The 109,749-nt window shown below is 39.5% G+C and overlaps 7 protein-coding genes across 9 annotated transcripts in view; 3 read left to right on the top strand and 4 right to left on the bottom strand.

Moving 5' to 3' along the window:
* The window catches only part of golga1 (golgin A1), a 21,076-nt gene extending 14,150 nt beyond the window's left edge, over window positions 1-6,926 (top strand). For both annotated transcript variants that reach the window (XM_034306719.2, XM_034306718.2), the window contains 4 exons: window positions 1,049-1,108; window positions 1,223-1,468; window positions 1,938-2,024; window positions 3,291-6,926. In XM_034306719.2, coding sequence (XP_034162610.2) covers window positions 1,049-1,108; window positions 1,223-1,468; window positions 1,938-2,024; window positions 3,291-3,371 — 474 coding nt within the window. In that variant the 3' untranslated portion in view covers window positions 3,372-6,926. The remainder of the gene's footprint in view (window positions 1-1,048; window positions 1,109-1,222; window positions 1,469-1,937; window positions 2,025-3,290) is intronic.
* Window positions 6,927-7,120: 194 nt separating this feature from the next.
* arpc5la (actin related protein 2/3 complex, subunit 5-like, a) lies at window positions 7,121-15,142 on the bottom strand. Its single transcript, XM_026945903.3, has 4 exons — window positions 14,707-15,142; window positions 11,242-11,314; window positions 9,149-9,325; window positions 7,121-8,382 (listed from the first exon to the last, which is right to left on the bottom strand). The coding sequence occupies exons 1-4, from the start codon at window positions 14,844-14,846 to the stop codon at window positions 8,320-8,322; spliced, it is 453 nt and encodes a 150-aa protein (XP_026801704.1). The 5' UTR covers window positions 14,847-15,142; the 3' UTR covers window positions 7,121-8,319.
* Window positions 15,143-18,899: 3,757 nt separating this feature from the next.
* Window positions 18,900-29,782, bottom strand: LOC117597849 (uncharacterized). The gene is made up of 4 exons (XM_034306841.2): window positions 28,965-29,782; window positions 27,255-27,524; window positions 24,718-24,841; window positions 18,900-20,874 (listed from the first exon to the last, which is right to left on the bottom strand). The coding sequence occupies exons 1-4, from the start codon at window positions 29,230-29,232 to the stop codon at window positions 19,944-19,946; spliced, it is 1,593 nt and encodes a 530-aa protein (XP_034162732.2). The 5' UTR covers window positions 29,233-29,782; the 3' UTR covers window positions 18,900-19,943.
* Window positions 29,783-51,583: 21,801 nt separating this feature from the next.
* olfml2a (olfactomedin-like 2A) lies at window positions 51,584-79,638 on the bottom strand. Its single transcript, XM_026945902.3, has 8 exons — window positions 79,275-79,638; window positions 61,764-62,027; window positions 59,902-60,009; window positions 58,673-58,849; window positions 57,794-58,064; window positions 54,975-55,259; window positions 53,849-54,040; window positions 51,584-53,192 (listed from the first exon to the last, which is right to left on the bottom strand). The coding sequence occupies exons 1-8, from the start codon at window positions 79,341-79,343 to the stop codon at window positions 52,588-52,590; spliced, it is 1,971 nt and encodes a 656-aa protein (XP_026801703.3). The 5' UTR covers window positions 79,344-79,638; the 3' UTR covers window positions 51,584-52,587.
* A 2,022-nt stretch (window positions 79,639-81,660) lies between these two features.
* On the top strand, window positions 81,661-85,480 carry pop5 (POP5 homolog, ribonuclease P/MRP subunit). Its single transcript, XM_034306516.2, has 5 exons — window positions 81,661-81,754; window positions 82,196-82,338; window positions 83,520-83,669; window positions 84,285-84,368; window positions 85,042-85,480. The coding sequence occupies exons 1-5, from the start codon at window positions 81,735-81,737 to the stop codon at window positions 85,143-85,145; spliced, it is 501 nt and encodes a 166-aa protein (XP_034162407.2). The 5' UTR covers window positions 81,661-81,734; the 3' UTR covers window positions 85,146-85,480.
* Window positions 85,481-85,945: 465 nt separating this feature from the next.
* rnf10 (ring finger protein 10) lies at window positions 85,946-99,817 on the top strand. Its single transcript, XM_034306512.2, has 17 exons — window positions 85,946-86,478; window positions 88,423-88,613; window positions 88,711-88,916; window positions 89,144-89,234; window positions 89,448-89,632; window positions 92,270-92,406; window positions 92,577-92,734; window positions 94,401-94,532; window positions 94,918-95,113; window positions 95,346-95,479; window positions 95,566-95,683; window positions 95,785-95,886; window positions 96,977-97,114; window positions 97,426-97,517; window positions 97,605-97,662; window positions 97,765-97,929; window positions 98,687-99,817. The coding sequence occupies exons 1-17, from the start codon at window positions 86,331-86,333 to the stop codon at window positions 98,758-98,760; spliced, it is 2,325 nt and encodes a 774-aa protein (XP_034162403.2). The 5' UTR covers window positions 85,946-86,330; the 3' UTR covers window positions 98,761-99,817.
* Window positions 99,818-100,558: 741 nt separating this feature from the next.
* Window positions 100,559-107,722, bottom strand: polr3d (polymerase (RNA) III (DNA directed) polypeptide D). 2 transcript variants are annotated; one of them, XM_034306515.2, is made up of 9 exons: window positions 107,586-107,722; window positions 105,622-105,769; window positions 104,607-104,650; window positions 103,801-103,955; window positions 103,344-103,468; window positions 102,868-103,051; window positions 102,164-102,414; window positions 101,786-101,941; window positions 100,559-101,612 (listed from the first exon to the last, which is right to left on the bottom strand). In XM_034306515.2, exons 2-9 carry the CDS (start codon window positions 105,760-105,762, stop codon window positions 101,496-101,498), a joined length of 1,173 nt encoding a protein of 390 aa, XP_034162406.1. In that variant the 5' UTR covers window positions 105,763-105,769; window positions 107,586-107,722; the 3' UTR covers window positions 100,559-101,495. The 2 variants fall into 2 exon arrangements, with proteins under 2 accessions (XP_034162406.1, XP_034162404.1); XM_034306513.2 differs by having other exon boundaries at window positions 100,563-101,612; window positions 101,786-101,944.
* Window positions 107,723-109,749: the final 2,027 nt, after the last annotated feature.

Raw genomic sequence — 109,749 nt, 5'->3', positions numbered from 1 at the left:
GACAAGCTGCACTGACTTTAGAAGTTCACCTTGTTGTTTATTTTTTTTTCTTCTCATATTTCTGGATTTATTTGTGTTGCTTGTTTACACAGTGAGGTTTGAAACTTTAACTTTTTACCATCTGGTATTTCAGTTTGTGAAACTTTTCTGAATATCCTCTGAATATTTTTGGTATTTCTGTGCCTTCAACTGTCGCTCTGAATAAATATATAGATATAAAAAGATTTCTTTCTGTAGGGGGTAAAAAAAAAAAACACGTTCGTACATGTAACATTATAAAGAACAACTGTTAAAGACACTGCGAGACACTAGAGGGCAGTAATCGCTCACAGACACGGGTTTTTAATTTTCTACACAAGATCATCTGAACGTGAGAACCTGCTGAGATACGGCCGTTTATTTAATTTTGAGAAATGGAAATACTGGAATCATATCACTATAAAATTTGTAACTTGAATCTTTAAATCTTTAAACTTATAATCTAGAACCCTAAAAATAGAAAAGTGTGTGATGTGATGTGTCTCTTTCTAACATCGTACTCGATTAAACACTGGACTTGGAAACTCTGAATATTAGGATTTTCTTCGTAGAAACATCACACAAGCTCTTAAAAACATCACACAAGCTACATTACACTGCTATCCATGACGAATGTGACTCATGAAGCAGCGTGTGTGTTGATTTTTCCTCTAAGCAGACAGAATTTTGTGGGTTTCGTGTTATACTCTGGTGTGACTTTTGTATAGCGGAGATTAGGGTTTGAAATTTTCACACTATGATAATGTAGTCTAGAAATATCACGTGTATATATATCGTGAAAAGAACTTGACTGAATTGTTAAAAAAAATGACAGAGTAGATGGTAATAGACAGAAATGCATTTTAATCCGTATTTTGAAAAGTCTGTGACGTTCCGTTTACACACTGTGACGCTGTAACAACCCTAGTCTTAAGGATCAAATATTGAACTGTACCTTGTCTATTTTTCTATTTATGATACGTAAACATAAGCAGCGAATCGTGAACTTTGTGTGCCTTGTGTGTTACAGACGATAAAACAGCTGCAGCAGAGACTGACCGAGCTGAAGAGGACGCTACAGAAAGAGCTGGTGGGTATACGGTGTGTGTGTGTGTGTGTGTGTGTGTGTGTGTGTGAAACAAATGTTAGGTTCCTGTAAAACACATTTTTGTCATTGTTTTGTGTGTGTGTTTTTGCGGCGCAGAAACTGAAGCCGGACGCTGACTCTGAGAGTAAGGAGAAGCTCCAGGAAGGGAAGCCCAGCTCAGAGGCCCCAGTCCTGGCCGCTGCTCCTACTCCAGCCCCCGGCTCCAGTCAAGGCCCGGGCCTCGCCTCGCACTCGTCCCAGACGAAGGTGACGAACAGCTCGGACCTGACGGACACGCGGGAGATCAACTTCGAGTACCTCAAACACGTCGTGCTCAAATTCATGTCTTCTAGAGAGGCAGAGGTGAGACGGTCTCATCATGTACGCATCATCAACTTAAACACAATAATGACGGTATTTACAGTCTATACGGTCAACTCCAGAAGTGTTGGCACCCGAGGAAAAATTGCTGGAAGGAATTGCAACCTATTCCTGGAACACTCTGTCTTCAAAACGTGGCTCAGCCAATCAGATTTGAGAACCGAATTCGATCCATTTTATAATGTTTTTGTGTCCCGTCACCATATCCGGCTTGTTTTTTTTTTTGGGGTGTATTTGGGGTTAATTATCTTACAAGATCAAGTTTTAACCTCAAGCTAAAATTATACTGGTAGTTAGGAGTATTCGTGACGCTGTCACATCTTCAGCAGAACCGCAAAAACAGCTCCGAAGTGATTAAAGATCCACCACCAGCTTTTGCAGTGAGGTTTTCCTCATATACAGTTTGATTTTTTTTTCCAACAAACATGGCTGAAAAGTTGTTTCCCTGCAGGCGTACCAGCTGATCAGAGCCGTCTCGGTGCTGCTGCATTTCACACGCGAAGAGGAAGACATGCTCAAGCAGACGCTCGAGTACAAGGTGAGTGTATGTGTGTGTGTGTGTTGATGTTGATAAATAAGTGCATAAATATCCAGACACACAACGTGGACGTGTGTGTGTGTGTGTGGACCCCAGAACTCCGTGCACTAACTGGGCCGCGGGTCCCGTGGAGAACCTCTATGTGGGTCGGAGGACGTTCTAGATTAAAGCTCAGAAATAGCAGCACTCGCGTATTTATACTCCACACTGACGGATCCAGAAAGCAGGAAAAGCCTCTGTGCTAGATTTTATTAACCCTTGAAGCCCAAGTGCGACTAATCAACATTTAAATTCACGTTAATGTTAATTAACTAGCATTTTATCACGGTTTACGATAGTTCCGCAACGTCAGATTTTACAACCTTGGGTCTGTTCACCATTTTATAACAAAATAATATGTTTACATTGTGTAAGCGTACGCCGTACAAGTTCCTGTGATTGAGCCGTTACTATAGAAACGATAATGTATTCAAACGAGCGCATTAATGTAAACCTGTGATTGGTCAGAGCTGATGTTCTAGAAAAATTTATCAACACAGAATAATCGGAGATCTTTGAAAGTTTTACAGTAAAATCTGTGTTGGATTTATTATATCATTTTCTAATGACGTTGTTATTGTTGTTATTATTAATAATTTTTTCCTTGTTATGGTGCGCAGTGTTGTAGGGCTGTGCGATATGATCATATAACATCGAAATCATGATAAATTATATCGCAGTACACTTTTCTGAGAGATTGTGATATCTTTTTATAACATTTTTTAGAAATTTATTTACAAACTGACTGGAAGCAGCTGATTTGATGTTAAAATATTGTACTTAATCCCTAAAATTTTAAAATGTTACAGTTTTTTCTCCTTTTCCATGTTAAGTATTATTTATTTAATGTTTTTTATAACCAAAAATGTTGTTTTTTAATTAGAAAAAATAAATTATATTAATTTTTATAAAAATAAACTATCAGTATATTTGTTTTTTTTTCAATGTTTGAAGAATCATGATATAAGATTTTTGGTCATATCGCCTCACTCCTGTGGTTTTGTAGCAGTTTATCAGAGAATATAAGGTTATATTAATCATAACGCTTACTTGTCTAAGCTCTTAAAAAGATTTATTATTTGAAATAAATTAAGCTGAAGACTTGGACTTACTTGAAGTTATATTTTATGCAGTTACAGAAGGTAATTAGCGATCAGCAGTGCATTCTGGGACACGTCTGCCACGTCTCCGAGGTTAAAGAGAACGCATTGTGTGTTTGTTTTGCAGATGTCGTGGTTCGGCTCCAAGCCCACACCCAAAGGCATCGTCCGGCCCTCCATCTCAGGAACCCCAAGCAGCTGGATGTGAGAGGAAGAGAGAAAGAGCGAGTCATGTGACGTGGGCTCGCAAAATAAATTAAATAAATAAAAAATCGTTCCAGGCGTTCATGGAGTGGAGGGAAGTTCCGTATGTTAGTCTCCTCTGGGAAAACCGATTGTTCCTTCTCTTCTGGGGTTCTTTGAGGCTTTGAATCAACGAATCACGGTTTTTTAAGTCTTTGGAGTCTTTCCTCCAAAGAGGTGGGGGGAAAGTAGCTACGTCTAGCTACCTGGGGATCGTAAAATAAATAAATAAATAAATAAATCGGACAGTTTTTCTGAAGAGCGAAACCTTTGCACGCTGCGTAAACAGATCAACTTCATAATAAGAGTTTGTTTCTTCTGATTCATTTGCTCCATGAAGGCTTCGAGGGGGAAAAAAAATCAGAACGTACTCCGCTTTATAACGAAGAGAAGCGTGCATGGACTCTGACGCTGAAGAAGCATCTTCCCTTTACCTGCCCTGTGTATGTGTAAATTACGATGAAGCACATTCCGTATGTCTATTTATATACGAAACTGTACATAGCGAATGTTTATAAATCATCGGGTGTAAAATTTATTCAGCTCTGTTTGCAGATTTTTTTCACATTAATGTATATCATGTATCATTCGCGGACGCGAGAGCGGAGCGGCGCGTCTGTCCGTCGCGGGCCCTGGGACTGCAGCGCTGGAGTATTAATGTGAGCGTGCATGCCTTGTACTCCACTCATGAGGAAATCTGCAAACTGGATATTTATCTATCGCAAAGCGAATCGTCAGGATTTTGTTTAAGATCGTGTTTAAGAAGTAGCCAGATGATAAATATTTATAATATTTGAAATCGGTGCTATGTTATCTAGCACATCAGTAATGCAAGAACAAAGCTACAGCTGGGAATAAAATCTAGGGATGCACTGATCTGGTTTTTTTTTGTTTGTTTGTTTTTTCCTCCGTCCCATTTTCAGTGCAACACTCATATCCAATATTTTCATAATTTTAGACATTTTTTTCTTTTTAAATTAAATTTTGTGTACTGAAACACTTGACAAATTGAAAGCTCTAAAATTCAGGGTTTTTTTTCTTTCAAAAATTAAAAACTTAATGATTTACAAGTTTTTTTGTTTGTTTGTTTGTTTTTGTTTTTTTTTTCTCAAATTCTTCCTCCCAAAATTAATAGCTGTGATTCTTTAGCAGATGTCTGATTAAATTTGTGGAATTTTAAATACTCAAGATCGAAACCTTTTTTAAAATTAAAATACTTTAATAATAATAATAATAATAATAATAATAGGTTAAATTATTTACATGCCACTGAACATATTTACAAAGTTCTTTCCCCCCCCCCAAAAAAAACAAAAGTTTAAATATAATAAAAAGTTAAAAAGACATATAACCATATTGCAGGTCAAAACTCGTAAAATCACAAAATTGTCACATTGAACCTTATTTATTTATTTATTTATTTTTAACAAATCACAGTTTATGTCGGTATGAACGTTTAAGCTACGTTTATGAATCACTAGTTACATCTTGAGGATTTTGACTGAAACAGTATTGTTACTATTGGAGCTGAGAGGCGGGGCCAAATGCCCGAGAGCAGAAGGGGGCGGGGCCTAAAACGAAGCTCTGCAAGTTGCAGCCGCAGATTGTGTCAAAACTCGAGTGTGAAGTGAAGCCCAAACGCAATGCTTGAACAATGATTCGAATGAAAGAGGTAAATAATTTGAGACAAGTTACAAATTTTTGCAATTTATTCACAATGATTTAGGAAATTAGCGCAGATATTGTTTGTGTCTGTTGTTTTTGTTCCAAGATTTTCTTGTAAATTTGCATCAGTTGTTTACAGTATATATTCCGATTGGAATTTCAATTCGCATATCAGATACGATCCAGTGTTTTATGCTAATGTGGGTCCGAGAGCGATACTCCGTATCAGATCGGTGCATCCCTAAAGAAATCTCTCGCTTATTCCAGACCATTCCGGGTTGGTTGATTTTCGGGTCCTGGTGTAAGAATCCAGTGCAATGACAAATTTCAATTCAGTTGGAATTTTCAATATTCTGTATGATCATTATCCATAATAATTCATTTTCATTCAAAACTTTCATCTTTTCTGACTTTGGAGATCAACTGGAAATGTTTTATTTTATAATCAGCCTTCGCAGCTGTGTGTGTGTGTGTGTGTGTGTGTGTGTGCTACCTGATCAGGTGTGAGCAGTGTTCCTGTTTACAGGGTAACTAACTTCATCAACTGACACACTTTTTTGTTTGTTTGTTTGTTTGTTTTGTTCTGGTTGGTCCTACTGTAGCGATCATAACGACGAGTCGTAATCCCGCCGCGTGCTCTGCTTTAATAAAGTACCACTACGCATCTGATTTTCAATGGTCTGTCAAAAAACTTGAATAAATTATCTTTTTGATTTTGATCATATTTTTTTGCGTGCGTGTTCGTCATTGTAGCTCGGGTTTAGAGCAATTATTTGGAGTCTTATAAACACTTTTATTGTCGTAATAATTAATGAAGCGTTTTATGATTAAGGGTTCAACCATCAATCCATAAAGGATGTTCTTTTTATGTATATGAATAGCAAAATGACACTTTCATTAATTCACTCTAATTATAGTGATTGCATTTCAGTGTAGCACGACTGCAACACAGTGATGAAAGTGAAATGTCATTCAGTTGTGACACAAAGTCAGAGAGTTTCATTCTTGATAACGCAAGACTGTGCTGAGTCTGAGCGCACCGAAGAGATCAAGAAACATGAAGGTTTTGCTTTTCAGTGTTTTCAGTTTATTGTGTTTCATATTTTATCACCAGCGTAACTGATTTGTTGCACGGAATTCTCCGTATCCGTGTTAAAACGTGTTATTATTTTGGAAGTTGGAACTCTTAAATTTATTTATAATTATTTTTTTAACCCAAGAGTTTAATATTAATTACCGGAGACGCCTTGGGATCCTAGGAGAACTAGGGGTGGGTGATATTTTCCATATTTTTCATCATGATTCTTAATTCTTAATTTCTATGATGCACAGTATACAGATTTGCTCACAAACTGCAAGCAAAATTGTATTTTTTTAATATTAAAAAAGTGTTATAAATGCTAATTAATTTGGTTATTCTTAATAAGCAAATTTATACTAATTTTAAAATATTTTTATAGTAAAAATCATTTTTATTTATGAAAAAAGAAACATTTAACAATAATTTGAGCATTTTACAATTTTAACACTAGATATCACGTCAGCTGTGATGCAGTCAGTTTGTAATTTCTAATAAAATATATTAATAATTTATAATAATAAAAGATGTAATAATATCTTAGACTAGCACATCGTGAGCTAATTTATCATGAGATCATTATCGGATCACCCAGCACTACTGCCAACTCTAAACGTGTGTCAAAGCCCAAGCTTGGCCAACCCTGTCAAGATTTTATTTATTCATTAAAGATACAGTTATCACTTCCTAACTATCATGAGATGATCATGTATTATATTTTATAGTTTGATACGTTATAAACCAACAACGCAAACCTACAGCTTAATCCTAATCAAATCGCAATACTTAACGTATTCTACGCAAATTCTGTGTAATTGGTTTTCGTCCAACATCTTACCATTGATGTCAGTATTCTAAACTGGGTGTACGAGTGTGCTGATGCTAGCCACGTGCTCAGCTAGCGGAGACGAGCGTCTAATTTACACCTCCCATATGTGTGTGACTGAAAGAAAGCGACAAAACAGGAAACATCTGAGGAACAAGTAAAGCGATCCAGAGTGAGGTCTGAACTCCAGACGTGTATCGGCTTTAATGAGCAAACAGAGAGAGAGACAGAAAACAGATTTGTAATCTTTATTGCACCAGGCACTTCACATATGACCCCCGACCCCCCACGACCCCCCACGCACACACTCGCACGCGCGCACACACACACACACACACACACACACACGCACGTCCTCGGATGTCCCGAGCGTCAGGCGTCATCAAAAAGAGCAGGGCGGAGATTAAAGACAAGACAATCGACCCAATCACGAACTTTATATAACATCGTTATATAACAATGGGCTGGATTTTGTTTGTTTGTTTGTTTGCTTCCTTGTCTGATGTAGTGCTTAAAATAGAATTATAATAGTTAGTCAGCTAACTAGTCAGGTTAGCTATCGCAGAAAAGTTTAACGTTAACATCAGCCATGTTGTATGAAGTAGCTATGCGTATGTGTCATAACATAATTAGTGAATTAAATTTACATTTAAGCCCCGCCCTTTTTGACCCAGTGACGCTTGTGACTCGTGACACAATCGGGACGTCCGTGACCCCACGCGACCTCCACGCTAAATATCAATCCCCACGCGACCTCCACGCTAAATATCAATCCCCACGCGACCTCCACGCTATATATCAATCCCCACGCGACCTCCACGCTATATATCAATCCCCACGCGACCTCCACGCTATATATCAATCCCCACGCGACCTCCACGCTAAATATCAATCCCCACGCGACCGCCACGCTAAATATTAATCCCCACGCGACCTCCACGCTATATATTAATCCCCACGCGACCTCCACGCTATATATTAATCATCTTTCTGTACAAAAAGAAAAATCTGAAGAGAACAGAAGTGTGTATCCGAGAGCGCTGGCCAAAATCGATCAGAGTTTAGCTCGCCTAGAGTCGTTATCTTCCTTCCTCTTTTATTCACAGAAGACTCCAGGCGCTAAATATGAACATGATTCAATAACGTACAATAAATACACCGCACTCTTCCGACTGTTAAATAAAAGACACTGTTCAGTGTAGTGTGTGAGTGTGTGTGAGAGTGTGTGAGCACTCCTGATTGTGATGAGAATTAATGTGAGCTGTCCATATTTAAGAGGAAAAAAAAAAAAAACTGATCGATCCCGTGGCTCTGGATTTTCTTTTTTTCTTTAAATTTATTTTTTCACACGGATTTCCGCGCCGTCAGGACTCGTACGATGGAACCCAAACCTCCCACAGCAAACGCCTGCGAGAGAGAGAGAGAGAGAGAGAGAATATATAATTCATTCATGGCAATAATTAAAAGCACTAGCAAGTGATATTAAAGGGATTTGCTCACAGGAAAAGTTTATAATTCACAAAACGGTTCCTCATTAATTGACAGTTTCTATTAAGTCTCAGTGAAGGAGGTGTGGCCTCTCTGTCACTTCCAGTGAAGGAGGCGTGGCCTCTGTGTCTGTCAGTCTCAGGAAAAGGAGGCGTGGCCTCTGTGTCTATCAGTTCCAGTGAAGGAGGCGTGGCCTCTGTCTGTCAGTCTCAGGAAAAGGAGGCGTGGCCTCTGTGTCTGTCAGTCTCAGGAAAAGGAGGCGTGGCCTCTGTGTCAGTCTCAGTGAAGGAGGCGTGGCCTCTGTCAGTCTCAGTGAAGGAGGCGTGGCCTCTGTGTCAGTCTCAGTGAAGGAGGCGTGGCCTCTGTGTCAGTCTCAGTGAAGGAGGCGTGGCCTCTGTGTCAGTCTCAGTGAAGGAGGTGTGGCCTCTGTGTCAGTCTCAGGAAAAGGAGGTGTGGCCTCTGTGTCAGTCTCAGTGAAGGAGGCGTGGCCTCTGTGTCAGTCTCAGGAAAAGGAGGTGTGGCCTCTGTACCTATTAGTCAAAGGTGGTTAAGTTAAAGATGGTACTAAATCTAAAGGTAAGATGATTATAAGACGGTCCCGCAGGATGGCCGGGCCGATACACGCGTCTGTCTGACTCTCTGTCTGTCTGTCTATCTATCTATCTGTACTGTCTCTCTCTCTCACCTTTTCATGCCACTGCAGCAGGATGGCGCTGCTGTTATCTGACGGCTTCTCGAACCCTCTGTAGATGTACTTCATCAGCAGATCCACGCCGTTCTTATCCAGAGACTTCACGGCTGGCTCGATGTCGCTGCTCTTGAAGGAGGTGAGAACACGCAGCACCACGGCCTGGGCACGTTCCTGAGAGAGAGAGAGAGAGAGAGAGAGAGAGAGAGAGGGAATGCTGAGGAACTATTAATAGCTGTTATAGACGTCTCTGGAAAGCTGAGGCACGTTTCTGTCTGCACTTTCGTTTCAAACGAAACCAGTGATGTCGCGCTTTTTGGTAAGAGTTTAGTTTTAAAGGCGATTCCTTTTTAATCTCACTCTAATAAACATGTACTAACATTTTCACTTTCATCTCTAATTTTCCACACAGCTTGCACTACAGGTAGTGCACTATGTAGGGTGTGCAAGACGATTATATTATACCCTCAGTAGAGCGCATAAATAGTGAATAAGAAGGAATGTGTGTTCTGGCCTAACTGTCTGAGTCGTAGGTTATAGAGAAGTATAGTTTTCAGTAATGTTAGGAAAAAATCTATATATTTTTTTATTTTAAAAATGTATCCCATAATGTATTTTTGTCTACATCATGCAGCCCTAGTCTTAAATAATAACCAGATTTTTTTTTTTTTACGATATTATCATGTTTTTGCTACATTATCTCCATGCTTTAGCACGTGCATGCTCGCTCTCGAGCGCTGAACAGAATTAATGGACTGAATTATGAGGATTAATAAAAGGACAAATGCGTCTCTGCTTGAAATCTGTCCCGAATAAGTAAAACAGCTGTCCTCCTTCTGCTTTCTGAAAGAGACAGAGTTTATATTAGAGCTCAAAAACGTGGCCCAAATTAACACACGTCCGATATCACAACATGTTCTATATAACTGATCGCTTGCACGTGTCGAAGAACAGACTGCTTTATTTTAAACCACTGACATGTTTTTAAAACCAAAGCATTACAAAAAAAGTACTGCTTTTATAATCAGCCAGGAAATTTATCCGGTGCTATTTTTACTGCTCGTTTGGAGAATGAAACTCAGACGTGTTAAAAAACTTCCGAGTCTGGATCCAACTCCGATCATTTTTTAATAAGATTTGCATCCATTTTTAAATATAGTTTTGTATTGTGTGCTATAAAGTTTTATTATCCAACCATGATACTTTTAAAAACGACTAGTTTTAGAGAACAGCTTGAGATGGGCCAATCAGTGATGTTCAACAAGGCAAGCTCCGCCCACAATGATTCATACACTGCGTTCGAGTAAAAGTCATAGTTTCCAATCTCCGACTCAGAAGAACCAAACAAAACGCCCCTCAGCCCGATTTCTCGGAATTCCGACCCAGAAACTCGGGCTGGTCTCCTCAACCCCGAGGTTGAAAATGACGTAATTCCGAGTTCGCACTTCCGAGGTACGTCAAACGCAACATCCGACTCTGGAGCTAAAACATTCGACTTCGTGGAACTGCTGTTCTTTAAAAAGAAACTAAATTCGGGTCACGTTTTAGTTATCTAACCTGCTAACGCAGAAGGAAAAAAGACAAATGAGTGCGTGTTTCGTAGCTTCAGGAGGATCCTGAGGCATCCAGAGATGGACCTGCTCCAGCCGGTTTCTGCCTCGTGAGGATTTGGGTGTTCAAAGCAACGCTGCCAACCCTATGTGGACTTTAAGGACTTTGAGGAAGACAACAACCTCTACATGACTATAAATAAATACAGAAAGGACATTGTTCATATCACACTCTCCAGTGTCACCCAAATGAGGATGGGTTCCCTTTGGAGTCTGGTTCCTCTCAAGGTTTCTTCCTCATATCATCTAAGGGAGTTTTTCCTCACCACAGTTGCCTCAGGCGCCTCAGGCTTGCTCACTAGCGATAATTCTGTCTAACATCTAGGGCTGTTTGCATGTTTTTGTTTCTGTTTGCATGCTTTTTGTTTCTTATGTTCTGTAAAGCTGCTTTGAGACTATGTTCATTGTTAAAAGCGCTATACAAAAAAAAAAATAAATAAATTGAAAAGAAAAGGAGGAAGTAGAGCGTGAGAGTCTTACCTTCACGGCTGGGTTTTTGGAGTTGATGGGCGGGTTCTTCAGAGCCACGTGGAACGCCGTCATCATGTCTCCTGTGCATTACTGTCGGTTAAGGAAAGCAGGTGAAAAGTCTACGCCGTCCCTCTGGACTCATCCTAAACCACACCTCCTGCGTGTCTCAACACAGGAACACCGCGCGGCTGTGTTTAATCCGCTACGTTACATTACGTTACGTTGCTACCTCTGCCGTCACTCCGAGCACGTTCCTAACTCCATCGTGCACCACGGCTATCGAACACGCAGTTCCTGACCACAACTAAACCAAACAACGTTCTAGTTTTAGCTAAGCAGCGCTGCACACTGCCATGCTAGCTAGACTTTTTTGTTTTTGCCTCAGAGTGCCATGTTTCCTCTCAGTGTTAAATACTGACAGCGTGAGAGATTTTACAGCGAAGACGTTCTCAAAAATATATTTCTTCAAAAAGAAAAAAGAAAGAACAATCTTTTCCATTTTTAGTTATTATACATACACACAGTTGTGCGAAAACTTCATAATACAGTTTTGCCGTAATCTTCCTCACAGCTTTGTGTGTGTGTTTAAATGGTCGATTAATACTGTGATGCTGTAAACTTTTTTTTTTTAAACATCGGAGGCGTTTACGTACCATTTACGGAAGGAGTCTCCAGTGCCAGCGCTTTGTGTTTACTCTGTAACATAACAAGCTGCATTTTTTTGTCTTAATAACTTCAAGAGAGAGAAAAACAGGAGGCTGGTGAGGAAGTAAAATTCTCTCTAAAACACTTTTTTCCAACATGGAAGTGTTTCGTAGCTTCGCTGTTCAGTGATGGAACATTAAAGAGCTAGAATTTGTTAAAATATTGAAACTGCACCACTTCTGGAGGACGTCTGGAGCACAGAGCTACAGGATGACATCAGATGAGCGTGATGGCAGGAATGCTGTTTGAGGAAGGATGGAGAAATGCTGATCACAGGAACTCGTTCTACCTGAACAGCTCCTGACTCGCGTTTGCTTTTTTCATCACACGCTACAGCTGTGTGTTTAAATAAATACTAAAAAAAAAAAGTTCTTCAGATCTTCAGACTGAAAACGAACGACTGTGACCTCAACACCACGAGAGTCAGTGCTGCAGATCACACTGGTCATGTGACGCGTGGTTTCGCTTGCACCTGACGATAATAAAACGTCTGAATGTTCCTCGTAAAGACACGACGTTATACAAGACGGCACAAAGGTCACCTGCTGGACCGCCGCAGTGATTACATTACGCTGTTCTCCACACGGAGATCCGCTGCAGGTGCTGGGTTTAAGGAAAGAGCTGCAGAGGAATCACGAGAGCATCAAAGCCACGTCGAGACTCTGAAGTTACACACAGACCTCCTGCGAGTCACCGCACACACACACACACCACACGCGCACACACACACACCACACACACACCACACACACATGCGCGCGCACACGCACACACACACCCTATACGCACACCTACACACACACAGCACACACACACACGTGCAAACACACACACGTGCAAACACACACACACCATACACACATGCCACATACACACCACACACACGCCCTATACACACACCACACACACATGCGCGCACACACACACACACACCACACGCACGCGCGCACACACACACACCATACACACACCACACACATGCGCGCACACACACACCATACACCATACACACCCTATACGCACACCATACACACACATAGCACACACACACACGTGCAAACACACACACACACCATACACACATGCCGCACACACACCGCACACACACCGCACACACACACGCCCTATACACCCACCATACACACAGCGCTCACACACACACGGCATGCACACACACCCTATACACACACCATACACACATGCGCACACACACCGCACACACACACACCCTATACACACACCATACACACACCGCAGACACACACACACCATACACACATGCGCACACACACCGCACACACACACCCTATACACACACCATACACACATGCGCGCACACACCGCACACACACACCATACACACAGCGCGCACACACCCCCATACATACACCATACACACAGAGCACGCACACCCTGTACACACCCTACGCACACGTACACACCACACATAATACTTGCACACACCACACTATGTGCACACACACACACACCGCACTATGTGCACACACACACACACACCGCACTATGTGCACACACACACACCGCACTATGTGCACACACACACACCACACTATGTGCACACACACACACCACACTATGTGCACACACACACACACACACACCACATACACGTGCACACACCATACATACACGCACGCACGCGCACACACACACACACACACACACACCCTGAAACAGGCCATACAGGGTTTGTGTTTTAGGTTAATAAGAGAAACCGGTCCTCCTGGACACCCAGATGGAGCACATTTCTGCTGCTAACACGCCTGCAGCAGGTATTTATACTCAACACTGGAATGTCGGAGGACGTGGTGTCACACAAACACAAACACAAAGCAGCACCAGGGCTGAGTGATGTCTAAAAATAACTATATCACCATAACTCATTATCTGATTACATCCCCATATTTAACAGCAGGGTTGCCATGGTAACCTGCATCTTGAGCCCCTCCTCCTCCTCATCTCTAAGACATTTCAAAAACAAAAAAAAAAACGTCATTTATAAACTTCTTCCATGATAAAAGCGCCTCGACAACTACAAACCCCGGCGTGAGGCGCGAAGTAATCGCTCGCGACTGGTGAAAAGCGGAGAAGAAGAAGAAGAAGAAGCGACTGAAAAGGAAACACAGCTATCGGGGTTTTTTTTCCTGTAAGGTGATGTTCTATAACATTTATGGAAGGAGTCTCCAGTGTCAGCGCTTTGTAACACTCACACCCCCTTCGTTTTTTTTCTTTTTTTGTCTAATTCACTTCAAGAAGAGAGAAAAGGCTGATGAGGGAACGACTGTTTATAGCTGCTGTAACGTAAGCGACAACAGGAACTAACTCGTTTTTTTTGTGGACGTTCCACAACATTAAACGTAACTACAAACGGATAAAAGCGAAACTTGATCAATTAAAAAAATAAACATGTAAATGTTGGCAGGCTGCTGTGGGATAAGAGGAATAAAACACACTTCAGGATGTGGTGTTATTGGAAAATAATCAACTTCGCTGTGATAACAGTGAGTCAGAGAGCAGAGCTAAACTGGAGGCTACAGACTTCCGTGACTGATTAACATCATCAGCAAAAATGTTCAAATGCACATTCATTAATTCATTAATTTAAAAAACGCGCGCGCTCTCGCTTTCTCTGATATGCATTACACGCATTTCTGCTCGTGCATGTGCATGTGTGTGTGTGTGTGTGTGTGTGTGTGTGTGTGTGTGTGTGTGTGCATGATTAAAAACCGGTGTGCGCGTGGAGGATATTGCCTGATGAGCGCGTCCACCTCGGCTCCGTCCGGTCCCTGCTGCTCCGCGGCCTCCTCGTTCTCGTCCACGAACCGGTTCTCATCGTACTGGTCGATGTCCACGCCCCGGAACCGCGACCACAGCGTGTTCTTCGCCATGACGACCAGCGAGCGGCTCGAGAGCGCGCGCGCGCTCTCTCTCACACACACACACACTCTCTCTCACACACACACACACACACACACACACACACACACTCTCTCTCTCGGGTGTCGGGACTCGCGCGCGCGCTGTGCCGAGTGTCGCACGGTGAGTGTCGGTCAGGTGCGCGCCGTCACCGCTAACGTTACCTCTCTCCCAGCACGAGCATCTCCACTCAGCGCCGCTGCCAGAGCGGAACCGGAAGTGCGTGTGACTGCTGACGCGGAGACGCCGCTGCTTCCGTTTCCTGTGAGGTGACAGTTTAGAGGCCCGTCATTAAAATAATAACAATAATATAACAACTCATATATTGTTTTTTTTTTTTTTTTTTTTAATTATTATATTAAATAGTACAATAAATAAATAAAGTCTTAATTTAAACATTAATAATAGAATTGCTGTGCAAAAGTAAAACAAAAAGAAATTTAAACAGTACAAATATAGAAAAACAAACAAAAGCAGTATTAATTTAAACATTAATAACAGAATTGCTGAACAAAGTTCAAACAAAAAAGGAATAAAATATAAATCAAAAACAAATAAATATATAAATAAATACATAATCTTAATTTAAACATTAATAACAGAATTGCTGAACAAAGTTCAAACAAAAAAGGAATAAAATATAAATCAAAAACAAATAAATATATAAATAAATACATAATCTTAATTTAAACATTAATAACAGAATTGTTGAACAAAGTTCAAACAAAAAAGGAATAAAATATTAATTAAAAACAAACAAATAAATAAATAAATACATAATCTTAATTTAAACATTAATAGAATTGCTAAAAAGGGAACAAACTGAAGTAAATAATTGTTCAAACATGGAAAATCGTTAAATAAACAAATAACACAATAAATAATAATGAGTCTTAATTTAAAATTTTGATAATAAAATTGCTTTGATAATAAAAAAGCAAAACAAAAATAAATTTAAAAAAATGTACACACACTGGAAAACAAAACAAACAAACAAATAAATAATGCAGTTATTAATAAACAAAAAATAAATCAATCATACGCGAGAGTTGCAAGTAAAAACAAGAAAAAGCATTAAATAAAAAAACAAAAATAACTAAAAAAATGCAGTAAAACAGAATTTTAAAATTAAATAAAATTAAAACTACACATTAATGTAAATATGAATAAAAAAATTTAAAAGGAAAGTTAAAAATGAGACAATTTGTTGTTTGGTTTAGGTCAGTTTTCAGAAATGATGGTGTGAGTGTGTGTGTGTTAAACATGTGCTGAACAAATAAATTAATTAATTAATTAATTTTATTATTATTTTGTTGTTGTTGTTTATATAATTTTTATAAAATAATTACGCACAGGTTTTGGGATGTGAAGGATTAGTTCTGTTCATTTCAGAGGTTTTTTTTTTAACTCTTCTGTCCCAGGGAAGCTAAAATGTGAAGGCAGAATGCAGGAGTCTTCAGCCTGTAGGTGCCAGCAGAGATCTTTAATCTTTTCTCCTAGCTGCAGTTCATCATTTCTACCATTTCATCATGAAGGATTGTAATATTTGTTCATAAAGTAATGAACACAGGAACAACACAAAGCACTTTAACTGTAATTTCTCCCCTCTGTAGATCCCCAGTGAATCAGTGAATCAGTGAATCATTTGATTCTTTTTGTGTGGTTTGTGACTCTCACCACATCAGTGAGCTCGTATCTCTCTTTCTCTCTTCTCCATGTCACGCCAAGTCTTTTTACTTTGGTTTCCAAGCCGTCTCGCTCTTCGTTTCACTGCATCTGGATAATTCACAGAACATCTGTGTGCCATAATTGCCTACTACTTATATACCCCCTTATACAGATGTGCTCATGAGCTTAGATCACATCTGGGCTGATAATGTAAACCAGAGCCCTGTGTATGTGTGTGTGTGTGTGTGTGTGTGTGTATAGCTTTCTGCCTGATACCATGTGTGTGTGTGTGTGTGTGTGTGTGTGTGTGTAGCTTTCTGCCTGATACCACTCATGTGTGTGTCTCCAGATTTTATCACTGACCATCTGCAACATCCTCTTCCTCATCTTTCAGGAGCTGGCAAATATTTACCCCGAGTGTGAGAAGAGACTTCAGGACATTTACACCAATCTTTAATAGTTTAATAGTCTTTAATAGATTGTGTGTTTATGTTCATGTCTATCTTGGCACTCAGTGTATGAGATTTATTCCTCATTCCTTCCTCTCTCTCTCTCTCTCTCTCTCTCTCTCTCTCTCTCTCTCTCTCTCGCTCTCTCGATTCAATTCAATTTTATTGTTATGATTATCTCTCTCTCCTTCTCTCACTCTGCTCTCTCTTTCTCTGTCCCTCTCTCTCTCTCTCTCACTCTCTCAATTCAATTCAATTTTATTGCTATGATTATCTCTCTCTCCTTCTCTCTCTCTCTCTCTCTCTGTCCCTGTCTCTCTCTCTCTCTCTCTCTCTCTCGATTCAATTCAATTTTATTGCTATGATTATCTCTCTCTCCTTCTCTCACTCTGCTGATCTGTCTCTCTCTCTCTCTCTCTCTCTCTCTCAATTCAATTTTATTGTTATGATTATCTCTCTCTCCTTCTCTCTCTCTCTCTCTCTCTCTGTCCCTGTCTCTCTCTCTCTCTCTCTCTTTCAATTCAGTTCAATTTTATTTTAGTCTCTCTCTCCTTCTCTCTCTCTGTCTCTCTCTCTCTCAGACTCTCTCAATTCAATTCAGTTTTATTGTTATGATCATCTGTCTCTCCTTCTCTCACTCTGTTGATCTCTATCTCTCTCTTTTTCTCTCTCTGTCCCTCTCCCTCTGTGTCTCCCTCCCTCTCTCTGTCTCATTCTTTCTCTGATGTTCTGTCTCTATGCCACATTCTCTCTCTCTCTCTCTCTCTCTCTCTCTCTCTCTCTCTCTCTCTCTCTCTCTGTGCCTACATATGGACTTATGGAATCATTCCATCTCTTAACTCGGAATCTGTTTATTAAAGCATCCATGCACATTTTCTCCACTTGATGATTTACTCGTCTACTTACAAAGCAATTGACTTTTAAAATGAATTGGAAGACTTTTAGGTTGTTAATACGAATACGAGTTTGGCTTTCGTCCTCCTTTACACATCTCTGGAAATGTTCGCTCTGTTTACGAGCACTCCATAGGAATAAAATCTTTTCTTTTTATTCCATTCTTTGCATTTAAATCTTTTGATTTTTCAGTTGCAGTTGTGGTGCGTTATACACAACAGAGCGGCTGTAAAGTATTTATGGGTATAATAGTATTACGAGGCTCACACAGTACACATATCTCTATGCGATTTTATATTCTTCTTCTTATTATGATTTATTTTATTGTCTTTTCCTTGTGACGTACTTGGAGCTGAATTTTCTGCATTTTTCTGGGAAAAAAATTTCAAGATACCAAACATGTGTGAGAAACGTGAAGCTTCGATTTACTTCGATCTACAGATTGAACAGGTGAATAAATCTGTATGTTGATTGATCTTAACACTTGTATATACAGAATAACTCATTTAAATGTAAGAAGTGCTACTGTTGATGCTGTGGGCGGCCATGTTGATTGGCGCCACTTGCTGAACTCAAGGACGATCCGAGACCCCAAGTCGGAATTCCGAGTTGAAGGGGCGTTTTCTTTGTTTTTCCCGATTCAGAGTTACGACCTTTAAATGTAAATGTACATCCGGATGTCTGTAAAGTGGCCGTGTGAAAATGTAAGCACTGTACAAATAAAGCTGAACGGAACCGATTTGAATCTGTCTTGAAGTCCATCTCGATAGACGGATCAAATTGGGAATCTTTGACGGGATAAGCAGAGCAGAGCTCCGGTTCTATAATTTGATGGATCCCCTAAATATCACCGACCCTACCTTTTCTATGTGAAGTCATTAGAAAGCATTGTGTCACTTAGCCTTCTTTGTACAGCATGATAAAAGGGTAACCACCACATACACTACGTCTGTTTCACAGTAATAGATTTTTAATTCAGTTTAATAGACAATTTGTTCACTGTGTAGAAAACAAACAAAAATATCGACTTATTTGATCTCAATCTTCATACTTGTTATAATAGCATACAGTATAAACTGTTAGTAATGTTACTGCTGATATTCATTTTAGGAAAAAAGACTTCTGCAAAATTCCTACATCCCTTTGTACTTTCTGTTTAATTTCCTCATTATAGCAGTGTGTAATTCTCTTAAATGACCTTTTTTTAATCATTTGCTCACGGCAGCTTTCTGCAACGTTAATTTCAGCTAGCGCTCCTGCGGGATTTTCACTGTTAACATTGACATTTAGCGTATAACATAGAAGATAAAACTTTAGCTCTCTCCATCAGCAAGATTTCTGTCTTATAGCCGCAAGTCTCGCAGAAACGATTTTTCATTACGAATCAATGTGCACCAATATTACACCCTGTTCAGGGTTGCCAGATCTCAGCAAAATTTCAAAAACCACACAAAAGACCTGAAAGTAACCCAAAAAGTTCACCCGTTGTTAAAGGGAAACACATTTTTCTTCTTTTTCTCAGCCTTTTGCATGTGAAACAGGGTCACTGTGGTGCGCACGCATTTCTCATTTGCATTATCAGCAATACGAAGTTTAATCATTAACTAGTACAGACATTATCCACTCCGTAATCTCCCTTTCCTTGTCCTAATCTTTGCCACAGAAATGCTTCTGGACATCATCGACACGCTGTCACTTTGCTCTTACACTTTCCCTTTGTTTGTCATAGCCTATGTTTGTGGAGAGTGATTTATTTGATTTATTGATTGATTTGACTTGATTTATTTGTAAACATTTGCTTTAAAACAAGATCTTTGTCATTTTTAAACTAGCCCAAAAAACGGCTTTTCCACCTGCAGCTTTGTATGTGTAAAAATCACGACCTTGGCAACCCTACACCTATTCATTATTAATGTTAATGCATGACAAATGTACTTTTAATTAACTACCATAAATGTTGAATTAACACAGCTACCATAAACACACTAATAAACCAGAACATGGCAATAAGGATAACGCAAACATGTTTGTGGGTCTGTGTTCAGCCAAACCTCGGCATCAGTCCAAACCCCTCCACCTGTTGGTTCGAGTGTGCAGCTCACACACACTCTTGGTCTCCTGAGGCCCCCGAGGCCCCCACACGAACGTCTTGGTGGTTTTGGTTTTACGAGACAGAGACCCCCACCACTCAGAGCTCGTTATTTTAGGGCGGGGACCGGTTATTCCACTGGAGTCCATTTTCGAGACGTGCCGACTTCCTCTCCACTCCAAGCTCGGGGGTCTTTCAGTCGCAGGTTTTATGGCTCTTTTGTCAAAGTCGATTTCAGTGGGCCGTGTTTTGGCCCCGTGGCGTTCGGGCGTATGAGGCGCTCTGATGCGATGGCCAAACGAGGAGCCGTAAAACGACGGCAGCACACATGGCGAGGGTGAAGAGTGTGTGCGTGCGGGTGGGCCGGGGAACGATAAAGCCGGCGCTGGGAGAGTCAGCCTCCTCGTCATCTTGGTTTCTGAGTTTCTGACATGAGCAGCTCCAGATTTTAGCTTTGTAGCTGCTGTTTTCTGTCTTTCCTCTAAAACATGCTGATGTGCTGCTGCCGTGGGTTGAGGTGTATCATCTGACTTTCCAGAACGTCCCTCTTCTTCTACGGAGCTACGTTCCTCGCTCGGTTCCTGGCTGATGTCACAACTATTCTCTCTTACACCGTGTTGTTCATTCTCTTCTTTTTCAATACGCTCATTCCGGCTGCCTCGTTGTCTTTCTCCATCTTTGTCATCTTCTTCCATCTTATGATTTTGCTCACTTCTTGTCTCCACTGTAATGACGTCTTCCACGTCATCAGGTGGTCTGTTTCCTCCAGTAACGTCACAGTTTCTATTTCCATCATTCCACACATCAAGCTGTTCTTGAATTTGAATCTCCCTGTTTTTTCGATCCGTGTCAGCATCCTGTCTGTCTGCCTCGACGTCCAACACCTCGTCCATTTCTTTCCTGTTGGGAAACAACCTCTTTAACCGATTGCTGCATTTCAATAATCTTAAGCCTTTACAACTTTATTCGCAACATCCCGCTTTTCAAATAGTTCGCCAGTGTGTGGAGTCTAGAAATGTACTCCTATAAATGCATAAATGGATTGTATAAACGTATCACAATGTGAACAGCCTCGCATGTCTGAAAAGTCTCATAAAGAGCGATGAGTAATCCACATTAAAGAGCGCGCAATTCTCTTCCCCGTCCCCCGAGACTCGAGTGTGGAGCCTGGAATTATTTGCAAAAACTGCAGATCCCTACTGAGGACATGACTGCAGAATATCGACTCCGTGACCAAACGCTGCATCCCAGCTGCTGACACACTGAAATTTCAGAGGCATTAAGAACGCAAACTGAGCCGTTGTTGGAGCTCTCCAATTTTTTGTACAGTTGCTGAAAGTCTAAATATAAAAGTATCCAGTGAAAACAAAATCACATTTACACGCTTTTCTCATTTACCCCAAATATATCAGCCAACACCCGTTTAGTGTCAGGAACAAAACTTCACAGTGTAGCGGAATGCTGGAAAGTTATAAGGGCGGCCATCTTGGCCATCCACTCTCATACCATTTCATAAAATCTTTTTTTTTTTTTTTTTTTTTTTTAAACCATCGTTGCATACAATTGTTTTCATCTTTTAGTTATATATAACAGAGCAGTTATAAAGTATTTATGTGTATCAGTTAGTTTCACACATTACACGTATCTCTACTCAATTTTAAAGTTATAAGGGCGGCCATCTTGGCCACTCAGTATCAGATCTACACTAAAAAAAAAAAAAAAAACTTCAATTTCTTGTTAGAAACATTTAGAGGTGAAAAGTATTTAAGTGCTTGGACTTTGTAAATATATTTAACATAAGCATCATTTGTGACACTCTTTCCTCAGAAGTTTGTGCTTCTTTTGCCTAACTGGGGTTAACCCCACCCCCTTAACCTTAACATTAATCTTGGTTTGATTTAATATGAATTAAGTCGTAAGATCAGGTACGAACATTAACTCCGCCCCTAACCTTAACCTTGGTTTGATTTTGTATGAATAAAGTTGTTAGATAAGCTATAAACATTAACCCCACTCCATAATCCTAACCTTAACTTCAGTTTGATTTCGTACGAAGGTACGAAACACAAACCCCGCCCCCAGTCCGATCCCTAAGCTCGGTTCGATTTCGCATCAATAAGTTTGTAAGATTTGTAAGAACATTCACCCCGCCTCCTAACAATATCCTTAACGTATGTAACTTTTCATGTATATTTTGTTGTGTGAATTGTTCGTTTTAGCTCAATTCATTTACTTTTTCCATTCAATAATAATACTTTTAGGTATAACTTTCACTCGAACGTAACTTTAATGCATCATATTTAATCGAGTTCGACTTTAACGCAGTACCCCACACTTTCCCTTAAGTATAATTTTTCTGTATATTTTGCAACCATGGAAACTAACATGAGACATGAAACATGTCACGACTGATCAGCTACATTTGAGCTAAGTGGAACACTGTGTGAATTTTTTTTTTTTTTTGCCAAATTGTTACTACAAGTTATTTGATTAAGACAAATGACACTAACTGTACATTGTAGCTCGTACGTTATCAGTGTATCAGGTTCTGCGGTGCCTCTGCGCAACCCGAAACACCTGCTTCTATCCAAATTCCTGACTATTTTATCAGTAATAAAACCTGAAACCGTAGCACCGAGACGGCCATGTTGACGTTATGGCCTCCGGGGTGATGTAGTCGTGTCGGCGCTAACATGATTTCCAGGCCAGCTGGATGTCCTGCTCTGAGCTGGAGGGATTTTGGGTGGATGATGAGATGAGATGTCACTGGATATCCCCACTGCAGCACGGAGGGAGTTCCCACAATGCCATGTGTTTCCCCCCCACCCCAAAGATAAATACACCAGCTGCCTCGTAACAGTCATTAGGTACGAACCCCGGGCACTGAGAAATCCCGCAGTGGTGTCTGAAATCAGGACAGATTTAATGCGCAGAGTGAGATAGTGACGGACGACTTATAAACAGTTCATTCTTGAAAAATTTGGAGCCCACAAAGTTTTCATCGACACGCTTAAACAGGCACCATGTTGCTAAGTTTAAACCTGTTTTCATTCTTAGCTAATGTTATCATGTAGCCAGGAGGTATGAGCATGTTAGCCAGACTGCCAGCCACTTTTATTCTGAGTATGTTTTTCATCTCGAGTTATTTATAATTCATTCTCAGGTTGGCGGAAAGTGAATTGGATGTAAAACTCAAACTTCTTAAACTTCAGTAAAGTGAAAAAAAAAAACACCCTGATGTACAATAAAATCACAACAATATCCATATATAATGCTTATTTCCAAATCCTGCCTTCCTGTCACTGTTTAATAGTTTAAACGCTCATTATAGCGATAAACAACTCACAATAAACTTCTCCTCGGAGAGAGGCAGGGGACAGGAAGTAGTAATGCACATGCTCGCACTCTTGAAGTAACGCTGCTCCGAAGTTCGTACGTACGATGTCGGAAGTCGTGATTACAATATGGCGTGTGTTTGAATGGTTTTGGTCTGAAAAAAAATCATCAAAAACTAAAACTGAACTAGTACTGAACAGTTAACATGCAAAATTACCACGTAAATATTACCGTCTGCTGTTTAATTGTCACGTTCATATTTTCGGCCAACATGACTGTTTGGTGTTGACACGCCCCCAACTTGGGGTTTGTAGAAATGTCTCCGAGTTGTTGGTGTTTAACCTCATAATTACGACATTTCCGACAGGACTCGAAGGCAGGAAAAAAAAAAGGCACCATTTTGCACAACTAGCCAGTGGAGCTTTACAAGCTAGCTAGTGTTGATTTGTTTACTGAGAACACACAATCTTGCTATGTTTAAATGTTAATCATGTTGTCATGTAGCAAACAACTTCGAGGTGGTTAACCGAACTGCTGATCAATTTCATTCTGAAGTGAACTGAACTTAAAACTTAATCTTCAGTTGGCTAATTTCACTACAATAGCCAGTATTATTTTATTTAACTTTTTTTTTTTTTTTTTTTTTTTTTTTAACAATGCTAGGCAAAAGTATTTGAACCCAGTGTATTAATATTTTGGTTGCTGTAGTGTAGAATTAAAATCTAAAATCAAAATTGTTAAAGTGAACTCAGAAATGTTTATGAGTTTATTTTATTAGGAGAAAATCTCAACCTAACCAAAAAAGGCCGATCTGCATCACTCTAATATACTGTCTTACAGTTAATACTGTAACACTGTCTAATATCAACTGTAAGACAAACTTTTATTCCTCTTATACCACAGCAGTTTGTGAACAATAACAATTTTTTTAAATTGAATTATTAAAGAACGTCATACTTTTTATAAGTTGATCGTTAGGTTTAATGTTGTGTAATTTCGGCAGCTATAAACAGCCGTTCCTTCACCAGCCTCTCTTTTCTCTCTTAAAAAAAAAGGCGTAAAAAAAGCGTAAACTCCTCTGTCCTGAAGATTTCTGAAAACTTAAAGTTACAGCTTTACCTCTGACTGTTTCAAAGCTCTGACACTGGAGACTCCTTCCACAAATGTTAAATAAACATCTCCTTACGGAAAACTTCACATCAACGATTACACACGTTATTTTAATAAACACACGTTTATGTGAACAAGCTGTTACTATAAAAACGATAACGTGTTAGAGCGAGCGCATTAATATCAATTTGCAGCTGCACTACTGTCAGAGCTGCTGTCATGGAAACCAAATCAACACCTTCTGACCAATCAGAATCCAGAATTCAACAACACTGTGGTGTAGACATAAATAATAACCTGGTGTCAGTGTGGTAGTTGGGCAGATAGAGGTGAAGAACAGGAGTTCCAGTCGAGGTGCAATCCAGAGTGTCATGGTGTCCATTTTCACTGGTTCTCCACACCATCCTGTAACCTGGAGTTCCTCCACACACACACACACACACACACACACACACACAACTATGTCATGGTTTCTTACATAGTGTAAGTTGTCTCTGAGTAAAAAAGCTTTAAACCTCATTGTCATTTAGGAGCTTCTGATTAATAATCATATTTCCAGACTTTTCCATCAATAATAATTTACGATTATTTAATTTGAGCCTCAGCGTAAACTCCCTGCTGCCGAGCTTTGATCCGATACGTCTTTGATCTGACATCAGCACTTTAAAAGGTTCCTCAGGTTGGTGATAACGATCCTGAAGCCCGTTAATCTTACAGAGGGTGGATCTGAGCAGCTATAAAGTTCGCACCTGTGATAATAATTAACAAGTGAGAACTTCCCATAGTGAGAACTGATCCAAAAAAATGCACTGAGCTGTATACGCAATACTCACCCTCAAATTCCTAACCTTTAAAAACCTTTAGTCTCACACTTAAAGGATTAGTTCAGCTAAAAACGCAATGTGCACAATGGGTCTCTCGGAAATCGATCACAAGAGCATCTGCGCAAGAAACGTGGTGTTCATGGAAATGCGTATCCTACGTTCACTCCTGAATTTGTGTAAAATTACATCCATGGTTGGCTTCAGATTGTATAATTGTTGATGGGTTGCTGCGATTTTTTGTGAAACTCTTATATGTTCATTCATATTAATGACTTGAAAGAAAGAATTCCATAAATTACGACAAATAAAAACCTGCTAGGAAAAAATGGCGCCCTGTGAAAGTGTGTCTATGGTAGTCGACTCGCTGCAGTGGCTGAGCTGCATTACTGGAAGATTTAGCGCATGTCGTGCTTAGGAGGCGCTCTTTCACCATTTAGACGCCATTTTGTCATTTTCAGCTAAATGTAAATCAGCTGTTCCGTGAAGGCGCTTGCTCATTTACGGCTGATTGGTATTTATCAATCGTACATGTGACTATGTGAAAAAATCTGCAAACTGTTGCAAATCTGGTGGGATTTTTAGTTAGAAAACATTTACACACAACTTACACAATTAAATAATGAAGGCACAATGTCCTGCTAAAATGTAGTCGATTTGTCACATTTTCTGGTGTCTGCACTGGAGCTACGAGGCTAACGTAGCCGACATGTAAAGAAAGAGATAGCTACAAATTTAGCGTGTAATCTTTATGGCTTTGTGGAATTGTTATCTATAAAAATGGACAAAATTCCTAGCTCAATCTTAAAGCTAAATCACTTTATTACTGTGGTATTTCTCCACACCAGCACAAGATAATATACAGTAGATCCAATTTAATTTGCATAATTTAATACTTCAGTCATTTTTTTGTACAAAAGCAAGTGTGAGGATTGACATGCAGTGTGCACAATGCTAAACTGGTAGCTATACGCTTCTCTTAAACTTTGTAGCTGCATTACTCCAGTGCAAATCTAAAGCAAACTTCATACCCCGAGCTTGTTGTGGCTGATAGATTCTATTTTGCAGTGGGTGGAATTTGTGTATATTTTAATTCGGGTTGAAAATATAACTTGTAAATGTGTAAAAAAAAAAATAATTCCGTAACTATTGAATCGTATCGTCAATACCATGGTTTTCAGTATACTGCATCATGGACTCTTTGTATTGATTAAAGCAGCACTTTTTCTCTGATTTTCGCCTCTTTAAAAGTTTTAAAGTTTTGTAGCATATTTGAAGCAACTCATCACATTTTCTTTAGCAGTAAAGCATGACGTTTGTGATATGACCACTTCAGATGTTCACTTTATCATCACGCTAAGTGTCACAGTTGACAAATAGCTGTGGAGTAACTGGGGGAAGGGGATTGTGGGCAGCCTGTAAGACCCCTGAGCTAATGGCTCATTAACTGCACTGACATGTTACTTCCAGATTCCAGAGCTGCCCCTCAGACAGAAGCATTCAGGGGTAAATACCTGATGATTGATGGCATGCGACTGTTCATTTTAAGTGGCTGTTTATTGGGGTGGTTGTCAGATGGGAAGAGTCGGTCCCGTCTCAAATGGTGGACTTGTTTACTTACTTAGAGTCACCTTCGGAAACAAACGTTAGGATTGCCCGAGAGAGAGGTACTTAACCCCTGTGTGCTTGGTTCAGTTTCATTAAAGGATGTGAGAAGTCATTTTTTCAAAATGTTTAAACATTTTTTTTTTATCTAAGAGGTCATGTTTTGGTCCTTTTGCCCTTTGAGAGTACTAAGGTGAAGTGTTTAAGTGTTTAAAAATGACAAGTTTTTGTTAATCAGCAAATACGAGGTAGTGGTGTCTCTTATTAGTCTCTTATTTCTTCCTGCATACACAGCAAATTTTATCGCTTGCTGATCTCCTGAAGCAGTATAACCCCCCTAATTTATTGCTGGACTGGGGCAGTAAGACACATCATTGGTAATTAGTGAACATGAAGTGCCAGGAGTACCTGGTGAGAGCGGATTAACGTCACTCCGTCCTGCCAGAGTGTGTGCCGGAGCAGTGGAGGGTCGAGCGTCCGACGTCACCATCACTCTCGTCCTCACTACACCGCTCTGTGCTCTCTTTTTCTCCTCGCCTGCTCTCCTGTGTTCATCCACGATTCTGTTAGCGGTGCTCTCTTCTCTCTCGTTCTCTTCAGCTTCTTTGGATTTCTCATTTTCAGCTTTATTGCCACAGCGCTCAGGTCTCAGGGACAGAACACACCTCTTTCCACATGCTGGTGCGGAACATAAGGGAGCGGCTGGTGTTATTATATCAGTTATTAAAATCGATTTCTTCGATTTCTTAAACACGGTGTAAGTATGTTAACATTCACATGATGTATAGCTATGGCATTGACTCAAATGGAAGTAGGAGGAGTTCTTTGGAGGTTGTTTATATTTAAACAATGATATTTAGTACTGTTCAGATGGAATAACATTTCTGAACATATGTCCGTTAAGTAATGATCTATTCGCATGATCACATAAATCACAGAGATGGGCATGACTTTATAATATACCCATGGTCATCACACCAAATATTTTGTGTCCTACATACAAATCTGAATACAAACTGATTGTTTTGAGTTTTATTATAAGTGCTTGTTGTAGGGGCGTGGCCATGCTTGCGCATTAGTGGGTCACATGACCATGGCAAGTCTTTACCTGAGCTTGGAACCTAATAACTTACTTCTGTGCATCTCGGACACCTTTTAAATGTCATCTAGTATATGTTCTTGTTCTGTGTTTTAAACTCATCATTTTGGTTTCAGTTAGAGATAACAGAAGAGAGCGAGTACTTCCCGGAGCGTCTTGAAGAAAAAGTGCAAACATAATTTCATACATGATATAATGCAAACTTTACCAAAATGTCAATTCAGAAAATATATATATATATATATATATATATTACCTGCCGTTATTTCTACTGCTCGTTTTATATTAGGTAAACATCCGTAAATATTATGTGGCAGATTCAGACAGGAATAAAATCCCAGAGATACAGCAGTATTAAGTGCATTACTCATGAAAAACTAATCCAGTTCGAATAGGGCTTTTGGGTGATACTCGTGTCTAGGTTTGAGAAGTTTTCTGTATTGACTTGGACTAATATGTCCAAACTTATTGGCTTACTCAGACTTGTCTCAGTCTTTGCCATTGGTCTCACTAAATATGGTCTTTGTCTCGACTGAGAGTTTGTAAAAAAGAATAATATTCGTCTTACCTTTTCTTTTCATGTGCATGAAGTTTGATGAGAGGTAATTCCTTCTTCTCGATCACAGCCCAGTGAAGCCGACTAGTTGAAGTAAAGACTTAACCTCAAAGCTTATTTAATGGTTTTTGATCTCAATTTCAGTTGGACTCGATCTTGACTTTTTTGACATTAAGACCTGCTCTTAACTCGGTCTCGGCTAGCCCTGCACTTGGACTTGTCTTGGACATGTTAATATCAGTTTTGGTAGCAACAACGTAGGAGAAATAGCCAGAATATTCTCTGATACTGTACTTAATGGGAATATTTTCAGACACTACTGAAGATTGCTGTGCTGTACTGCAAGATAGAATATGAATCTAGCCAGCTAGTGTTTTTCAAAATACAGGATCAGGGATTTGTTACTTTACTGTACAAGTCTATAAGACTTTTATACTAAATGACAGCATCAGCATGTTCTTACCCATGAGTGACCCATTCTTCTGAGTAACTGAGGACGGCATTCCTGACCCTGCAAGGCCTCTTCTGTGAAAAGTGCCTACAGTGGAAGGAGTCAGCAATCTGAAGTCATATTTCCTCAGCGCTTTGGGATTCGAGCCTCTCGCCTGGTCTGAAACATGAAGGTGAAGTCCTTGACTTACAGAGAAGGACCATAACATGGAGGTACAGCTCCGACTGCAGGGAATGCCGTCACTCGGATGTTGCATGGCTCGAGGGCATACGCATCTCATAAGTCATAGAAGATCTAAAACTAAAGAGAGAGAGAGAGAGAGAGAGAGAGAGAGAGAGGAGAAGTATCTGTCACTCCAGAGGAAGGATTGAAGTGCACTTTGCATAACTCTACATGCTGTTTCATATTACTGATTGAAAATAATTCATCAGTGTTGTCCATCCCTGACATGTCAGCACAGTGCAATGAGTGCTATGCTAGCACAGAGTGATGAAAAGACTGGATGGAATCCTACGCCATCAGATTTTCATTAGCGCTTCATGCTATGCTAGCAAGATTTATTTTCCTTTGAAGGTCCAGAAATTGAATGTGGTTCCTGCTAGCAAATTAGCTGAAACGATGATATATGACAAGAGTGTGAAACAAACTGTTTGCACATAAAGGACCATTTCAGACCCTGACATTTTCTCGATCTTTTTCTCATCTTTGTTCTCTTTCTTCCATTTTCATGCAATCGCTTGACGTCATCTTCTAAGGCCGAAGTTCAGTCCCAGCACTGATCCTGTTCTTGATTTTACCAACATACTGAGGCTTGATATTTAGAATCAAAAATATTTTTATGAACACTATGCTTCTAGAAACGAAAAGTTCCTCAAAAAAAAATACTCTTTTGGAAACCAAGTCTCTAGAACCCAGAACATAGCTAGCAGAACCTTCAGTCATGTATCTGACACGTTCTAACTTTGCATTATAAAAATAATGTTCAAAAAACATCTGAGGTTTTATAAACATTGTATATATTATGTAAATGTTTGTGGTAACATTCCCATGATTAAGAAATATTACAGTAAGAAGGTTAGAAGAAGATTTATAAGTCTATTTACGTAAAAACATTTTCAGAACGTACAAAAGACGCAAACATTGACTGTTTTAGGACCCGAGAATTCCTAGAACTGTAATCTGACATACATTCCATGTTCAGAATAATGTTGCGCTAGGCTAAAATCTTCAGCCGGGAAGGACGCGGGACTGTTACTCGTGTGTTCTCCGGTTCTCGAGAATCCTCAGCAAGAACGTCCTTTGCACTCTCGGAACTAAAAACCACCCACGACACACCAGCAACACAGGAAATGCATCAACTCTGAGAGAACTTATACGTTTGGAGGGGCGTCTTCGCATGAACCTCACGTCTGTTATCTTCAAAAAGCGAGTGTGTTTAGTGGGAGTTTAATTTATCGCTGGAATCTGGACGTGATTGTGGTTTGGCTTGTTGTCATCTGCAGCTTTACTGTCGAAACTCAGAACATCTTTCTCTTCGTCGTCTCTGAGCGGGGCGTCAGCAGAGGCTTAGCGACGATCCTTAAAACCTAAACGACACGTGAGCTCACACGTGCGACGTTCACTGCGCAGTACACGCACAAGAAAGAGACGATTCAGTAGAAGTAGATCCAATATATGAATATATAATAAGAGTATTCGAGGTTTTTGGTCCACTTTAACACGGCTAAACCTGAAAATGTGTCTTTTATGATCTTCCCAACCACCAAAAACGCTTTTTTTTTAAAAATCCGAAATCTGGAAAACTTCATTTTTTTGCGTTATACTATAGTTAAGGTGAAATAAGATAGCTTTTCTAAATGTGATCATGTGATCTCTGCAACTCCAAAATGGCGGAACTTATTGCCATGCCTAATTTACATTAATCATTATTTTTATTATTTCATTTTCTTTTTAATATTTTAATAAAATTGTTATTTTAACGCAATATATTTGTATTTCATTATGTTTATTACCACGTAAGTAAATAAAGCGATCCTGCCTTCGTATCTGGACAATATAGAGTACGTAAAAATTCATTCACAATACAATATCACAGTATGTCTCATAACTGATTATCAGCACATACCTGTCAGTCACTTATGATATGAATATGTTTTACCTGCACCGGGTTCAGGAGTGTGTGCGCCGTGTTAATGGTTTAGTCTGTCGTCTTTGTTGCCGTGGTAACAGCAAGTTTAAAGCCCAGCGTTTGTTTAGAGTTTGATAGCAAAGGTGACTGAGTCCTGCTGTAGTCCATGGATACACAAACACGGCGAGTCTGATACCTGTGTGTGTGTGTGTGTGTGTGTGTGTGTGTGTGTATGAATGAATGGCATACAAGTATATATGCATTCTTGCATATACGTGTGTGTGTGTGTGTGTTTGTGTTTGTGTGGTTGCATAACGTCATATTCCACACTGTGTGTATCTCTTCAAAGATTTGGTGTGTGTGTGTGTGTGTTCATGTGTGCATAAACTGTCAAATAAATCTGTCTTGAAGTTGTGTTGTGAAGTGTGTGTTTGTTTTGGGAATGTGTGTATTCTTTGTGGTTGAGTGTGTTATTCATGTGTGTGTTTGTGTATATGCTTGCATAGAAGTACGTTTGCATACATGTGTGTTCAGAGATGTATTTTTGTGTTTATTTGACACTTGAGTGTGTGTGTGTGTGTGTGTGTGCATGTGTTTGTCGTTTATTTTTGCTTTTATTCTGTGCACATTCCTCATCCCTAGGCCTCATGATTTCACCATAAAACCGACTATAAAATTGTTAAAAATATAAATAAAATGTTATAATTGTGTGTGTGTGTGTGTGTGTGTGTGTGTTTGTGTGTTTGTGTGTCCCACCTGTCGTTACACCATAGGTCACGGCAACCACTCAGAAAATTTCCCAAAGCTTCTACCCTTCAGTTTCCAGTAATAACATTAATAAGAAGAATAATGTTTATTATGATGTTGTGTCCAGCTCTGGTGATGTTCGGGACACGACCCGGTGGTCTGAGTTCTCCTCACAGTCTCAGTCGGCTTAAACGTAATCCCAGATCTCTAAATCCCACGACATCGCAGAACATCTCCTTTCTTTATACACACGTTTCCAGCACAAACTCCCATAATCCTCTGGGGCCTGATCCGTGTCACTCAGAGGTCCATAAATCTGTGTTAATTATGAGCGATGAAACGTCCTCAGAGCGTGCGCTTGTGAAACTTCTCAGAATGTAGCTTAAGACGAGGAATTATAACGCTTTAAACTCTGGAATTCGCATTAACGAGAACGATTAAACGCATTCCGACATCTTTTATGCGTTAAACATCAAAGAAGTTATTTAATGTATAGTTACGTAAAAATATGTTTTATATTAAAGTGTTTTTATGAGGAATTTTCCCAAACAGGGCCAAGCTGTTTCTATATGGATAAAATTATATCATATTTATATTATTTATCAAAAAAGATTGTTATAGACCTAATAAATTTAAGATTTTTTTTCTCTTCATCTGTATGGAGCGCGCAGTAAACCAACACAGAGAGAAAAAAACCATGAGAGTGCTGTTGAATTCTCAGTTCTGATTGGTCAGATGTGAGGTGTTGATTAATTTTCTCAGAATCACAGGTTTACATTATTGTGCTTGTTCTAATACGTTAGTGTTGCTATAGCAACAACTTGCTATACAATGAAGTTTTCTGTATGGCGAAATGCTTGTTTTTTTTTTAACAGTTATGGAAGGAGTCTCCAGTGTCAGTACTTTGTAACAATCAGAGGTTATTAGTTTGATGACATCATCAGGACAGAGGAGTTTACGCATTAACATGACAAGCTGTGTGTTTTTTTTTTTTGAGGTAATAACTGTTGAGGTAATAACTGTTTGTAGCTGCTATAATGTAAGTGAGAACAGGAACTAACTTATTATCACAAGATTAAAAGTAACTATAAATGAATAAAAAGTACAATGTATTATTCTTTAATAATAATAAAAAAAAAACATATAATCATCGGTAAGTTCCAAGACGAATAAAACACTTTGGGACATTTTTGTTATTTTCCAATAACGGCACCACACGTGCTGTTTTATTCCTTAATTAACTACTTATATTAGTTTAGCTACTTGATTGATGTAACGTTACCTTGGTAACATGATGCCGTCAGAAGGAACACCTTGAATTAAAAGCTAGCTGTTTGAAGTGATGCTACAAGGTCAAGCTAATCGAACATTTTCTTTTCGTCACTGAGGCAGAGTCGGATCTCTCGAAAATTCATATTGATCACAATATTATATTACTCATTTTCATAATTGAATTTCCAAAGGGTATGTAACTTAGTTCAGAATGTAGTATAAACCTTTAGCTAGCCTTTAGCTACATATCTAGCTAGTTAGCATAGGCTCCACAGCCCAGCAGATGGATGATGTAGGAGTGTGTAAAAAGAGTTAATTAAAGAGCAAATAATTCCTGAGTGCTATGAGTAGACAGAGGGACAAAACGAGTCTAGGAGAATTAAAAACGTGAAGCTTGTGCCGCTCAGTGCGTTAACACACATTTCTTGGCGCCTTGTTAAGTGCAGGTTAAAGAGGCCATGGGAAGGTGAGGAGAAGCGCTACTTTCCCATGAAGAGAACCTCGGCTGGAAAATGAAATCGTTTTTTATATTCAGTCATCGTGTTCTTGTGATATTGAATATCTTCTGATTTAAGAGCTTCAAGCGCATCCAGGACGACGCCTCACGACCTCAAGAGTTTTAAATCACTTTTTCACGTCCTTGCATTCAATCAAATTAGCTCAGAGAACAGTTAGGGGAAACACCCTAAATATTTTGAGATGTAATGCGAACAGGGAAACCCGATTTAAACTACTCAACAGATCACACTGCCTGAGGATTCATAAATCCTGGAGAGAAGTGAGGGATGAAGTGGCTGCTATAATTTACACTCATCACCTTTTCAACCTACTTCAGTATGAACAATAAACATAATTCCTTGCGTGACATTATGAAGGGTTTTATTGTTATTTTACAAGCTATCATAAATGTAGTAAAGCTGCCTGGAGCGTGATTTTTTCTGTCTTCCAGTTAACTAAAGGTCAGAGGTTAGATGTACAATGACTATAGTCTAGTGTGTGCTTTGTTTAATTATTATTATCTTTTAAAGATCTGTTAAGAAAAAAAATCTGTTGTCTGTTTTTTTCTGTGATTCCAACTGTTGCTCTGTTAATTATGTGAATGTAAGAAATAGGCTATAGAGATGGGTTTTTGGTTTTCTGACTAATTACTGACTTTTACGTCTGTGAAGCCTAGTGGTGGTAGCATCAATGCTAGAAGTACCCTTGGCCTCTTGGCCTGTTTTCTGGCTACTTCTCCTCTTTACTGGGTCACTGACTTTGAGTTTACAGCTTCCTTTAGTCACGATTGTTCCATATTAGTTCCATTTTTCAATAATGGATTTAATGCAGTTTATTCAAAGTTTGGGAGATATATATATATATATATATATATATTTTCATATACATTTTTATATATTTATATATACATATATTTTATAACCAAACCCTGATGGATATTTCTTCCAGAACTTTGTTCCGGACCTGTTTTGATAGCTCTCTGGTCTTCATGATGCTGTTCGTTTAGGTGACAAACTCTGGGTTTTTCCAGGAACAGGAGTATTTACACTGAGATCACATGACACTTTAATTACACACAGGTGGAATCCATTCGACGATGATGTCACTTCTGATGGAGGAAGTAATTTATGGGGGTGAATACTTACGCAATCACATTTTTGTTCGTAAATAATTTTGCAAACTATACTGATCCCCCCCCCCACACACACACATACACACACTTTAAGTGAAGTGAAGTGCGGCCAAGTATGGTGACCCATAATTGGAATTTGTTCTCTGCATTTAACTCATCCAAGTGCACACACACACCGTGAACACATACACACCGTGAACACATACACACCGTGAACACCTCTCACCTCAGTCGTGGTATTGAGGGTGGAAGAGAGATTAATATTATGAGATATTTTGTGTAGATTCATGATATACCATATAATCCCAATTAGATCCAATTTCAGTTCCTGGATGTAACACTACGCAATGGAAAAGTTGCAGGGGGGTGAATACTTACGCAAAGGTACTCTAGATGGACAAAGGATAAACCAAAAGGGAAAGTCAAATAAAAGTGACAACTTAGGATGCCAGCTTCACTGAAGGAATATGAGCGATCCCTCTGTTTGTGCCTCTATCATGTGTAGGAGTTGAGAAGATAAAGTAGAGCGGATCCCTCTGAAGATCCTTCTGAAGATCCCTCTGGAGATCCCTCTGGAGATCCTTCTCCAGCTCCTTCTCTTTTGTTGCTAAATCTTTTAATCATTTACAGGCTGCCTCGCTCCACCTCAAGGCGAGATCAGAGCTCAGTAAAGATGCTTTATTGTTGATTTTGGACGAGCGGACACCCGGACCGAATCAGTTTATCTGCCACGGTATCGGATATCGGGTCAACATTTCATTTTACAGAGTCATGGTTTATGGAGGGGAAACGCAGCCATGGGGCCTGAGGGCCGGATCACTCGTGTGTGTGTTTATATAATTCCCATCGATCTGCTGGAGGTCTGCAGATGTACAGTAAATGTTTTAATAAGATATGAGCCATTTCTCAATAGTTAGAATAAGAAATATAGCCTTGCACTCCTGGGAAGCATGTTTATTTTTTTTTAACATTACAGATTTAATGTTTATTAAATTTATAAAAGTTCACGTTCGCTATGATGGAAATCTGATGTATTGCACTTAGCCATGTTCTCTAGTCAATATGGAGGAGAAGCTCACTGCAGTCTTCTTTGTTTCATTGTGTTTGTTGTTGATTCTATAGAGTAAACCAATAAACATAAATTTTCATGCCAAGAGTAACATTTTTCAAAGAAATCATTATTATCGACCTGGATACAAACAAATTTATTCGTAAATTATTCGTAGAGCATTTTCAGAAGGAATCTGGTGTTCTTGAAAATCCAGTGAATTCGGCAAAAACGTTCGTATCCTATGAATCCTATGAAAAACTTTACATATAATGAGCCTCATTTATCAAATTGGACATGAATGGATTTATTCGTAAATCATTCGTAGGAGAAGTTACACAAGAAATTCGGTATTCGTGAAAATATTTTATATACGGATTACGCCGTCAAGTTTAAATCACTTATTTATTTCAACTACACTCATATTTTTATTTCATATTAGTGACTTGAAAGACCAAAACAAATCCATAAATAAGACTAGCTGTTCAATCAGGACAAAAGTAATGGCACCCTATAAAAGGAGGAGGAGTTAGTGTGTGTCTATGGTGGCCGCTGCAGTGGCTGAGCTGCATTACTGGAAGATTTAGCGCATGCCGTGCTTAGGACGCACTCTTTCACCATTTTGTCACCATTTTCTTATTTTCAGCTCTTTTTATGTTTAATGGGCGTGGCTAATTGCAATGCTGTGAATGTGTTTGGTAATTTAAGCCTGATTTATGGGCGTTAGTCAACATAATGAAACAAAAAAAATGAAACAAACTTTCATAAAATCAGGCAGGGATTTTTAGTACAGTTTGGTCTCTCAAAACATTCAACTTTATGTTGGGATTTTATTAACATTAACATTAGCTTGAATGATGACCATGTGTGTTATTGTTTATTAAACTGGCTTTTAAAATGGCTTATGATGGCTGCCGTTGATTATTTTCCTAAAACAGCACAACATTTGAGTGTTTTATTCCTTACTTTTCCACTTTATGAAGTGACAGAGAGGAATCCGAGGTGTTCGAATCCAGATCACACCAGATCAAAGCCCACTTTCCCAGTTCCTTAAGATTAGGCAAGATTAGCTTTATATTCAAATCTTCTATTTGTGATCTGTTTTGATCAGAAGACAAAAATTGCCCAGCGCTATGTCTTGGTCTCGTGACTATTTCCAGACTTCCTGCCATTTCCTTTATATAAAAATTAAAAAAAAGTGGAACAGAACGTCTCTGGAATCTGGTGTGACTCCACGTCTTGCAGCTCGCATTTCCGAGTGAAGAGCATCTGCTAAGCCAGGACACCACTCAATCCAGATTTCATATCAGTTCTAAGTCCTCCTATACCACATGTGTGCGGCGTTCAGGCTCGGGCCTGGCCTGCAGCACAGAGAGTGTGAGAGAAATGTGTTTGTGCGCTGCTGGAGAAATACCGACAGAAGAGAAGCAACTGAGGCCTGCTGTGCATAACTTACATTTCTGACCAACATATTTTCATCAAATGTCGGTGGATCCTACATCTTTCCAAGACAGTGTGACATGGAAAGAATTGATGTACTTATGTAACCTAACTGCTAGAATGCAATAAATTATGGAAGGTCATGTAAAGTGTCCTCCAGAATTATTGGCACCCTTCATGAAAATGTGCAGAAAAGATTTGATATATAAAATGAATAGCATAAGCAGTGATTTCCCTTTGATTTGTTTTTTTTTCTTCCTCATGGTAATGAATACTAAAGCGATTTTACATGTGTGCAACGTCATATTTATACCCCAGGGAAACATGACATGATTAAAGGCAACAACCTATGGACAAAAAACAAAGTAAAAATGACTGAATTATTTTAACTATTCCCGTAGGTGTGTCAATACTTTCGAGAGACAATACTCATTTTTTAAAGTATTTTTAATGAGTTTGATTTTCCCTTAAACCAAAAATAAATCGTTTCTTTTATTGTCTGTGTGGGAAATTTGAATTATCGCGTATAATGTTTATTTCCTAAAGAAAGCGCTTTATCCTGGTCAGCGACACGGCGGATCCGGAGTCTATCCCGGGAACGCTGGGTGTGCGGGAATACACTCTGGATGGAGGGATGACAGGATATGGGATGCAATGTACTATGCACAAACACATCGTCACACACTCATTCACTCCTAGGGCCAATTTAGAGTATCCAGTCTGCCTACCGAGGGTTGGGAGGAAACCGGAGAACCTGGAGAAACCCACATGGACACGGAGAGACAGAAAGGAACCCAAAGTCAGGATCAAACACCATGTGGAAAACCGCTAGCTCCTAGAAAGTCCAACAGGATTTTGATAGCTGGGGTACTTTGGTACACTTATGCAATTTTTCAGTCAAATTCAGGATAATTAGGAGGGTGTAAACACATCAACACATCAACCGTGTTAAACACGCTGCAGTAATATTCAGAACTGGCAGGACTTCCTGTTAAATGAAGCCATTCCGGGATTCACACAGAAAGAAATGGGATGGGTTTCCTGGAATAAACTCCCACCCCAGGGCAATTTCACTCCGGTCTTTCTTGGGCTAATTGCACTGAGGGGGACTGAGAATCTGAAAGTCCAGAAGCCTGACCCACTTTGTGTTCCGGCGTCAGAGGGATTAAAGCAGCCATTGTTGTGTCCCCAGAGCTTTTCTCACCACTGACCCTCCTCATGCACTAATTCCAAAACTGGGAACAGATTTAACACAAACACACTCCAATCTGCCTACTTAGGTTCTCTTAGCTAGCGTGTAGAATCTCGTACGCAGGATGGGCTCGAATGCGCCAAACCATTTGTGCTCCAGAAACAAGTGTGACTCAGTCTGACTTGCATGGTTGCACGACTAGCAAATATCCCAGCGTGCAAAAAAAAAAAAAAATGCTGGATTACAGAATAGGAAATCATCCAGTACAGTGATTTCAGCCATTTTCTTTTTTAACCCTTTCTTTTCATATTAGCAAACTAATGGCTGACAAGCTAACAATAACCATAAAGTAATAATAAACGCGGCTAGCGTGTCTAAAAGCAGACAAATGTGATAATATGTTTAAAACATATAATATTTGAAAACATTTGAAAAAATATATATATAAATATAAAATATGTTTAAATAAAACTACTTAAAATTAGATTTATTAAAATTCAGTTTAAACATATTATTACATTTGTTTGTTTTTAGCCATGCTAGCTGCAACAATTCCTAATCAAAGCATTTACTATTGACATTTTTTCTCTAAAAAATTGGGATTTTTAAGTGTATATTTATTGTTTATTTATTTGTTTTTCATATTTATTACCCTGTTACCTAAATCATAGATTGGAAAAATATTTTAAATGTAAATCATTAGATTGTCCTTAATGTCTTCATTACATTAGCATGGACGCTAGTTAGCCACATTTTGTCTGTTTGCTAGTTTTATGCCAAAAAACCTTGAAAGTAAATGAAAAATTGTTGCCTGAGATGAGAAAAGGTATTTGATGAATGGGTAAAATGCACGTTTTCTTGGATTCAATGTTGAAAAAATTATTTTAAATAATAAAATTAAATTAAGAAAAGGGCTAATTACATCTTTTTATAATATTTTTAAATCAGAATGCAAGTTTGCTAGTTCACTCATAACTATTCTCTCTCTCTCTCTCTCTCTCTCTCTCTCTCTCTCTCCAACATCTGTGCGCTGTCCATCATGCTCGTGTTAAAGGCAGAAAGTGTTTCACATGCCTGGCTGAATCCACACTTGAGCACATGGGCATTACATTTAGGGCTTTTCTTTATTTATATCATTCTCTGTGCTCATCTCCAATCTCAGCGCAGAGAGAAAGCTGATCTTCACCCCCCATGTGTGTGTGTGTGTGTGTGTGTGTGTGTGTGAGTCAGCTTGGCTTACACTGGTGTATCAGTGTTAAAATGGATTGTAACAGCGGTTTGAGTGCACCGAACAGATGTGACGTGATGTTTGGTTATGATTCAAGATACAGAGTCAGATTTCAATGTTTTTTTTTTTTTTTTTTGTTTTTGTGGTGTAAAAATGGGGGAAATCCATTTCTACCCACCAAAATGGATTCCCCCTGGAGCTCATCCTGGAGCTCACTGCAGATTCTTCAAATGCCTTTTAGAAATAATGTACTTTCTCCTCTAAAACAGATCATAAAGCATACTTTTAAACGTCAAGATTGCTCTTTATAAATAACATCCTCAAGTAATTCTCAAGTGAGAGGAAAGAGCGCGGATAATTTTACCAGTTTTACGTATGAAAGTGGAGAGTTTTAACAGTTTTGCGGGGTAGAAATGAAATTTTATAAATTATATAATAATATAACAATTATATAATAATATAACAGGTTTAAATAAACAGATTGAGCGTTATAAATCAGATGATGAAAAGTTTGAGCAGTTTAATTAAGTGCATGGAGAACATACAAAGTAAGTGGATAGAATGTTTAAGAGTGGAGACATTTAACATTTCTGAAAATTTTTTTTTTTTTGGATAATTTGAATAGTTTGAATTTAATTTTAAAGAAGAGTTTTATGGGTTTTATGAGTATTACATGAAATGATGGAAAGTTATAAAGGATTATGGATATGAATGGAGAAATTTATGGCTTTTAGGAGTATTTTGCACTCGGATGGAAGGTTTTTAAGTGTTTTTTTTTAAACTGGACAACAGAGTCATAATCAGCTGAGAGTCCACTGATCCACCTGTTCAAGTCAAGTCAAGTCAAATGTGTCTTTATTGTCATTTCAACCATATACAGCTAGTAGTGAAATGAAACAACGTTCCTCCAGGACCATGGTGCTACATCAAACAACACAGAACTACAACAGACTACACATTTCTACATAAAATGCACATGCAATGTGTGAAAAAACAGCACAAGACAGTACAATAACTACTAAAACACGACAACAGGCACCGTAAGAGACAGTGCAGCGCTGACAGATGCTAGTCACGCTAGTTCTCTCAAGACTTCATCTCCTGTACCTTTAGTTAAAAGATGTAGAAGATGTTGTGTAAATTTGAACCTCACGCCTAAGGTGCGTCACTGGATCACAAGACCTCGGCGTCGTTTGTACTCCTTTCTCCGGAGTAAATCACAATGCTACACGGGATCACTGCTTTAATTGAATTACAGTGAAGGTTTAGGAGTTTTAGGAAGGTTTTACTGGTCGGTGTAATTACTGCGGTATGTGTAAAGCCCAAGAGCATGTAAATGTCCCGTGTTGCTATGGGTATATTCCTTTATTTGGGAACAGGTCTACAGGAAGCAACCGGACTGGTGTTTGAGTGTGGAGAATGTGACAGGAAGTTAGCCAGCACAGCTGTGAAGCTCAAAGCTAGAGCTCTCACACGAAGAGCCTTCTTTTTTTATTTTATTTTATTTTTTTACGAGACAGTAAGTGAAGTGCGGCTGTCCTACCTTCCGAAAAAGGCCAGCAGATGAGTCACTGTTTTATTATTATACTGTACAGAACATGTGCTCTGTTCTGGAAAGAGTGTGTGTGTGTGTGTGTGTGTGTGTGTGTGTGTGTGTAAGAAAGCGATTATGACAAATAAATGGATTTTTGTATTTGAGACACGGTCGTCAGGGACGACGGCATTTAGTTAAATATCGTTCCCATGGTTTGGAGCGTGGGATCATCATGGCACAGCGGCGATTACTTTGGTTTTACCAACCACAGAGAGAGAGAGAGAGAGAGAGAGAGAGAGAGAGAGAGAGAGAGAGAGTTTTGGACAACATCTGTGCACTTTCCTTTTATTAGTCACCATGTGGAAATAAACTGAAAGGAAGCAGGGCAGGAACCCTGAGGAGCCAGGCACGGACAGAGTTTTACACCCATGTTTACATCCTGCACACCAAACACACACACACTCTCAGCATGTTACAGTGCAGCCTGGAAGAACTCGGACAGTAAAACTTTATTTGTAAAGATATCGTCACAAAGCAGAAATCTGGACGTAGATTTAGATGCTCAGGAGCCACAGCGGAGAGGAAACACTCCCTGAGACCACATGAAGAAGAAACCTTCAGACCTTGAGAAGAGGAGAAAATCTATACATTAAGATTCGACCAAGCATTAAATAAGGAAAAAAAGTAATGGCACCCTATAAATGGCGAAAGAGTTAGTGAAAGGGTTCCCAAACATTCTGGTCAAATGACCCCCAATTGTACATTATGAACATTATGTCTGTGAAACTCCCCCTCTCAGCACATGGCGCGTTCCCAAGCGTGATGCACACGAAAGCACTTTTGTTGTGTTCTATGTTCATGCCACGTGTGTTTGTGTTTTTTACGTCATGAGATTGTGTCTGAACATGTGCGTTTTTGTTTTCATTTTGAGTCTCGTCTCCACCCCCGTCCTGTGATTGGTATGTTCCACGTTGATCTCTGATTAGAGAGCGTTCCTGGTTATGATCCTCTCTCATTGTTCTTGTTTATGAATATGGTTTATTCTTGTTTGTCTTTAGTTCTCATACGGACTATGATGACGATTACTGAATTACCGCCTTCGCATCCTGTCTTTCTTTAACATACGTTACGGAAGACTTCGCAAAGAAACAAAGATACAAAATAAAGAGGGTATAAATAGAAAACTAATGGATGAACTGAGAACTAGGTGAGAACAGTCGGGAACATACCAATCACAGGACCGGGGGTAGACGAGACTCAAAATGAAAGCAAAACCACATGATGTGAACACAAAACACACCATGAACACAGTCTAATCTAGGAAATTCATACTCAGTAGATTATTTCTGGTGTTCGTTTCCTTGACTTGTTTTGTTCCACTGAGCTTCAGTGTTGCCGAGGAACTAGCGGAGGTAGAATGCGTCTCCTACGCTAGTATCAGCAGGATAAAGGAAAAGACGAAAACAACACGTACATTCTTCATTTAACGAGAGTAACATTTCAAAATGGTAGCACTCAAATCTGTCTTCATACTATCCATAATATTAATTTGTAAAATAAATGAATAAAATTAAAGAGCAGATTGCCTTGACTGAGTTTGTCTTATGGCTCGATATGTAAGTCAAACCACCTCTCATGGGGTCACGACCCCTGGCCTGAGAATGCAGGTATTAATGACTGAGCTGCATTAGCGGAAGATTTAGCGCATGTTTTCACCTTTTAGTCCTCATTTTGTTGTTTTCAGCTCTCTGTGAGCTTTTGTGGAGTTTTGGAGTGGGTGTGGCTAAGTGTAAAAATGCGCTTGGTAATTTATGGCTGATTGGCGTAATCAGTACACGTGAGTACGAAGAAAATCAACAAAATCTGGACAGAAATTTCAAAATTGCCTTCAGCCATGAAAACATTTACACACAACTGTAATAAATAAATGATAAGGTTATGAGGTTGAGGTTATATCATATTGTATTGATTATCAGCACTTGCCTCGCTGAGTGAACCACACACACACGCACGCACACACACACACCATACACACCACACACACCATACACACATTGCAGCTGAATTATTGTTTCATTACAAATGTAAGTGTCCAAGTGTTTTTCTTGCACATCATTTATATCTGGAACACCTACAGCATCGAGTGAAAGAGTTGTTTTTGGAGTCTTCGTGCTCGGAACAGATATTGTGTGTGTGTGTGTGTGTTTGTGTGTGTATGTATGCGTATGTGTGTGTGTGTGTGCATGTGTGTGTGTCCTTGGACTGCGGCCTGCTGTAGAAGGACCCGATGTCATTTGTAGTACAGTTTTATGTGTGTGCGTCATTTGCTTGTCCTTTGCAGAGAGAAATTCAGGGAGAAAACGAACATTGTTGCTGGATGTGGTCACTCTGGGGAAACACCCTCACACACACACACACACACACATTGCAGCTGATGTCATACATTGTTCGCGGATGTGTGTGCAGACATGAAAGCACATGAACATGTGCGTGCAAATGTGCGAATGTTGTGCATGTGTATGTGTGTGTGTGTGTGTGTGGGTGTGTGCATATTTTTAATCAGTAGAAAAACATAGCAGTGTGTCTCCACACCCAAATCACACACTTTCCCCATCTTTACACTTGTACACTAAGCTCCACCCCCGCAATGAGAGTCGAATCGCATTATTCCAGTAGCTAGCTAATCATCTCATTCTATGTGATGATTATGTTACGATAAAAATTTATGATAAAATTTGCCATAAATGAACCAAATAACTCGACTTCCCTCATCAGCCTCTCTTTTAAAGTCAATAAGACAAAAAAATGCGGCTTGCCATGTTACTGAGAAACGTAAAAGCTGACACTGGAGACTCCTTCCATAAACGTTAAATACACATCTCTTTACTTTCAGAAAACATCACCATATCAAGGATTTTTAAAATCTGTTTACGTGATGTGTCTGCAACGAGCGAAGTCAGAACTACTTTCACAACTTACGAACTGTTACAGAAAATCAATTAACACCTTCCGACCAATCAGAATCGAGAATTCAACAGCACTGTGTAAAATGATAATAATAATAATAAATGTCGTAGGAACATCTCCAAAGTACATTTGGTTAAAGCGGAGCATCATATGCATTTTATTTTTGAACTTGTACATGTGTGTGTGTGTGTGTGTGTGTGTGTGTGTGCAGGCATGCTGTGTGTATTTCTCTTGGCTTTGGGTCTACACCCTTTCTGCATACCCACGTTTCTCGGATATCTCTCTCTGTACCTCTTCCCGAAGTATTAACATCACCATACACACACACACACACACACACACACACACACACACTCTCACTTGAAAACATTTTTTGCCCCATTAACTCTGGGTTGTTTTCATGTTATTGGCTCCTCCTGTGGCCGTGTCTCGAGCGTCTCTGTAAGCGATTTGTGCTGTTTACGTTCCCGGGTTTGTCGCCATGTTTTCCGCTCTCCACAAAGCAGAATTTTCCTTTAGCTTTAAAATAGAGGACGTCGTTTGTCCTGGCACTAGCGCACTTCTCTCTCTGGGAGGTTTGCCTTCATGTCACTGTGAACATGTTAGCTGTGTTGAAACCAATTAACATGCGACAAAAAAGCCTCGTATTTTAAGACCAAAACATCCAGTACATCGATATTTACTGCTCATGATCTTTCAGTGTCTTGTTTTTTGTTTTCTCTTTTTCCTCTTCTCTTTTTTTGTCTTAATCTGGCTTTGTGGCTAATTGTGGCTTTAACAGCCAAAAAAGTAACTTATTGCAGCTTTAATAGTTCTTTTTTCTCTCATTTTTTATTTCTGATTTTATATATATGTATGTATATGTATGTGTGTGTGTATAATGTGTTGCACATTTAATAACTTGTTGGCTTTTTTTTTTTTTGTACTTATTGCAGTTTTAATAGTCCCAAAAATGTAAATTATTGTGGCGCATTCTGGCTTTAATAGTTTAAAAAAATAATATAATAATAATTATGGCTTTAATAGTCCAAAACAATATAACTTATTGTGGCTTTAATAGTAAAAAAAAAACAACATATTGTGGCTTTAGGTGTCCAAAAAAATTGCTTATTGTGGCTTGAATAGACCCCCAAAAAATAACTTATTAGTAAAAAAAATTACTTAATAGCAAAAAAAATATTGTAGCTTTAATCGTCCAGAAAAAATCAACTTACTGTGGCTTTAATCTTTAATCCCCCCAAAAATCTCTAAATTACTGTGGCTTTAAAAGCACAAATAATATCTAAATTATTGTGCTATTAAAGCTATTTAAAAAAAATAATTTGTGGCTTTAAAAGTCCAAGAATATAACTCATTGTTCTCTGAAGAAGGGTGTTGACAAGCTTACAAAAAAAAAACAAAAAAAACCCCAAAAACAGAAACAAAAAAAACAGCAAATGTGCAACATTAATCTGCAGCAGAAGGCCATTTCCTTTCCCCTGAGAGAATCTCTGAGTCATTTCGGATTTTCTCTTTCCTCATGTTTCTACATGTCAGTATATAAACACACCACAGTCGCTCGTCTTGCCTCTAAACACATCATCACTGTCATTAAATGTCTCTTCTGACAAACTGATTTAATAATAATAATAATAATAATAATAATAATAATAATAATACATTCATTTTAACTTCAAACATAAATCCTGCCCCTCCTATGGGTCAGAAATCGAGGTTATGAGCCCACGGCGCTTTTTTTTAAAATGTCATTTTGTCATAATGTTGCTGATTGTTTTCCCTGTAAGAGTCTCTGTGCTCATCGAGGTCACTCTAAATATAGCGTCGCTGGGATCTAGTGTTGTTTCTGTTACGGCCTCGTTCTCAGGAAGGCCATTGGAGGAAAGAAGTGCTTTACTGCCAAAATACACTCCGAGAGCTAAATACACAAAATGAGACCATGTTTGGAGCTGTGATAAAACATTAAAGATCAAAACCAGCTCAAACTGGATTGGGAACGAACGTATTGAAGAAGCTGAGACTTTTTTTTTTTTAGTTTCTTTCTCTCTGTTTTGTCTTTAAATTAAATTTGATCACTCAATAGACTTAATCATATGACATAACCACGATAGTTTACCTAACTTTAGCTAGCTTGCTAGTTTTAATTAGACAATTTAGTAGTTAGCCTAACATTCGCTAACAGTTTCTTCGACCACGATGAAAGTTTAAATGGTAGAAACAAGTTGGAAACTCAAGAATCCAAAAATATTTACAGTTTAAACACTTACGACATGAAGGAGCTCAAGTACAACTTTTAAGTATTTATGATTTTTTTTTTTTTAGCTAGCTACTTAATATTAAATAGCTACTGCTGGAGATGTTAGCTGAGGTGACTAGTTAGTTGGCTAATGTTAGCACAGTGTTGTATTGGCTATAAAGATAACATTATGATCATCTAACGGAATTAAAAAGCTGTGCAATGTGTCAAAGAAATGTAAAGAAACGCTGATGATGATGATATCGTATAATTGAGTTTGCGTTTGGTTTGTAAGCATCATGAGTGCTGTAAAAGAGCAGCTTTGGACAGACTGCAGTAGTACAGTTAGCTAGCTAGCTTGTTTTTTGAATCTGTGACTGACAAGTGAGGCTAGCGTGTGGTGTGAACACTAACAAAAGTTTATTTTTAAAAACATTTTCATACAATAAAGACACCATATCTTGTCCACCATCTTGTTTTCTATTAGGGCACATCTTTAATGTTAGCATTCAAATGCTAACTAATTCTTCTTCTAAACAAAGAAAAAAGTGACTTTTATATAAAATAAACACATCACACCTTGTCTACCGTCTTATTTTCTACTGCCGTAGATTTTCAGTGTGAATGTTCGACTAAAAAATGTGAAATTAGCCAATAAAGAAGCTAATTCATCTTTTTAAAAAGTGATTTTTTACAGAATAAACACAACGCATCTTTGTCCACCATCTTGTTTTCTATTGGTGCAGATTTTGAATGTGAATGTTCACCTGGAAAAATGCTAAATTAACTAATAAACGAAGCTAATTCTACTTTCGCAAGAAGAAAATACTGAATTGGTATTTTCCCCATTAAACTGTTTTTCACGTTCGGTCTGACGGCTGCTTTCGTGTTTGTAGGCATGTTAGTGGAGCTAACGTGAAACTGAAAATCCTGCAGCCTTGCTAGTGGAAATATCGCAGCAGGGTTTTCGGTATTAAACATTGCTGAGTAATAATGCTTTAGTAAAGCCTTGTCTCCGAAGTGCTGATTTAGAGACAGCGCAAATGTTAAAATAAAAACACCTGCCTCGTTAGTGCGACTTATACATGCAAAGCTTTAATTAAAGTTTAATTTTTGTCCTTTTCTGCAAGCTTTTCATTCTCTGGCGCTGTAATATTTCATCTGATCGAAAGCAGAAGCTTTGTATTTGCTCACGCGTGATCTTCGAGTAGATCTTCCCTGTGAGAAGAGCAAATGCTTGACACGCCACCGGGGGAGTCGTTTGTTATCCATCCGACAGGGAAAACCCTGAGGAATGAATCGTTCCTTCAGTGGGACTTCAGTGAGAATTCCTCCAATTCTTCCGCACAACCAGCGACATCTGACTCAATCCATCACTCCCAAAGACGCCATTGTGTTTCCTTCAATAGCGTCCTACACTGCATCTGTGTGTGTGTGTGTGTGTGTGTGTGTGTAGGTCACAAAGGCCGCCTTGTTCTGATTAGCAGCATTCGGTCTTCCAGTTGCGTTCACATCCACATAGCTAAACACGAGAAGCTAATAAGTGCTGCCTGATTAACTTCAAACAAAAACAGACTATGAAAACTCCTTAATCCTCAAATCCTCCATTCAGGCATCATTTTTCTACAGTGCGGTGTCTTTGTTTCTTCACGTATCTGTTATAAAATCTTCTGTTATAAAAGTCAAGTTAGTAGATAGCATCGGTATCAAAACAACGTTTTGGCCTAAAATCAAAGTTACACAATACTTCACTGTCCCGAATGTACTCAATCGGCCAAGACATGTTGAGCGCCTGAGATTTCCTTTATTATGTTTGCACTGGAGCGCTAACACTAACATTGCTAGCAAGGGAGATGCTTAGCATCCAGTTTAGCAAAGCTGCATGTCCAAATCCTCACACGGAAAAAAATGTAGTTATTCCAGCAAAAAAGTGCTTCACCTATCTGCATTTTGCTTATTACATAAAATCATTGGTTGTAGCTTTTATCTAACATTAGCTGCTAGCATGTTCATGCTAAACATTAGCACAACGTCTTCCTAATCATTATCAGAAATGAAACAGTTGGGGAAATTTATCAGCGGTAATTGATTAGAACCTGAAATATAAACTGATAAAATGAAATTCTAGTCTAGTCATGTCCATTTCTTTGGACACTCAGCATGTCTACATCACAGTTTTTTAACCATTCGGAAGACGACAATTCAATTCTTTTCACCAGAAAATGTACAAAAAATACAAATGTTGCTCATTCATTCAATTATCCTGGATTTTTTTTTCTACTCATACATCGCACACACCATCACACTTCAATCTGAGAAATCCAGCTAGTTTCACTCGTGTTATTTAGCTAAAAGAAAGGAAGGAACACAACTGGTCAGGATTACAAAAAACACACAGAGAACAGAGGGTTAATAAAAAAATGTCTGTCTTTTAGCTAGCTATTTAGTCGGCTAGCTTTCCACCATCAGCATCAGAGCCTTTTCTCGTACAACAAGAACTTGGGATTTAGCTTGCTAGCTAAAAACCATGTGTAATCCTTGACATGGTGGAGCTTTTTTAAAGTAAGGAGATGTTTATTCAACATTTATGGAAGGAGTCTCCAGTGTCAGCGCTTTGTAACAGTCAGCGGTAAAGCTGTAAGTTTTCCGACATGTCTTTAAGACAAAGTGGTTTACGCTTTTGCGCAAGTAAGAACAGGAACTTGTTTCATGGATGTTCAACAACATTAAATGTAACAATAAATAGATAAAATTGTTGTTCTTTAATAAATAAAAAAAATAGTAATCATTGGGAAATTGCTGTGTTATAAGAGGAAGACTTTGGGACTTTCAGCAATCAATGATTGGAAAAATAATCACCATCGTCAATTCTTTTCCCATAACAGCACACCGTGTCATGTGTTATTAGTTCAGGAAAACAAACAGTACATTTTGCTGCATTTGGAGTAAGTGGAAATTGTGTGTATTTTACTTTTGCCCTTTTCTTTTAACGATCATGGTGTTATTTCACACAGCACTACACACCCAGGTTGAGAAATCATCTCGCATTTGCTCTGTCTTGCATTACAGCATGAATGTGGATATTCTGTTCTCAGTAATTACGTTGGTAATGGGATCGTAGCTGTGCATGGATGCTTATGTTTTTGTTTTGTGAGCTGCAAATGCCAGATATTGCTGCAGGAGACAATGACAATGACGTCTAACGTGAAGATGAAGGGATCCAGCTGAAGACTGTGGCGAAGGTCAAAGTCGCTGCTGGGATGTTTGGAAATCCCCAAATCCACATTACATCATTGGAGCAAATAAAGTGGGTCGAGTGAGATGTTACAGCGCAGGAGCTTCTCCATCATCCTGTCTTCTTGTCTCCTGAGCACTTCTTGCAAGATGCCGGTGATTTCCAAATATATTTAATGATCCGCAGGAAGGAGGTGGAATTGCCAAACGGGACGTTGGGAGGTCTTGGAGAAAAAAATCATCCACTTTGATTGTTCCATGATATTGCTGATGTGTGGGTTTGGACACATCAGCCTCAGTATCATTCCTGAGAAAAAAAAAAAATACTCCAAATACCCAAGAGTGACTTTCGATACTGCGTGAGCCGTGATGGGATTATTAGTCTCCCTTATTGACGTTGGCTCTGGAAGAAATTACAGCCTGTTACAGGGTTGGTGCAGAGCCTTCAGGGATTATTAGACACATGTCAAAGCCAAACCACAACCCTGCATCATCTCCCAATCCACACGGCACATCCCAGCTGTCAATCAAACCCTGGGCACGCCCACATCTCCCACATGAAAATGCTGGAAACGCTTCAAGAGGGTGCGTCTTCCTCCCTGTTTGGAAAGAATCTAATAGAGAGGACCTCTGACCACAAAGAGCAGACGATAATTAGATCTGCATTTTCCTGGACATGGGAATGGACATGGGGGAAAAACCTTTAGTATATTATGCTATTAAAGTTTCAAAAAGGGGGTGGATGGCAAGGAGGAGATTTTCCACCAGCAGGGTGAAATTGAGCTTTGCTTTAGAGCATTGTTTCTCTTCAAGTCTCTATACGATATGAGATATGAGGCTAAATATTAAAAGCTGTTTTGTCAACATGGTCATTTTGTTTCTAGAGAAATGAGACTAAATATTAGAAGCCATTTGGTCAACACGGTCATTTTGTTTCCAGAGCCAGAGATACGAGACTAAATATTAAGAGTCATTTTGTCAACATGGTCATTTTGTTTCTAGAGACACGAGACTAAATATTAAGAGCCGTTTTGTCAACATGATCATTTTGTTTCTAGACATAAGAGACTAAATATTAAGAGCTGTTTTGTCAACATGGTCATTTTTTTATTCCAGAGCCAGAGATACAAGACTAAATATTAAAAGCTGTTTTGTCAACATGATAATTTTGTTTCTAGACATAAGAGACTAAATATTAGGAGCCATTTTGTCAACATGATCATTTTGTTTCTAGACATAAGAGACTAAATATTAAAAGCCGTTTTGTCAACATGATCATTTTGTTTATATGAGATAAGAGACTAAACATTAGGAGCCATTTTGTCAACATGGTCATTTCTTTATTCCAGAGCCAGAGATACAAGACTAAATATTAGGAGCTGTTTTGTCAACGTGGTCATTTTGTGTCTAGTCTAGAGATGCAAGAGCCATTTTTTCAACATGGTCATTTTATTTCTAGAGAAACGAGACTAAATATTAAGAGCTGTTTTGTCAACGTGGTCATTTTGTATCTAGAGATATGAGAATAAATATTAAGAGCCATTTTGTCAATGTGATCTTTCCATTCCATCATTAAACTAATGTGAAAATTTGTTTAAAAATCTGGTAAGTTACATCACTCACAGCCAGTCAGTGTTTTATTAACAAGTGTTTTAATAGCAAGTCGCAAGCCTGAATTCTAGCTGTTGCATTGTAGCTTTTTTATCACTATACATGGCCAAGAAGTTACATTACGATATATGAGTCGTCCCATAAGCAATAATGTGAGAATATTAACAAAATTCTGGGATAACCCTCCAACTGGTAGCTGGATAATAGGGTGGGAATTGGATACGACTCGATTACTCAAACGGGTAAAAAAAATTTTGCTCAATTCTTAACATTTAATCGGTGCATTTCAAGCATTTTCAATTTTATTTAATCGGTCCATTTTCATTTAAAATAATGCACAGTAATAAAATTCAGAACCTAACCTGCATGATCTCAAACTGTCTTTATTCTTCACTACTATAAAAAAATTTTCACATCCAGATTCTAGAGGCACCATGGTAATGGAACTGAAGTTTATTTTAGTTATAGTGCAGAAAACATGGAACATTTCACCCTCCATGCGTGAGTCATACAAAACAGAAAATCTAATAGAAACTCATCCAGGAGTTTAACTAATGTTTACTGAGAGACGTAAAAAAAAAAACAAAATAAAACACACCCTTATTGATCTAACAAACAGCTCTGTTGCTAACGGTTTCTGGAAATATTTACAGTGCAAAAGTAATTTATATTTTACAAAATTAATAGTTGAGTGTAAATGAGTCATTTACATACACTGATACACCCTATTTAATACAAGTACCATAAACATCTTATATGGTGTTTTATAGGTTTATTAAAATATTAAGGTTAAAAATGTTAACCTTCAGAATGTTGTGTATTATCATCATTTTTATTTAAAAAGTATGTAAGACGGTCATCTTTCATACTCAGGTAGCTTTGCTAAAAATGTATGATTCCTGATATAAACTGTGTCGAAGTGTAAACCTAATTTGGGGAAAACGTGTAAATTTAAAAAAAAATTCCCAGTATGAGCTGTATCAAAATTCCGACAAGGAATCGGGTTTATCAGTAATACAGGAAAGGAATTTTTCAAATTATATAAGTCAAATTTCCAATGAGAAGTGATCGACTACATTTGGGGCGAGTGTAAATGTATTTTTTTTCTGTTGGAAAGCATTTCTTTAAATTTAAATGTCAGGCAGAATTCATTTTAATGTGTCAACCCTGAATTTTTAAATTTTCCAGAAAAGTTATGCTCTAAAACCATTTTTGCTACATGAACTAAACAGCGCTGCTTTAGTCGCCATTTGCTGAAAGTCAAAAAGAGTTCATTTCCCTTGTACAATTATTAGAATATTCATTATATTTATTCCCCACTTAGAAAAGTCAGATTTCCTGAATTAAAGGTGGAACAGTTTTCCGAGCCTCTCATTGACCCACGAAGTGAACTTTATAAGTGAGCTGGTGTCCGTTGTCCCAGGCATAAAGCACCTTCTCTTTAGGATTGTAGTCCACTTGGGTGACGAAGGCGTACTCGTTGGTGAACGGGAGCCGCGGTGCCGCCTCGGTGTTGGTGTGTGTGTCGTAGGCGTACGCCACCTCGCCCTCTCTCTGGTTGTACGCGTCGATGGCGTACAGCACGCCGCACACGATGAAGCAGTTGCCGTACGTGTTGCGCTTCAGGCCTGTCCTCCACGTCGTCTCCTTCTTGGTGGACAGGTCACTCGGGTCCAGCTTGCTGATGATGATCACCTCCTGCTGCGAGTAGTCGTAGTCCAGTGCCGGGTAGATCACCCAGAGTCCGCTCTCGTCCACGGCGAAGTCGATGTCCGAATGGCCGCGCCACTTCCACGGCGTCGTGTCCTCGTAGACGACGTCGTGGAGGAGCGTCCACGCTGCCACGTAGCGCATACGCAGGTCATACTTGATGATGTTCTTGGTGAAGGCTCGGTTGTAGTAGAAGGCGCCGTTGTAGACCACGTGACCTGTTCCTATCCAGTTATAAGGGAGCTTGTAGAGGTTACTCCAGCGACCTACGACCAGATACAGGAAGTTAATAAAAACTTCTGCACTATGATTTCACCTCTAAAGTGGGTAGAGTGAGAATTTGGACATGGCGTATAACTTGGAACCTTGGAATGCCAAGGTCCTATATAACATTTTGGTAAAAAAAATTGTTTATTTATTATTATTTGTTTATTTGTTTGTTTATTATAAGTATTCCCACCCCACCCCTCCAAACCCTTTCCCATTTTGTTACAACCTGGAACTGAAATGGATGTAATTCGGATTAGATGTCATGAGTTAACACAAAATATCGAGGTGGGGGTTGGTGGGGCTGTCAGTGTAATATTTAAATTTTTTACAAATAAAAAAACATAAAATGAATAGAAATGAGTGCTACATTTGGCAAAAAAAAACAACCCAGAGAACACTATCACCACTGTGAAGCATGGTTATGGTAGCATCGTGTTAAGTGGTACCCTTGGCCTCTTGGTTGTTCCCCTCTGTACCCACTGACTTTTAGTAGACAGACTCCTCTAGACAAAGTTGCATTGTGCCGTATTCTTTCCAGTTTTTAATAATGGATTTAATGTTGCTCTGTGGGATGTTTAAAGTTTGAGATTTATTAAATAACCAAACCCAGAACTTTGTCCTGAACCTTTTGGAGTTTTGGAGTGGTTCCCACCTTGCTTAAAATTGTCCAGGTTGCGAAACTCCACCAGGTTGTTGCCGTAGTAGTAGTTGGTGACGTAGATCTTGTTGTCCTTGGCGACAGGGTCCTTCATCCAGGCGCCTTCGTTACGCCCGTAGCTGTGATGCTTCTCAGGCATCTCCACCGAGGCGATGGTGCCCTCACACTCCAGAGGTTTAACGTACACTGCACAGAGCAGGACACACACACAGATTTACTGGAGGAATTACTGTAGTTTTTCAATCTGCTTGAAGGAAAGCGCTAGCTATGTAATTTTCTATACATGAACTAACAGAGGCTCGTGATTGGCTAGTCTCTCTATAACCACCCGGTAGAGGAAATCTGAAAAAGTCATTGTAATAAAACTCAGAATTAATGAATATAATTCATGATAATATGTTTTTTTTATTTTTTCATGCCAAACACTGTTAAGAAGTAACTAAACCCGTAGGAACTGAAGTTAGAGTATAGCATTTGATCCCAGGATTTTTCTGCATAATTACTTGCGTAAAATTACACAAGATTCTGAATTAAACGCTGATTTTCAGCCTGTCACTGAACTTTTTGGAAATTACAATGTATGTAATAATGTTTCAACCAGCTTGATGTTGTTGGGTTTTTTTGGCTTAATTTTAATAACAAATAAATATAAACAGTTTCCTGAAGTGTAATTATGCATTATTAAAATAATTATCAAAACACAATTGTCATGGGAAGAAGAAATCAATCAGTTTGAACCAAATCGTTATGGATCTGTATCTTCCGGACTATGAAACACATTTTTTTGCACTATTTTAGGTTCTGAAAATGAAGAATTAAAATGACATACAGTAATATATTGAATTGTCATATGGAGCAGCTTGTGGACTGGAGATACGGTAATTCTGCCAGTCATTAATTCATTTTCAGTAAGTGTTTTATCCTGGTCAGGGTTGGGAATTCTATCCAAGGGATACTGGACACAAGGCAATGATACACACTGGATGGGACGGAGGTCATCACACACACATTCACACATTTGTTCAGACCTAGGGGCAATTTTAGAGAAGCCAATCCACCTACTGGCATGTTTTTGGGAGGTGGGAGGAAACCAGAGAACCCAGAGGAAACCCATTTGTACCTGTCTTGCTAGAGCCAGGTTTTGTGCTCTTCAGTGACGGTGTGACGGTGATGGTGAGTTTCTCCGTCTCTAGGTCCGACTCGGTGGAACCTGTGGTGAAAAGCTCCTCACTGCTGGTGGTTGTTTGTATTTGTGAGGCAGTTGTTGTTGAAGCGACAGTTGTTGTTGTTGATGTCCTTGTTGTTTTTGGCGACACAGACGTGGTGCCCTCGATGGCCTCCAAGACGAGTTCGGAACCTCCCTTGTCCTCTATTTGGAGGACGGTGTGGGTTTTGGCTGTGTTTTCTTTCAGAGACAAAGGAAGGAGGGAGAAAGGGATTACGACCGAGAGTTCAGTGTTTCACTCCAAAGTATCGGAGATTCCACTTCAAAAGAGATATTTATTATTTATGAGATGTTGCGCTCGTAGTAACTTCCTGCGCTGTAACCGAGTCTATCCCTGCAGTGTTTGCGTTTTCAAACTGAGTCTGTCTCATGTCGCGCCATACAAAACACATCTCCATGAAGACAATGTCAGGGGAGAGGGCCTAATCTGAGCCTACTCTTCCTGCACCGAAGGGGGGCTTCGTCTGGAACATTAACCACGAGCTCGGGGGAGCCAGACATAAATACAGCAAACATTATTGCGCATTCAGTCAAAGAATCCAATTACAACATAACTCCAACAGCGCAGGACAAGTGAAGAAAGCCCTTCAGGGAAGAGGAAGATCTAAAACATCTCATACTACAGACTGCAACATGCCTTAAAGCTTCATGAAACATCACGAGATGTTTGAAGCTCCTCAGGAAATTGAGAATATTCACGGTATGAGAACTCGATATCATTGTTTTTAGTATATAACAATAATAACAATTTGCTTTCAAGTGAGCTTTAATTTCATTCTTGTGGCCCCAATCTGCACTCCAAAGCCAGAATGATTAGTGACTTTACTAAATGTCAACATTTCTCTGCTTGCAGTATAAAGTGGGCGGGGCTTTTGGTGTGTTGAATATAAGAAATTCAGATCATGTATCAGAATTTGGCAAATGAGTAGATGAGAAGAGAATGAGTAGAAAATCTCTAATTATTTATAGTCAATATTTACAACTTTTTATCTCACAGTTGCGAGTTTAAAACAGGCAATTGTGAGTCAACAACTTCTTAGACCTTCCACTTATTAGCTTAACAAACAAGCCACACCAACAACGCATGCACACTATCCTGTTCAGCCCATGACATTCTCCTGGAGCGGCCAGATCCTGCTGAAAAGCATACTTCAGATAGATCATATTGCTTTTTTTACACACTGCTGTACATGCTTGTATTGTCGTGCTTTGATTATTGAATGTGGAATCATTAATTTGCAATTGTGTGATATTAACTTGCAATCACGAGATTAAAAAGTCACAATTGCAAATTATCTTGCAATTACGAGATAAAAAATCGAAAATGTGAGATAGTAACTTGTGATTGTGAGATAAAAAAAGTCACAACTGTATGATATTAACTCACAATTATGAGATAAAAAGTCACAATTGCGTGAAAATAACTTGCAATTACGAGGCAAAATGTCTCAACTGTGTGATATTATCTTGCAATTTTGAGATACAAAGTCACAACTGTATGATATTAACTCACAATTGTGAGATAAAAAGTCACAATTATGTGAAAATAACTTGCAATTATGAGGTAAAATGTCTCAACTGTGTGATATTATCTTGCAATTTTGAGATACAAAGTCACAACTGTATGATATTAACTCACAATTATGATATAAAAAGTCACAATTGTGTGAAAATGACTCACAACTACACAATAAAAAGAAAGCGTTATACCGATTTATCTCAAACTATGACTTATCTCAAAATGTCACAATTGTAGAATAATTTTTTTTATTTAAAACAAGACTAAAACAAAGGTGGAACGGAAAGAGGATTGTAGCGGCGGGATTTAATTCCGTACGTGTTTATCAAACATTCACTGTGATTTTCGAAAGGAATAAATAGCATTGTGTAGTTTAGCTTTCGATACAGATTAAGATGAAGTGTGTGTCTCTGTAGAACTGGCTCAACAGGAGGTAAACACGCTGATATACCTGCTACGTAAAGATAAAACAATCTGATTGGACAAATCTGAAATTACATCCTCGATTCAGTTCTGAGGAACTTCCTGTAAATTCTGCAGGAGCTCAGAGGCGGAGCTTAGACTTGGGATTATTATAGAGCCAAATCATATTAGCTAAAGGCCCTGGCTTCTGGCTGATGAAGTCTACATACAAATAAATGAAACATATTAGCATTATCACCTTACTTTCGCTAGCCATGAAAGTTTGCCTGTTCTGCATTAAATCCTTTCTTCTGCCTCGGAGCCGTTCTGCTGTTCACAATTACCTTTAACAGCTCTTATAAGGAGAAAATACAACAGCAGAGGGATTATGGATGACTCTTTATAGAGCGTCATTTAGAGATCCAGGTTGCCTATAGCAGATTTCAATGCATTGTAAAACCTCGTGGAGGGTGTGGCCCAGCAGGGGGGGTTGTGACTTCCTGGCAGTTCTGAAAAACAAGTGTGTAGCGAAAGGCACCAGGAGGTGTTTTGATGCTGTTCAGCCAAAACAGTAAAACAGCCCCAAAGCTAACATCCTTTTAACAAAAACAAGCTGAGTGATGGGATTCATTTAGGTAATGCTCTGTAACAATGAAAGACTTGGCATTGGTTCTTTAAACAGCACGTGAAGTCATGAACTCATCACAGAGTGACTGATTCATGAGTGTGTGTACTCTATAAACCTCCATCGCACAGATAACACACACACACACACACACACACACACACACACCTCTGTCTCCTTTGGCTGCGCTGTCCGTCCCTGACTCATCCGTCCTGGTGGCTTTGTAGTAGGTGATGCCCCTGATGACCCCCGGCTGGTGACCCGACGGTTTGCTCTTGGGGGTCGGCTCTGGTTTCGCAGGTCTGGGCGTCTTGGGCGGTGGAGGCTCCTTTCTGGGTTTGACGGGTTTCTCTTTGGGCAGCTTTGGAGGAGGTTTAACCACCGGGGACTTTTTGTTGGAGGGTTTTACTGCCTCTTTGCTCTTCTTGCTGTCGGTGGCCTGCAATCACACACGAGCCAGTAATCAGTCGCAGTACTTTCAATATCAATGAAACGTAATTGAGAGATTAGGAAAGCCAGGATGAAAAGCTAGCAAGCGAATGTGAGTAATGATGATACAGAGGTATGTTAAATACTGTGAAAAGAGAACATTTACAGGTACACGTAAAATTTCATTAACTGAGAAAAGGTAGTAGCTTTTAAAGCCAAATAACTCAAAATGAAAACTGGTTGTTTGATTTACGTTACATGCTCGGCTTTGTTAGCAGATTAGCAAAACAAGCTAACTGTATTAGCTATGCTCTGAAATGTTGGCTCCATGTTGCGCACATACGTAGAAAATAATCGACTGTCTGTCTTTTTTCAGTTAGTATGAACGTATTATCATCAATAACTAATTAATAACTAATTAACTACCAATGAATAACAATTCATGACTGTTATATATCTGTGACATGTTGATGCGTATTTTTTAAATATTGGTTTGTGTTCACGCATAAAGGTCACGTGACCAGATACACACTCTTACTAAACTTTAAAGCATCATCATATGTGTATTTTGTGTGTATTCTGTGTGAATTTTGTGTGTTGTGTGTTTGTTAGCGTTACCTGTGCCTTGTTGTCTGTTGTGTCTTTCTTCAGCAGCTGCACTCCCAAGCTCGAGATTTCTTTCTTAATGCTCACCATGATGTCCGAGTAGTTCTCGTACTTCTGCAGCTGATTGGACAGACTCATCACGCTGTCACGAACGAAGTCATTCTCTCGGCTCAGGTTTGTTTTTATCGTCTGCGGAGAAAAGGATGGAAATGCTGTCAGATTTCTGATTTCTCTTTTGCCCGTCATCTAAATTCATCCACCAAGCACTCGACCTGTCCACACGTCCATCCACCTGTCTGTTCTCTCATTCGTTTACTAATCCACCGTATCGTGCTCTCGTTCATTAATCCAAGGGTTCATTCACTCGTTCATCACTATATCTCTTCATTCATTCTCTCAATCATTACTCCTTTTCTTAATTTCCATTCATCCTCTAATTTATCCATTCTTTATTATATCTGTTTATTCATTCGAACATATATTCATCAATTCATTAATTTACTTGTTCATATTCTGTTCATTCATGTATTATTTAATTGTTGGGTTCATTTACTCATTCATTCATTCATTCATTTCATTCAATCATTCAGTTTATCAGTAATTCACATTAAATTCACTGATTCATTATTCCATCTGTCTGTTCACTCGTTCATTAATATATCTGTTCATTTATTCTTGCACTTATTCAGTTGTCTGTGAATGCATGCTAATTCACTCATTAATTGCTTCATTCATAATCCATTCATGCAAATTTATTAAACAATGTATTCAGATAGATAGATAGATAGATAGAATCATTTACTAATTAATTACTTCATCCATCCATCCATTTACTCACTTATTCATTAATCTACCAGTCCATTCACTTTAAGTTGTTATATAAATGTATTTACTTATTTGATAATCAAATTGTTTATTCACTCATTCATCCTCTGCACTCAATTCATCCTCTCGTTCCGTCATTCGGTCATTCATTAAGCCACCTGTTCCTTTACTCATTCATTAATCCACCTGTTCACTCAGCCTTTTTCATTCATTCATTCATTCATTCATTCATTCACTTATTTATCCATCCGGCAGTTTAATCACTCCTTCATTAATCATCAGTATATATTTTCTTTCATTCATTAATCAATCCATATATTCATTCGTCATTTTCATTTATTCATTCATTAATCCATTCATTCACCCACCTGCTTATCCAGTGTTTATTAACGTTACATCGTTACTGACTTTCTCACCTCCTCCAGTGTGTTCATCTGAGCCACGACTTTATTCATGTACGCATGAACCTTCATCAGATCCATACTGTACAACGTCCCCTCCAGCAAGTCCACCATGGAATGCAGCTACACACACACACACACACACACACACACACACACACACATATATATATATATAGGATGTTATCAATGATCAAACTTCCTTTTACAGATCCAGCCGCTGTTTTGAAATCCTTCCTAAAAACATCCTGATTTTATCGGGGAGCTCAGCAGGACGCTGCGAAGGAAACGTGAGGCGAAATGTCTGTAACTCGAACCTGCTGCGTCTCTCTATGAACTGGACTTTTGTCAAAAACTCGGACACATGTTTCCTCTTTATTAGTGGCATGCATTGACTTCTGGTCGCATACAAGAAGGGACAGGAAGTGGTACAGTGAATGAGTGCATGAGTACTGCCTAAAGCATTCCAGACCCCTGTCTGTGTAGTTTACTTTTTATCTCATTAATGTTGCCATGCTTCAGCGCTCTGTTGCTTCCTGAGCTGAAGCCATTGCTACAGTTTGAACCTTTTTCAAGTTAAACATGGTTTAGTGATATAGTTATAATTAAAGATGGTATGATATCACTTTTTATTTTTCGATACCGACAGTGATACTAAAACCTTGAGTATCAGTCGCTACCTAAAACCCATCTGATATTTTTTTTTCTTTAGAAACTACTAAGCTATAAAATCATTTTTTGGTTGAAGCACTTACAGGAAAAAATACATAGCTAAAACATAAAAGAGCATTTTTTTAAATAGAAAAATCACTTACTTTGCAAATATAATCAAGTACAATAAATATAATAAAAAAAAATTTTATTTAAAAAATAAAAATCAAAATCCAGTTCCAATCTTTTCCATTTGTTACAGGATCAGATTAAATTTTTTTATTTTATTTTTTTTCTAATATACCATCCACGGTTTTTTGCTGGTATCGGCTCAATACCGATCGTGGACACACTGGACCAAAGTTCTCGAAGCAACCCCTAAAGTCATCATCGATGCTGTCATTACACAAATGCAACACAAGCATCGATACGGAGCTTGCGAGGCGTAACACAGCCGCTGCCGACCTTAACGTGACCGGCAGTTTGATTAATGAAACATGTAAAGCGTGACCTCATCATGAACTTAGAGAGAGCTGTGAGATTGTGAAAGGAAAAGGAAAATAAAGCAAAGCATCTTCTCATGTGAACAAAAGAAGCAGAATGTCCATTCAATTCAAATGTAGAAGAATGGGAAGGACGTTGGAAATGCACGTAAAAGTACATTTCCATCTTTATTAAAATAGTATTTCCCATTAAAAATTAAAAACAAAAGCAACTTAAGTAAAGGTAATAGCATCAGTGACAACTCTCTCTAAACTACCGTAACTCCTAGAGTAGCAGGTCTACCGTAAAAACACTCACAATCAGGCTGATGCATGAAATATAACATAAATATAACACATAAAATCATATAAAAATAAAATAACCTGCAAGAGGGCAAAGAATGTGTCTTTTAAAGAAAATAAAACCTATGGTCATTGTTTACGCATTATAATACAATGTGTAGTATTTATACAGATTTTGATTTACATTTTATTTTGTCAATTTTAAATAGTTTTTATTTCAAATTATTTCTTATGACATCTTTATAAGGATTTGGGTGTAAATGTGTGTATGTCATAACACAATTTTAAAATAAGCTCTGAATTTTTGCATCAGGCTTCAAAAAATATTCAATCTGAGCTACAAAACAATTCAACTCCACAAAAATGGCAGTCCAGTCAATCATGTTATACCACAGTGATGTTTGTGTTTGTGGGTGTGTGTGTGTGTGTGTGTGTGTGTACCTTGAACAGCTCGGGTGCTTGCTTCCTCAGTTTCTCTGTCCTCCACTCGTTTTCACAGGGGTTCAGGGACGAGGGCGGAGCCGTGCACGAGCATTTACAGTCCGATCCTGAGCTCACCGTCTCCACCGCGTAAAAATCGTCCACTTTCAGGGTCCCGTCCCGAAGCCTCGAGCACGCCTCAATGCTCAGCGGCCGCATCACACACTTGCAACGGCAGTCCGAGCCCTCCGATGTCATCCTCACCGGCTCCACGTCCCCGAAGACCTGAGCACAGACGGAGGGTTAGGAGATGGGGAACTGTAAAGTATTTGCATTCTTGCTGTTTGGTCTTTAGTGAATCTTCGAAGGTCATTGATTGACTATAATCTGAAAGTCATATCTCTATTCCTAAATATTTACCCACAAGTCCAGGAATTTTGACGCACTAATACATGGCATGTTAATAGTCTCACTTTAAACATTTTTAATATTATATATATATATATATATATATATATATATATATATATATATATATAATTAAGAGGAAATACCCAGCCAACTATTTTAGTTTAGATTAACTTTCTGAAGAACTCTATGCTTCTAGGAGCTTTTGGTTCAAACAGCGTGTTGAGTTTTCTAGGTATTCTGATAATGTCGTTCTATAACATTTGTAAAGGTTCCTACAATGTGGCTACAATGTGGCAGGGCACGAGTAGGATTTATTAGGGCAATCCATATACAAAGATGAAAACCAGGAACAAGGAATATGGAAAACTAAGTCTCGGACACAAAAAAGGCACAAATCCCACAAGATTTCGAACCAAAACAAAAAAAAAAAGCAGGGTATACACAGACAAACTAATCAGCCAGTAAACACAGAACAGGTGCACACATTAGAGGAACTAACCAATGACAGAATAAGAGGTGGAGCCAAATCCAAAACAGAAACCAAAACAAACACACAACATTTTTGCACATGAATGTTTCCATAATGTTCATTTTTTGTCTAAGCAACCTGTTATTACTGCAGATGTTTTAAAACATTTCAGAAGCGTTATTTTTTGAACATTTCAGACGAAACATCTCAGATATTGTTGAAAAAGTTCTAAAAAAAAATAACTTTCCGGCATTGAAAAAAAAAAATAAACATCTGCTGTAACAGCGGACTGCTTCACAATGTTATTAGAACGTTATTAGGACGTCTAAGAAGGTTACAGCATTAGATCTTCTTAGTGAAAGTTCTGAAAATAACTTTCCGGCAACGTTTTAAAAACATCTCCTGTAATTACTGATAGCTTGTATGTTGTTAGAACGTTGCTCACACAACTTTTCTATTTAAACAAAAAATTAACACTATGGAAACATTAGCGAGCTGCAAAAATGTTGTGTGAGCAACGTTCAAATAACATTATGAAGCAAACTGTTATTACAGCAGACGTTTTTAAAACATTGCAGGAACGTTATTTTTAGAACATTACACCCTGACCTTCTTGGATCTTGTTGAATACTTAGCAAACTAATAATGTGCTCAGTTAGCTGGCCCGTGTACTCCCACTCCTAAGTTCTCACTTCCAAACCACTAATCCAGTCAAAACTCCACTCTCACACTCTTTCAGCAAACCCTTCAAAACAAACGAGAGGTCTGATTATGCATCGTGTCATTCTTCCACAACACGACCTCGAGCAGTGAACCATAACGTTTTCTGGAAGCCATCAGAGATCAGAATCAGATCAGAATTGGAGCAGGGCCTTGCAACATTTTGCTGAAAACATGAACCTCATTTTCGCCTCTTCTCAAGAAACGCTTCCATTTAGCTTTTCACCACACTAATGCCTCGCACACAAGCTTCAGCCGTGCCAAGAATCCTGCCTGTAAATCCATTCTCAATGAATCGTGAATCCATTTGAAGAGTGAGAGGAGCATCAGCAGCAGACAATGGAGATCCTGTAAATATCTGCCCCCCTCTCGCTTTCTCTCCATCTGCTAGACATTATATAATCTCCATGACTGCTAACTGGAGTTTTACCGTGGTGCTGGCTTTGAACTTATCCTCACAGCAACATGAGATGTCCATAAATCCACCATCGTGATGAGACTTGATGGAATTTGCACTTTCACCAGTACAGATCTAATCATCATGTACATCTCAGTACATCTCCCACGCAACCATGTACTTTAACTATGCCGTAAAGCCTTAATTGGACAGGTATGAAGGTTAATAAAATAGCAGATGAACAGGAGCTCGGAGCGTATAGATATATACGGTATGTTGAGGTCTGTATGATGAGATCCACATGCACTTCAAAGCTGCAAGCTTTACCGTTACCACGAACCTACTGACAACTGCAGCGGTTTAAAATAAGCAGCCATAAAAGTTTACGAGGTGTGAAGTTCCACAGGAGCACTTTGTTTTGAAGTTTAGCTGTTTTGAGGGCGGATGGACACGCGATGATGTCGCCTAATCATTTGTTTCATCAACAGCAGGAATGTGTCTTTCCAAAAGATACAGAGGCCACAGCTCCTTCACTGAGACTGACAAGTACAGAGGCCACACCTCCTGAGACTGATGGGTATAGAGGCCACGCCTCCTGTATTAGGACTGATAGACTCAGAGGCCACGCCTCCTTTATTAAGACTAACAGGCACAGAGGCCACATCTCCTTCACTGAGCTTGACATGGACAGAAGCCACGCCTCCTTTAATGAGTCTGACAGGCACAGAAGCCACACCTCCTTCACTGAGACTGGCGGGTACAGAGGCCACACTCCTAATTTGAGATAGACCGAGGCCACACCTCCTCTGACACGGACCTGCACAGAAGCCACACCTCCTTTAATGAGACTGACTGACACAGAGGCCACGCCTCCTCTGACACTGACCTGCACAGAAGCCACACCTCCTTTAATGAGACTGACTGACACAGAGGCCATGCCTCATCTGAGACTGACTGATACAAAGGCCACACCCCCTTATCTGGGATAGACAAACACAGACACCACGCCCCCTTATCTTAGATAGACAAACACAGAGGCCACACCCCCTTATCTTAGATAGACAAACACAGAGGCCACACCCCCTTATCTGAGATAGACAAACACAGAGGCCACGCCTCCTTCTCTGAGACTGACCTGCACAGAGGCCACACCTCCTTCTCTGAGACTGACCTGCACAGAGGCCACACCTCCTTCTCTGAGACTGACCTGCACAGAGGCCACACCTCCTTCTCTGAGACTGACCTGCACAGAGGCCACACGTCCTTCTCTGACACTGACTGACACAGAGGCCACACTGCTTTTATTTAAACTTGGAGACATGGTGAATCCTAAGCTAATTGTCCACAGGTGTGGCTATCAGTTGATCAGATTTTGTGGCAGTGTTTGGTTTCTCTGGCGCGATCTGTGGTTCGTCGGTTCAGAGGGCTTACGGCTGTCATCTTTCCCCCTGAGATTTAGAGATCTCTGCAGAGTCCCAAACTGGGCCACATGTGGAACCGATTACAGCCCGAGATTCTTCACTGTAAGCTCCTACTGTCTGAGCCGACGTGCTTCAAGACATCCGTTCGTCTGATCTCGTCTCTCAAGTGCCACGTTGTTGTCCATGTGTGTGTGTGTCTGTGTGTGTGTGTGTGTGTAATAATAATTATAATGCAGAGCAGTGATTGTTTGTTTGATGTTTGCGGTGTGCAGATTGTTTCTGTAGCTTCGTTTCTGTAGCTATTAAGATGCTAAGGATCTGCATCCAGTTCTTCAGTGATGTCACACAGATGTGCTGATGAGGTTTAGTGAGACTCAGCGTCGTCTACCGACATCACCGTGTAGCTGAACGCCGGAACGTTAACGCGGCGGCCATCTTGCACAACCAGGGTTTTCCGTTGTTCCCAACATCCAATCGCTGATCGCCACTGTTTATCTTCTTAACTTCTTAATTCTTCATTTTAAACTCTCTTTTTGGCGATTTTTACAGAAATAAATACGAGTCACTCCATCTGTAAAGTTTTTTTCCTTTATATTTCCCAGCTCCTGACATCTTCATAGAAATTATAGAATTTCTTAAATATTTAAGTAGATAATTTGTGGTGCCGTGACCCAAAACCTCTTTCTATAAAAATGATTTATAATTTATTCTTTTCTATTCTGATAAAACTCTATTCTATTCTGATAAATTCTATTCTATTCCATTCTGATTAAATTCTATTCTACTCTATTCTAATCTATTCTTTAAAAAATTCTATTCGACTGAACCCCTATTCTATCCTATTCTATTCTAATAAAACTTTACAGATCTAAACACCTGTTCTATTATGATAAAACTCTGTTAAATTCTATTCTGTTAAATTCTATTCTACGTTATTCTAATCTATTCTGATAAAAATGTATTTTATTCTATTGAACCCCTATTCTAGTCAAAATCTATACGATTAAAGTATTTTATTCTGATAAAACTTTATTATGATACAAATCTATTCTGTTCTATTCTGAAAACAACTATTCTGATAAAACTCTATTCTCTTCCATTCTGATTAAATTCTATTCTACTCTAATCTAGTCTAAAAAAATCGATTATATTGAACCTTTACTCTATCCTACTCTATTCTAATAAAACTTTACAGATCTAAACACCTGTTCTATTACGATAAAACTCTGTTATATTCTATTCTGATCAATTCTATTCTAATCTATTCTGGTGAAAATGTATTTTATTCTATTGAACCCCTATTCTATTCTTTTATGATAACCTCTATTATATTCTAATAATGTTCTATTCTGTTATATTCTGCTAAAAATAAACTATAAACTATTCTACTAAAAATAAAACTCTTCTATTCTGTTACTTTATGCTTTTCTATTCTGATAGACACTTAAATAAATAAAAAAAACACTTGTATTCTATTCTATTCTGATGAACTTTATTCTATTCTTCTATGCAAATGATCGTGATGATTCAACCAATATGCAAATTACACATTGTGACATCATCTAGAGACTTTTTGAGCATGCACTGGCTACTTTGCCCTGAAAAGAGTCAGAGACACTGCGTCCATCGTGCAGTCAGAACCTACTGATATAGACTGAGGCATAGACAGGAAACCTCTCATTAGGCGGGATTAAAACCCACACACACACACACACACACACACACACACACACACCCCCCTCACGGCAGATTCGATGTTAATCACACGCTCAAATGACAACCTCTAGCCGCGAGCATGTTGGAAAAGCCGGCGGAACAGGAAGAGATTAACACGGCGTTAGTGCTGCTGTGTGAAGCCGGTATGTGAGAAGGGTAGCTACATGAACGAGTTTCAGTGTGTCAGTAATTCTGCAGCGCCAGCAAACCCACAATATTCTCTTTTCAAGCAGCACAAAAGGACCATTATTGCTTTTTTTTACATGATAATTAGGTGAAGGAGCTCTAACATTCACACATCAGAGCCCGTCGGCTTTCCACAATGAGTCTGATTGTTAACTCGGGTGAATTCACTGAGTCATTTTTGTCATGTGCATGAATTCCTGATGCCATTTCTGATAGACTGCACGACACTATAAATAAAACAATGCAAAGAAGAAGTTCTTGAGTTTTTTCTTTCTAAATAAACCGCTTCATCTTTAAGGCACGTCTTCGTGCACGCGCTTTGATCAGCGCTCTTGAATTCTGTCATCTGATTGGTCAGGAGTTGTTTTTCTATAACAGAAGCTAGTCACAGGTTTATATTAATGCACTCGTTCTAATATGTTGTATAATATGTTTCTATAGTAACAGCACTACTGCGCTTCATCACACTATTGATTATTTTTCTATAACAGCATGACACGGAGTGTTTTATTCCCGGCTTTTCACAGTGTTTTCAGGAAATATATCTGAATTTCTGAATTTAAATAAGCTTTTTTTTTTTTTGCAAGTCTTTCAAGTTTCTCTTAACATCAAGGGCTTTGAAGAAATGACAGAAATTGAAATGAAAAAAAAAGAAAAAACACGTTTGTTTCCTGAATCTGTTCTGTCACCTGTCAGTCACACCGTCACCAAAATGGCTTGAGAGCAGACCACACAGGGACGCGAGAAGACACGAGCACTCGCGCCGTTTCCTAACAGGATGTAGGAATGTGCGCTCTGACCCAAATGGTAATAATTCAAATCTCACTGCTGAGTTCTTGAGCAAGACCCTGAACCTTCGATCCACCTCCAGGAAAATATTTTTCATTAAACATTTTCCCTTCAACCCTTTCCCATCAAGATCTAATAGTTTTAATCCTTCTGAATTCACTCACTGAGCCAGACTCCACCTGGAAGTGTGTTTATTTCTGACGTGTTTTTCTGATGTGATTCTGCTGCTGCTTTGTCGGGTTGATGCTGTATTTTCGTAATTCCTGTAAGAGCTTAGGGTTGTGTGTTACCATGGCGTTTAAAACTTTTCAGCAATCTCAAACATTAGCAACAGCGATTGTTCAGATTTCACATGTAGTGGTGTACAAAGCAATTATTTCAAAATAATAACAAAATAAATGCACGTTTAACATTGTTTTTTAAATTAAAAAATTCAAACAATGTAAGATAATGTACTAACATCCCACTGAATATATTAAATATATTAAAAACATTATTACTTGTCCTTTTTTTGGAACCCCAGAGCCTCATTTATAGAAAATCTGCACGCAGAAACTTTTTCCTTAAAAAGGTTCTATGTAAAAATTCACATCTAAATCAAGCAATGATTTATAAAACGGGAAAACGAGAGAAAATAACACAAGTTTCCAACCTCACGTAGACCTTTTCCTAGTTGCCATGGCAGCGTGGTGCAATAATTTATTATTATTTATATGCAAATGAGTTAAATGGAATTTGATTTGATTTATTAATTATGCACAACTGAGTTGCGTGTGTATATTAAACCGTACACTCATATTATCGTAAACTCATACAGAGATGCTGAGAATCTTTCTTATGAATCACTTACAGGTCAAATGAGGACCATTTATAATGTGATATTTACAGTATAAACCCATAAAAACTCTAAGAACCAAGAAATGTGTAACAGTTTCAAGGATTTTTTCTATCAGAGTGATTAACAACCAGCAGAAGTTAAAGAGTTAGGATACTCAAAAGAGTAGAGAAGAGGAATATTTTATTTTCCAGCTTAAAGACTACGATTGTGGTTAATAAAGACACATCGACTTTGCTGTTGAACTGAGAAAAGTTTCAAAGACATTCTCTTAGTGGATCAGTAGAAATTCCAAAGCAGGTCAAAGAATGTAACTGTTTCTGGAGCTAGAGTTCACGGTTTTAAGACACACACACACACACACACACATCATTAGCCCAGGAGTGTAAATTATCCCCAGCCCAGTTTAGCGAGGACTCGTAGATTTTGGTTGTACACCACGACATTCCTGCTCAAACTGTTTGTGTGTCTCTGTCTGTGCTCTCTTAGACGAGCTGGACCAAGTGGATGCGTGGGAAAAAAAAAAAAAAAAGTATTAAGTAAAAAAAAGTATTAAGTAAAAAGTATTCTGTTTTCATACAAAACACACCAGTAGCTGCTGCTGCTGCTGTGTAAAAGTTGTGTTTAGAAAAAAAGACAAGTATAAATCACTGAAGAACAAGAAACAGGATGGAAACAGAAGATAAGAGGATTATCTGAGTTTACACATTCAGCTTATCAAAAAAAAAAACTCATTGAGCTAATATTTGCCTAACATCAAGCACGTGCTAAATGATTGGGAAAAAGCAGAAAACAGGATATCATGTTCTCTACTGTATCTTTATTATGCATATATTTTAATATCGCTGCTTGTTGAGCTAATCCATGTTGAAAAAAAAAAATTCTGCATTCTGAAGCTGGTTCACACTATACGACTTTTCCACCCGGTTTAAAAAGCGCATGTCAGAAAAAATTCTTTAGTCATGAGTCTAAAGATTGGGACTCATAATGTGACGTGTTCAAATTAGTACCATTGTGACCTAAGATGGCTGACGAAAAGGTTCTGGTAGTGGTAGAAGAAATTTCTGGTTAAAATGTCTGAGTCTGAGCGCTGCTACGACGCTCGTCTAAAATTCACCGATAAGAGCGCAGCGTGGGACGATGCCAAACTCAGCTACGTAGCGGTGACTGCGGAACGTAAGCGTAACGCACTGACAGACAGAAATAAATCCTTATTTTAGCTCAAGAATGTTTGCGTTTATGCGAGACGGTTTTCTGCGCTTGACCAGGCTGAGCGATGACGTAAGCAGAACGCAGTCATTTTCGTTAGAGGATTTTCATCGTAGAATTTGACACACGCTATCAAACAGTCTGTTATAGAATCCGGCTTAAATTGAACTCTGAACATGTCGTACATTATGACAATCTAAAACAAGTCGAGTTTTAACTTTACTTCCGTAATAAATGTTACGTTACGTGACTTTGCGCAGGAGTCGATAAATAAAACCTCACGTGCATTTTTTCAATTCAATTCAATTTTATTTGTATAGCGCTTTTAACCACGGACATTGTCACAAAGCAGCTTAACAGAAATATACAAATTCAAGATATAAATGTTAAATCTATAAATTTATCCCTAATGAGTGAGCCAGAGGTGACAGTGGCGAGGAAAAACTCCCTGAGACGACATGAGGAAGAAACCTTGAGAGCAACCAGACTCAAAAGGGAACCCATCCTCATCTAGGTGACGCCGGATAGTGCGATTATAAATAAATCCCTTCTGTAATTGTGTGTTATATGGACAAAATGTGCAATTGTGTAACCAGGAAATTCATTACAGTTTTCACATGAAGTCTATTTATCATTTGTTTTACCTTTAGTCTGCGTGCTGCCGAGATTTTTCGTGTTTTTGGTGATAAATGAGGACAAAGATAAACATACTGCAAAGTAATAAATAACACTCTTAACACAGAATATAATAAGATTAAAACCTGCCCCAGCTCTATCGCAGCTCACACAGTAATCTAGTTATGTAATTTTTTTCCAGCATTTAAACGGGAATCCGTGAAATTACGCACCAGATTTAATTAACTGACTCAACCCAGGGAATTCTTCATATCATTTATACAATCGGGGTCAGATCACAGGTTGGCTCTTTGTCTATTTAACTGAGAAAGAGCATTCGAGTGTGTTTTGGTTCCCTGCCAATTCCTCACTACTGTTTATTATTTCAAAGCGCAGTCTTATCATCTTTATTAAATTTTTGTTTATACTAATCTTTCCCTTGGCTCCTGATGTGGATCCTGCAGCTCGAATATAAACTCTTCTCTCATCCAGAAGCCCTGAGAGACTCTGAGACCATCTTGGAGATCCATGACTCTGACACGAAACAGAATTAGAGATAAAAAAGGAGTGCGGAGGGACAGGTCGTACTCCGAGAAACTGCTGGCGGTCAAAATTCATCCAACATCCAGCGACCAGCAGCTTCTGTGGCAAACCACAGGCCAAAATAGTGCTTTTTTAAAAAGAAATGTCACATTCAATAAGTGTGTAACACAAGAAAGTGTAAAATTAGCGATATTTAGCAAGTATGTGGCTTCGGTCTCTATGCTAACCAATAATTAGCCAATCACCTAGCAAGCTATTCACGCAATCCCTTCAGTGAAAAAGTGGCCAAGTTATGACTATTTATAATTTGTCCAGGCACAAGTGATAAACAGAAGTCATAGCTATCATGTTTTGGTTTACATTTGCTAGCCTTGTTTAGTATCCCAGTCTTTTAGCATACGCTAATCACTGCTTAGCCGATTAGCAGGTATTCAGACGTTCACTTCTTTTACAGTTAGCTAAAATAATACTGAAATGTCGTTACTGATAATATACTAAAGTTATATTATTATATTATTAAGATATTTCTTTGCTACTTTCTTTTAGTATAGTAAAAAATAAAGGATAAAGTTAGCGATGTTTAGCATCCTTGTGCCTCTGTCAGACTCTGTTAGCTGATGCTGTGTTTTTTTTTCTTTATGCTAACCAGTAATTAGCCAATAAGCTAGCAGTCTATCCACAGGTATTCAGTCATATATTATCATACTTTTTATACTATTTTGCCCTTACTGCCAAAAACAAATAATAAAGTTAGCATTGTGGTGCGGCTTCAGCTAAGTGTTTTGGTTTGTGTAGTGCTTTTTTGTAGCCTACGCTAACCACTAACAGCTAGCACGCTGTTCATACTTCTTTGATCCCTTGTTTTAAAGGGACATAAAAATAAAGAATAAAGTTAGCTTTCTTGTGCAGCTTCTGCTAAGTATGTTGATTTATATAGACGGCTAGTTTGTGTGACATGCGCTAACAGATTTATGGCTCTTGTAGTAAACGTAATCAGAGATAAAAAATAAAAAAACATGTCTGGAGGAACAGCTGCAGACGGTCAAATTTCTCAAACATCCAGCGACCGTCAGCTTCTCCAGCAGCCCGCAGGATAAAATAACGCTGGACGTTTGTCAGAAGCCAATCGTGGGCCACCATCTTGTGTTCGCCACAATGCCTACACATTTCCTGCTCATTTAGCGCTACAGAGTCGCCACACACGCTCAAAAGTGTCTATGTGAGCGTTTGTTCGCCTCAGCCAGCATTCTGAGGTTTGGTGGCTATTTATTTCACTGAAAAAAATACGAGTCCTTCAGCGGCCTGGACGTTACACGCCGCGGTCACTGCAGTCGCTGGTCAGAAAAGGTCACACGTGTTTATGTTTAGTTTCTGATCCAGTGCCTCGGGAAGAAAGATTCTGGTGGCGTAAGGTTTTATTTTAACTTCAGTTTCAACAAACTTCACATCATACAATTACAGTTTTATACTACATATTAATATTTTTTTTTTCTTGGGATATATTACACTAAAATGGATAAAAATGCAGAATACAAGAAAGCTGTCGAGAATAACCAATCAGGGGCGGTTTCTGACCTTGTCACCATGGTTACAAGCAATTTTTACCTCAGACGTTGAAAGCATATTATACCAAATCATTCATTTTATATGCACAGGAACTTTTTTTTGCTCTTAATGTGTAGCTGCTCTAAGAAAGTTTCGCTCTCATTAGCATTAGCATCAGCATCAGCAACGTAGCTCCCTTTCGGTTTGTTACCTAGAAAATAATGTTTTGTTTCAATTTTTTTTTTTTCAAAACCCCCATACCTTAAGACATTTTAATTTAACAGTAATTACATTACAATTAACTTGAGTTGTTATGGCAATGAATGAAACAATGTCACCCTGAAGCAGTTCACTTCCAAACACACTAGAATCAAGGACTCATTTGTGGTAGAAAAACACAAACAGTTTCAGAGCACCAGCACGCTGAATCTCCCATAACAACGTTCTCTTCTTTTTAGCTTCCTTGACAACTGCTTCTTGTTTCATTGTTCGTCCGGAAAAACAAAAGTCCCCTCATTACTCCACCCTTCCCTTCATCATTTCTATTTCTGCTACTGCTTTTAATATTTTAGCTTACTGGACACAGGATGTGTTGCTAAGGGACAAAAATAATCATTCATTCATTCATCATGCTACATCACAGGACAGCTGGATACACTCGGTGGAAAGCGCTAACTGCCCTCTTCCTCATACACGAGCCCACGATTGGTCAGTGTCTCTCTGATTGACAGGGGAGAGAAACTAACAACGTCCCGCCCACCCAGAAAGCACGGCCAAGACAGAAAAAAATACTGCACAGAGACACCGCTAAACTCCTCTGTCCTGAAGATGTCTGAAAAGTTACAGCTTTACCTCTGACACTGGAGACTCCTTCCATAAATGTTAAATTAACATCTTCTTTACCCCAAAAAACCCACTTCATATCAATGATTTTTCTATCTATTGATAAACAGTTTCTTTGTCTGTTTTTATTAGGCTTACATTATGTGGAGCGTCGGACGTACAAGTCGTCGTGAACGAGCTGTTACTATAGAAACGATGACGTATCAGAACAAGCGCATTAATATAAAGCTGTGATTTGACTTACTCATGGTATAGAAAATTATAGTAAACTGATGGTATAAAAAATATCGTATAGATGTTATAGAAAAATACCTTCAGATTTGAGCGCTGTGGTATAAACAAAAATAACAAACACAAGAGTGGGATTTTAAAAAAAAAAAGTTTTGCACAAAATATCTAAAAAACTAAATAATAATAATAATAATAATGAAAAAGTAAAATATATATGTTATATAAAACATAAAAATCAATAAATAAATAAACAATAAAATCTAATACATAAAAATAATACATTTTAACATTTAAAAAAATGTAAAATGTTATAATAATATAAAATTATTTGTGAATTATGTTAATCCTTCAAAAAAAAAAAGCTTTCACTGTCTGAACGCTCTGCTGCAGGCCTCAGATGTGGTAACTAATGAATAAAAATAAATCAGCTGTGTGGAAACACGGCACAGGAGACGAGACTGGAGACTGGACGTTTTTTTTTCCCCATCTTGGCCAAAACACACTTGTGAGCTCTTTGGCCTTTATTGTTGTTGGGAGATCTTAGCTAACTGATCAGGTTTTACGAAGCTACACCGAGGGGTTTTCTGTAATCACAAAGCAGCGACCACGCAATTAGTTAGGGCACAGAAAGCGTGACTATCAGATGGAATGAGGGTTAAAGGGCAGCCTGACTCCTACACAGAGTCAGTGTGTGTGTCAGAGTGTGTGTGTGTGTGTGTGTGTGTGTGTGTGTGTGTCTGCGTGTGAGAGGGCAGGGTGTGTTGGTGTGGTGTGTGGTGTGGGAGAGGCAGTGGCACTCCAAAGAACCACAGCTGTGTAAGCACAACTACATTGTTTTTAACCCCAGTGGAGTCTCTCCATCTCCTCCTATTACAGTCCTGGGCTTGGTGCCCACACACACACACACACACACACACACACACAATCTCATCACGCTTCGACTTCTACAAAGTGTGTTCACTCAGAGACATCTGTCTCAACACCATTAGGTCCACATTTATATCACCTGAACCTTGTTTTGCTCATTCGGAAAGAAACGGTGCATCAACGTTGTTCTGACGTTCTCTTGAGCTTCAAGAAGCGCAAAATAATACTATTTATTTATTCACTATTTATTCACGCGAGTCCATCGGTTATTCTGTCCGAGATCAAGGTCTTGCGTTTCAAGTAAGTTGAGATAACGAACAGAACTAGATTTAGATTTCTTGAAACCTTCTTTCACAAGGAGCTGAAAATGCGATAAAAGGATTAAAGAAAACTTTCTTTGTAAACGTTCTATGGTGCTTAACAACTAAAAACGTTTTAAAGATCGCTTTTCAGCTGATAAGGGGATAAAAGAAAGAAAAAAGCAAGAAAGAAAGAAACATTAAAGAAGACGTCTAAGCTCCCTCATATAGTATGTTGCTCATTAACTGTGATGCTAATTACAAACATGGTTGGAAGTTAGCGGTTAATGCTAAGCGCATTTACAGTGTAATTTTAGTCATACGAAGTCTTTTCTTACGAATTTACCAACACATCTGAGGTAAACGTTGACGTTCTCAATACATTTGTCTCGTTTCTACAGTTATTCTACTTTACTGATCGTAATTTTACTTCATTTTAATGTATTCATTGAAACCTTGTAGATGCATCATGGAGCAATATGATCATTAGCCTATTTTTCAGTAAAGTCCGTCAGAAATATTCTTGTTTCGTCAATTGAAACTATGCTAGCTAGCTAACTGAAACTCTATAGCTATAGCTTCACATCAGACCTTTGCCTTGCTAGGTTAATTTTCATGTTGTAGCAAAAACGAGATGATTATACAGTACGTCATCTTAGTATGAGGTAGTTACAGAGGGAATTCTGAACCACAATGAAACACAAGCAACATTTAGAAATTAGCAAAACAGAAATCAGGCATGACCGCTAGATAGTGATTAGCCATTTTGGTATCTATTTTGGTAACCGAAGAAATTTGGGTTATGCGTTTACCAATTTGATGCTAAACCAAGTATCTAAAGCACCATCCTTCATTTTACATTCAAGTAAATATTAACGTAAGTACATTTCAGGCTATTTAGCATGTTATGGACAGCTAATGTTGCTAAAGCGCTTAGCGCGTTTGACGTAAACAGGTAATTTTTTCCAGTAGTGTTTTGGTTACAGGTGTGTTGTTTGACAGGTGTTTCACAGAAAGATTATTATTAATAATGGACTCGATTGGTTAAACCCAGACCACATGTAGCTCTCAGACTCAGGACCAAACACGCCTTCCAACTTTCTCTGCCTGATTACTGACAGAGGAACCGTAAATGGAGTGATCAGGACGGTGGTAATGTGAGCAGTGAGACAGTTCGTGCAGACAGACGGCTGCCAGAGACGCACTCTCTGTGAGGAATGTGGGAGAAAAGCCATTTCTGTACTGCAGGTTCATTCAGCCGTGTCCTCAATTAAACCATCATCAGAGCATCTGCTGTCTCTGTCTGTCTCTCTCTCTCTCTCTCTCTCTCTCTCCCTCACTGTCTATGTCTGTCTCTCAACCTGTCTGTTTATCTTTCTCTCTCTCTCTCCCTCACTGTCTCTGTCTGTCTCTCAACCTGTCTGTCTTGCACTCTCTCTCTCTCTCTGTCTCTGTCTGTCTCTCAACCTGTCTGTCTCTCAACCTGTCTGTCTTTCTCTGTCACACTCTATCAGTCTCTCTTTCTCTCTCTCTCCCTCACTGTCTCTTTCTTTCTCTTAACCTGTCTCTCTTTTTCTGTCTCTTTCTATCAGTCTCTCTCTCCCTCACTCACTGACTCTCCCTCATTCTCTGACTCACTCTATCAGGCTCTCTCTCTCTCTCCCTCATTGTCTGTTTATTTCTCAACCTGTCTCTCTGTCTCACTCTATCAGTCTCTCTTTATCTCTGTTTCTCTCTCCCTCACTGTCCCTTTCTTTATCTTAACCTGTCTCTCTGTCTCTCTCTATCAGTCTGTCTCTCCCACACTCACTGTCACTCTGTCTTTATCTCAACCTGTCTGTCTCTCTCTCTTTCTCTCTCTCCCTCACTGTCTCTTTCTTTCTCTTAACCTGTCTCTCTTTTTCTGTCTCTTTCTATCAGTCTCTCTCTCTCTCAACCTGTTCCTCTTTCTGCCTATCTCTATCAGTGTATCTCTTCCACCCTTACAATCTTTGTCTTTCTCTTTGCCTGTCTCTCTCTATCAGTCTCTCTCTGTCTCTTTCTATCTCTGTGTCTTTTTCTCAGCCTCTCTCATCCATCCTCGCTGTCTCTGTTTCTCAATCTCTCACTGCATTCTCTATTTGTCGCTCTCTCCCCGTCTCTATTTGTCTCCTTATCTTTGTCTCAACCTGTCTCTTTTTCTCTCTGTCTCTTTCTTCCTGTGTCTCTGTTGGCATCTCTATCTGTCCGTATCTCTGCTTTGCCTCTGTCTTTTCATGTTTCATATATATATATGTATAAGAGACAGAGAAAAGTAGAGATTGAGAAAGATAAAGCACGAGAAAGAGAGAGAAAAAGAGAGACAGACAGAGAAAAAAGACAGAAACATATATATATATATATATTTTTGTTTCTGTCTTTTTTCTCTGTCTGTCTCTCTTTTTCTCTCTCTTTCTCGTGCTTTATCTTTCTCCATCTCTACTTTTCTCTGTCTCTTAATCTGTCTCTCTCTCTTTATTTCAGAACCTGTGCTCGTTTCCTCCAATAATGATCTTTGTGAGTCTCTATATCATCTAGATCTCAATCTATCAATCTTTCTCTCATTGCCTCTTTCTGTCTCTCTGTCTCTGTCACTGTATCTCTCTCTCTAGTCAGGTGTCACTCAGAAGTTCACGTTTCTGCGCTAATGACCAGCTGGAGCAGTTATGTGTTCAAATCCTGGCACGATCCTCAAACCCATGACCCTCCATCCCTGCGCTTGGATTGGATTCTGCCTCCCTTTTAAGTCATGCCAAATGAATACACGTGCTTTAACGCATGAATAATTCAGTGCTCACATTCTTCATCGTCAAGATGAAGTTGATCTCTCTGAGTTACACGCGTCTACAGAGAGTGTTTAAATGTCAACAATTCTCTTAGGAGCGTTATTTCAAAACCTGCGCTCGTTTCCTCCCGTAATGAGCTTCGCAAAAACGCTTCATAACCAGGCTGAAAGTGCGACGTGATCCCAGAATGTGTGTAAATACTTCTGCCAATTCAAATACTGCACATTCTCTCCAATTACTCCTACTAAAGAAATTAGCCATCACGGTTCAAGCGGCACTGCGGGAGTGAGTTAATGACCCGCAGGATCTCCGAGGATCTGGGCTCGGGTCAGGGTGTGCCACTGAGCCGTGAGGTTTGAGGACTTTCCTCCTCTAAATCACCTGATAAACAGGACGAGGTGTGTTAGAGCAGGAAAAACAGAGCAGGAAGAACTGAACTGCAATGAGAATAACATTAATGACATCACTGTTGGTTGGTCTCTCCCTCTCTCATGCTGTCTCTCTCTCTCTCTCTCTCTCTGTCTCTCTCTCTCTCTCTCTCTCTCTCACGTTGACTCTCTCTCTCTCTCTCTCATGCTGTCTCTCTCTCTCTCTCTCTCTCTCACGCTGTCTCTCTCCCTGTCTCCCTTTCTCTGTTCTCTCTCTGTGCCTCTCTCTCTCTCTCTCTGTCTGTCTCTCTCTGTTCTCTCTCTCTGTTCTCTCTCTCTCTGTCTCTCTCTCACTCACTCACTCTCTCTGTCCCTCTGTTCTCTCTCTCTCTCTCTCTCTCTCTCTCTCTCTGTTCTCTTTCCCTCTGTTCTACATTTATCCAGCATTTGATTTAAGAAACTCAATCCTGCAGCACTTGTACACTCTCCGAAAAAAAATACTAAAATAAAAAGTGTAGCATTGCTTCCTTTTATTATCTTTTACTCAGAAATGTACCCTTCAAAAGATCTTAAGGTACTCGTTTTCTTTTTATATCTGTCTTTCTCTGTGTTTACTTCTCCCAAATTTCCCCTCTGGGATCAATAAAGCACATCTATCTATCTATCTATCTATCTTTCTGTCTATCCTCTCTGTTTTCCTTCTTTGTCTCTCTTCTCTCTGTTTCTGTCTCTACCTCTGTCTCTCTTCATGTTTTAGTCTCTCTCTCCCTCTCTCTCTCTCTCCCTCTCTCTCTCTCTCTCTCTCCCTCTCTCTGTCTCCTTTACTATCTCTCTGTCAGCTGCCTCACGTTGACACAAATGTGGCATTTGCTAAGTGAATAAATAAGAATCTAAATATAACTTCATGTTCTTCCATGTTGCTTTAGCCAGAACAGGAGGACGCTTAAGAGAAAGGAACTCATTTACACACTCAGAATGAATGTTATGCGTGTAATTTATTATTATTTTTTTACTGTTTCACCTCCTACAGCTTGAGCAGCACACACACATCTGAGAAGGAACGTCTGTTTTGGTTTGTAAGAAGAAGTTAAGAATGTAAATCAGCTTGAAATGTTGTGCATGGAGCAGAGATCTTGTTAAAACGGGTTTAATTGCATGGGGTGCCAATAGTTTTGCGAGCAGTATTTATCACTCGTTGCACGAATGCACTACATGGAAAGGGTGCCAATATTTATGGACCTGGAATACCATTCATGCACCTTACCTTACTCAGAGCGCTGACGTGCTGGCTCAGGAGCGCGAGCGCCGTGACGACGCACGTGAGAATCCGCATTGTGCTCTTCCAAAAAAAAAAAAAAATTAAATAATGCTAAAAATTAAAAAAATATATATAATGATCCCACTGCAGATTTTTGTTGTTGTTGTTGTTGCTGTTATTGATGTTGTTGTTGTTGTTGTTTAGGGGACGCAGCGCGAGCGCGAGCACCTGCAGGCTCAGACCTCCGTCACGCGCCACTTCACCGCTCCATGTCTCAGCGCGCGCGCCTCGCGGTGTTGTGCGGCGCGCGCGGACACGCAGCGTCCAGCTCCACGTGACGCGTCATTCCCCCGCGTGCGCACATGTGCACACACACACACACACACACACACACACACACAGTTGCTGTGTTTTAAGGAGGGACGTCAATCATTTCAACTCCGACCAATCAGATCACAGGAGGGGCGTGGTCACAACAAAAAGACAACAAACCTGACAAAATCTGTGTTTTTCTTTCTTTTTTTTTTGGTTGATGAAGATTGAAATATTGCAGTAATGATTGATTTGATTTGATTTGATTGATCAGCAACAATATAAATAAATAAATGAATAAATAAATAAATGTTATTCTTTAAATAATACTTTAACTATTAATTTAACTAGTATATTTTTAAATAAATGTATAAAAAATGATCATAAAAGCATCCAGGACAAGTCTGGTGTATTTTATAGGATTACTGGAGTTACAAGGCTAATGTTGCTCTCAGGTAATGGAGGCTTATAGCTACCAGTTTAACATTGTGCAATCCGTGTGTCTAAATAAATAAATAGATAGATAGATAGATAGATAGATAGATAGATAGATAGATAGATAGATAGGAAAATATAGACAGTCTTGAGACCCCAAACTTGTCTGGGCTGAATACATAATAAAATATTTACACAGTACACTTTGTGCAAAATCTTTGGCTTTACTATTATTATTATTAGTAGTAGTAGTAGTTAATAGTGTTTATAATACTTGGCTTTATAGTGACATAAAAGTAAGAGGTGGCTTTAATTGTGGCCACAAACATACTGTCATATTCTTTTCTGAAGTCATTTTGTAAATCTCATGTTAAATATTCGGGACGTAATTACAAGATTAAAAGGAAAAATCTCTTGCGTGCTCAGTATGTTAGTATTACACTTTCAGCAAAATGGCCTCCTTCCTACAGATAAACTGATTCCCAAATGACTTCCTAACTCCTAATTTAGCACTAGTGTTTGTCCAGGAAGGACTTTTACATGTCTCTTTGTGATTTACAGCCTACACTCTATGGCCAAAAGTATGTGCACCCCTGACCATCACACTCATATGTGGTTCTTTTCAAAACTGTTTCCACAAACTCGGAAGCACACAATTGTCTAAAATGTCTTTGTATGCTGTAGCATTACAGTTTCCCTTCACTGGAACTACGAGGCTCAAACCTGTTCCAGCATGACAATGCCCCTGTGCACAAAGCGAGCTCCATGAAGACATGGTGTGTGAAGGTTGGAGTGTAAGAACTCGAGTGTCCTGCACAGAGCCCTGACCTCAACCCCACTGAACACCTTTGGGATGAACTGGAACACCGACTGAACCCCAGACCTCCTCGACATCCCAACATCAGCGCCTGACCTCACTAATGCTCTTGTAGCTGTGGAAAGCTTCCCAGAAGAGTGGAGCTCATTATAACAGCAAACACAGGGAAATAAATCTGGAGTGAGATGTTCAACAAGGACATTCGGGTGTGATGGTCAGGTGTCCACATACTTTTGGCTGTATAGTGTATATCTAACGCTTATCTTCTGGTTTTAGTAGTTAAATAAATAAATATATAAATAAAAAAGGTTTTCTTAATAAAAAAGCTTTACTTTACTTTAAAGATAAGTTTGATTTATTCATTTAACTTTTTTAAAGTGTTTATATATTTCTTCTTGCAGTTTTTTTCTTTTCTTCTTTTTATTTTATTGGATTTTTACATGACATTAAAATGTAGGTCTATAAAATAAATTATATAATTAAATATAATACAAATTAAATCCATTATTATTATTATTATTATTATTATGATCTTCTACACGTTTCAAGTTTGTTTTTTCTTCCATTCTTATAGCGCCATCTGTCGGATAATGTTAAGAAGGACACGATAGGAGAATTTTCTTTTTTCTTTTCTTTTTTTATTTACGAAAATAACAATCAAGCATTTTTATACTTTTTTTAAATTATAATGATCATTATTATTTTTAGTAATTTTTTCTACATCTTTAAATCGTTATCAGTGTGTATACATAAAGTCCTGAAGTCAATTCATAAATTCACACATATACGGTGACGTAAGGACCGTTGTGCTTTCTGATTGGTCCACAAAAAAAAAAAAAAAAAAAAAAAAAAACCCGGAAGAGAAGTGAAATGTTTTGGGCTGTGTAGCACGCGCGGTGAAAATGGTGCGGATAAAAGCCAGGTACACCTTATTATGACGTGTGTGTGTGTGTGTGTGTGTGTGTGTGTGTGTGTGTGTGTGTGTGTGTGTGTGTGTGTGTGTGAGTGAGTGAGTGAGTGAGAGTGAGTGAGAGAACTTAACACGGTTACAGTGTTGTTATAGAGATGTGTGTGTGTGTGTGTGTGTGTGTGTGTGTGTGTGTGTATATGTATGAACTCCACGCTTACAGTGTTGTTTTAGGGGTGTGTGTGTGCCGTGTGAGGTGTGTGTGAACTCCATGCTTACAGTAGTGTTTTAGAGGTGTGTGTGTATGAGAGAGAGAGAGGTGTGTGTGTGTGTGTATATGAGAGAGAGAGGTGTGTGTGTGTATATATGAGAGAGAGGTGTGTGTGTGAGTGTGTGAACTCTACATGCTTACAGTGGTGTTTTAATGGTGGGTGTGTGTGTGTGTGTGTGTTTCAGGTATCTGCTGTGTGAGCTGTGTGTTTCAGACTCCAGCAGTTTGCGGCTGTTGGAGGAAAAAGCCATTTATCAGGCTGTGAAAGCGGCTGTGATTAAAGCACATGGAGAATACGGAGCTGCTCTCTTCAGCATCGGCTCTACAGGTCTGACTTTACTCACTCACAGCAAAAAATCTCTAAATGACTGTACAGTTTATTGTCGAGTCCTACAGGTGAATGTGCGAGCACACTTTGAGCTAATAATAATAATAATAATAATAATAATAATAAAATTCAGTGTAAGAAGTGGGAGGGAAGGAGAGAGAGGGATGTCCGAGTCGATTATTACAGGAAATGATACCGTCAGTGTGAAATGAAGTGAAATAAATAAATCAGGACCTCATTCTAATCATGTGTGCACTGTTGAATTCTGGATTCTGATTGGCCAGATGGGAGGTGTTGATTAGTTTTCTATAACAGCAGCTCTGACAGTAGTGCAGCCGCAAATCCCAGGTTTATATTAATGCACTCGTTATAGTACTTTATCGTTTCTATAGCAACAGCTCATTCACAGAGAGTGACTGTGTGACGTTTTCTGTAAGGAGACGTTTATTTAACGTTTACGGAAGGAGTCTCCAGTGTCAGCGCTTTGTAAATCAGAGGTGAAGCTGTAACTTTAAGTTTTTAGACATCTTAAGGACAAGAGTTTACGCTTTTTTATGTGTTTCTTCTCGGTAACATGACAAACTGCATTTTTTTTTGTCTTATTAACATCATGAGAGAGAAAAAAAAGGCAGAAGTGTCTGTTTATAGCTGCTATAACGTAAGTGAGATCAGGAACTAATGTGTTTCATGAACATTCAACAACAATCAACGTAACTGTAAATGGATAAAATCTATAACGTGACGTTCTTTAAGGGGGGAAAAGAATAATCGGCATATTGCTGTGGTATAAAATGAATAAGACGTGAAAATAATCAACTTCAGAGTAATAACTGTGCTTCATTATAGCATGTCATCATTGATTATATTCCTGTAACAGCACAACATGCAGTGTTTTATTGCTTACTCATGTGAGCACAAATGGGTCTTTGATTATAAAAGTCATAAAAACATGAAGAAATCTTTATTAATTCGGTCACACAGAGTCAAATTAATTTCTAATTAAATCTAAATATACAGTAGGGAAGAAAAGTAAACAGCATATGGATCATTACAAGTAACACGAATGATTTCAAATGAGCAGCTGGTTTGGATTTCTTTTAGAAAGATAATACAAAAACAAAAGTAGTGTTAATAATATTAAGACACGTGTGTGTGTGTGTGTGTGTGTGTGTGTGTTTCAGTGACGTACCTGAACGCATACACCGGCGTGGTGATCCTACGCTTCCGGAAAGCTCACTATCAGCTCCTCTGGTCTGCTCTGCCCTTCATCACCAGCATATGGAGCCAGGGTCAGAAAGTGCAGTGCTTCTTCAACTGTATACACGTCGGAGGTAAGAGGATATCGACCGCTCCGTGAAGTCGTCGAGAACGCACCTACGGGACATCCACGGGACTTTCCACACTCTTTCTATCCTGTTTTTAACAAAGGTTTTATGATAGGCATGCTAATCCAGGAAATATGTGAACATTTGTAGCATGCCACAATCACAGATTAATGTAAATTAGCATTATTTTAGCAGCAGTGATGAGACAAACGAAAAGGTGGTTATGTGTGTAGAGTGAATTAAAAAAATTACAGCTCAGGAATCAATAACAAAAACTAAAGTAGACTACACGTACACGGCACTTAGTGAGGAGAATTTAATATAGTGAATCCAAATTAAAAGCTTATAAAATTGCAGTAATTAATGCAAAGAAAGTGATTTGAAGATGATCAAGTCAAGGTTTACATTAGTTAGATAGAATAGTTAGTCTTCTTAAGTCTTTATTTTCGCACAATCAGGAGCACGAGTAGGATAGGAACGTTCTTCTGAATTTACAGGATTTTCATGAATAACAAATTTCTTGTGTGAATGCTCGTACAAACGATTTACGAATAATTTCGTTCGTATCCAGGTTGATAAACAAGGTCCATTATTAGCTACCCTTCTCTCTCTCATTCACAGGCACCATCAGAACGTGTCAGAAGTTCCTTGTGCGATACGGGAGACAGCAGCTATGCCGAATGCTGCCGCACTGTAAGACTGAGGGTAAGTTCTGCTCTCATCTCAGCTCCAACACGTCTTCCTCGCAGCATTATATCCTGCTCCATGCTTCGCAGAACAAACAATAAGGCTGGGGGTCAGACGTCTGAAGCCGGTTGCGACTGTTTTCAGACGTAATTAGGCTGCAAGCTGCACAGAAAACCTGGAGTGTAATGTACAAAATTGGTTTAAAAAGGCGGCGCAAAAATAAAGTTGAAGGAGAAGTGGAAAGCCTGGTTGTATTTTCCGTTTAACATAATCTATGAATAAATGTTATCTGATGCCACTAATGTGGCGTGGAAATTATTTAGTTATTGATTCAGCTTGTTATTTAAAGATAAAATCATGTATAGAGAGTACAGTACACAGCACTAAATATGTAATCGAAATTTAATGATTAGAATTACTATTTCATGGGAAATTATTGAAAATGATTTCTGTGATCATCGCTGTAGAGAAAAGAGCTAGAAGTACTAAAAGAGAGAAGTACAATCAATCAGAAAAATGTTTATAATTATGTAGTGATGCTTAGACTTGAAACAAGCTTGTAAGAATTGTTTAAGCATAAGAGAAACCCCAGATTGATTGATTGATGGATTGATTGGCGTAGAAACATCTAGCTGTATTGCCTTTTTTCCTACACCATCACTCTCATTTCTTTCTCTGTCATTCTGTGTAGCTGAAAAAGAGGAAGTGAGGAGAGCGGTGTTGAGCTGCTCACTCCATAAAAGAGTCGATGATGAAGGTGAAGATGATGATGATGGTGAAGAGGAGGAACTCTAATTATACATCACACCACAGATATGCAGAGACACACTATTCAAGTTATTTGTTATGTTTTCTGTATTATATTCAGGGGTGCCAGTACTTTTTGGCCTTCAAACTGCCCCAAAACGGTCGCGTTTCAGCTCCCTGTTTATCCCCAGTGTTTACGCAGAACCCTGGGAATCATCCTGGAGTTGATGGCATCCCTGATGATAAATTACCTTTTTTTCCAAAGCGTTTTATGCTTGAAAGTGTTATGTTATAATAAGTCTGCCTCATTTGGACTGACTGAAGACGTTTCTTATTTTGTTGTAAATGCCACTGCACAATGAAAAATGAAATTCATAACAAAATGTCTGATGTGTGTTATTGTGTTTTACACAAAACAGCATGGTCATTAGAGAAGACGAATAAAAATAATAAAACATTATAAATAATATTACATTGTCACGTTACAAAGTTTACAAGATATGTAATATGAAATGACATACATATTATAGAGCTAACACAATAATAACAGTGTTATTACATTGTGTGTTATCGGTTTGTGCAAACAAAAACATAACCGTTTTGGTCCCGTTCACGTTATTTGTAATCCCATCCATTTTCTGACAGCGCGCTACAATTGGCTAGAACTATCCCAAATATTACACAACGATTGGCTAGTAGTTTATACACGTACACAAATCAGCCAATCACAAACAGGAGGCGGGATTTCTCCGAATAACTGTTCTTCATTTCCACCAATCAAGGACGCGGAATTCGCGCGTGCGCACATGCGATCCGTGTGAATCGTATAAAAGCGTCATCCGGGTATTTACAGTTCCTGTTTGGCGACCCGTCGCCACAAGAGAGGTTTCGTTTAGCGTTATCGGAAATTTGGGCCTAAAAACCCATTAATTTATCCGTTTTCCCGCAGCTGGAGAGCGGATAACGCTCTGTGGGGCGCAAAAGTTCCCACAAAAAGGGGAAAAAACACCTTTTCCGGGGTTAATCCCCCGCTTTTTGCGCGCCAACCTTCTTACTTAATCTTCTCGGAGACATTTTGGATTTGGTGTCTCTTGTTTTTTTTTCTCGGTTTGTTTTGTGGTCAAGATGTCGCCGTAATGGAGTATCCGGGTTCGACAGACATGAGCAAGGGCCTTCGTAGCCTGACCCGCACCTCTTATAACAGCCCGCTTTTTTCATTTCTTGTCCCGTTTAATGCTAGAGAGCTCGGCTGCTCTCTCCCCGGAGCTCGGCCTCAGTCCTTCGCCCAGAGACATGGAGAAAAACCCGAACGCCAGCACCAAGGTCCCGCCCCGTTCCAGCTCCACAGGACCGGCGCCAGCAGATTCTAAAACCAAAACAGGTATTTCTCTTTCTTTAATTTAAAAAAAAAAAACTGTTATGTGTTCATATTTCATATTTTCCAGTCGTAACTCCAAATGTTTTGTTTTTGTTTTCACTGTTTGACGTGACGTTTGTAGGCCTCGGGGTCACGTGGTGTCCCAAATGGCTCCCTATTGGTGGGCTAGTGCACTACGTAGTGCGAATAAGCTGTATGTCCTGTACACTACATAGGACGCCTGTGTAGGGAGCAGGGATGCGTTTGGGATTCAACCTTAACGGCCAAAAAAAAACCCAGAAAACAGTTCTGTGAAATCAGTGACGCGCTGTTGTACTGTAGTACAGTTTTAGCTAAAAAAAAATATAAATTTTATACCTTTTTAAAGTCGTTCCAAATATCGATTGCATTCACTTTGGAAACTTTAAATACTAAAAAAATCAATTTCTATGCCAACATAGTTATACTCTTAATGTCAACTGAGCTTTTTGTAGTTTTGCTAAACTTTTAATTATCTTGTCTAGTATATACCTGTTGCCACACACACACACACACACACACACACACACACACTAGAGTGAACTGTGCTGATATAGAAAAATAAGTGTTTGTGTTTTATTCCTTTTGTACCACAGCAAATCGTCTTTACATTACATTGATATTCATTACACACGTCGTACTTCTTATCCGTTTATAGTTACATTTAATGCTCAACAGGTTATTCGTCCTGTCACCTTCTTTCTCTTGAAAGTTACGACAGAAATGCTCAGGGGAAAAAAAACGCGAAGTGTAAACTTCTCTGTCCTGAAAACATGGTTACTAAGCACCGACACTGGAGACTCCTTCCATCAATAACATCAGTGTTAAATAAACAAACAAATAAACAATCTCCTTATGGAAGACTTCACCACATCGGTGATCACACGAGGCTTTTATTTTGTTTGTGTGAAGTGTCTGCGGTACAAGTCCCCATGAAAGAGCTGTTGCTATAGAAATGATAAGCGGATTAATATAAATATGAACCTGCGGTTTGCCTTGTCGACGGAACGACTTTGTGGAAAACGAGTCAGCTGACCAATCAGAAACGAGAATTCAACACTGCAGCGTAATGTCACGAGAGAAAATTTTATATTTATCTAATAAAGTCCCCAAAGTCAAACCGATTTTCTTTAGATTAGAAGCTAATCACGTTTGTTCATTCATTCATTCATTCATGACAATAATTAAGTTATTTAAGTTTATTAAATCATAAATTCATTATAACACCATAACAATGAAATTAAACGTTTATATAAAAGGTCAGCGTTTGGCCTGAAGAACACGTCCTTGTGAATATAAACTGGCGCTCGGAGGCTATTCCTGTTCTGCCACATGACTCGGGAAAATCCTCACAGCTCCTGGAGAGACTCTGAAGAGGATCGAGTTTACACTGAGCAAAAATAAAAAAAATAAAAAAAACATCTTATATAAGTAGTTTGGTGTAAACGTGTGTGTGTTTGGGTCATAATGTGTTCCGTGAGCTGCTCTGCGTTCCTCTGATAAGCTGCGTGTCGACACCCTTTACACTCTCATCGTAAAATTTCAAGATATTAAATTAAATTGCTCTCAAAGTTTAAGCAACACGTTGCCTTCCGGTGTACAGCCGGATAATCGGGACCTTTCACACAGCTAGTGACTGAACGGTGTGTAATTTACTGTACGGCGTTTATCGTATTAGGAAACTCGTAATGTGTTCACGTATCTACAGATCAGAGAATCATGGAAAAGCTTGAGCTTGAAGTTTTTTACGTGTAAATCTGATTCATTTGATGCATCCTGGATCATATGACTGATGATTCGGTATACTGGTTATAAAGTCTACTTAAAGTATGGATTGGAAAACACTCCGACACCGATAACGACGTATCGCACGCGGCAATCAGTGAACTACGCTGTGGATTCTAACACCTTTTTTTCTCCTTTTCTAAGATGCAAAGAATAATGGCAGCTCCAAGCGCTACAACCGTAAGCGGGAGCCTGCCTTCCCCAAAGCAGAGAGTTTTCCAGGCCCCCGTCGCACCCACCCACAGAAAGGCAAGAATTTCGACAAGAGACCCCCCCAGAGAGGCGGAGGAGGCGGTAGACAGGGTGGGCTCGTGGGCGGTGGGAGAAGAGAAGAGGTAAGAGTCTCGCAGCGCCGAGAGTTGTATCCGTGACGGCTCTCGTTTCGATCGTGCTAATCTAGTCTTTCTATCTCTCCTCCTCCTCCTCCCTCAGGTAGCCGAGACGCGCCGGGCCGAGTTCAGCCCGGCTCAGTTTTCTGGACCCAAAAAGATCAGTCTGAACCACTTGCTCAATTTTACCTTTGAGCCGCGTGGAGGCCATTTCGGCTCGGGAGGCGACGGGCATTCGTGCTGGGGTCGCCGCAACAAGTGGGGCCACAAACACAAGCCCTTCAACAAGGAGCTGTTTCTGCAGGCCAAGTGAGTGTTAGAGCTCAGACACGAACGGGACAAAACACGCCGCGTCATGCCGTTACAGGAAAATAATCAACAGCAGGGTGGTGTGATGAAGCAGAGTTACTGTTACCAGCTTGATGTGGATTATTTTATTCTTCTTACACCACAGCATTTTGTTAACCATTACAGATTTTTTTGTTAACAAACGATAAATCCTGTTTAATCTGACGTTCCTTGTTTTCTCTCCGTAGCTGCCAGTTTGTGGTGATTGATGACCAGGATTATCAAGCTCACTTCACTGACCCCGACACGCTGGTCAGCTGGGACTGTGTGCAGCAGGTGGTGAGTGATCTCATTCATAAAGACGAAGAATTGCCTCTCTGATTAAAAACCCGGTGTGTTGGAGCAGAGAAAACCCTGTAACGTGTGTGTTTTTAGGGGTCCAAGCACGGAGAGCTTTGAATTGTTTTGTTTTGTTTCAGATTTCTAGGGGTCCAGGCACCTAAGGCACTGTAACGTTGTCTAAGTTCATCCTTCTTTTCCTCTCTGTTACAGCGCATCTACAGCCACGAGGTGCCGTCATGTCCGATCTGCCTGTACCCTCCGGTGGCAGCCCACATCACTCGCTGTGGCCACATCTACTGCTGGCCCTGCATGCTGCACTACCTGTCTCTGAGCGAGAAAACCTGGTCCAAGTGTCCCATCTGCTACGAGGCCGTGCACAGCGCAGACCTCAAGAGGTACGGACGAATGAATGACACATGGAAAGCGCTCGTGAAAAAACTTTATTTAAATTGTTTCTCTGGAGTTTCAAGTGAATTTAAACAGAGTAGGGCAGTGTTGCATTTGTTATAAACTTTGACAAGCTGTGAAAGTAGGATTGGGCGTTCTTGGATTTTTTTTTTTGATTGCTGTAAAACTTGTTAAACATTGCGAAATTTTCACTTTCATTAATTTAATTGTTAGATTTTACAGTTGTATAAAAGGCACAAGTTAGAGAGAGATTACAAGGTGGAGAGAAGTGTGCACACTAGATAGAGAGACACACAAATATGTTAGACATGCACAATGTAGAGAGAGATACAGACAAGGTAGAGAGAAAAACAAGATACACAAATAGAGAGAGAGAATCGAGAGAGAGACACACACACACACAGGGTAGAGAGAGAGAGAGAGAGAGAGAGACACAAACACACACACACACACAGGGTAGAGAGAGAGCGAGAGAGACACACACACACAGGGTAGAGAGAGAGAGAGAGAGAGAGAGAGAGAGACACAAACACACACACACACACAGGGTAGAGAGAGAGCGAGAGAGACACACACACACACACAAACACACACACAGGTTAGAGAGAGAGACACATACACAGGGTAGAGAGAGACACAAACACACACACAGGTTAGAGAGAGAGACACACACACAGGTTAGAGAGAGAGACACACACACAGGTTAGAGAGAGAGACACAAACACACACACAGGGTAGAGAGAGAGAGAGACACAAACACACACACAGGGTAGAGAGAGAGAGAGACACAAACACACACACAGGGTAGAGAGAGAGAGAGACACAAACACACACACAGGGTAGAGAGAGAGAGAGACACAAACACACACACAGGGTAGAGAGAGAGAGAGACACAAACACACACACAGGGTAGAGAGAGAGAGAGACACACACACACACACAGGGTAGAGAGAGAGAGAGACACACACACACACACAGGGTAGAGAGAGAGAGAGACACACACACACACACAGGGTAGAGAGAGAGAGACACACACACACACACAGGGTAGAGAGAGAGAGACACACACAGGGTAGAGAGAGAGACACACACACACACACACACAGGGTAGAGAGAGAGAGAGAGAGAGACACACACACACACACACACAGGGTAGAGAGAGAGAGAGACACACACACACAGGGTAGAGAGAGAGAGAGACACACACACACACACAGGGTAGAGAGAGAGAGAGACACACACACACAGGGTAGAGAGAGAGAGAGAGAGACACACACACACACACACACACAGGGTAGAGAGAGAGAGAGACACACACACACAGGGTAGAGAGAGAGAGAGACACACACACACACACACAGGGTAGAGAGAGAGAGAGACACAAACACACACACACAGGGTAGAGAGAGAGAGAGACACACACACACACACACAGGGTAGAGAGAGAGAGAGACACACACACACACACACACAGGGTAGAGAGAGAGAGAGACACACACACACACACACACAGGGTAGAGAGAGAGAGAGACACACACACACACACACACAGGGTAGAGAGAGAGAGAGACACACACACACACACACACACAGGGTAGAGAGAGAGAGAGACACACACACACACACACACACAGGGGAGAGAGAGAGAGACACACACACACACACACACAGGGTAGAGAGAGAGAGAGACACACACACACACACAGGGTAGAGAGAGAGAGACACACACACACACACACACACAGGGTAGAGAGAGACACACACACACACACACAGGGTAGAGAGCGAGAGAGACACAAACACACACACACACACACACACAGGGTAGAGAGCGAGAGAGAGAGAAAGACACACACACAGGGTAGAGAACGAGAGAGAGAGAGACACAAACACACACAGGGTAGAGAGAGAGAGAGACACACACACAGGGTAGAGAGAGAGAGAGAAAGACACACACACTCAGGGTAGAGAGAGAGAGAGAAAGACACACACACACACACACACAGGGTAGAGAACGAGAGAGAGAGAGAGACACGCATATGGTAAGATAAGAACTTTATTCATCCCGAGGGAAATTCTTGTACCAGAGGTTGCGCAAACCGATATCATACCAATGTAGGAATAAAAGACAATATAGTAATAAATGAAGTAGTAAAAATAACCAGAGTGTGTAATAGAATAGCAAAAAAGTGAGATACTTTAGTAAAAAAAAAAAAAAAAGTAAGTACACAAAAAAAATAAGTGGAAAAGTAGAAAGTGACATTACACACGATATTGCACTTTATATTGCACGTGGTATTGCACATTCAAATGGTGGAGTAGTGGAATAATGATAATGCCCACGGTATTGCACATTAGTCACAGATGTACTGTCAGTGATACTGCAGTAATAAATAGTAGCAATAATAGTATTGCACATGATAGTGACACTGTTATTCTCAGTGTCCGATGTTGCAGCTTTACTCCCTGCAGAAGGGGGAGGAGTTATACAGATTGATGGCCGTTGGTATGAAAGACCTCCTGTGGCGTTCCTCGGTAGAAAGAGGCTCAAAGCAAAGCGACACACACTATGTGTTTAACTCGCGTTGGACCTGACCCTCACAGGCTCTCGTCTTCTTTCTCAGCGTTGTCGCTATGGAGACGCGTCAGTACGTGCCTGGTGATGTCATCACCATGCGTCTGATGCGCAGGGAGAAAGGCGTGTTGGTGGCTCTGCCCAGCTCCCAGTGGGTTAAAGTGGAGGAGCCCATTCGCTTTGGAGGTGAGAAGCTGTGTGCTGGAGATAAATAAAACTCTTCGTTTGGCTTTTAGTTCTCCAGAAGACAAATGTTTGCATTTTTGATTAATTATAGGTTCTTTCAACAGATATGCTATGTGCATTGTGTGTATTTTTGATACGTTTGTGTGTTTCTTCGTGTGTGTTTGTTGCAGATGTGCGTCTGAGCTCTTATTCCAAGCTGCTGCTGGCGTCTCAGGATCAGGTTCTGGGTCTGCTAGCGGAGGAGAGAGCGGCACTGCAGGCTCAGCTGAAGCAGGAACAGGACGACCCGCAAGCCTGCTTCATACAGAGCGCCTTACTGCAGCTGCAGGTCACACACACACACACACACACACACACACACACAGCGATCAGTCTCACACAACACAGAAGGGCCTTTCGCATTGTGGGAACCTTTTCATAGTACCTGAACTAATTGTGGAACTACCCACTTTTTGGTGTTTTCGCACCTCCGGAACTGGGTGTGATTTTAGTCCCGACTGCCTTTTTCAAGAACCAAATTAGCTCCTACTCTAAAGCAGGGTCTAACCAGCACAACTGGTACTCTCCGTGATGTAAGTAGACGTTGATTGGCCAAACGCGTACGAAAACGCTCTCACCTGCCATGATTTAAAACGCCGTGTAAACATACTGTAGTGTCGACTTATTTCGATTTACGTATACGTCGATATTCCATGTCCATTATTGTGAAACCCGCGAGACACAACAAAAACACAGCTCCGATCACAGCGTCCTCCATCCTCCGGTTGTTTACGTTGTTGTTCTTTGTTTCCGTTGTTGAACGCCGCGCACAAATGACGTCGCTGTCGACCGGCTTACGTCACTTCCTAGTGCCCACCGTCGGTGCGAATGCAACCCTTTAAACGGTACTGGGAAATAGTTCACGCAAAATCGCCCAGTACTTTAGTCCTGTAAATTTAGTGCTGGAACTAAAGCGGTGCGAAAGGCTCTAGTGCACCAACTTTCTCATTCAGAGAAACTGACACTGTTTAGGTGTTGAGTGTTTTTCATGTTGGTTGAGTAAACACTTTGACCAGAAGTGAAATATAAGCAGTAAGCAGATTTATAAAGTAGTGCACGTTAAAAATCACCAAACTGTAGTGTAAATTATTTACAGCCTGACTCATGTTCACAACATTTTTCTCAATTTTATCGACATCAGTGTGTCGTACGTTGTCATAAACCCTTCGGAGTTGTGTAATGGTTTAAAGCTAAAGAAGCAAACATCAAGCATAACTAACGTACCTGTCTACATTTCCTTTTTTCACCATACTATCACGCAAGACCTTTTTTTTTTTTTTTTTTTTTTTTTTTAAATCAGAACTTCCTAAAAAGTTCTCCTTAGAGTTGAAGGGGAAGTTGAGATACATATAAGGGGTTAAAATAACAAATTAATTGATAATTGAATCTGAGCAAGAAGATATTTTTTAATGTTTTTGATTAAAATAGCGAAGATTCATGTTTGACATTTTATCATGTTAGATCTTTTTGTTTTTCACCTTCATGCATAGCAACTGAGTTTGGGGAAGATTGTTTTTCACAAAGTGAACTAGATGAGTGGCCTTTTAATCATGCATATGTATATATATTTGCTTTTTTATGTTAAATTACCATCATATTTAATTCACTCTAGCTTGTTAAATGTAATTTTATCGCCCAAGAGCTCTCGCTTGCTGGACACGTTATTTTGCTGAGGGTAAAGGAGATCTGGTTTTATTTTTGAGCATGCTTCTGTGTTTTCTGAGTTTATAGTTCATTAACAAGTTCATTAACCTTAAGCAGAAAGCAGAGTTTAACTGCAGCCATGGTGCATTTTTCTACATCAGACATCACCGATTGAGCAGTGGTCAGGATTTCTTGCCCCAGCTGTTTGCTTTAACTTGCATTTCTCTGTGAAGAGCACTTTTCCAAGCTTGTCCTGTGTGTGTGTGTGTGTGTGTGTGTGTGTGTGTGTGTGTGTGTGTGTGTGTGTGTAGGAGCGAGAAGACAGCCTGCTGAAGCGGAACGTTCCGGATAAAGGAGGTGTGGAGGGTGCAGACATGAGGAAGCTCTCTCTGACTGACTCGACTGCCGCTGAGGTGGCGGTCAACAAGCTCACCAGCTCCAAGGTAAACAAGCCGATTCGGTTAGGTGCAGTTCGCTCTCGGTGCTGTAAGACAGACAAATCAGCCCAAAAAAAAAAAAAAAAAAAAAGCAGACAAAAGATGAAGAATTATGGGAAATTTGGCTTTGCAGACATGAGCGGATCTTAGCAACTCGAGCGTCTCGGCAGTTTATTACAGCGGGGTGGGGAGTGGAATCTGGTTACCTCTGACACTTGTGATTAAGTTGGATTGTTCGGGCTTGTGCACGTTTAGTGACTCGGCAACCGGACCCATGTTTGATTCCCTTCCTGCTGTCGAGTCGAACCGGTGCTTGAGTTCACTAGGAAGCGGACCCGAACGTGCGATTGCTGTGTTCTGACTGTGCAAACCGCTCCTCTCCTCTCTGTAGCCCATTCTGCAGTACGCTTCAGCCTTCGATGATGAGATTCAGGAGACCGCTGAAGAGCTTCCCGAGGTCTCGCCCGAACAGGAAGTGGCCGAGGTGGCCGAGCAGGTGCCGGATGGACCCGGAGAGGAAACCCTTACTAACGAGGCTGAGCCACAGCAGAACTCTCAGCACGGTCCATACTACTACTTCTACCAAGGTGTGTGCATTAGAATGGAGAGAGGAAAAAAAGAGGACAATATTTCTTAGGATTCTGAAATGGTGGGGAAAAAAAAGCAGTGATTTCTTTTCTTTTGTGATTTTTATTCTTAAAATTAAAGACCCTCCGCTCCATAGCGATTTTGCTTTGTGTGCCCTTCATGTTTAATGCAATGCCTGTGCGCTCTCTCTCTCTCTCTTTCTCTCTCTCTCTCTCTCTCTCTCTGGTGTAGCGGAGGACGGGCAGCAGATGTTCCTGCACCCGGTGAACGTGCGCTGCTTGCTGAGGGAGTACGGCAGCCTGGAGAACAGCCCTCAGTCCATCAGCGCGACCGTAGTGGAGATCGAGGGTCACGCGGTTACCGAGGTACGGCTTCTCAGATTCGCTCACGTTTGATTGAAGATGCATTCAAAGCAGGTCGGTATCTAAAACCGCGTGTTGCGTTTTTGAAGGACGTTCGTCGTCGGCACCGTTACCTCTCTCACCTGCCCCTCACCTGCGAGTTCAGCATCTGCGAGCTCAACCTCCAGCCACCTGTCCTCTCCAAGGAGACGCTGGACAGCTTCTCAGGTACACGCTGCACATATTTACATTTTATTCATTTATTTATGAATAAATTAATCGTCGCCAAAGCGTATTAACCTGACCTTTCCTTATCGTTTCTCCGACAGATGATCTGGAGCGCAGGAGGCGCGCGAGGCAGAAGAAAGCGAGGGATGAGAAGAGGAGGGAGAAAAGGATCGAGATGGAGGAGAACAGGAAACAGGGGAAATGTGAGTAGATGAAATGCGATGCGATATCGAGTCTGGTACATAGTTTTATTGATAGAACGGCCGTTATTCTCCTTATAAGAGAGAACATTATTCTTTTTTTATTCTGAGTAGGTGTGAATTGTTCTGCTTTGGGATATGAGGGATTTGTATTTTCCAGTCAGTCGGATATACGCTCCCAGAAACAGGTCTATTTTTGTCTGTGGTGTTAAGACTCGAACTCAACGCGGCTGTATGCAAGCACTAACTCTAACCAGCTTAAAATAGTGCTGAGGTTGAGGTCTTCTCTCTCTCTATTGACTAAACAGCTATTTGTCTAAATCATAGGTTCCCAACCCTGGTCCTGGAGAGCCTGCTCTCTTTCTTGCACGTTTTAGTGTTTTTCCTGCTCCTAATGCACCTGATTATTTGAATCAGCTAATTAACAGCTCTGTCAGTGTACAAGTGAGTGTGTTTAGAGCAGGGAAAACACTAGAATGTGGTTTTCCAGGACTAGGATTGGGAATAAATTGAAATAAAAATGAATTACTGTTACTTTTCGTTAATATAAGAATTACAGGGCAGGATGTGACTCCATTGAGATGCTGTTAATATGCTAATATATTAACTTTCGCCAAGCATACGTGCGCACACGCAGCTGCTACATGAGCGCCATTGTTCACGTACTCGCTTGCGTATCTTTTGTACATCTGGAGAATTAAAAGCAGCGTCCATTAGACTGCAACTCGGAGCAGAAACATCCCTGTCCATCAGGTTTCCATTTTCACGCACAGCAATATTAAACGGACTGACGAGCTCCAGTTCTCGTTAAATCTTTCTGCTGTCGGCGTGATTGTCATCATCCACGTCTCAAATTGAAAAACTCTCACCATACAGTAACGGTGTAGAATATTATGTATACGATTTGAGACAACTGTAGTGTTTTTATTTATTTATTTGCAGACAGTGTCACATGGTGCGATACTTCCTCCACTGTTTGTATTGCCCAATGACCGCATGTGACGGCCATTATGCGTACGCGAAGTCAAGCAGCAAGTATAAATCAGCCTTTAGGTGTTGGAACATTGCAAGCTTGGTGTGTTTGTGTTTGTAGACCCAGAGGTGCACATTGGACTGGAGAACCTGCAGCATTTCCCAGCGTTTGGTTCTCCTCCTCATCACAGCCCTCCAGGACTGAACCCCGAGTTCCTGCTAGGACCTCCGTCTCCTCTGAGCAGCAGCCCTGTCTCGGGTAACGCAGTAATGCCACATCTTTCAGTGCATACGTTAATAAACGTGAACTAATTCTTCAAATATAAAGAAGCCACATAAGCGGCTGTTTTAGCCATCTATTATCGAAGTCACTAAAGATGATTTAAAATGTCTGCGTACTGAAATGGAAGTGGTTTCGTAATAAGGCTGTCGTTTGCGTTTATTAGGCCGATCTTTCCCTACAAGAGAGCGTTAATAACTCTGTTGCTGTTAATGAAAATCAATTAATGGCAATGCCGTTAAACACTAGAACACGTGATTAACCAGCTCTGTCTCCTTTTCACTTTTCAGACGTTACGATGTTCCCCAGTCTAAACGGGAACAGTCCGTCCTTCAGCGTAGGCACCGTGGAGGAAGACTCGCCCTGCATGTCCTTCGCACAGGTAAAGTTCTCCTTCCTTCCAACACCTCACCAAAAACATTCCTCTTCCTGGGAACGCTTTTTAAATATCCGCTTCTAATCCGTGTAGATGCTGAGAGATGGAAAAGCCCGAGCAGATGTCTGGCCCAAACTTCCTCCAAAGAAAGGCGAGCGACTGATTTTAGAGCACTGAAATCGGCTAACGAGTGTTAGGATTGGATCCGTTCCCTGTAATGAAGCGCTTTCTGTCTTTTTCTCTCTCTCTCTAGATGGGTTCCTGGCTCCTCCGGTGGCTGACAGTGATGGGGAGAGTGACGGATCGGACCGTGTGCCGGTTCCCAGCTTCCAGAACTCCTTCAGTCAGGCGGTTGAAGCAGCGCTGCTGCAACTGGACCACAAACCACCAGCCAAGGCTGAAGCTCCGCCCACCACTGGTCAGTCTCCTGCACTGTAGTAGTTGTAATAAGTCTAGTACTTGTAATAATACTAGTAATAATACCAGTATAAATAGGGGGGGAAAGTGTTAATAAATATTACTAAATCAATAAATAGTGAAAACGTTGTGTAATAAATAATTTCTAGTGTTGAAGTATAAAGAAAATTATTCATTACATGATCTGTAACGTCATACGCTCATAAATGCATATTCAACAAATATTTATTCATGTTTACTGTTACATTTTTTTTTTTTTTCTAATGTTATTTCGAACCAACTGACTGCTTTTAGAGTTTTTTTGTGTTTTTTTTTTTTTTCTTCTTAACCCCAAATGTAAAGCTAATGTAAGTAAGACGAGCTTATAGCTGTGAGCTTAGCTTTGTGCAGACTGCACACACACTTCTGACACTGTACAACACACTTGTCTGTAAAAATGAACTAAACACAGTCGTATCTTCAATTCGAAGCCAGGTCACGTCTTTCTCGGCACTTAGTTTATATTACACAGGCTCCAGACGCTGCTGCGGCTCTAAGGAACTGTTTATTGAATAAATTTGGGGTGAGAGGAACATTGTATGTAAATTTGAGGTTAATATTTCAGACAGTTGCATCACTGCATGGTTATTTATTTATTCATTATTTATAAGTTTGGTTGTGTTTTTGTTTTTTGTTTTTTTTTTCCCCTGCATTTAATAATAGTAGCAGCATTTGTTTGACACGGCGTAACTCACTCTCTACTGTTTTCCTTTTTCCAGATGAGAAAGGAGGAAAGAAGAAGAAGAAAAAGCAGAAACTTCTCTTCAGCACCTCTATGGTTCACACAAAGTAAACACGACTACAGATCACACTTTGACTCCTCCCTCTTTTTTCTCCCCCTTATTCTTTCATTTTCGTCCTGTCCTGTCCTGTAGAGTGTTAGCTTAGTCTCAGCGACTAGCCACGAGTCGTTAATGAACTGAAATTAGACCCAGTATTGCGAACACGTCGCTATAGCCAATAGACTTGGTATTGAGTTAAGGATCGTGAAGCGTTGAGCATTGAGCTGTAAACAACACCAGTTTTATTTTAATTCTGTTCAGCGATTTAAATCAAAAGTGGGTGATGTGAAAATAAAAAATATTATAGTGTGATGCACGTCACGTATGTTTAGTTTCTCAGCACATGAAATTAATTTAAATTGTACGAAAAACGACCTTACAGTGAGTTGTCGATGCGCTGATCTCCATCTTGTAGTCATATCGCCCAGCTCTGTTAGCGCTTCCTCGAGATAATTTCCCAATTTCACAAACGTAGCTTGCGATATTAACATAATAATAGCTTGTAATATTAAAATAAAATGTATTCCGGGGTTCAGCGATGACGTTTGAGGGTTTAAAACGTCAGCAGTCAGCCAGCTGCTGAATCACACATCCTTCACGTCATCGCTGATCCCCTGACGCTTTCAGAGTGAAGACGCTCGTGGGCAGGGGTAATTTTTGTCCACTTCAAAGTACACAGTGCAATCGCTACTCATTTCCCTTCTGCCTCCCCCCCCCCCCCCCCCTTCTCTTCACAGCTCGATAAAAGCACTTTGTATTTTCCGCATATTCATCAGCTTTACGTGTAAAACGTGACCTCACCCACGTGTACACGCCGCTTCATCCGGTTTTTACTAACACGTGATAAACCTGAGTTTGCTCTCGGATGTTTAACTGCTGGAATTGAGCAGGAGTTTGAAGCTTCAGTGAGGAGCTTTGAGGAAAAAAGAGAGAAAAATGTTTTTTGTTTAGTTTTCTTCCTTTTTTTTTTTTTTTTTTTTTCTTTCTTTTTTCTCGATTCCTTAGTGGGGATCTGTGATTATAAACCTGCATATTGATTTAAAGAATAAAGAGTTATTATGCACCGCCTCTTTGGGTTTGTCCTCTTACTGACCTGGAAATGACAAATGATGAATTGTGACTTCATAAATCCACATGTGGGTTTTTTTTTTTTTGCATCCGAAAGTTGCACCATTGATGCTTTGTTCCACGTGTTGATTTTGCTGTATGCCAGGCCCGTGAAAATCACAGAAGTATTCATTTCCTGAAATACACAAATTGATAACTGTGTCCAAAGTGTCACCTTGGCTTTTGTGGCCCCTGACATGGGAAATGAGACCGTCTGTGTGGTGGAGGAGCACAGAGTGCAGTTGAGGGCAACATCTGGAAAGTGTCCCTGTAAATGGAAATATCAGGATTTATCCTCTCCTTTTGTCTTTGTGATTGAGCACATACAAAATTAAGCATTTCTCCTCAGGAGCCATTTCTATTCTCCATTTCGCTAGACACTTTTACTTAGCTGCTCTGTCAGATTAGCTGTTTATGACTCTGACATTGTCAGAACATGACGTGTGTGTGTGTGTGTGTAAGGTATGTAGTATGTGTGCAAAAACTTGAGTCAAGCCAAAATCTACACCTACAATATAAAATTCTTCCCTAATGTAGTCGATGAGCCTGAACATGTCTGATGTCTTGGCTTGTAGCTCATCGGCTGGAATTGATTCTTACTAAATTCTCCATATGAACTGGAATGAATTCAGATGAAATTTGCTGCACAACTTAGATTTGTTGTTCTACTGAATGTTTTTAGGCAATCTGTACAAACTTTCTTCACAAAAGGCCTAATCAAGAAAAAAACCTGGGTCAAAAACAAGATTCTTTTTTGCACCAGGATAAAACTGTTTTTGTTCAGAGTCTAATACAATGACACCCAGAAGTTCATTGTCATAGGATGGAAATACAAAAGGAAAGCTTTTATTCACAGAACTTGCTCAGTATGTAATATCCCAGTCAATAAACACATGTTCAGTATTCCTAATATACCTGTGCTTTCAAATGGACTTATTTTGATTTATCCTTCCTTGTTTAGATACAGTATGGTCGGTACAAATATATTAACCCTATGATGTTGGGACTGCACTCAAAATGGAGTCAGGTGGTCTGGGATTTTTTCATTTTCTGACAGAGTGGTGGAAATCACTGACTTGATTCGAATGAGCTTAATCTGAACCTTGAGTCGAAAAACACGTCAAGCCTTGTAAATAACATCAACACAAATTCTAGTTAAACTGTAATAAACATGTTCTGTGAGTGGTCCGTGGCTTTAATTAAAAAAAAGTGCACAATCAAATATCGAGCTGAACATTTGGCTAGTTTTGTAAAATATAGTTTATAGTTCTATAAAATATAAAGTTGTACAGAGGACACGTACTAATACATCCACCACAACCGCGCACTCAGATTTCCCATCCTGTAAACAGTAGCTTATATGACTCTTTAGTGAATGCATGAAAAATCAACCACGTTCACAGTAATTCTTTTTTTTTCCCCCTTTAATCACATTGCAGAACCATATTTTCAATTTAAATAATTTTATATATACAGTATATATAGATTATACAGTATGTCTCAAAAACCTAACAGAGCTGCATCTCCAAGCCATTAAAGGTACAGGTTTGTAAACTGGAGGAGACAAGCTGATGCAGATACACACCTTTCTCTCTCTCACACACACACACACACACACACACAGCTGTACAACACACATTCAAGCTCTGTTCTGAAGGAGAGCCTCAAAGTCAGGCGAACAGACGAGTTTGTGTTTAACGTGGCCGAGTACAGTCATGTCTCCTCTCCTGCCCTCTGTGCTCACTGACACTAACTCCTACACACACACACACACACACACACACACACACAGAGAAAACAATAACATTAAAACAATAAAGCAAATTAACTGCATATTTAATAAATAAGCACATATTTGTATTGTGTGTACAAGGATTGGAGTGTGTATGACAGAGAGAGAGAGTGTGTGTGTGTGTGTGTAAGAAAGACCTGGAGGAAGGAGCAGGACGTCCCCAGAGCCACATCCAGTGTGATGTTCCCCAACACGAGCTGCACTCGTCCCGACTTCCTCACCAACAATCGGCCCACCAAACCCTCCTGCAGCTCCTTCAGATGACAACTGTTCTCCTCCTCAGGCTCCTCCTCCTGCTACACACACACACACACACACCAAAATTAAACACGTGAGCTCAAACACATGTAAAACTCAAACCTTCCAAACACACAACCCTAATTAATATCATAATCTTTTATGCAGTTTAATCCCACAGCGCTGTGTATAGCTGTGTGAGAACAGAACCTAGCTTGTATCATAGACGATCCAAAACATGACACGTAACTATAAACGGATAAGAAGTACACACGCACCTGCCCTTCAGCCTTCTGCAGCATGTTCTGTCCGTCCTCGGACTGCACGGTGGTTTTAGTGGGTCGGGCGTCGCTGGTCGGCGGTTGTCCCGGCAGCGAATCAGGGAGCTGCATGAACAGAAGCTCCTCCTCTTTGCAGCGACTCCACGCCTGCAGCAGGTCAGGCAGCAAGTCTGGTTCAGGGAGGGGCGGCGGCTTAAACGTGGGCTCCGCCTTCTTCATCACAGGGATGTCAGGAGGCTCCTGTTTGACTGAGCAGAAAAAAAAAAAAAAAAAAGGCAAGACTGTTAAAAGATAATTTAAAATAATTCTTCACCAATAAGTCACTAGAGACTTGAAGGAACTAAACACAATATATATGACTTTATCCTCTTTGTGGAAAATTCAACATATTGTATAATACATTCCCATACATTGTGGATATGAGAAAGGCAGAATATTTATCACTGTTAAGGTGAAAATTCACATCAAAACTAATAAACATATATATAACAGCGACAGGGTTAGAATCTGACTCAATAACACACACACACACTGGTGCCTGCCTGCTGTCTGTCTGACTCTCTCTCTCTCACTCTCTCTCATTCACTCACACACTTTTGTGTCTCTTTCTCCTTCTCCTTCTCTCCCTCTCTCTCTGTCTCTTATTCACTCTCTCACTCTTGGTGTCTCTCTCTCTCCTTCTCTCTCTCTCTCTCTCTCACCTGTAACAGCAGTGTCTGAGCACTCTGTGTTCATCTTTTCATCCTCTGCACACTTCTCCACTTTGACTCCTCCGTTCTCAGCGTCTTCCTCGAACTCTTCTTTAAACACCCAGCCGGACACGGCCAGAGGAAGCTGCACGGGACAGCAGCGCGCTTCGTTCCTCAGCTGCGGGTCGTCCACAAACTGCAGCACACGCAAAGCATCATGGGTATCACCGAACCAAATGCAATGGTACCTGTGACTAGAAACATTTCTATCTAATGATAATCCAGGGGCCTGTTTTTTTTTTTTTTTTCCTGGATTGGATTGTTGATTTGACATAATCCTGGACTTAATCAATCAAATCAAATGATCACGATTAGTCAGACCCACGACTACGTTCTGAAAAGTGAACGATGTAAATCTGTTTTTCCCCTTAGCTTCATTAAAGCTTCATTAATGCTTGCTAATGATAACATTAATAACACACACTCACATTGTCTCTTTCCAGCTTGCGCAGGATCTCTTTGGTCTCCTCTTCTGTCTCTCTCTTCTCTTTCTTAATGTTGATGATGGGACAGGGGGCGCTGTTGGGCGTGTCCCGCGTGTCCTCATACACACCTGGCAAACACATGACCATATGTGAGAAAGTAAATCACTGATCCACAGTGATTAAAAACGGAAAGAGTGGAAATGCGATTTAAATAGTGCACTAGGTAGGGTCCTTAAAGACGGCAAAATGATGCTAAATATCAGCGACTACAAAGCTGTGGGGAAAAATATGAAAAATGTATAATTTTTTTTTTTTTAAAAAAAGGAGGATCCTTGAAGATTAAGTTTCTTTCTGGTAGAAAAATCAGACATCAAGATGATTCTGTGATCACGGTGTTTGTCCAATCCATGAGCTGCACTACTGTTAGCCCCGCCCACATCTCCTTAAAGCGCCTCCTCACCTCTCCTCTTGGCCATCATCTCTGCAGGTCCCTGCTCAAAGATGGAGTGGGATTGGATGACCTCTGGTCGGCCACGCCCCCTGCCCCGCCCATCTCGCTGTCGCCCGCGATCCGCATCCTTCCTCTCTCTCCTCGGTCCCTCGTTGACTTTCAGTCTGAAGGAAAAACAGCAGCAAAGAATAATCTGTTCATTAAGAAGGCTATTTAAATCAGTACTCCTGTTATAAATGTTTCTTAAGTTCCTTTAAGTTTTATGCTACGGATTTTGCATTTTTGTGGTTTCTCGCTAACAAGCTGCATTTTTTTATCTTACTATCTTCAAGAGAAAGTGAAGGAACAACTATTTATATCTGCTAGAACCTAAGTGATAACAGGATCATTCTTTAATACATGAAAAATTAAAATTGTTGGCAAATTGCGGTGGTTTAAGAGGGAAAACAACACTTTAGAGCATGTTGTTATTGGAAAATAATCAAGTCGTAACCATAACGCCACTTCATCACACCACTCCATCGGTGATTATTTTCCCATAACAGCACTACACATTAACTATAGGCTGAACATTAGCCTATGGAAATATTTGGCTAATCAGCTTATGTAAGCATTTACCACACCGCCAATCACCGACTCAATTCATTCATAAAACATGACATCGTCCACAGCAACCCACATAGCAACCCCCGCCCCTTCTTACCAGCGTACGAATCCTTACTAATCCTTAGAAAACAATTCCTCAAGAAGAAACTCTAAGCTAAAGTTTAGTACCACAAAAACAATCGAATCGTACGTCACAACTTCAGACTTACTCTTCTTTACTCTTTCGGCCGATGATGTTGGGTGTGAAGGTTTTCTGAGAGGGAAAAAGACGAGAGAGAAAGAGAGAGAGAGAGAGAGAGAGAGAGAGAGAGAGATGTACAGTTAACAGTTACACTCCATATGAATTGTTTATAGTGATGTAATTTTGCATATATTTATTAAAGATTGTGTATAACACAGTCATGAGGAACGTGTCCGATCTGATTTGGTATATTTTTTTTCAGCGCTTTATCTCAAATTATATTTTTGCAAAGACTTTGACTTCACTAAATGAGCCAATATCAGAAGGCAAAAATTAAAGGAATACTCCAGTGTTCTTTCAACTCAGCATCTAATCACAGCATCTGTAGTGTACGTGTCTATCATGAACCAGACTTTTAACAAAATTTCCTGTACTGAGGGAAAAAAAAGAAAAAGAAAAAGAAAAAAAAAAAAAAAAAAAAAAGTTAAAATCTCTAATGGAAGTCAAAGGGCAGCTGCTGCTTCTAAATAAAGCTCGAAATATGTACACTTCATTTACAGACTTTTTTTTAAAATTATTATTTTTAAAAGAGATGGAACTAATTTTGACAGAAGGAATAGTGTGTGTTTATGCTAGAAAACCTTTAGGAAAGTGTAAAGTAACATCTACCAGAACTACTTTTTACTACTTTATTGCACTCAGTTGAAAAGATAAATAAAAGTCCATTAAAGTCGCCTTGGTAAGACTTTCTGTCGCATCTTAACGTCTCAGTGTTTAGAAGTGCAAAAGGTCACGTTTTGTTGGAGTGTGTTTTAGACGGATATTGACAATTCGACAGCTGCCCTTAGACTTCCATTGTAAGCGAGTTTGGCGTAAACAGGTTCTCTGTTTTTCTCTTCAGTGTTGTAACTCTTTTCTGTCGTACGCTACAGACAGAGTACATTGAGATATGTCTAAAAAAACGATGACATATCCCTTTATCCTCTTTTAGGAGCATACATTTGAATGAAATATGATTTTTAATGACTAGATCTCAGGCGTACTTTCTTCACGCCTCCCAGCGTCAGGTCTCTGGAGCGCATGGTGGGCAGGCGGCCCGGCGCCCGGAGGTTCAGCATCGAGCCCCGACCCCCAGCCACGGGCCTCGGGTTTGAAGAGGAGTCACCGGAGCCTGGGGTCGCCATCCTCACTCTGAAACACCAGGAGTATAATCACGAAATATCAAGAATCCCATCACTGACAGTCTACACTAAGTTAAACATCATAACTACATGACAAAAAAAAATAATAAATCAACAGCGCCACTGTGTCGAAAGTTACAACTTCCTAAGTTCAACTTAAAACCATGAAATTAGACTTGAATCAAACTGAATTTAGTATTTTCTAAGAGATTTTCTCCAAATTTAGGATGAGGGGAAGAAACAAGGAATCCCTTTTTATACTTGTTTTCATATGAGGGACTTAATAATAGGGTCTTATGAAGGGCTTAAGACAGGGTTATAGCTGCTGGCTAACTGCTGGAGTTTACACTTTATTACTGTTTACAGTTAAATATGTACTCAATGACTTAATATTTTATAGGTCATTTACAGTTCCATAACATTACTTTGCTAATTTGTGATTAGCTTCGGTTTTAAATTGGTTCTGTTCACTAAATTTAATGTTGGCTAGGTTTAGCTTGAGGCCATTTCTGTCATGTTAGCATTAGCTAACATTATGTTAGAAATATATAAGTACGTTAGCATTAGCAAACATTATGCTAATATATAAATACGTTAGCATTAGCAAACATTATGCTAATATATAAATACGTTAGCATTAGCAAACATTATGCTAATATATAAATACGTTAGCATTAGCAAACATTATGCTACTAATATATAAATACGTTAGTATTAGCTAATATTATGCTACTAATATATAAATACGTTAGCATTAGCTAATATTATGCTACTAATATATAAATACGTTAGCATTAGCTAACATTATGCTGCTAATATATAAATACGTTAGCATTAGCTAACATTATGCTGCTAATATATAAATACGTTAGCATCAGCTAACATTGTTACTAATATATAAATACGTTAGCATTAGCTAACATTGTTACTAATATATAAATATGTAGTATGTATGTAGCATATATAAATATGTAGAGATATTTTTATATGGTTGTTAATACATTGTAATACATTTGTATTCATGAGCATTGTGATTTAATATAATTTTAATTGATTTGTTTCTTGACGGAAATGTAGGTTTATAATCATTTTCTTGAGACCTTCGCTCTCTGTTTTGTTATTAACGGCCACTAGACTGCACGAGCCTACATCCTGCTGCCTCCTTGCTGGCAATTTCCAATAATTATGCTCAATAAAAATACCGACACCACATATTTATTTACATTTAAAACACCTGCGTTGTACATTAATTTTTTATCACTTATGTAACACAGAAATTGTGTAAATCGGTTCAACATAAAGCGAGTTTAGATCAGGTTAGACGCCTATCTCGCCATAGACTCGCGTTATCTTATGATTCATTTTGGACCTTTCCAATATGGCGGACGCTTTGACGTATAGCTTAGCTAGCACCCGGGGCTAATGCGTTATTTAATGCTTTCTTTTATCTGTACGCTGATTTAACTTGGACAAACAGGTTCACGCGCGAATGCTTCACAACTACTGGACATATGGTGCGTTATGTAAACTGTATAGGACTTATTCCATGCACTACTTTGTGCACTTATTATAGGAAGCCGCACTCATGGTACTGACACTATCACAACTTTTTTATACACAATACACACTCAACTCAATTTATACATTGTAAAGGTCAGAAGTCGTTGTATTGTGTAATAACAACGTGTGAGATTGAAAACTGATGTAAGTTTTCATGTGATTAGAAACACATGGCAGCGACACATGGCTGAACGACCAGCTGCTAAATAATCAGCTCATTTTTATAACTGCTAAAGAAAATATTTTTAAAATATATACGTATTTACCCGCTTTCTTCTCCTGCTGACTGAAACCAAACGTCTTCAAACGCATCCAAGACAAACTGTCTCTTATTAAAAATACAGTTTTTACAATCTGCACTCCCTGATGAAATTTGTAGCCACCGATTAATGGGCGGGGTTTTGCAACCTTTGACCTCTGTGACGTCGTTGGACAACGGAGCGATTTTTTATAAAATATTATGTCGTTAATGGGTTGCTTTTTAAAAAAATGTGTAATTAAAAAAAAAACGTTGAAAAATGACCCAAGTTTTACAAAACAGCTTTATTTCACTGTAATAAAAAAATATTACAAATAATATTATTATTGTTGTTAACCAGCATTTCAGTGCAGAGGGTTAGTTTCTGACATACAGCGTTATTCATAATAAATCTGCTGTTTATTAGTATTTTATTATATAGTATATTATAGCATAATATAGCACAGTATAGTATAGCAGAGTAGAGTATAGTACAGTATAGGATATGTAACATAATGCAGCATTGCATTATACATATAGTAGATATAATACCTTATCTCTCTCTCTCTCTCTCTCTCACTCTCTCCACATGCTTCTCCTGAGATATCAGTGATCCTGACCCCTTCTGCTCTCCGGACCTGCCTGATCCAACCTGATGCCCTGCTTCTGGTTGGAGTTCTCATCACCTGGAAACCTCTCGCTGATGCTGAGGACGGCCTCCAACGCACACAGCCTGAAGTTACATGAGATTACTGAGGATGGTGCCACTTAAAAACCATGAAGATAACTTTGGACTGCAAATGATATGAACAGTTTTGCTATGATGGCTTTGGACTACAATTGCTATGATAGCTTTAGGACTGCAGCTCCCATGAACAGTTTTGCACTCAAGTCTCCATCAGTGGAGAGTTGATAACTTCAACAAAATAGACTTCATGTGGAAACTATTATGAACTTTTGTGGTTACACAGTTGCACTTTTTGACCATATAGCACACACTTATAGAAGGGAATTATTTATAATTGCACTATTCAAGTGGCTTTATTGTCATGTCAACCATATACAGCTAGTACAGTACACAGAGAAATGAAACAATGTTCCTCCAGTACAGTATAATACAGTACAGTACAGTATAATACAGCACAGTACAGTATAATGTAGCAGTGCACAGTATGTACACTAAAGTACAGTGCAGTATAATATAGTACCGTACAGTTTGGTACACTATAGTACATATAAATACAGTACAGTGAAGTGACATGTAGCCAAGTATGGTGACCCATACTTGGAATTTGTGCTCTGCATTTAACCCATCCAAGTGCACACACACTGTGGCAAAAAAAAACTACAGGGAGCAGTTGGGGGTTCAGTGCCTTGCTCAAGGGTCTCACCTCAGTCATGGTATTGAGGGTGGGAGAGAGCGCTGGTCATTCACTCCCCCCACCTACTATCCCTGCTGGACCTGAGACTCAAACCCACAACCTTCAGGTTCACCATTGGGTTACAAGTCCGAGACTCTAACCATTAGGCCACGACTGCCTGACTTCCGTACAGTATAGTACACACACCCACACTACGGATGTAGTAGATAGAGAATAGGCTTGAAAACAGCTGGATTATCCCTTTAATATTGTTTGGTTCACTGTTTAAGGAGAAAACATGCAAGACCTTATAGTAAATTACAGTTAAGTACAATAAAGTACAGTACAGTATAGTACAGTTTATACAGTATAGCACAGTACAGTATAATGTAGCATTGCACAGTGTGGTACAATTAATACAGTGAATTAAAGCACAGTAAAGTACAGTTTAGTGCAGAGTTCAGTACAGTGAAGTAAAGCACAGTACAGTAAAGTACAGTTTAGCACAGTATAATATAGTACAGGACAGTTCGGTGCAGTATAGTACATATAGTCCAGGACAGTATAGTAAAGTACAGGTAAGTACAATATAGTACAGTAAAGTACAGTTTAGTAGGGTATAGTATGGCACAGTTCAGTACAGTGAAGTAAAGCACAGTAAAGTACAGTTTAGTGCAGAGTTCAGTACAGTAAAGTACAGTTTAGTGCAGTATAATATAGTACAGGACAGTTCGGTGCAGTATAGTACATATAGTCCAGGACAGTATAGTAAAGTACAGGTAAGTACAATATAGTACAGGACAGTTTGTTACAGTATAGTAAAGTACAGTT

The sequence above is a fragment of the Pangasianodon hypophthalmus genome, chromosome 8 (assembly GCF_027358585.1).
Source record: "Pangasianodon hypophthalmus isolate fPanHyp1 chromosome 8, fPanHyp1.pri, whole genome shotgun sequence".
Lineage (NCBI taxonomy): Eukaryota > Metazoa > Chordata > Actinopteri > Siluriformes > Pangasiidae > Pangasianodon > Pangasianodon hypophthalmus.
Note: the sequence above shows the minus strand (reverse complement) of the source record. Positions and strands in the feature narration are given on the sequence as shown.

Excerpts from the sequence above, each read along its gene's own strand:
- arpc5la (XM_026945903.3), bottom strand. The coding sequence starts at position 14,846 with ATGGCGAAGAACACGCTGTGGTCGCGGTTCCGGGGCGTGGACATCGAC. Across the intron at positions 11,315-14,706 it reads GTGGACGCGCTCATCAGGCA|AGGAGACATGATGACGGCGT; the intron begins ATATCCTCCACG and ends ACAGTAATGCAC. Across the intron at positions 9,326-11,241 it reads CCAAAAACCCAGCCGTGAAG|GAACGTGCCCAGGCCGTGGT; the intron begins GTAAGACTCTCA and ends TCTCTCTCTCAG.
- LOC117597849 (XM_034306841.2), bottom strand. The coding sequence starts at position 29,232 with ATGAGATGCGTATGCCCTCGAGCCATGCAACATCCGAGTGACGGCATT. Across the intron at positions 24,842-27,254 it reads CGTTAATCCGCTCTCACCAG|GAACTCCAGGTTACAGGATG; the intron begins GTACTCCTGGCA and ends GTGTGTGTGGAG. Across the intron at positions 20,875-24,717 it reads AACTACCACACTGACACCAG|GAAAGAAATGGACGAGGTGT; the intron begins GTTATTATTTAT and ends GTTTCCCAACAG.
- olfml2a (XM_026945902.3), bottom strand. The coding sequence starts at position 79,343 with ATGCGGATTCTCACGTGCGTCGTCACGGCGCTCGCGCTCCTGAGCCAG. Across the intron at positions 55,260-57,793 it reads CGCAGCCAAAGGAGACAGAG|AAAACACAGCCAAAACCCAC; the intron begins GTGTGTGTGTGT and ends TGTCTCTGAAAG. Across the intron at positions 53,193-53,848 it reads CCTGGACAATTTTAAGCAAG|GTCGCTGGAGTAACCTCTAC; the intron begins GTGGGAACCACT and ends ATCTGGTCGTAG.
- pop5 (XM_034306516.2), top strand. The coding sequence starts at position 81,735 with ATGGTGCGGATAAAAGCCAG. Across the intron at positions 81,755-82,195 it reads ATGGTGCGGATAAAAGCCAG|GTATCTGCTGTGTGAGCTGT; the intron begins GTACACCTTATT and ends TGTGTGTTTCAG. Across the intron at positions 84,369-85,041 it reads GCCGCACTGTAAGACTGAGG|CTGAAAAAGAGGAAGTGAGG; the intron begins GTAAGTTCTGCT and ends CATTCTGTGTAG.
- rnf10 (XM_034306512.2), top strand. The coding sequence starts at position 86,331 with ATGCTAGAGAGCTCGGCTGCTCTCTCCCCGGAGCTCGGCCTCAGTCCT. Across the intron at positions 88,917-89,143 it reads GAGCTGTTTCTGCAGGCCAA|CTGCCAGTTTGTGGTGATTG; the intron begins GTGAGTGTTAGA and ends TTCTCTCCGTAG. Across the intron at positions 92,735-94,400 it reads GCGCCTTACTGCAGCTGCAG|GAGCGAGAAGACAGCCTGCT; the intron begins GTCACACACACA and ends GTGTGTGTGTAG.
- polr3d (XM_034306513.2), bottom strand. The coding sequence starts at position 105,762 with ATGGCGACCCCAGGCTCCGGTGACTCCTCTTCAAACCCGAGGCCCGTG. Across the intron at positions 103,956-104,606 it reads GGCCGAAAGAGTAAAGAAGA|ACTGAAAGTCAACGAGGGAC; the intron begins GTAAGTCTGAAG and ends TTTTTCCTTCAG. Across the intron at positions 102,415-102,867 it reads CTCAGACACTGCTGTTACAG|TCAAACAGGAGCCTCCTGAC; the intron begins GTGAGAGAGAGA and ends TTTTCTGCTCAG.